This window comes from Paroedura picta, chromosome 2 (assembly GCF_049243985.1).
Source record: "Paroedura picta isolate Pp20150507F chromosome 2, Ppicta_v3.0, whole genome shotgun sequence".
Lineage (NCBI taxonomy): Eukaryota > Metazoa > Chordata > Lepidosauria > Squamata > Gekkonidae > Paroedura > Paroedura picta.
Window position 1 is genome coordinate 128,249,836 of NC_135370.1, and position 144,179 is coordinate 128,394,014.

General features: G+C 43.8%; 9 protein-coding genes and 1 pseudogene across 9 annotated transcripts in view; 4 read left to right on the top strand and 6 right to left on the bottom strand.

Moving 5' to 3' along the window:
* LOC143828791 (disintegrin and metalloproteinase domain-containing protein 20-like) overlaps nucleotides 1-969 on the bottom strand; it is a 2,997-nt gene extending 2,028 nt beyond the window's left edge. Inside the window, exon 1 of the mRNA XM_077319002.1 lies at nucleotides 1-969. This exon is cut by the window's left edge and continues 2,028 nt beyond it. Within this exon, the coding sequence (XP_077175117.1) occupies nucleotides 1-884 (884 nt within the window). The 5' untranslated portion in view covers nucleotides 885-969.
* Nucleotides 970-7,558: 6,589 nt separating this feature from the next.
* Nucleotides 7,559-16,870, bottom strand: LOC143828938 (disintegrin and metalloproteinase domain-containing protein 20-like; annotated as a pseudogene).
* Nucleotides 16,871-31,617: 14,747 nt separating this feature from the next.
* On the bottom strand, nucleotides 31,618-33,946 carry LOC143828792 (disintegrin and metalloproteinase domain-containing protein 20-like). The gene has a single exon (XM_077319003.1). The coding sequence runs from the start codon at nucleotides 33,838-33,840 to the stop codon at nucleotides 31,678-31,680; it is 2,163 nt and encodes a 720-aa protein (XP_077175118.1). The 5' UTR covers nucleotides 33,841-33,946; the 3' UTR covers nucleotides 31,618-31,677.
* Nucleotides 33,947-46,962: 13,016 nt separating this feature from the next.
* LOC143828793 (disintegrin and metalloproteinase domain-containing protein 20-like) lies at nucleotides 46,963-49,286 on the bottom strand. Its single transcript, XM_077319004.1, has one exon. The coding sequence runs from the start codon at nucleotides 49,172-49,174 to the stop codon at nucleotides 47,015-47,017; it is 2,160 nt and encodes a 719-aa protein (XP_077175119.1). The 5' UTR covers nucleotides 49,175-49,286; the 3' UTR covers nucleotides 46,963-47,014.
* A 6,957-nt stretch (nucleotides 49,287-56,243) lies between these two features.
* On the bottom strand, nucleotides 56,244-58,694 carry LOC143830303 (disintegrin and metalloproteinase domain-containing protein 20-like). The gene has a single exon (XM_077322629.1). The coding sequence runs from the start codon at nucleotides 58,582-58,584 to the stop codon at nucleotides 56,323-56,325; it is 2,262 nt and encodes a 753-aa protein (XP_077178744.1). The 5' UTR covers nucleotides 58,585-58,694; the 3' UTR covers nucleotides 56,244-56,322.
* A 4,518-nt stretch (nucleotides 58,695-63,212) lies between these two features.
* Nucleotides 63,213-71,488, top strand: LOC143830304 (disintegrin and metalloproteinase domain-containing protein 20-like). The gene has a single exon (XM_077322630.1). It carries the CDS (start codon nucleotides 63,536-63,538, stop codon nucleotides 65,756-65,758), a length of 2,223 nt encoding a protein of 740 aa, XP_077178745.1. The 5' UTR covers nucleotides 63,213-63,535; the 3' UTR covers nucleotides 65,759-71,488.
* A 1,735-nt stretch (nucleotides 71,489-73,223) lies between these two features.
* On the top strand, nucleotides 73,224-77,684 carry LOC143830305 (disintegrin and metalloproteinase domain-containing protein 20-like). The gene has a single exon (XM_077322632.1). It carries the CDS (start codon nucleotides 73,596-73,598, stop codon nucleotides 75,762-75,764), a length of 2,169 nt encoding a protein of 722 aa, XP_077178747.1. The 5' UTR covers nucleotides 73,224-73,595; the 3' UTR covers nucleotides 75,765-77,684.
* Nucleotides 77,685-83,271: 5,587 nt separating this feature from the next.
* On the top strand, nucleotides 83,272-86,022 carry LOC143830306 (disintegrin and metalloproteinase domain-containing protein 20-like). Its single transcript, XM_077322633.1, has one exon. The coding sequence runs from the start codon at nucleotides 83,364-83,366 to the stop codon at nucleotides 85,509-85,511; it is 2,148 nt and encodes a 715-aa protein (XP_077178748.1). The 5' UTR covers nucleotides 83,272-83,363; the 3' UTR covers nucleotides 85,512-86,022.
* A 3,013-nt stretch (nucleotides 86,023-89,035) lies between these two features.
* Nucleotides 89,036-91,983, top strand: LOC143830307 (disintegrin and metalloproteinase domain-containing protein 20-like). Its single transcript, XM_077322634.1, has one exon. The coding sequence runs from the start codon at nucleotides 89,426-89,428 to the stop codon at nucleotides 91,715-91,717; it is 2,292 nt and encodes a 763-aa protein (XP_077178749.1). The 5' UTR covers nucleotides 89,036-89,425; the 3' UTR covers nucleotides 91,718-91,983.
* A 17,976-nt stretch (nucleotides 91,984-109,959) lies between these two features.
* On the bottom strand, nucleotides 109,960-130,505 carry MED6 (mediator complex subunit 6). Its single transcript, XM_077322635.1, has 8 exons — nucleotides 130,360-130,505; nucleotides 125,838-125,997; nucleotides 124,762-124,853; nucleotides 121,118-121,200; nucleotides 118,154-118,262; nucleotides 117,477-117,592; nucleotides 112,167-112,194; nucleotides 109,960-111,254 (listed from the first exon to the last, which is right to left on the bottom strand). The coding sequence occupies exons 1-8, from the start codon at nucleotides 130,379-130,381 to the stop codon at nucleotides 111,124-111,126; spliced, it is 741 nt and encodes a 246-aa protein (XP_077178750.1). The 5' UTR covers nucleotides 130,382-130,505; the 3' UTR covers nucleotides 109,960-111,123.
* Between the last annotated feature and the right edge of the window lie 13,674 nt (nucleotides 130,506-144,179).

The following is a 144,179-nucleotide window of genomic DNA, read 5'->3' on the forward strand; positions in this document are numbered from 1 at the left end:
AAAGTGTTCTTTCTCCAGTTATTGAAACTAGCAAGTACAGACTCTAGACTTCCAGTAATATTAATGAAATTCCTTTCAGACCATATTTCTATTCCAACCAAGGCCACATGAATACCAAGTTGCATATACCAAGAGTCTACAAAATGGATGATATCCAGCAGTTGCAAAACAACTACAGTTTCATTTCTGCCAAACTGAACATAGCGCTCATGTTCCACTACGATTGCAAGCTTTGCATACATTCTTTGTGTCCCCCAAGGAATTTCTTGATCCTCTTCAGATACTAAATTTTCTGTATATTCAATAAAGGCTGCTTGTCGATGTTGCTCTTCCTGTGTCACCCCACACCACCTAGTACTTTCCTGCCCCTCCAATCGGTACACCACATGTTGAAATGTAGCAGATGCTGGGACAGGTTCAATTTCATAGGACTTATTCTTGACTTGCAAAACACCTCTGAGGCCTCCTGAACAAGTGCTAATGGCAAGCGAAGAGACGGGCATGCCACGTACAAAACCGTCATAGAAACAGTCATCCCTGATGAACGGATAGTCCACCTGCAGAGCCCCCTCCGTGCTGTAAGTGAAAACGGGGAAGTGTTTGGGGACAAAGGCTCTCTTCTGCCTGAGGTAGACCAGATGGATCTTCCCTTCTATCTTCAGCTGGTAGTTCACCTGCTGGGGTTCCTTCTGTCCATACCTGGGGGCCTGTCTCTTTGGGATGACCACCTCATAAGAAGCATATCTAAACCCTGGAGGAGGTGTTTGGCAAGCAGACTCTTTCAGGGCACTCCTCCAGACCAGCACTAACAACCAGGCAAGAACATTAGTCATTTTCCAGTTGGGGGTAAGAATTTTGTAGGTTACCCAACCTCTGCATCTCATCCAAAAAAAGAAAGTCTTTGTGCCCACAAGGAGGAGAGAAACTAGAGTGGAGGACAAATCTCCCTTTGATGCAAAGGGTGACCGTGGCAACCATCCATTGGGCTACCATTGGAATGTGGGTGGAGCTTTGTGTGTCAAAGATCAACAGACTACATTTGGAATGACTGAAGAAACTTGGTAAGGAATAACTGGTTGAGGGCTGGCTGCTTTTGGGCTAGTTGTGTTCCATGATTCAGACCTTTATAGGTTGGATGGAGTTGCCAAAATATAAAAGATCACAAGGACACAAAACACAGTAAATAGTATTGTTGGACATTCAATTAATAAACAGCCTAATAACCTATTTGTATCAGCAACAGTGAATTGAATAGTAGTCCCTGGCCCCAGAGAAATCCAGTTGGCCTCAACCAGGGCCAGGGCTTTCTCAGCCTTGGCCCCTCCCTGGTGGAATGAGCTCCCCAAGAACATTAGGGCCCTAACGGAACTTACACAATTTTGTAGGGTCTACAAGACAGAGCTCTTCTGCCAGGCTTACAGCTGAGGCCAGTCTGGATAAATTAACAACAAAATACTAATGGGTCTCATTCTAATAGTGTTCTGTTGCATCCCTAAATGGAGAAAGAATGGAGACCCACCAAGCCAATAAGAACAGGCTTACAGCTAGGGTAATGAACATTGTCTTGTTAATTATTGTGATCCATACGATGGTCATCTCCAGACTAGATTTCTGTAACTTGCTCTACACAGGCCTTCTCTTGTCCCTGCTCCAGAAATTACAGCTGGTACAAAAAGCAGCTGCTAGGGTCCTCATTGGGACATCTTAGAGGGTTCATATCCAGCCTGTGCTAAGACAGCTGCATTAGTTGCCAGTTAAGTACCAAATCAGGTTCAAGGTATTGGTCTTAACCTTTAGGGCCATACGCCTTAAATGGACCTGCGGGACTGTCTAACTCAGGCTTTCTCAACCAAGGTTTCATGAAACCCTAGAGTTTCTTGATGGCCCTGGAAGAGTTTCCCAAATGACCATATATGATCATGCTGACCTGCCCTTCCATCCCAAAATGCTAATGATGGGCCTGGAGGAGGTAGGAAGGGGAGGTGCCCTGGGTGGACATGTACTAAGCTATGCTTCCCAACTGTATTCTGCATGATTGCATTACTTCTGGGGTTTCTCAAAGCTTGACAAATGTTTCAGGAATTTCTCAGTGGTAAAACAATTGAGAAAGTCTGGTCTAACTTCTTATGCCCAGCGTAGGTCATTGCATTCTGCAACAACTAATAGGCTGGAGATCCCTGGGCCTCATGAAGTCCACCTGGCCTCGACCAGGGCCAGGGCTTTTTTGGCCCTGACTCTGGTCTGGTGGATTGAGATCTTGGAATAGCTGTGAGCCCTGCAGGAGTTGACAAAGTTCGGCAGGGTCTGTAAGATGGAGTTCTTCCAACCGGTCTTTGGTTGAGGTAAATAAATAAAAGGGTTCAGAAATGTATGTATGTATGTATGTATGTATGTATGTATGTATGTATGTATGTATGTATGTATGTATGTATGTATGTATGTATGTATGTATGTATAAATAAATAAGAGGGGTGATTAAATTCTTGAGTCTCCATAATGAGTTTGCATAAAGTACATGCCTCACATCTATGGTTTCAAAGGTAATTGTCTTAATCAGGCAGCTGTTAATAAACATTTAGGAACAATCAGGTCTTTACTCTTCCACTAAGCCATGATTGGCTTCTCCACACAGCCCTTAATACTAGATATCAAATGCCAGTGCTTAAGAACAATATTTTTTAGTTGGTTGGTATAGGGAGAATATTCAAAACAGCAAACGACACAGCCCTGTGCCTTTTCCTCCTTATATTATAAAAGATCCCCTCGCTGGATAGACCAAGCCTGACCTCTTGCAGCTTCAATTATTTTAATGGGGTTATTGTGTTCTAACAATGCCTCGCTCAAACGATCACTCACCTCTTCAAAATCCTTCTAGTTGGTGTTTATGCATCTGTCTCAGGAACTGACCATGAGGTAAGTTTTGATGAAGCTGTAAAGGATGGGATGATAAAAATGCAACTAAGTATTGCAGGCAGGTGGTTTCCTGTAAGGTGAAACTGACAAGGTGCCATCCTGTAACCACTGTGTCAAGAAATGGTAATTGTACCTGATCCATGTTAGCCACAATGCACAAACTGATCTAAGTATGGTTTTTTAAAATGTACAGCTTCATGGCTACATCATGGAGGCCATATCCAGCCTGTGCTGAGACAGCTGCATCGGTTGCTGGTTGCAGCCCAGATCAGGTTCTAGGTGTTGGTACTAACCTTCAAGGCCATCCATGGCCAGGGCCCCATGTATTTGAGGGATCAGTTGCCTCCTTGTGCCCCCTGCAGGGCCCTTCGCTCTGTGGGTGCTAATCTTCCCCAGCCTTAGGGAAGTTCACCTGGCCTCAACCAGGGCCAGGGCCTTTTTGGTCCTGGCCCTAATCTGGTGGGATGAGCTCCCAGGAGAGCTAAGGGCCTTGACAGAGCTATCACAATTCCATAGGGCCTGCAAGATGGAGCTCTTCTGCCTCCCCTTAAAAGTGGAGCTCTTCTGCCAGGCCTATGGTTGAGGCCAGAGCAGGTAAAATCAAGGACCCCTCCTCAAGTGACACTGGAACATTGGGCGTTCTCCTATACCCTGAGGCAGGTTGTTGTCTAGGCTGATTCTGGGTGGGGGGAAGGGAGGGCTTGTTATCTCCACTAACCATGTCACTATCCTTCTTCAACAGCGGCAGCCAGAACTGGAAGAGAGCTAGTTTGGTGTAGTGGTAGGAGTGCGGACTTCTGGCATGCCAGGTTCGATTCTGCTCTCCCCCACATGCAACCAGCTGGGTGACCTTGGGCTCGCCACGGCACTGATAAAACTGTTATGACCGGGCAGTGATATCAGGGCTCTCTCAGCCTCACCCACCTCACAGGGTGTCTGTTGTGGGGAGAGGAATGGGAAGGCAACTGTAAGCCGCTTTGAGCCTCCTTTGGGTAGGGAAAAGCGGCATATAAGAACCAACTTTTCTTCTTCTTCTTCTGGACACAATATTCCAGGCGAACAAAGAGGACTTACAGCACTCTGATCTCTCCTCTTTTTCTCACTGCCTCCCCTTAAAAGTGGAGAGCAGGCTGGTGAGAATTCTCATCAGCACCGTTCCCCTGCTGGCCAAACTGGCCCTCATACTTGATGCGGCCTCTCACAACAAGAGAGGTTGGGGAATAATCCCATTGCATTTGTGAGGAAGCCCAAGCACTGCCAGCCACCCTGCCCAGCTCAGAAGGCAGAGAAACCTCAGTAGCACTCTCCCTGCATGGATGAGAGAGAGGGGAGTTGGTAAGGAAACTCAGATATTTTTGAATCTCTGTTTACTAAAAGAGAGTTTTTAAATTTTCGTATCCTGCCTGTCCCCAAAAGGTAAGGTAAGGATGACATGAGATAATCAGCAAAACTCATTATCATTAAGTGCTACCAAACAACATCTAATTTATACCACCACTCAACTGGTCTAGCATACAGTAGTGTGGGTCCTTCTGTGGACGCAGTGTAGAGTACCTGTACGACCTGTGCTCTCCAAACTGCACTGGCTCCAGAATGAAGACTGGATCCAATTCAAGGGCTTGGTTCTTACCTTTAAATTCTGAGATGGTGGGACGGCCTCTCCCGCTGTGTCCTCCAGAGAATATTGCAAACGGAGCAAAACCTGCTCAAGAAATTAAATTGGTTTCAAACAGGGCCAGGGCCTTTTCAGATTGGGGCCCAGCTTGGTGGAACAATGTGTCCAATGAGATCAGGGTCCTGCAGGATCTTAAGCAATACTGCAGAGCTCATAAAATGGAGTTGTGCCACCTAGCTCAGTGGTCCCCAACCCCCGGCCCGGGGACTGGTACCATTCTGTAGATCAGTTGGTACTGGGCCGCGGCTCCTCCTAATCCTTATCCCCGACTGCTGCCTCGGGGGTTATCCTGCCACCAGCTCACCTTTGGTGCTCTCCGGCAGCCGCCATGGCTGGGACTCCCCCTTGGCGTGGCACTGTGTAGCTGCTGCTGGCAGCTCCCCCCAGCAGGTGGCGGGAAGTTAGGGGCGCCGGCAGGCAAGGAAGTGCAGCAGGGGCTCAGGAGATAGTAACGTCCCTCAGCAAAAGACTAACAACCCCCTGGGCCTCATTAAAATTGTCAAGCGTTGACCGGTCCCTGGTGATAAAAAGGTTGGGGACCACTGACCTAGCTTATAGATGAGGTCCAGAAATAACCAGATCAGAAATCTATTGGCCTCCCTATCCAAAACCACCAAATTAAACTCCATCTGAGGGTTTATATATATTCTCCCCTCATCCTTTTTCTCTTCCTGAGAAGGATTTCACTAGAGTTAAATTAATTTTGTATTTAAAAAATTACCATATATACTTTCATATAAGCCATATATACTCGCATATAAGCCAGCTTGGTGTAATGGTTAGGAGTGCGGACTTCTAATCTGGCAAGCTGGGTTCGATTCTGCACTCCCACATGCAGCCAGCTGGGTGACCTTGGGCTCACCACGGCGCTGATAAAGCTGTTCTGACCGAGCAGTGATATCAGGGCTCTCTTAGCCTCACCCACCTCACAGGGTGTCTGTTGTGGGGAGAGGAAAGGGAAGGCCACTGTAAGCCACTTTGAGCCTCCTTCAGGTAGAGAAAAGTAGCATATAAGAAGCAACTCTTCTTTTTCTTCTTCTATAAACCGAGGCACATAATTTTACCACAAAAACTGGGAAAACTTATTGACTCACATATAAGCCGAGGGTGGGAAATGCAGCAGGCTACTGGTAAATTTACAGGGTGGCCTAAGTGCTTAATCCATGCTCCATCATCACAGGCTTTCCCACCCAGCTTCCCTCCCAACAAATACAGAAAAGTCAAGAGGATGAATAGCTGCTGGTTTTTGTACTCACTTTTCACTAACCAAAGGAGTCTCAAAGCGGCTTACAATTGCCTTCCCTTCTTCTCTTGATGCCAGACACTCTGAGAGAGCACTGACAGAACTGCTCTGTGAGAGCAGTGACCCCCAGGCCAGCAAACCAGAGCCGAACAAAACTACCCAAAGTTGGCAATCTACTACAACAAGTACAACAGCTACCAAACTGGGGGCTACAGTGTCCCCCAGAACAAAATATTGAAAGAAAGAGCTGTAAAACTGAAAACTGAAAGAACTGTAAGAATCAACTTTTAAAAGAAATACAACCCCAAGAAGAAAAGGCAAACAATGCTGCCCCTCAGATAAAAGAAGAAACACTGAAAAAACAGTAAATCCCTGAGCACCCCCCCAAACCCACCCCACCCACAGAAACCAAAAGAATAGTTTGGAAGAAGTGATTAGGAAAAGAAGGGGGGAAAATATCAGAATCCCTCAGTCAAACCATTGATGTCCTACAAGCTGCCAGAGTAAGCTTTCAAGATATTTGCAGAAGGCAATGGTTAGCTGGGAGCTCACTTACAAAAAGCTTAGTTTTTAAGATCTTTGCAGAAGGCAAAGGTTAACTGGAGGCCACTAGCTCACTTGCAAAGAGCTTAGGTTGCAGATGCAATGCTGCGATTGACTGGCTGGGGGCAGGCTGTTAATCAATTACCCATGTATAAGCCGAGGAGGTATTTTAAGTGCCAAAAACTGTGCTAGAAAACTCGGCTTATTTGTGAGTATATACAGTAAATCGAGTATTTTTAAAATTTCTAAGTTTGTGAATGTAAATTGTATGATTTTAGATGATGTAATACAATCTGAGCCTTCATGTAAGGGTGGAGTATAAATTATAATAAATATGATCCCTGTATAATAGGACTTTGGCCATACAAAGTCCTCTTCCAATCCACCCCCCTCATGTTCCCAACTATGCTCACCTTTCCTCCCTTTCAGTGCTCTATTGTTAGAGGCTTATTCCAGTATGAAGACTTCCGTATGATTGTATGGACTGAAATACTTTCAATAATAATTTCAGTATCACTGGTTGGGATTGGTTGAGGCCTCAACTCAGACAGTGTAAACCAGGAGTAGTTAACTTATTCAAACAGTGCTAGAAGTAATATACATTTCTGTGAGAAAGGCCTTGATGGAACAAAATTTGTTCAAGGTTCTGCTTTTCTTTTCTCCTATGGTCTAGCACAGTGGTCCCCAACCTTTTTATCACTGGGGACGGGTTAACGCGTGACAATTTTATTGAGGCCCTGGGGGGGGGAAGGTAGTCTTTTGCCGAGAGACATCGCTGCTGCCGCCTGAGCCCCTGCTCCACTTGCTTTCCTGCCAGCGCCCCTGACTTCCCACTGCCCGCTGGGGGATGCTGCCATGCCGAGGGGGAGCCCCAGCCATGGAGGCTGCTGGAGAGCACCAAAGGTGAGCTGGTGGCAGAATGGCAGGGCAGCCCCCGAGGCAGCAGCCGGGGAGGAGAATGAGCCATGGCCCGGTACTGACTGATCCACGGACCGATCCTGGTCCCCGGACCGGGGGTTGGGGACCACTGGTCTAGAAGGTGGAGATTCAGTGAATTAAATCATTTGATAGTGGTTACTATTTCCTTCCAGCTCACTAAATTTCAGATTGTATATATTATTGAATAAACTTATATTATTATCATTATTATTGGCTGTCTTTGTGTGTCAATTGTATTGAGGGCATCATGCGCAGAATGTTCTATGCCATTGCATCAACTTGGCTTTGAAATATACACCAAAACCAGCAATACTAAAAATAGTAACAGAAGCAATGAATATTATGAGTTCTCTAATTAACATTCCACTGACGTAGGATGGAGGAGGGGGTCCGCTGTCAATGCTGCCACCATAGCCTTTATCTAGACAGTACAGGGAGCGCCCAACCATAATCACAGTGACAATTTTTGTGGCTGTTGCATATTCGCCGATTTTGGCACATGGTCATATTACAATTTTGCTGCCATTGAGACATAGGAGTGCATTGCCTATTAATACATATCATGTAGAATGATATCGTTCCGGTTCCGGTCGCCGAGGGAAAGGACGCGCTGATTGCTGCTCTGCAAGTTTTACTCTTTTTACATTATTATCTGCTGCTTCTGTAATAACTCAGCGAACTTCAAGCTCCAGAGTTCGTAGTACGACTGCATGCTTTAAATGCCCTTATGAGACTAGCTCATTTGCCTCACAGCGAGGAGGACAGTTTTACTCCTGGTAATGATAAAGCCCACTAAGATAAAAGATAAAAATGCAATAGCTGCCAATCAAAACGACCTCAAGGTGAGCTGAGTTGACTGTTTGCCAAGAACAACTGAGCATTATTTTACAAAATACTTCTTTTTACTCTACCTGTTGATTGGGCCAACAAAGCTGCTGCTACCGCTCAGTGAAGCTTCTTCTAGTTACCTCGACACCAATAAGTCTAAAGGGCTCTTTGACTTAAAATATATTTTATTCTATTGACTGATAGCGTCCTCCTGCTTTTATTTATTTTTGAAACTGTGACTCAATTAACTCTGTCGGGAGCACGCAGGGTTTTTCATGACTAAAAATCTCAACCTGTGCAAGAGAACGCTCACTCCTTAATCAACTATGGCTCCCGGTAAACGCTCAAGGGATCAAGATCAAGAGGAAAACACTAACTCCCTACACAAGAGTAAACAGACAAGAATAGGAGACTTCTTCACTTTAACCAACACTAATAAGCAACAAACACAGGTGTTTTCCATTAGAATGGCCAACCACTTTTCCCCGCTCGAAGGTCAGTGCTGTGAACAAGAGGAGTCCACAGAGGATGAATTAACTATGTCTGATAAGTTGGCTGTTTGTGAAGCTACAACTGACATTGGCACCGAACCTGAAGTAAGACTTACAAGGGAACAACTCCCCCAAACAATGTTTGATACTGGGGAGCCCTCATTACCTGTGGATTACAACCAAACTGAACTGATTGCAAAGACTGTCGATTATATCTTTAGAAGTATGAATGATATTAGAACGCATCTCAAAACCCTGAAATTGGAAAATTGACATCTGCAGTTGATAAACTGCAACAAGTGAAACCTCGCACTCATTCATCCGGATCCCCCAAAACAGCCATAAACAACGTACAACATTGTGGTCAAAAACCAACTATGCCTTCAGGAAACCAATATAAGCTGACGTTAAGACCAAATTCAATCTTCTTGATTATTTGCAGGTATAAAGGGAAGCTCCCCAGCTGGAGAAACAAACATGAAATTATACACCACTTAAGTGTACTGCTTAAAACTAATTATTCTGCCATTGATCTCACAGAACTCGAATCAGTTAACTACCAGTCTCATGCAATGAAGATTCTGCTCACATTTAGCTCCCCAAGAATCCCCTCATCTATCCAAAGACAGAAAAGGCAGCTGAGAATAAAAGGGATTCATTCAACACGCGTTTTTGCAAATTCCACAGTAGTTGATCTGTTCCCCAAAAACTCTGTGACAAACAACTCCCTGCAGGAGGTGTTGATGCCTCAAGTCTCAACCCAACAAGACCTAATAAGGTGGGACCAGCCAGACGAACGTCTGGAAACATGTAAACAAACCCAGATACAAACTGAAGAGATGACTGAACCTCTACCAGTTAATCAAGAACATAATCTTTTGGAAAACTCCACCGAAGATCACCTCTTGCTCACCTTTGGGAATCTACCTTTACCTGAACAGCAGGCAATTATTGAAAGGTTGGATTTGGTGAAACATAAACTACAAATTACTCATTCTGCCCAGCTGTGCAACATCCAGACGAACCAGCTTCCTGATAACGCGGACTTTATGGACTGTAACAACTTAGTCACACCAACAATACAAGACATAAGAGAGAGCCTCCATGTGTCCAAGGATCTCTTTCCCCAAGAGCAAGAAATAAAACTGAATATTATTTCCTCCAAACCAACGGTGTCTAATGAAAGATAACTATCCTCTTCTTGTAATGCAACATGCACTCCCTCACCAAATCTTGAAACTAAGTCCATTGCTCTGGATACACTACTCTTACCATATAGGGATGAGTTGCCCAAGAACACCACAAAATTCTCTTTCCCTATGCATAATAAGGATCCTACAAATCCTGACATGAGACCATTGAATGGTTGCATTTTTCAAGATTCTTCTGCGGAATTAGAGAAGATCTCCACCCTCGATCCACTTATCTCCACTAACACTCCCTCAAAAGACAGAAGACCTCAACATAATGAGAGCATAAATGATTTGCTTCCGCAAAATGATAAAAGCAGTGATAAATTCCAGTATTGGTTCTGCCAAATGACTACAGGAGATTTCCCACTCACTATCTTTTCTCTGTTGGAACATAGTGGGGTGGCAAAACAAGTGTTCAGATCTGGACTTTAGAACATTTATTTCAAAACTAGAAATTAAGCCCGCTGTAGGCTGAATACAGCGGGTGCTAGGCGTTAGACGGGGTGGTTGCGAGCGGGGGAGACTCACCGGCGCCATGGTGGGAGGGAGAGGGAGCGTGCGCAGTACTGGCGGCGCGTCGGGGCGACTGCGGCGATCCAGGAGGTTCACAGCCATGTGCTAGGTCTTGGAGCGTCGTGGGGCGGCTGCAAGGAGGTCGCCGGCATGGCGGGGGGTGAGGCCGCCATCTTGGGGGGAGCGACGGGGTCCTGCGGGCATGCGTCGATGTGGCAGCTCGCAGGCAGCGAGGGCTGGGCGTCGCGCTGATGGTGGGTTGTGTGGAGTGCGGAGCAGCTCGGTGTGGGATAAGCTGTGTGGGGATCTGTCTGTTGGCGTTCCTGGCGTGGCGGATCGGATTGGCGGTGGAGCAGGTCAGTGGTGGGCCGCGGAGACGGGGGGGAAGCGGCTTGGCATGCTGCCATTCGGGGAGGCAGCAGTGGCTGTCATTCGGGGAGGCAGCAGGGCGGCGGGGCCATTGTTATGCAAGGCCGCGGGGAGTCTTGATGGGGAGGGAAGGGCAACGGTTCATCAGCGAGAAAGGAGCAGGGCCCTGCTCCTTTCCCAGCAGCGAACCATATGGGGATGGATTGTGGGCAGGGAGTCCGGCACGGGCCAAGTGGCCAATTGGCCACTTGGCCCCTGAGTGGCCCTCAGATAGGGCCAATCAGGAGCTGCTTCGCTTCGCAGCTCCTGATTGGCCCTCTCCGAGTTTTTATCCCGGACGGGTCCCGCCCTAACTCCTCCCCACAAGCCCTTACTGCTTTATTTAGTCCGCGGCGCAGGGACGTTTAAAGATTTGATATTCTTTTCTTCCAAGAAACTTGGTTAACTGAGGAGCTTAACATTCCCAATTATCAATCTATTACTAAGATGGCAATCCCAAGTGTTAGAGGGGGAAGACCCTCGGGAGGATTGGGTATTTTAGTTTCCACCCATCTAGAGGCACAAGTCACCAGCATAGCTCCCCACCCCAATTGGGCAGTGGCTATTCTGCTCTCCATGAAAGAACTAACAATCTTATGTATCAACCTATACTTACCACCTCTAAGTATTCACTCCCAAATTGAGGCTCTCTGGAAGGAAGTAGAGTCTTTCATAACTTCCCTCATAAACAAATACCCTACTGCACTGCCTCTTATAGGAAGTGATTTAGACGCTAGACTAGGACATAAAGATGACTCACTGGCTAACAAATTTCAATATACACCCTCACCTGCAGAAAATGAACAGTACTTCCCATCACGCTTATCTCTATATCCGATAGCTAATTTTGCCAGTCTTTGTCTCTGGCGTGTTTTTAACAAACTAAATCTTACAATTTTAAATGGCTCAGCTCCTGGAGACTACCCTGGTCAATTCTCCTTCTGGACAGTATCCAGATCCTCTACCATTGACTATTTTGCAGTTGCCCAGGTCTGGCAAAAAGAGTAAATAAATTTGAAATACTTTCAAGATCTGAAAGTGATCACTTACCTCTTACACTATTTTGCAATCCTGATAGGAACTCTGTAAAACTTAAGGATCTTACCTATCTAGACACCTTAATCGTACTGCATAGACAAAAAATCAAGTGGAGCTGCCAGCTAAAAGATAACGTAAATGGGTGGCTAAATTCTCATCAAGCCAAACTGATTCATACCAAATTGACAAACCCTAGCGACAATGACTCTATCCTTGTTGCATATGGGGAACTTATACAAACTTTAAATCCTTTGCTCTCTAAAGCCAACTCAAAATACCACCACCCTAAGCCCCAACCAGCAAAATGGTTTGACCAAGAATGTGCAGTAGCTAAAAAAGAATTATTAAGACAACTTAATGAATTCAAACTCAATCCATCTCCTCAGCTAAAAACAAGAGTATTGGAAAATAAAAGAGCCTTTAAAATCATTATTAAAAAAAAAGAGGGAGATGATGATGGAGAATTGGAGGACCATCAATGAAGCCACTAAATCCAACAACACTGCAGAATTCTGGAGATTGACCTCCTCACATTCAAATCTAGATCCTGTCATGAACCCCGATTCATGCCATCCTGGCTCCATTCGTCCCTGCATATTCTCACACTTCCATGCCTCCTCCGGCCGGATCTTGCCAAGGCCGTAAAGCAATAAACCTGTCCTTTGAGAACTTCACTCCCTTCCTTTCCCAGCGGGAGAGGCTCCGTCCAAATGTATCAATCTTACTGTAAGTGTCCTTGCGGAGACAGCTGAAAGTCTCAATAAAGTGCCACCCGCTTGATAAGGCTCCTGGCCATCTGGCCGCTTGGGAACTGGCTTTCTCTACCCCGCTTGTTCCCCCTGTACTTTGTTATTATCAAGATATTTGCTTAGGAAGATCTTGGCATGCTTTAGCGTACTGTGGACTTTGCCTAATAAAGCTACTTTTGAAATTTGCAGCCGGCTGTTGGATTTCGAATGCGCTTTCACCTGAGGCTCCACAGGCTGGGCTCAGCCTGATTCCTGACAGATCCCCTTCATGCATCCGATACTATTAGTACAACTAAATGGATGCAATTTTTCTCTGTTCTGTATAATGACACCCCATCTGAAGTTTTTGCACCTGAATCTTTAGATACAATTCCTCAATGGCCGCAGGTTGCCATATCTGAAATCAAACAACTGATACAAGAATTAAAATGTGGTAAGGCTCCTGGCAGTGACTTTATCTCCCCTGACCTATTAAAATCTAATATCGATTGGTGGGCCCCTATTTTGGCATCACTCTTTACATATATAGATCAAACTGCACAAATCCCATATGATTGGGGACTTGCCATAATTATACCCATCTTCAAGAAAGGCCTCAGATCTGAACCATCTAACTACAGACCAATTAGTCTGTTAAATGTGATCTCTAAACTGTATTCTAAACACCTATGCCTTAAACTATGCAAGTGGTTAGAATAAGAAAAAATCTTAGAAGATACTTGCTTCAGACCAGGGAGATCAACCATGGATCACTGCCTTATCTTACAATACTTAATCCATAAACATGTCACAACAGCTAAGGGCTCCCTATATGCAGCTTTCATTGATCTCAAGGCTGCTTTTGATACCATCCCAAGAAACCGATTGTGGGCCAAGCTGGCCAATTCCTCCATTGATAAAAGGCTGCTACATTTGATGGTCATGCTACATGACACCAGATTGCAAGTGAGATTTAGCAATGAGGGTAACCTAACAAAACCAGTGAACTCTCAGAAAGGCGTGAGACAGGGTTGTATCCTAGCCCCCTTCTTATTTAACTTCTATGTTGACTCCTTAATTAAACGCTTTCAAAACTCTGATATCCATGCCCCTAAACTGGACGATAAGAAAATACCAATCCTTATGTATGCGGATGACGCTGTGATCCTTTCACAAACCAAAATTGGCCTTAAACGCGCTCTGCTTATTTTAAGCCAACCATGCAAAGAAGAACATCTAAATATTAACTATGAGAAAACCAAAATAATGCACTGTAACAACAGGTTCCAGAAACATCGCTGGTATATTGACGGGCACATAATTGATCAGGTTAAGTGTTTTAGATGCTTAGGAGTCAGCTTCCAATATAATGGTGGCCATTACGCCCATATACATTCGGTAACAGATTCTGCAAAAAAAAGTGCTCTAGCCATCCTTAGATTCTTTCATATCAAAGGTGGCAAATTTATACCAGGAGCCCTGAAGCTTTATTCTGCGAAGGTATTAGCGCAAATCCTATATGGTACACAATTGGGTCCTTACAGGAGCTATGTGCTGCTTGAAAGAGTGCAATCAAAATTTCTGAGAGACCTTTATAAAACACCTAACTGCACACCAACTGTTGTTCTATGCCAAGAATCTGGTCTTCTGAAGGTAGATACCTGTGCCTGGCTGACAACCATCAATTACTGGCTAAAAATCTACCTCTATCCTAAGGGACTAATCCTGAAAAAAAAATCCAAACTCTGGGCCTCAAAATGAACCATCTAATAGAACTTGGCTTTAAAACAGCCAAAGCTGTTGTACGGCAACGTGTTTTCAATATAGATTCTCAGGAGGAATTCTCAATTCTTCCTAGAATCTATAGAATCTATAAGGATGGTCAGGATATACTCCAGCTCCGTATCTCACAAACATCTCCATAGCAAAATACCGCTGGGCCTTCTCAAGAGCACGTTTTAACTCATTCCCCTCAGCTGCCCTCGAGGGCAGGTTTCTCAATCGTCTGCTGGAGCTAAGTGTATGCCCCTGTGATAACTCCCGACCTGAGACAATTTCGCACATCTTATTATATTGTTCTTTTTATGAAAGCTCTCGAAAACATCTAATCCTACCTTGACTATCCAACTACACTGGACACTCATCCTTATCATCTCATAATAGTGACATTCTAGTTAAATATTTGCTAAGGGATAAAGACCCACTCATTTCCAACATGGTAGCAAAATTCCTTTACATCTCTACTAGAATTAGCTCGGAAAGAATGTCTGAACGATAATAATGGGTAATGGATAGGCCATCTTATCACTTGGGTTAACAGATTATTCTAGAAGATGTATTGATTCCCTGTCCCTGCAGTTAACTCCTTTGAGGTTTCTCCCCCCTTCTTCTTCACATGTTATAACCCTTTCCCCCTGCCTACAATAACATATTGTTTCCATCAATACATTGTTTTAACATTGTTTTATTATTTTAATATTTTTATGTAGCAATACTTTTGTATTTTTTTTACTACACATATTGTTTAACTTTTATAACGGATTGCAGTCTCTATTGATGAATTATTTATATAGGTCAATCGTACTGTTGTTGTTGTAGAACATGGAGTGCCATCATTCACAGCTGCAATATCAGGCATGCTTGTACCATGATGGAAATCTGTGCCCCAACACAAACTGTTCTCAATGCGTGTTTGAACGATAGTGTTGTGTCCTTCCATCGAAGGCAATGTATTGAAGTTTTCACACTGGAGTCGGCCACACCGGACATCCTTCTGATGACATTTTCTATAAGTAGCACCATCAGTCCCACAGTTGCCAAAATGGTCGCCTCGAGTGTTCAGTTCTCTGAAGCAGCCTTCTGAACCAGCTGTTGCTCTTGAGCCAAAGATCATTTTGCACTGTTTACTGTGAGTTGAGCAGTTCCCATGGTAACAGTATGAACCACCTTCACATGGGGCACCATTTTGTTCATGAACATCTTCTTGGCACCGTTCTGAGTTCCCATTGAAGTACTCCAGAAGGTCACAGACACTAACACTTTTCCTGTAAACAGTCCCAGCTGGAAGATACTGGCATTGGGAACAGCACTCCCCAAAAGCACAAGAGACACCGGAACGCAGCTTGCAGCCAGACTGGCAACAGGGGTCCCATTTACAGTTCTCTTTTGAACCACACATTGCTCACCATGTTCCACCACGCTGTTCCCACATGTGTGAATTGATACTGTTTATTTGGGTCTTCAGCAAAAAACATGCATCTTGCTTCCCCAGATTTCATTAATTTGTAATAATCTCTATAACTGCATATTGATTCAATAAATGCTAATCCCAGCATATGTCCAAAATTCTTATATACAATAAGGTGGGCTGCATCGTGAGGCAGACGTGAACTCAGACTTTTCATCCTCCAACTATTAAAATCATCAAGAAGAGTATCAATGTCATGGGAAATACTTATGAGATTGCTTTGAGACCATATTTCCAGTCCAACAAGGGATACCTCAACACCAATTGGAACATACCATAAATTGGTAAGATGGATGACATTCTGCATGTTCAAAGCAATAACAGTTTCATTTCTCCCAAACTGAACATACCGCTCATGTTCCACCACAATGACAAGCTTTGCATACATTAAATGTGTCCAGCAGGGTTTGTCCTGAAACCTGGCAGTTGTTACATTCGAGGTGCGTTTGATCATGGCTGACTGTCGAAGTTTCTCTTCTTCTGTCAGGCCACACCTCATGCGGATGGCCCCTTCCTCTTCTTCGAGTCGATACACCACATGTTGAAAGGTAGCAGATGCTGGGACAGGTCCAATTTCATAGGACTTATTCTCGACTTGCAAAACACCTCTGAGGCCTCCTGAACAAGTGCTAATGGCAAGCGAAGAGACGGGCATGCCACGTACAAAACCGTCATAGAAACAGTCATCCCTGATGAACGGATAGTCCACCTGCAGAGCCCCCTCCGTGCTGTAAGTGAAAACGGGGAAGTGTTTGGGGACAAAGGCTCTCTTCTGCCTGAGGTAGACCAGGTGGCTCTTCCCTTCTATCTTTATCTGGTAGTTCATCTGCTGGGGTTCTTTGTGCCCATATCTGGGGGCCTGTCTTTGTGGGATGATCACCTCATAAGAGGCATACCTAAACCCTGGAGGGGGCTTTTGGCCAGCAGTCTCTTTCAGGGCACTCCTCAAGAGCAGCACTAACAACCAGGAGAGAACATGAGTCATTTTCACAGTAGGAATACTAATTTGGTAGGCTAACCAGTTTATGTTAGTCATCAAAAAAAAGAAAAAGAAAAGAAAAGGTCTTTGTGGCCAGTTGCAGGAGGAGAGAAACTAGAGTAGAGGACACATCTTCTTCCAATACACAGAATAACCATGGAAACTGTTTATAGGGCAGCCTGTGGAATGAGGGTGGAGCTTTGTGTGTCAGTTCAACAGACTATATTAGGAATGATGGAGGAAAGAAATGAAGGTTGAGGAAAGGTTTTCTCATAATGTGCACAATCAGAAATTTCCTATTGAATATTCAGCACAGATTAGGGCTAGGGCTAGGGCTAGGGCTAGGGTGCCAAATCCAAACAAATTATCTCAAACATCCTATAGCAGTGGTTCTCAACCCTTTCACAGGGGTCACAGCAGGGCAAGCAGCTTGGCCGGGGGGGGGGAGGCATCTACACAACAGCCTTTCGGGGTAGATCGAGATCGAGTGTTCGTCTGTCTGGAGCAGCTGAATAGAGCGAGATCAGCATGGTGGTAGAGGCAGAACTGAACTGGGAAACCCCGGGAAAAAAATCCAATTTATATAGAATCATGAACAATGGATCTTCACACCATTGGTCAGTTTCAGTTTAATTTCTGTGAAAGAACGCATAATTTTATGATTGGGGGTCACCACAATATGAAGAACTGTATTAAAGGGTCGCGGCATTAGGAAGGTTGAGAACCACTGTACTAGAGGTTCAGAACCCTGATTATACCATTCATTTGGGGGCAGCCATGGAACTTGGAAAACAGTAGGAAATTAGGATTCAGGTTCAGTAGACTTTTGAGTGATAATGAGGTAAACTGCGGTTCTTTCAAAATGATTGGAAGAATCGGGGTTGGATAAGGAATTTGAATAAAGAATCTTGAATAAGGAACAGGGTGCTAATAGGAACCTGGACACTTAAGAACAAGGCCAGAGAAGGCAACACAGAGCTGACTTTGAGTAATCAAGAAGCAATGCTGCAATAGGAACTAGAAGATGTGGTTATGTTGTTGCTACAAGAAGAGTTGGTTTTTAAACACCTCTAATCTCTACTTTAAGAAGTCTCAAAGCATGTGCGGTGCCCGGATTGTCTTCCCCCCCACCGATCCACAACCCGAAAAAGGTTGCGGACCACTGATCTAGTCCATCTTTCAGCAGGATAACTAGCTGATCAAAATGCAGAGGGGCAGCAAGTTGTTAATTACTCTGCCTTGCCCTACTCAGTAATTAGGGAGCTGCATAAAGCAGTAACCGACACAGGGCTTCATAGTTCTTATGTTAAAGGCATGATTGAGGCTATTGGAAATGGATATGTTATGTTACCATTAGACTGAAAGCAGCTGATAAGGATGCTGCGTTCTCCTGCACAATATGTGGTATTGGAAAGTGAATTTAAACAAATAGCTCACGCCCAGGCTCATGCTGACATGACAGGGGATGAACTCTTTGAAGAGGGTGGTTATGCCACTGCAACAACAGGCTCTTGTCCCAGAGGCAACTTTAAACATTAGCTCACAATGTGCTTATGTGACATTTCTCAAGCTTCCCATGATGTGAAAGCCTGCAAAGAGCCTTGCCACTATCAGGCATGGATCCCCTGAGCTTTTTGTAGATTTTGTCAATAGACTCCAGGAAGCAGTTCAGAGGCAAATTGATAATCCTGCAGCTGCCGCAAGTTGTTGCTCAAACTGGCTAAAGATAATGCAAATGCTGATTGTCCACGGCTGGGTTTGGTCTTGCAGAAGTGATAAAGGTTTGTCAGGACATTGGCACCCAATCACATAAAATGAACTTACTGGCTACAGCTTTTATAGCAGGCCAATGCCTGGCTGGGAAATGCTTTAAATGTGGCAAGCGGGGTCACTTTCAAAAGGAATAACACTCAGTTGGGAGGGATGTTAAACACCCCTCCAAAAAATGCCCAAAATGTGGCCAAGATTTTCACTGGACTAATCAGTGTAGAAGCCAGAATCATTCTGGTCAGGGAAACAGCCCATCGGGCCCACCCTTAGCCCAGGACCAAATAAGGACATACCCACTGCACTCCTGAATTCAAGAACTCCTGAATTAGAAAAGAGAGCTCTATATATGGATTTGGTTTTGCAGACCTCAGTAGACTTCCAACTCACTGGAGAAGTTCACACAATTGACACTCAAGGTTTGTGGGCCTCTCATCTCATAGCACATTGGGATAGTTTTCCCAAGAACCCTCGCAGGGCGCAAAGGAATTTTTGTCATTCCGGGAATGATAACAGCAGATCTTCTTGGCCCCTTACATGTGTAACTCTGGACAAATTTGCCATAGAAACTTGAAAAGGGGAATTTCCAGACCAATTGGTTTTAATCCCTACAGTGCTGCTTAGTTTTCCAGAAAATATTCATGAGATAAGTACTCTGGTAGCACACACACAATTTATTGGCACTTAAACGCTCAATGTTAACAATAAGACTAGAGAATTATACCTTCACAGGCCTATTGGATACAGGAGCTGATGTTACAGTGATTCATGCAGGTGAGTGACCATCAGCTTAGGAAACTACATCAGTCAAGCAACTTTGGGGAATTGGAGGCAGTCGTACAGCGTGGCAAAGCACTTGCTGGATTCAGGTTATTAACCCTACTGTGTCTACATCACATGTTCATATCTGACCCTTGGTTTGTTTGTTTATTTATTTAGATTTTGTTTATTTTTATTAGATGTTTGTTTATTTAGATTTTTATACCACCCATCACTACAGTTCTGTGCGGTTTACATAAAACATACAACACTATCAATATCAATATAATGTCAAACGTACAGAAAACTCACAACAGGCTTCTTAATGAAAGAAAGCTTTATTGGAAAGTACTATACGCTAGGGACTGAAAAGTCAAATCTGACCAGAGTACAGATTTGCCTCTGCTTATCAATACAATTCTCCCGCTCAAAACTTGACAGTTCCCAAGGGAGGGGAGGCAGAGAAAAGACATATGTGTAAGAAAAACAGGAATACATTCTCACAACCTTGAGGAGGTGACAACAATCCCAAGAGCCCACAACATGTGATAAGGTTAACATAACAAACTATTCACTTTTATGGCTAGCAAGGATACAGGGCCTGGAGCAAGCAGGCGCCAAGCAGTATAAAACAATATAACTGACATGGAGGAACTCAAGCTAATTTATGACAGAGATTCTACAATCCTGACATCCCTCCACACTAACAAGGACCTCCCCCACCCTAGCCGGCATCAACAGGGCGGGGGCAATCAGGGAATGCTCGGTGGAAAGCCCGGAGAAGGCGAGGTGCTTTCACATTCTCTGCCTCTACCCACTCCTTGTCCCCTGAAGGGAAATCCTTCCAATCTACCAAGTATTGGAGGCGACCCTTGTGCACACGAGAGTCCAAAATTTGGTTGACTTCGTAGTGAGTGTCTTTATTGATGTAGACTGGCACCGGTGTAGACAGTGGGGGGTGCCACGCATCTGGAACAGGGGCTCTCCGCAGCAGGCTGGAATGAAAAACCGGATGTACATTCCTGTAAGTTTTTGGCAAAGATAGTTCCACAGTTACAGCATTGATAAGTTTCACAACAGGGAAGGGCCCCACATATTTAGGACCAAGTTTCTTGGACTTTTGCTGGCAGCGCAGGTTCTTTGTGGACAAATAAGCCAGGTCCCCCACTTTCCACGCGGGCGCAGGTGCCCGCTTCTTGTCAGCCTGGGTTTTGTAAGCCTGTTTAGCGTCCTTGAGACTTGAAACGATTACAGGCCAACCAGCACTAATGGTTTCTGCCCATTTGGTGACTTCTGGGGCTTCGGACGACCTCAGCTCCCATGTGGGGGCCGCCACCAAATCTGTTCCATACACCACCTTAAAAGGTGACACACCCGTGGATGCATGGGCCCCATTGTTATAGGCGAACTCAGCTAGCGGCAACAGGGCAACCCAGTCATTTTGTTGATGGTTGATAAAACAGCGCAAGTATTGTTCAAGAATTTGGTTCACCCTTTCAGTCTGGCCATTGGATTCAGGATGGTAGCCAGATGTTAAAGCTTGTTCCACCCCTAACAGTCTCAGGAGCTCCCGCCAGAACTTGGCAACGAACTGGGGGGCCCGATCCGTGAGCAGGCGCCTTGGGATCCCATGTAGGCGTATTATGTGGGTCACAAACATCGAGGCCAATTTGGCCGCTGAAGGTAGGCCAGCACAGGGGATAAAGTGGGCTTGCTTGGAAAATGCATCCACCCCTACCCAGATGACAGTTTTCCCCTGGCTGGGGGGTAAGTCCATGATAAAATCCATGGTGACATCGGCCCACGGGCGGGAGGGGGTGGGCAGGGGCTGCAGCAACCCCCTTTTCTTCCCGCCAGCAGGTTTGGAGACGATGCATGTGGGGCAGCCCTGTACGTACTTTTCCACATCAGAACGCAAGGTTGGCCACCAATAATGTCTCCTGACCAGGTGCAGAGTTTTTACAAAACCAAAATGTCCAGCGGTTTTTGCATCGTGGCACAGTTTCAAAACGTCCCTTTGCGCCGCCACCGGGACATAGAGACGCTCCCCTTTAAAAAACAGGCCCCCCTTCTCAGTTAGGTCGGGGCGGAGGGAACCAAATTCAGTGTCCTGTGACACCTCTTTCTGGACCCACCCACCCGGGATTGAATTTCTCTGCTTGGTTTGACTGCGCGTCACTGCGGCCATTCCCAGTTGGGCGGGGGTAAAAACTGTGTCCACCAATGGGTCGCGCTTGCTATTATACTGGGGCAAGCGAGAAAGAGCGTCCGCCAAAAAGTTCATTTTGCCCGGCAGATGCTTGAGAGAGAAGTTGAAGCGAGAGAAAAACTCCGCCCACCGCATTTGTTTCGCTGAGAGCGAGCGGGGCTGCTTGAGCGCCTGAAGATTTTTATGGTCTGTCCAAACTACAAAGGGGACGGCGGACCCTTCCAACCAATGCCTCCAGGTGGCTAAGGCCAATTTTACTGCAGCCGCCTCCTTTTCCCAAATCGCCCAGTTTCGTTCTGCCCCGGAGAATTTTTTTGACAAATAGGCCAACGGGTGCAATTTCCCATCATCCCCCTCTTGTAGGATCACGGCCCCCATTGCCACATCCGAGGAATCTACTTGCACGGTGAATTGCTTAGCGGGGTCGGCATGAGCCAGCACGGGCTCAGAGGTAAACAAGAGCTTCAGATTCTCAAAAGCTTCCTGACACTGGGGGGTCCACTGGAGTGGGGCACCTGGGCGGCTCGCCGTTTCCCCCCCTTTTTTTGTTTTTAACAAGTCAGTGAGAGGCAGTGCCACTTTGGCAAAACTGGGGATGAACGTTCTGTAAAAGTTTGCAAATCCTAAGAAACTTTGCAGCTGTCTCCGCGTGCGGGGTGGTTCCCAGGACAGCAAATCCCGCACCTTGCCTGGGTCCATCTCAATTCCCGCTTGGGAGACCCGGAAACCCAGAAATTCCACCGCATTCTGGTGAAACTCACACTTGGAAAGTTTAGCAAACAACTGATGCTTCCGCAGGCGGCGGAGCACCTCGCGGACCAATTTGGCATGCTTGCCCACATCCTCAGAATACACCAAAATATCATCAATGTACACCAACACCCCCTGATACAATAAATCATGCATAATTTCATTTATCATGTTCATGAACACGCCCGGAGCGCCGGCGAGGCCGAACGGCATGACTATATACTCAAATTGGCCCAGGGGGGTGTTAAAGGCAGTTAAATATTCATGCCCTTTTTTTATTCGGACCCGGTAATAGGCTTCCCTCAAGTCCAATTTTGTAAAAATCCGTGCCTTCCCCAAGTGACCCAGCAAGTCTTTAATCAATGGCAACGGGTAGGCATTGCAAGTGGAAACAGCATTTAGCCCTCTGTAGTCCGTGCAGAGGCGCAAAGACCCGTCTTTCTTTTTCACGAAAAGGACCGGGGCCGCCAAGGGCGAAGTGGCGGGTCTGATGAACCCCCGGGCTAGGTTTTTGTCCAAAAACTCCCTGAGTTCAGTCATCTCCCTCGGGCTCATCGAATAAAGTTTGGCTTTAGGAAGGGGCTCCCCTTTCTTTAACTCGATGGCACAGTCAGTTTTGCGGTGGGGGGGAAGCTGATTACACTCAGCTTCAGCGAACACATCTGCGAAGTCTCGATACTCCTGTGGGATGGCCGCTCCCCCGGTGGACCCCACCGCGGCCACGACTCGGTCGTTTAGGGGGGGCTGGGGCCGAACGTGCTGCTTACAACTGGGCGAGGAAAACTTCACTGTTCCCCGTTTCCACTTCACCGTGGGATCATGCTCCCTCAACCAATCCAGCCCCAGGACACACGGGAATGCTGAGTGGGGTGCTACTAGGGGTTGAATCTGCTCCCAATGTTTCTCCACGTCCAAATCCATCGGGCGCGTCTTTACGGTAGCCTCCCCCCCAGGAGCGCATTTCCCATCCAGCTGGGTGATAGGTAGGGGCTCACCCAATGGCACTTTGCCCACCCCCAAAGTCTCGGCTAGTGCTGGGCTTACTAGAGTCTGGGTACACCCTGAGTCCACAATGCAGCGAACCCCCACTTTCCGCCCGGACTTAGGGTTGGTGAGAGTTGCCGGCAAGAGTATCAGAGGGGAGTCACTCACCACTCGTTTGCCCCTGTCGGAGGCCTACTGGCGGGGCGCCTTTACAGCAGACCGTCTTCGTTTCCCGACTGCTCCTCCGCTTGATCTTCTCCGTCCTGGCCACTGCCCTCCTCCGATTCCTCCACAATCGCGGCGGCACTGGCTGGGACCAGCAGAGACGTGGCACTTTTCTTCGGGACCGTCTTCTTGGCAGGAGAAGCTTTCGGGGGGGTACCTCCCGTCGCTTTAGCACTGGGCACCGTCTTCGATGGCCATTGTGTGAGGAAGTGGCCAGCCTGACCACAACCCAAGCACAACCCCTTCTCCATGCGCCGAGTGCGCTCGTTCGGCTCCAGCTTCGCCTTTGGCTTGGCTTTTACGGGCGTAGAGGTTTTAGCCCCTGCCTTCCCGGCAATTCCTTGGTACTCAGCAGCCCTTTCCAGGCGACTCTCCATTTCTCCAGCCAGCTGGACCCACCCGGCCACCGTGAGGGGGTCTTCCAGGAGGAGGCACTTGCTGGACAAGTCTCCAGAGAGGCCCCCCACGAACGCGTGCACACGTTGGGGCTCGGTCCAGTCCGGCACTGCTGAGGAAAGCTCCTTGAATTCTCTGGCATATTCAGCCACAGTCAGTTTCCCTTGCTTCAGGGCCTTGAGTTTCTTCTCCGCCGTCTCCTTTTCGAACGGCTCCACGTACATCTGGCGCATGGTTGTCAGGAAGTGGTTGTAATTGCGGATGGCTCTTGGGTTGTAACGGTACAAATCCATGAACCATTTTGCGGCTTTTCCTTCCAGGGACTCTCCCACGAAGCGCACGCGCTCGGCATCATCATGGAAGGTGAACCCCATGTCCATCATGTAGGCTTGGAGGTGCACCAGGAACGAAGGGAAGGTCGATGGGTCCCCGAGAATTTAGCCTTGAATTTGTAGGTGCTTCGCATTTCCACTCCCCGGAGATGGGGAGGCAGTCGTCCCTGGCCCCAATCCACCGGGGCCCTCGCTCCACGGCCCATGCCTCGACCGACTCCTACCGCTGCTCGCGCCGCCGCCGCGGCTCGCGCCGCCGCCGCGGCTTGCGCCGCCGCCGCCTCTCGTGCCGCTGCTGCCGCCGCCGCCTCCGCTCCGGCCACGTCCGCTGCTGCCTCCGCCGCCGCCGCTCCCGCCGCTGCTCCAGCGCCTTCGGCCGCCCCGGCGCCTTCAGCCGCACCCGCACCACCTGCGCCCTCGAGTTCGCCTTCTTCTTCCTCTCGTCGCGCTCTCGCCAAGGCTGCGGCCTCGGCCTCGGCTGCCGCCTGCATTGCTGCGTCCTCGCGTTCTCGCAGGGTGGGCAGATCCCCCGATCTCCGACCACTGGGCTCGCGGGCGCCTCCGTGCACCTCCCGCAGCAGGCGCCGTGTCTCTCGCTGCTCCTCTGGATCCAGCCGACCCAAGAGGTCCTGCAGCCAATTGGTCACCTTGTCCAACTTGTGCTGCAAGTCACGCGTCTCACCGGCGGGCTCCAACCCGTAGCTAGGCATTCCCAGCTGATCCGGCCACTGCTCATCCCCCGTCAGGCGGTCGTACTTTGACAAACGCCTGCGCTCGGTGATGTGCCTTTCCAAGAATTCGGCATGCCCAGGAGTTGCTCCTTCCACGGCCCTGAGCATGCCCGAGCTGTATGGACCCACACCGGCTCCATCGCTCTGGGAGAGGTCCCAATCCAGGCCCTCTCCCTGTTCCGTATAGGTGTTCCCTTCGTCCTGCATGCTGGCAGGCGAAAGGGGTTGTGAGATTTGACTTAATGTCAAACGTACAGAAAACTCACAACAGGCTTCTTAGTGAAAGAAAGCTTTATTGGAAAGTACTATACGCTAGGGACTGAAAAGTCAAATCTGACCAGAGTACAGATTTGCCTCTGCTTATCAATACAATTCTCCCGCTCAAAACTTGACAGTTCCCAAGGGAGGGGAGGCAGAGAAAAGACATATGTGTAAGAAAAACAGGAATACATTCTCACAACCTTGAGGAGGTGACAACAATCCCAAGAGCCCACAACATGTGATAAGGTTAACATAACAAACTATTCACTTTTATGGCTAGCAAGGATACAGGGCCTGGAGCAAGCAGGCGCCAAGCAGTATAAAACAATATAACTGACATGGAGGAACTCAAGCTAATTTATGACAGAGATTCTACAATCCTGACATATAACAATATAACAACATACCAACTAGAATAGTATTTCAACAATAACTTTGACACTCCCTTGGTCCGAGGCAGGTTCAACTTCTCAGTCTGGGGGGGGGGGACATTTAGATGTTATGGGTCAGTCGGCCTCAAGCAAATGCCTGGTGGCAAATTCCCTTTTGCAAGCCCTGAGGAATTGTGGAAGTTCTGGAAAAGTCCAACATGTCTCTTTAGGGCCAGGGATCCACAGCCAGTTGGAAGTGGCAGAGTGTAGAGTTCTTCTGGGGGTATAGACAGGGAGGCGGTCTCTCAGATACACTGGGCTCAGACCATGTATGGCCTTAAAGGTGAATACCAAAACCTTAAGCTTAATCTGGAATTCCACTGGGAGCCAGCCGTGTTCTTGGAATGCCGGCCGGATGTGAGATCTCCATGATGTCTTAGTGGGAATCCTTGCCATGGCGTTCTGCACCTGTTGTAGTTTCTGGATCAAAGATAAGGGTAGGCCTGCGTAGAGCAAGTTGCAGAAGTCCAGTTTAGAGGTGACCATTGCATGGATTCTTCCCCTTCAACTCAGTATCTGGGGCCATGAACTATCAGCACAGCTAGACTTACCGTTTCAATTAAATGTCTAAGGCTACTGCCTTGTCCCTCACATGTCCCTCCTCTCTGAGGAGCCTGTTTGTGTTAATCAATGGCCTCTACCACTTGAGAAGTTGCAAGCATTAAAGCAATTGGTAGCAAAACAGTTAAGAGAGGGACAAATCAGCAGATTAATGGTCCCTGGTTACTTCAGTTTTTGTGATTAAAAAGATATCAGGCAGGTGGTGTCTGCTATATGATCTTAGGTAAGTTAATAAACGTATTCAACCTAAGGGACCACTTCAATGTGGTACATCCAACCCTAATCTCATTCCTTATGATTATCAGCTGTTAATCATTGACCTTAAATTCCACAGGAGAAATTTGCTTTCAGTCTCAACCAGCTCCATTAGTTTGATACAGGGAGCTTCCAGACCCTGCCTTGAAAGGACCTGTGCCTCTAATAACACGGGGAAGAGGGTATGTGGCTGTTTCTACCCCCAACAGGTCTGGTGTGGGTTCTGGCACAGTGTGTTAAACCAGCAACAGATGGCGTGGCATGAAGGTCTGAAGAAACCCATCTCTAACTTCAATCTGCAGCTGACCCAGATGGTTTGTCAGTTCAGGCAATCACAGAGCCAGCAGATTAAGTGGGGGGATGTAAAATCTCTCACCAATCTCTCACTGTACAGTCCTGCAACAACAGAGAAAGGAGACTACACCCAAGTCTTGTGGCTGCTGTTTACACATCATCTTAGCTATACTCCTGTGTCTTCTTTTATTTACCCTGCCTGCAGCTGCTGATACGGCAGAGAAAGATGATTTTCCTCCACAGGCTATGAATATGTGGCTTCAGCATGGTTATTAAATGTTTCAAGCACAGAGTAGGAATGCAACCTTATATTAGCTTTAGATTATCTTTTAGCAAAGAACGGTTTTGCAAAATAGTAGGAAAACGGGGTTGCAAAGTAAAATTTAGAGAAATCAGTAAAACTATTGAAGATGAGTTAGATCAACTTCAAATCATGATACATAATAGTTTTCAAGCCACTGATAGGTTTTCACATTGGCTCACAAGATGGCTGCCAGATTTTTCTATTTTTAATTAACTTTTCTATTATGCCATCATCATGTGTGGTTTTCTTTTCAGTATGTGTTGTTTTATTCAATGTCTTCCATCTCTATGGTCATTATGTCATAAACATATACAGCACTGGATTCCTCAAGATCATCTGCCCCGTGCTTTCAAACAACTTGAGAATTATTTTAAAAATGGATGCGATGTAGAGACTACTTGCCAAATTTGGCCTCTGCTCTTTGCTGTTGGGCACACCCAGGTGAGGAGCAGGGCCAAAGGTCAGTCGCTGATCTCTGGAAAATCACCAGAAAGACAGGTTTTCCTGCAGTGCACTGATCTCAAGGAAATTCTGCTCAAGGTCCAAAACCTACACAGCATCTTAAAATCTGATAGCAACAGAATGTGTACATAGCCATAAGCTTTGACAAACTTCTGTGTCCATCGACATGTGCGGTAAAGTGTTTATTTGATCTGTAAAACCGAATAAAAGCTAGCCTGCTCAAGAGACGGAGCTACGTAGCACTGAGAGAAGCAAGCTTTGTGTCTGTCATTACTTTAAAATGTCTATTGTATCACCTCTTAATCATCTTCCAAGCTAAATAGACCAAGCTGTCAGGAACCAAGCAGTTGAGGCCCAGCAAACACACAACACAGTCATCACTCTTGGGCTTCAGGGCAAAGCTTTAAGTAAAAAGGTCTTTATTGGGAAAGTCAGTATCCAGAGTCAGTATCCAGAGTCCATATGATCACAGACAAGAATCCTTGACGGAGACACCGAAGAAGGGGGTGGCATGGCTTATATATCTGGGCCATGGGAAATAGGCAATAGATCTGCCTAAGGTGAGAATCAGGCTTTCACACAGGAATATAGGATGAGAGCGTTCTTCGATATGGGTAAGTGTTAAAGCGTTTCAAACATCCGTTGTTTTGCTAAGCCAGGGAAAGCAGCCTTGCAGTGAAATAACAGGGAGCCCCGGAAGCAGGATGAATCTTTGAAATGGAAGTGGAGGCCAAGGAGAGGGGTGGTGCTCCCTAGTCTGGCTGAGGTGCCAGAACCCAGTGGGAGTTCCAGGAGCAACAGGACATAAACAACTTGTATAATGTATCAATGAGGGCAGGAATTGGGTTCATGACACAAGTTCCCTCAACCTTTCCTCATATGACTTGGTCTCCAAATCTGTCACCATTTTTGTTGCCCTCCTCTGGATGTGCTCCAGTTTGCTTAAATCCTTCTTCAATTGTGGTGCCCAAAACTGAACACAGCAAGTGAGGTCTAACCAGAACAGAATAAAGCGGTACGATCACCTGGGCACTATACTTTTGATACAGCCCAAAATCCCATTTGCCTTTTTAGCCACCAAGCCACACTACTGACTCATGTCCAGTATATGGTCTACTAAGACCCCTAAATCCTTTTCACATAGACAGGTCTCCCCCATCTTTAACAGTGGAATCGTTGTTAAAATAACTCGTTAAGGGCTAAGTGGGCAGAGAGAAGCCCATCCTGAATGGGCCCTGCCTCAGACCAGCCACACCCACTCTCTGCGCACACAGCTGGCCAGGGGGTTTCTGCCGGCACTGCTGGCAGTTTGCTTGGGATGCTCTCCAGGACACATGCAAGTGCCCTGGAGGTGGGGGCCTCCATTCTCATTGGGCCGGGAAGCCCTCACGCCACCAAAGAAGTGTGAGGCTTCCCAGCCCAACAAGAGCCAGTGGTGGAGGGAGGGGGGTCTTTCCTTTCCCCCTCAGGCCGAGAAACCCTCATGACACCTCGCAGAGGCACTTCCCGGCCCAACAGGAAGCCATGGGGGGGGGAGGGAGGTCTCCCCCCCCCCGGCTTTCCTGTTATTTTGCAATGGGCCATGCACGGAATCAGGCTCCTGCCCATAGCACCATTGCAAAATGACAGGAAAGCCCGGGAAGCTGAATTTCCTTCCTTCCTTCCTTCCTTCCTTCCTTCCTTCCTTCCTTCCTTCCTTCCTTCCTTCCTTCCTTCCTTCCTTCCTTCCTTCCGTCCGTCCGTCCGTCCGTCCGTCCGTCCGTCCGTCTCCCCTGCTCCACTACCCCACTATCGCCCACTGTATTCCTGACTGCAGCAGGCTTGTTTACAAGTCCTGTAATAATTAATTTGATTTTTCCTACCTAAATGTAGGTTTACATTTATTACCATTGCAATTCATCTTATTCATTTTAGCTCAGTTTTCCAGCATGTCAAGATCATTCTGTATCCTAATACTGTCTTCTGTTGCTACCCCTCCCAGTTTAGGAGGTATTGAGCTATTGCATGCTCAATCCGTGACTATCCCAGAAAGACGAAAACACTGCAGGAGCTCTAAGAAGCCTATTTGGATGAACAGAGAACTTCAAGAGGAACTAAGAAAGAAAAGGGAGATGTTCAGGAAATGGAGGGAAGGACAGAGCTGGTGATCCAAGGAAGTCAGCATGGATTTGTCTCCAACAGGTCCTGTCAGTAAAAAAGGCAAATGCCATTTTGGGCTGTGTCAACAGGAGCATCACATCAAAATCACAAGATGTCATAGTCCCATTGTATATGGCACTGGTCAGAACATACCTGGAGTACTGTGTGCAGTTCTGGATACACACTTTTCTTGGATGCTTTAGGATGCTTTGGGCTGATCCTGCGTTGAGCAGGGGGTTGGACTAGATGGCCTGTATGGCCCCTTCCAACTCTATTATTCTATGATTCTACGATTCTATGCTTCTAGGATCATAGGGAGGGCTTCTTGATTTCTGGCCCTGCTGGTGGACTTCTTGATGATCCCTGGAATTTGCAAAATGTGACACAGAGGGTTGGACTGATCCATCCTGGCCTCTCTCATGTACTTACGGTTAACTAGAAGTCCATCTGGTGAATATTCCCATTCAGAAGCAGGGCTGGCTTCTGCAAGGCTATACTGCATAAAGATGAGGAAGAAGAAGCTGTAGCCAGGCTTCAGACTTCTGGTAGAGGCAAGATACCTTGGGTGTTTCCGCACAAGGACCAATGTTGCCAATTGGTTCCACAAAGCGGAAACGCTATTTTAAATAGTGGAATCTCGGCATTAAGCATACCTGCATTTGTAGTGGAATCCAGTAGCGTTTCATTCATTCCCCACAGGTTTCCGGTCTCGCAGGAATCACTAGAAAGGAAGCGATTTTTTCTGTGCTTGGTCCTGCCCCTGGCCGTCAATTAAACGAACAACCAATGGGTGGTTGTTATCATGCTACGGAAAAGCCCCTTTCCCTTTAAGCACAGTTTAAAAAAAAATACATTGCAACAAATATGCGTTGATTCGTTGCAACAGAGAGACCCATCTAGCTGGCGTGTGAGCTGGCGATTCATCGTTACCACTCTCCCCCGAGTGAAAAAAAAATCCCCCCCCCGCACGGGCACGATTTTCAGTCGAAAATAAAGGGAACTTGCAAACGAGGCTGTGTTGTGCTTGGGGACTTAGGGGAGCTTTAAAGCACTTCTGTGGAGGGACTGCAACCGGAGAAGCCTCGCTGGGTGAATGAAGCCTTGCTGGTTCGTTGCCTTCCCCGCTCGCTCCGAGGGGGAAAAAATGCCTTCACCGGAAGTTCGGAGGAGAAAGCCAGGGGGAGTGACTTTGTTGGAACCGCAACAATGAGAACGCACAGGTCTTTTTTGCTAGTGTTGCAGATTGTTAGCAAGAGTGTAGTGCTTTTCGAAGGGTGAATCCACTTTTCCCGATTTCCCTAGAAGCGCTACAACGAATCGCTTTTGCGGAACTGTTGCAGGAGTGTTGCAGATTGTGTGCGATGTCTTGCGGAACTGCAAATTAGTAGCATTTACAATATGAAAGCCTTCTGCTACTTTAAACTCGTGTGGAATGGCCCCTTATTCTACCCCAGAGAGGTCCAGCCCTCTCACTCAGGTTTCAGTTGCAACCTCTCAAATCCACCACAGGCACATTTTCCCAGAAGAAGAGCAAACAGCCAGCCAGACCAGAGTGCAGGTACTGTTCTATACATGAATGAAAGGAAACCAGTTTGTTCTTCTTTGAGATATCCAGCCCCCCCTCTCCGCCCCAAGACTAGCATCTTTAGCATATGCGGAAGTCAAATGTAGGTGGGGGTGGGCTGGGTTGAATAGACAGGTCAATTCTGATAACACAGGAAGAGAAAAAAGGGGCTGGCAACACTACTTCCTTTGATCTGGGAGTCATCTGGTGATGTCATACCTGGTGGGAGCATCTGGATTATGTCACATGTGACTTCTGGGGGTTTGACCAACTGACATCACTTCTGAGGGTCCTTGAAGCCTGAAGAATATTTCAGGTGGTCCTCCACAGTGAAAAGGTTGAAAAACAGAGACTTAAATAAATCAGATGTGTTATATACAGTTTTTAAAAATCCATAAAATAAACATAAAAATAACTTCAAAGCTTGTACATTCAAACATCTTTATGCATGTCACTATCACATAAAATTGGGATTTATATTGAGTAAATATGAGTAGTTACTACTTGCTTTCAATTCATCCTCTCCACCACTGCATTACACGGGCTTGATAATATACACCAAGAGCAGCAACACTACCAACAACAGTAACAGTAACAACAACAAGAGCAACAACAAGGGGACTTAAAGGTACTCTACCCAATGGTCCATTGACTTTGTGTGGTGGAGGGGGTCCACTGTCAGTGCTGCCACCATAGCCTTTATCTAGACAATACGGGGGGGCCCAACCATAATTACAGTGACAATGTTTGTGGCTGTTGCATACTCCCCGATCTTGGCACATGGTCATATTACAATCATACTGCAATTGGGACACATGAGTGCATTCCTTATTAATACACACCATATCTGTAGCACAAAGTGTGCCATCGGTCACAGCTCCAATATCAGGGATTCTTGTTCCAGGATGGAAATCTGTGCCCCAGCACAGCTTGTTGTTAATGAGTGTTTGAATGACGGTGTTGTGTCCTTCCATTGAAGGCAATGTATTGAAGTTTTCACACTGGAGTCGGCCACACAGGACATCCTTCTGATGACATTTTTTATAAGTAGGGCCATTAACCCCACAGTGGCCAAAACGGTCACCTCGAGTGTTCAGTTCTATGAAGCAGCCTTCTGACCCAACGCTTGCTCTTGAGCCAAAGATCATTTTGCACTGTTTGCTGTGAGTTGAGCAGTTCCCATGGTAACAGTATGCATCACCTTCACATGGGGCACCATCTTGCACATGCACATCTTCTGGACACCATTCTGAGGTCCCATTGCAGTACTCCAGAAGGTCACAGACACTAACGCTTTTCCTGCAAATGGTCCCAGCAGGAAGATACTGGCATTGGAAGCAGCACTCCCCAAAAGCACAAGAGACACCGGAACGCAGCTTGCAGCCAGACTGGCAACAGGGGTCCTGTTCACAGTTCTCTTTTGAACCACAGTCACATTGCTCACCACCTTCCACTACTTTATTCCCACAGCGTATGAACTGATATTCTTTATCCGGTTCTGCAGGATGAAACAAGCACTCCACAGTGCCAGATTTAACTAATGTGTAATAGTCTCTATAACTGCAGTCACTGAACTTATCACTGTTTGAGTGAGCGGCTGCCATAATGCATCTTCTATGTTCACATGTACACCCAGGTGTATCATGGACCATACCGAGAATATGCCCTTGTTCGTGGGCAAAGATACTAGTAAAATAATACAAACTGGCACTTATGTAGGTGTCCACAGCACTTGAAAAGTCTTTAAAGCATGAAGTTCCAGTGAAGGCTAATCCCACTGTAGTTCCAAAATCCTTATATACCCAAAAGTGGACTGCATCATGTGGAAGACGTGAATAAAGATGGTTTTTCTTCCACGTATTAAAATGGTTAAGTAGAGTTTTAATGTTGTTGGGAACACTTATGAGATTCCTTTCAGACCATATTTCCAGGCCAACAAGGAATACCTTAACACCAATTGGAACATACCATACATTTGTAAGATGGATGACATCCAGTGCATTCAAAATAATAACAGTTTCATTTCTGTCAAACTGAACATAACGCTGATGTTCCACCACAACGACAAGCTTTACATACATTAAATGTGTCCACCAGGGTTTGTTCTGAAACCTGGCAGTTGTTACATTCGCAGTGTGTTGGATCATGGCTGCCTGTCGAAGTTGCTCTTCTTCTGTCAGGCCACACCTCATGCGGATGGCCCCTTCCTCTTCTTCGAGTCGATACACCACATGTTGAAAGGTAGCAGATGCTGGGACAGGTTCAATTTCATAGGACTTATTCTCGACTTGCAAAACACCTCTGAGGCCTCCTGAACAAGTGCTAATGGCAAGCGAAGAGACGGGCATGCCACGTACAAAACCGTCATAGAAACAGTCATCCCTGATGAACGGATAGTCCACCTGCAGAGCCCCCTCCGTGCTGTAAGTGAAAACGGGGAAGTGTTTGGGGACAAAGGCTCTCTTCTGCCTGAGGTAGACCAGGTGGCTCTTCCCTTCTATCTTCATCTGGTAGTTCATCTGCTGGAGTTCCTTCTGTCCATACCTGGGGGCCTGTCTTTGTGGGATGATCACCTCATAAGAGGCATACCTAAACCCTGGAGGGGGCTTTTGGCCAGCAGTCTCTTTCAGGGCACTCCTCAAGACCAGCACTAACAAACAGGAGAGAACATGAGTCATTTTCAAGTTAGGTAGGATATCCAACCTCTGCTTGTCACCCAAAACAGGAAAGTCACTGTGGCCACTAGGAGGAAGAGTGAAACTAGAGTGGAGGACAGATCTCCCTCCAATACACAGAGTGACCATGGCAACTGTTCATAGGGCTACCTGTGGAATGTGGGTGGAGCTTTGTGTATCAAATATCAAGAGACTATATTAGGAATGATGGGTAGAAGAAATGAGTGCTTGAGGGAAAATTTTCCAATAATGGTGCATGAAATCAGAAATTTCCTAATTAACATTTGGCACAAATAATGTCCATTTGTATATTTCTGAAATGTGCCAAATCCAAACTCATTATGCACAAAATACTAGAGGTTCAGAACCGTGGTCACACCATTTATTTGGGGAAGAATTTGACTCAGCTTCAGTAGACTATATATTGACCCTCAGTGACTCCATGCTCCGCAGTCGGAGTCAGAGGGCCGTGATCGGGAAGGCACAACCACACTCTTGCCAACCCCCTTATGGGGTTTTCTCCCCGACATTATTTAACATCTTCATGAAACCTTTTGCCTAGCTGGTTTGGAGCTTAGGGCTTGGGTGGCACCAATATGCAGATAACACCCAGCTCTTTCTCCTGATTGGCCAGATACCCTTCTGACCGCAGTGGTCCAGTATCTGGAGGCAAGTGATGGAGTGGCTCCAAGTAAGCCAGCACAAATTGAACCCTACAAAGACAGAGGTTCCCAGGGCAGGAAGGGACCAGAACAAGAAGTGTGCCTTCCCAGTCTGGACGTGGTACAGCTTACAACAACATACTCTGCCAGGAATCTTGGAGTGATGTTTGATGCCTCGCTGACAATGGAGGCTCAAGTCTCCAATGGAGGCTCAAGTCTCAAATCTATGGATTGCTACCCATTTGTGATGGTCCATGTGGGAACAAATGACATGTCCCTGAATACCATTGCTCCTATTTAAAAAGACTATCAAGATCTGGGGAGGAAGCTCAAGCAAATGGTGGCACAAGTGGTATTCTCTTCAATCTTGCCTGTCAACAGAAGAGGAATGCGTCGGGAGAGGAAGATAATGGAGGTGAATCACTGGCTGCGTAGTTGGTGCCGGCAGGAGAGATTTGGTTTCTGGAACCATGGGATAGGCTTTCTTGAGGAAGGCCTACTAGCACCGGGTGGACTGCACTTATCGAAACTGGGGAAGAATGTGTTTGGCAGGAACCTGGGGAGACTCATCAGGAGAGCTTTAAACTAAAGCCACAAGGGGAAGGAGACGATCAACATAGGGAGTGTATGTAAGGAAAACGATCGGAGGCAGCCCAACCAGCAAGGCCAGCTCATAGAGAACCAAAAGTAAAAGGATTCAGATGTCTTTATACTAATGCCCGAAGCATGGGCAATAAAAAGGAAGAGCTGGAACTTCTCATGCTGATGGAAAGGTATGATCTAGTAGGCATCACAGAAACTTGGTGGAATGATTCTCATGACTGGAATGTAACGGTGGATGGATATGAACTGTTCAGAAAAAACAGAATAGATCGAAGAGGTGGAGGAGTGGCACTGTATGTGAGGAAAGGGCTTACCTGTCAGGAAATTCTAGTGAAGGAGAGCATATCTACAGTGGAAAGCATCTGGGTGAAAATAAGCGAGGGGAAACCAAACAGTGTGGTGGTTGGTGTCTGCTACCGACCACCTGACCAACGAGAGGATGTGGATGCTGCACTTTGTGAGAAGCTTGAGAAAATATCCAAGCGGCAGGACCTTGTCATCATGGGTGACTTCAATTTCCCAGATGTGTGCTGGGAAACAAACTCTGTGAAGCGTCCTCAGTCATGCAATTTTCTGACCTGCCTGGCTGACAATTTCATTTATCAAATGGTAGATGAACCCACAAGAGGTTCAGCCATACTGGACTTAATACTGACCAACAGGCAAGAGTTGGTGGATGAGGTGAAGGAGGTGGGGACCCTACGGGGAAGTGGCCATGTCCTCATAGAATTCCTTTTGAGATGGGGAGTCAAGGAAGCTTGTAGCCAGACGTGGATGTTGGATTTTCGTAGGGCAAACTTTAATAAACTCAGAGACATGATGAGTGTCATACCATGGACGAGAATGCTGGAAGGGAAGGGAGCATGTGAAGGGTGGGCGCTACTCAAACAAGAGCTATTGCATGCTCAATCAATGACTATCCCAGAAAGACGAAAACACTGCAGGAGCTCTAAGAAGCCTATTTGAATGAATAGAGAACTTCAAGAGGAACTAAGAAAGAAAAGGGAAATGTTCAGGAAATGGAGGGAAGGACAGAGCTCTAAAGAAGAGTACCTACAGGTTACTAGGCACTGTAGATCAATCATCAGAAAGGCCAAAGCTGAGAGTGAGCTAAGATTGGCCCATTGTAACAAGAAAAGATTTTTCAGTTATGTGAGGAGCAAACGTAAAGTAAAGGAGGCAATAGGCCCACTGTTGGGTGCGGATGGACAAACTCTAACGGAAGATGCAGAGAAAGCAGAAAGGCTTAGTGCCTATTTTACATCTGTTTTTTCCCACAGGTCAAAGGGTTTAGGCACATCTAGAGATGGCCGTAGCCAAAGGATAGTGTCTGGGTGGCAGGTTAACATGGATAGAGAGGTTGTCGAGAGGCATTTAGCTGCACTGGATGAGTTCAAATCCCCTGGTCCGCATGAAATGCACCCGAGAGTACTCAAAGAACTTTCCAGAGAACTTGCACAGCCCTTGTCCATCATCTTCGGAACCTCTTTAAGGACTGAAGATGTCCTGGAGGACTGAAGAGAGCAAACGTTATTCCGATCTTCAAAAAAGGGAGGAAGGATGACCCAGGAAACTACAGACCAGTGAGTCTGACCTCTGTTGTGGGGAAGATAATGGAGCAGATATTAAAGGGAGCGATCTGCAAACACCTGGAGGACAATTTGGTGATCCAAGGAAGTCAGCATGGATTTGTCTCCAACAGGTCCTGCCAGACCAACCTAGTTTCCTTTTTTGACCAAGTAACAGGTTTGCTGGATCGGGGAAATTCGGTTGATGTCATTTACTTGGATTTTAGGAAAGCTTTTGACAAGGTTCCCCATGATGTTCTGCTGGATAAGTTGAAGGACTGCAATCTGGATTTTCAGATAGTTAGGTGTATAGGGAATTGGTTAGAGAACCGCACTCAAAGAGTTGTTGTCAATGGTGTTTCATCAGACTGGAGAGAGGTGAGTAGCGGGGTACCTCAGGGCTCGGTGCTCGGCTCAGTACTTTTTAACATATTTATTAATGATCTAGATGAGGGGGTGGAGGGACTACTCATCAAGTTTGCAGATGACACCAAATTGGGAGGACTGGCAAATACGCCGGAAGATAGAGACAGAGTTCAACAAGATCTGAACACAATGGAAAAATGGGCAAATGAGAACAAGACGCAATTTAATAAAGATAAGTGTAAAGTTCTGCATCTGGGTCAGAAAAATGAAAAGCATGCCTACTGGATGGGGGATACACTTCTAGGTAACACTGTGTGTGAACGAGACCTTGGGGTACTTGTGGATTGTAAAATAAACATGAGCAGGCAGTGTGATGCAGCGGTAAAAAAGGCAAATGCCATTTTGGGCTGTATCAACAGAGGCATCACATCAAAATCACAAGATGTCATAGTCCCATTGTATACGGCACTGGTCAGACCACACCTGGAGTACTGTGTGCAGTTCTGGAGGCCTCACTTCAAGAAGGACGTAGATAAAATTCAAAGGGTTCAGAGGAGAGCGACGAAGATGATCTGGGGCCAAGGGACCAAGCCCTATGAAGATAGGTTGAGGGACTTGGGAATGTTCAGCCTGGAGAAAAGGAGGTTGAGAGGGGACATGATAGCCGTCTTTAAGTATTTGAAAGATTGTCACTTGGAGGAGGGCAGGATGCTGTTTCTGTTGGCTGCAGAGGAGAGGACACGCAGTAATGGGTTTAAACTTCAAGTACAACGATATAGGCTAGATATCAGGAAAAAAATTTTCACAGTCAGAGTAGTTCAGCAGTGGAATAGGCTGCCTAAGGAGGTGGTGAGCTCCCCCTCACTGGCAGTCTTCAAGCAAAGGTTGGATGCACACTTTTCTTGGATGCTTTAGGATGCTTAGGGCTAATCCTGCATTGAGCAGGGGGTTGGACTAGATGGCCTGTATGGCCCCTTCCAACTCTATGATTCTATGATTCTATGAAGTCACAAAGGTAGCCCAACAGGTGTTTTCCCATCTTCTCCAGGCTAGGCTACTAGTGCTCTATCTGGCACCAGAGCACCTAGCCACCATGATCCATGCAACAGTCACCTCCAAACTCGATTAATGTAACTTGCTCTATGATGCCTACACTTGAACCTGCACTGGAAAACACCGATGGTGCTCACACAGATGCTGTGGAGAGCCCACATATCACCAGTATTATGGCAACTTCATTGCCTACTCGTTAAATTCTGGATCTGTTTCAAGATTTTGGTTTTAACCTTTAAGGACTTATGCAATGTGGGCGCTGTGTATCTGAGGGATACGCCTCTCTAAATATGTTCCCCAGAGAACTCTTCAGCCCGAAGAGAATCTGCCTCGCCTCAACCAGGTCCAGGGCTTTCTCGACCTGGTGGATCAAGCTCCCAATAGAAACCATGGCCCTATTCGAACTCTCTGAGGTCTTCAGGGCCTGCAAGACAAAGCTCTTCCTCTGGGCATATGGTTGAGCCCAGCTGGACAATAAACATTCAGATTTCAGGCCTCCCTCCTGCCTCCTTCTGCCCTCCTTTTCATTCTGGTTCCTTTAATTTTCATTATCTAGCTGGCTATGCATTTTTACTGTTGCTGATGCGACAATGATAATTACTGTTTTAAATGATTTTTAAATGGTTTAAATTGTTTTAGTATTTAACTGACTGGAATTGTATTAGTCTATTGAATCTATATGAGTAAACTGCCACAAGAGAGTTTTACTGAGAAGGGCACGATATAAATCTTCAAATACATAAATAAAAATAACCCAATGAGATTGGAAGGAATCATAGAATCATAGAATAATAGAGTTGGAAGGGACTTCATGGGTCATCTAGTCCCACCCCCTGCACTACGTAGGACACTCACATCCCTATCTCTCATCTACTGTAACCTGCCACCCCTTTGCCTTCACAGAATCAGCCTCTCCATCAGATGGCTATCTAGCTTCTGTTTAAAAATTTCCAAAGATGGAGAACCCACCACCTCCCAAGGAAGCCTGTTCCACTGAGAAACCTCTCTAACTGTCAGGAACTTCTTCTGGAGGTTTAGATGGAATTTCTTTTGAATTAATTTCATTCCATTTGTTCTGGTCTGTCCCTCTGGGGCAAGAGAGAACAATTCTGCTCCATCCTCTATATGGCACCCTTTCAAATACTTGAAGATGGTTATCAGATCCCCTCTCAGTCATCTCTTCTCTAGGCTAAACAGACCAAGCTCCCCCAGCCTTTCTTCATATGTCTTGGTCTCCAAACCCCTCACGATCTTTGTTGCCCTCCTCTGGACACGTTCCAGTTTGTCAACATCCGTCTTCAATTGGGGTGCCCAGAACTGAACACAGTACTCCAAGTGAGGCCGAACCAGAGCAGAGTGAAGTATGTATGCCTCTGGTAGAATTTCACTAATGATATTCCCATATTTGCCATTTAGAGAAGTCACAAATGAAAAAAAGGTCTGTAATATCATGATAACATTGCTTAATCCATTCTTCATGTGCAAGCAGAATGCCAGGACAAACCCCTTAGCCTTCCCTGCACAGAACAGGCAACTTCCCTGCCTCAGTGTCCTTTAATAGGCAATTGGCTTTTGCAATGGGGTTGGATAGAACCACTTGGACAAGAAACACGGTGCTTATAGGAAACTGAATACATAAGAACAAGGCCAGAGGAGGCAACATTGAGGTGACAAGTGAATCATCAAGAAGCAAAGCTGTACTAGGAACCAGGAGATGGGGGCATGATGACTCAAGAGGAAGAGCTAGTTTAACCACAGTATTCTCTGCCTTAAGGAGTCTCTAAGCACCTTATAATCACCTTCCTGTCTTCTCCCATCTTCTGAGAGAACAATGAAGGTGTTTCCGCACAAGGACCAATGTTGCCAATTGGTCCCGCAACGTTCCGCAGGGCCTACAAGACGGAGCTCTTTCGCCAGGCTTGTGGTTGAGGCCGGGCAGCAAGGGAGATCCGCCCCCCCTCACAAATGTGGCAGTTGCGTGTGCCATCAGCCCCCCCTTTTTTTCTTCCTTTTAGTGAGGTTATGGAAACTGGGTTAGTTGCATGAACCTGGCCGCCATTCTTGCCTTGCCTTGTTGTGATTGGTGTACTGTGTTTTATTGTTCTTATTACTGTTTTTAGGGGATTGATTTTATGTGACCCGCCTCGAGCCTCCGGGGGGAGGCGGGATATAAATTAAAACGACCACCACCACCACCACCACCACCACCACCACCAACAACAACAACAACAACTATTATTATTATTATTATTATTATTATTATTATTATTATTATTATCATCCACCACTCTCAGCAAGTTGGCTCATGACAGGTTACAACATAAAACCCCCACAAGAACAAAATCCCATTAAAAACCTCATTAAAAATACATAACATTAAGAACAGCCTGGCAGGAAATAAACCCAGTCCATCTCATACAACATACCCGGCCCCGGGGGAGCAGGGGGCTATGTCAACCAGATGTCACCCATGGTGTTCTAATTAGCGATATAGCTATTTAACTCTTATTAAAAATAATCTACATGAAGAAAATAGATATTAGACTTTCTGGAACCTGATGTGCTAACCAAGGAACATTCAAACTACAAACAGCCCTTATGGAAAAACAGAGCATGGGTATTAGACAAATGATCAGCAAAAGTTTCAGACTAGTCAAAACCAGCCAAACCAGCCATTAAAAGGGGGGGAAATAATCTGGGAGATTCCCAGTTACAAGTGCAAAAGGTTACTAGAAAATGCTTAACTTAGCTTACGTGATGAGTTTATTCATATTAAAATCTCCTCCCCATGCTGCTATTTTGATAGGTGGTTGGAAAAATTGTGAACGAAAGTATCCTAACCAATAGGAGAAATGGTAAGGGAACTGACAGACGATGTAGGGTATAAATTAAATGTTTGATTTTTTTACTTATCAAGCTGGCTATGCTGATGCTTCGCTCCTCATATAAAATGGATTTTGTATGAAAATAACTTGGTGTCCATCCTTCTGTCTTTGAATTTGTGTGTTGAGTTTAAGCACTCCAGCCAAGGGGTGTGGCCCTATTGTTTCAGGTATACAAAGGTTAGTTTTTCATGATTTGACCTGGCCCTCCCAGGTGATCCACTGTTTTTCATTCTCCTACATTATTGTTGCTCTGTTGGACACCCTTGTGGTGTCAGATTAAAGCTCTTCTGATGGATCACTCCAGGTTTCTGACAAACACATTCTTCACCAACTTTGACAAGTGAAGTTAAATAAAGTTAAAACATTTTATAATTACACAGCCAATGTTGCCTTTAATAGAGTTCTTAAATCAGAAGGGGTGGTCCACTTAAGGTAGCCCTCAGGAATATAGCCGGGTGGCTATATGTTACTGGAGGCCTCAGCCCTTGTTGTTGTTATGTGCGAAGTCGTGTCCGACCCATCGCGACCCCATGGACAACGATCCTCCAGGCCTTCCTGTCCTCTACCATTCCCCGGAGTCCATTTAAGCTTGCACCTACTGCTTCAGTGACTCCATCCAGCCACCTCATTCTCTGTCGTCCCCTTCTTCTTTTGCCCTCGATCGCTCCCAGCATTAGGCTCTTCTCCAGGGAGTCCTTCCTTCTCATGAGGTGGCCAAAGTATTTGAGTTTCATCTTCAGGATCTGGCCTTCTAAAGAGCAGTCAGGGTTGATCTCCTCTAGGACTGACCGGTGTGTTCGCCTTGCAGTCCAAGGGACTCGCAAGAGTCTTCTCCAGCACCAGAGTTCAAAAGCCTCAATTCTTTGACGCTCGGCCTTCCTTATGGTCCAACTTTCACAGCCATACATTGCAACTGGGAAGACCATAGCCTTGACTAAACGCACTTTTGTTGGCAGGGTGATGTCTCTGCTTTTTAGGATGCTGTCTAGATTTGCCATAGCTTTCCTCCCCAGGAGCAAGCGTCTTTTAATTTCTTTGCTGCAGTCCCCATCTGCAGTGATCTTGGAGCCCAGGAAAATAAAATCTGTCACTATCTCCATTTCTTCCCCATCTATTTGCCAGGAATTGAGAGGGCCGGATGCCATGATCTTTGTTTTCTTGATGTTGAGTTTCAAGCCAACTTTTGCACTCTCCTCCTTCACCCGCATCAACAGGCTCTTTAGTTCCTCTTCACTTTCTGCCATTAGAGTGGTATCATCTGCATATCTGAGGTTGTTGATATTTCTCCCTGCAAACTTGATCCCAATTTGTGACTCCTCTAATCCCGCATTTCACATGATGTGCTCTGCATACAAGTTAAATAGGCAAGGCGACAGTATACAGCCTTGCCGAACTCCTTTCTCAATTTTGAACCAGTCAGTGATTCCATGTTCAGTTCTCACTGTTGCTTCTTGACCTGCATATAAATTTCTCAAGAGACAAATAAGATGCTCTGGTATTCCCATCTCTTTAAGAACTTGCCACAATTTGTTGTGCTCCACACAATCAAAGGCTTTAGCATAGTCAATGAAGCAGAAGTAGACGTTCTTCTGGTACTCCCTAGCTTTCTCCATGATCCAGCGTATGTTGGCAATTTGATCTCTAGTTCCTCTGTCTCTTCGAAATCCTGCCTGTACTTCTGGAAGTTCTCGGTCCACATATTGCTGGAGCCTAGCTTGTAGGATTTTGAGCATAACTTTGCTAGCATGAGAAATTAGTGCAATGGTGCGGTAGTTTGAACATTCTTTGGCATTGCCCTTCTTTGGGATTGGAATGTAAACTGACCTTTTCCAATCCTGTGGCCATTGTTGAGTTTTCCAAATTTGCTGGCATATTGAGTGTAGCACTTTTACTGCATCGTCCTTTAAGATTTTGAATAGTTCAACTGGAATGCTGTCACCATCAGCCCTAGGGCTGGCTAAACAACTCTGGGCATTTCCACAGCTCAGTTTTAAAAGTGTTATGCCAGCTGAATGGCAAAGTGCTAATTTTTTTTGTGCTTCTGAGCCCCTCCTCACCTTTTCTGCTGCCTCACCTTTGTCTGTGCCTTTTTGCACATCTCACCTTCCACAACTGCTCCTGGAAATGGCGGAAGAAAGCAATGCACTTTATACGTGCTGTGCTTCTGCCTGTCAAACAATGCAGGCAACCAATCCTTTTTCTCCATATTTTAAAGGTCCCACGATGCCTGCTAATTTTTTTAATGCATACTTCGTTGAAGTGCCTATGCATAAAATCATAGATGCATAGTGCTTTTTGAACACCACCCCCTATGGGATCACAAGTCCTTTGAGGCGTTTAAAAAATAATCTCGTTCCTGATTTGAAGGGGGGGGGCTTTGAGAGGCTTGCTTTGTGTTAAAACTTTGGGGGAAAACTTTTATTTCTGGCATCACCTACACACTTCACTGCCTATTCTTTGCTCCAGGATGTTAGACAATTTTAAAAAGACATTCCCGTCCCTGGGAACCAAGAAGAGGGAGGCAGGCACGAGGGTGGGACCAGGTAGTCATTTGAGCCTCCATACCTTCCCTCTGCTGGTTGCCTGCTGGTTGTTCTCTGGTAGCTTATGTTAAATAGGTTGGAGAAGCCACTTTATGCGATCCCTCAAATCACACTTTAAAATGGAGGATGTAGCCAGCCAGTTACTGCCCAGACGCTGGATGCTGGCAACGTCATATGTAGGGACTGGAATATAGCGACTACGTAAGGTAAGCATTTCACTACATTTATTCGGTGTGGAAATGCCCTCTGTTTTATGGGCCCAGTAAAACTGTTTAAGGTACAGCAGGACTGTGATCTGCTGGGACAGAGCTTTCCACAAGGCCAGGGCCAGGCCAAGAAAGCCCTGGCTCTGGTTGAGGCCTATACTAGATCTAAACTCCCTCTGGGGGAGCTTACATGTGCTTATATGTTTATGTTTTCTTTAATTGTTTTAAATATTAAGTGTGTCTGTATGTATTTCAAATACTTTGCGTGTGAAATGTTTTAATGCTTGTAGCCTTGGGAATGCTGAATTGGGTGGATAGGCAGATAGAAATGAAAAATACCACAGGTAAACTGCCTTGACCTGGAATCCAGACCCCAGACCCCCACAACTTGCTTGCATGCAATGCTCTGGAGCAAAAGAGGGGAAAGGAAGAGGGCTTACAGCACCCTGCTCCCTCCTCCTTTCCTCACTTCTTGCCCTTAACAGTGGAGACCTGGCTGGTGGGAATCCTCATCAGCACCTCTCCCCTGCTGGTTGAACTGGCTCTCATGCCTCATGCAAGCCCTGCAATAGTTAGGACCTAAAAAGTTAAATGTCTCTGTGAACTAGACAACAAGTTACAAAAATATGTGAACATTTATTTTTAGCAACTTTTGAAAAACTTTAAAGTTAAGAACACAGAGAGAGCCCATAGGCCATTGTTGAAAAGTTATCCTGTGCACTATACAGTCTTAGGGCTTAGACCTTCTTAGACCTGAAGCATTTTGACCCTCACTGGTTCTTCCTCAGGGGTCTAATTATGACACATCCTTATCAAGGGGTGGGACGTGTCCGGCTATCTAAGTTGGAATAGGGCCAATCAGGGTGCAGCCAGCAAAGCTGCACCCTGATTGGCCCTGCCCCTGCAGCTCCCGCCCTCCATCCCTGGACTCTAGCCTCTTTGCTTTCAGACACGCCTCAGTGCCTGGAGCCAACAGCAGGTAAGGGGAGAGGGCCCTGAGCAAAGGTTCATGGTGGAGGGCTTGCTAATGAGGGCCTCCTGGCCTGCTAGGCTGGGCCTGCTAACAAGGGCCTCCCAGCCTGCTGACTGCCTGCTAAGGAGCTCTTTCCCAGGCCTGCTAACAAGCTGGCCATCCCCTGCCTGCTTCACTTGAATCAGCTGCAAGCTGCAGCCCTATAGTCACCTATAGCTGCCTAGCCGGGGGCCAGGAGGGGGGCTTTCAAGACCCATTCTTAGGAACGGGCTTTGAAGCTAGTACAGTGATAAAACATAAAATATATCAAGAGCCAGTAAAATTGTAAATTATGAGAACTTTTTTCTATGGTGACAAAACTAATGGATATGATGGGAAATGTCCATTTATCAGTTAATAGTCCCCTTCTTTCAGGCTGCCAAAAAATTCTGTTGTGTGCCAATGATATTGGTGCATTTACAAAGATAAGTGAAGTCACAGCCTCTCAAATCCACCTCAGGCATCTTTTCCCTGAAGAAGAGGAAACAACCAGCCAGACCAGATATTGTTCTGTGCATGGAGGGAAGGAGGTCAGTTGTACTTCTTTGAGCTCTCCAGCTCCCCTCCCCCTCAGAGACTGGCATCTCTAGCAATGCGTGAAAATCAAACATAGGTGGGGGGGGGGTTGCTGGGACTAATAGGTCCATTCTAGTGACACAGGAAGAGAGGAAAGGGCCTAGCAACACTACTTCTTGTACTGTGGGAGTGGTCTGGTGGGGTCACACCTGGTGGAAGCGTCTGGGTGATGCTGCTTCTGGTAACATTTGACATCTGGAGGTGTGGCCAGCTGACCTCTATTCTGAGGGAATTGGAAGCCTGAAGAATATATTAGGGAATCCTCCACAGTCAACAGCAGGGGTCCTCAAACAACAACCCATGGGCCACCTGTGACCCGCCGAGGAGATTTATCTGGCCCGCCGGGTGTTTTTGCTGCCGCTTTCTGTCCTGCTTGGCAGCCGACTTGTCCCAGGCCCTCAGTGTGCATGTGTGAAATGTGTGTCACGTTCTCCAACTCCCCTCCTTCTCTCTGTCTCTCAACTCTCGCAGCACACGTGGCATCAGGACAAGCCGGGACCCACGGAGCCTATATAAGGCACCACATGTGCGGGTCCCAGGCCTCTTGCCCAGAACGCCATAAAGAGGGGCTTGCTCTCTGTGGTGGCGGAGGTCAGGTAGGAGGCCATTCTCCCCCCCCCCCCATCTCACTCAAGCCTGGCTGCGGGTGGGGATTGATGGCCCACACGGGTGGGGGCTGGAGCCGGAGGCTCCCTCAGAGTGGATCAGTGGCCTTGGAAATGGTGGGGCTCACAGGGCTTGTGCACCTCCCTCTTTCAGGCAGCGCCTGTGCGTTGTGCCTGGCCATCTCAGTGCTGGCGGAATGTGAGTACAATGGGGTTGCTAGCCCACAGCACAGAGCTCTGTCGGAGAGGCGGGCTCATGGCAGCGGGTAGCAGGCGAGGGTTGGTGCAGCCCAACCAGGGCCAGCTGCCAGGAGAGCAGCTGGCTTGGCTCCGTAGAGCTGAGACTCGCGGTTTCTCCCCCCACCCCACCCGGCTAAATTGACATAAAGGGTGTAAGTGCAGAAGCAGGCTTGCTGCCCTCTCCTTTTCTTCAAGCTACGCAGAGCCGGGGGAAGGGATTCAAGGCGCGGCTCTCTCAGCCACACCTACCTCACAGGGTGCCTGTGGTGGGGAGAGGAAAGGGAAGGCAATTGGAAGCTGCTTTGAGACCCCTTCTGGTAGAGAAACACGGCACATAAGAACCAACGCCTCTGCAACGGCTTTTAGCATTCAGAGCAGTCAGCAAGTCCATGACAGGACTAATCATTGGAGGCAGATCTCCCCGATTTAGCTCACTGCCTGATAATTTAGCAGCCAGTCCATTGGAGGGGGGGGTAGAGGAGCTCACATTTTGTCAGAGCGGGCAAGTTGAACAGGTCTTGTCACTAGCTGACACTGGGATAGTAGTTAGCTCCTCTGGAGCATAGAGTTGGAATTTGTACATAGTTAAAAAAAAAAAAACTATAGTCCAGCCCTCCAATGGTCTGAGAGACAGTGAACTGGCCCCCTGTTTAAAAAGTTTGAGGACCCCTGGTAAACAGGCTGAGAAACACTGACTTAAATAAATCAGAGCTGTTAGCTACCCATGAGGAAAAAATCCATAAGATAGAAGTAAAAACAACTTCAAAGCTTGTACATTGAAACATCTTTATGCATATGACTCTCACGTATTATTGGAATTTATATTAAGTAATATAATAATTACTACTACCTTTCAATTCATCTTCTCCACCATTGCATCAAATTGGCTTGGTAATACACACCAAGAGCAGCAGCAGCACCAACAACAATAACAACAGCAGCAGAAACAACAAGGGGAATTACAGGTACTCTACCACCCAATGGTGCATTTACTTGGTGTGGTGGAGGGGGTCCACTGTCAGTGCTGCCACCATAGCCTTTATCTAGACAGTATGGGGGGGCCCAACCATAATTACAGTGACAATGTTTGTGGCTGTTGCATACTCCTCGATCTTGGCACATGGTCATATTACAATCATATTGCAATTGGGACACATGAGTGCATTCCTTATTAATACACACCATATCTGTAGCACAAAGTGTGCCATCGGTCACAGCTCCAATATCAGGGATTCTTGTTCCAGGATGGAAATCTGTGCCCCAGCACAGCTTGTTGTTAATGCGTGTTTGAATGACGGTGTTGTGTCCTTCCATTGAAGGCAATGTCTTGAAGTTTTCACACTGGAGTCGGCCACACAGGACATCCTTCTGAAGACATTTTTTATAAGTAGGGCCATTAACCCCACAGTGGCCAAAACGGTCACCTCGAGTGTTCAGTTCTATGAAGCAGCCTTCTGACCCAACGCTTGCTCTTGAGCCAAAGATCATTTTGCACTGTTTACTGTGAGTTGAGCAGTTCCCATGGTAACAGTATGAACCACCTTCACATGGGGCACCATCTTGTACATGCACATCTTCTGGACACCATTCTGAGGTCCCATTGCAGTACTCCGGAAGGTCACAGACACCAACGCTTTTCCTGCAAACGGTCCCAGCAGGAAGATACTGGCATTGGGAGCAGCACTCCCCAAAAGCACAAGAGACACCGGAACGCAGCTTGCAGCCAGACTGGCAACAGGGGTCCCGTTCACAGTTCTCTTTTGAACCACAGTCACATTGCTCACCACCTTCCACTACTTTATTCCCACAGTGTATGAACTGATATTCTTTATCCGGTTCTGCAGGATGATACATGCACCCTACTCTCCCAGATTTCAAGAACTTGTAATAGTCTCTATAACTGCAGTCACTGAACTTATCACTGTTTGAGTTAGAGGGTGCCATAATGCATCTTCTATGTTCACATGTACAACCTGCTCCATCATGGTTCATACCGAGAATATGTCCTTGTTCGTGGGCAAAGGTATTAGTAAAATAATGCAAACTGGCACTTATGTAGCTGTCAACAGCCGTTGAATAGTCTCTCCAGCATGAAGTTCCAGTATATGCTAATCCCACCATATGTCCAAAATCCTTATATACCCAAAAGTGGCCAGAATCATTTGGAAGACGCGGATTGAGATTCTTTTTCTTCCACTTATTAAAATGGTCAAGTACAGTACCCATTTCATTAGAAATGTTTATGAAATTCTTTTCAGACCATATTTCCAGTCCAATAAAGAATACCTTGACTCCAATGGGATCATACCATACATTTGTAAGATGGATGACATCCAGTGCATTCAAAATAATAACAGTTTCATTTCTGTCAAACTGAACATAACGCTGATGTTCCACCACAACAACAAGCTTTACATACATTAAATGTGTCCACCAGGGTTTGTTCTGAAACCTGGCAGTTGTTACATTCGCAGTGTGTTGGATCATGGCTGCCTGTCGAAGTTGCTCTTCTTCTGTCAGGCCACACCTCATGCGGATGGCCCCTTCCTCTTCTTCGAGTCGATACACCACATGTTGAAAGGTAGCAGATGCTGGGACAGGTTCAATTTCATAGGACTTATTCTCGACTTGCAAAACACCTCTGAGGCCTCCTGAACAAGTGCTAATGGCAAGCGAAGAGACGGGCATGCCACGTACAAAACCGTCATAGAAACAGTCATCCCTGATGAACGGATAGTCCACCTGCAGAGCCCCCTCCGTGCTGTAAGTGAAAACGGGGAAGTGTTTGGGGACAAAGGCTCTCTTCTGCCTGAGGTAGACCAGGCGGCTCTTCCCTTCTATCTTCATCTGGTAGTTCATCTGCTGGAGTTCCTTCTGTCCATACCTGGGGGCCTGTCTTTGTGGGATGATCACCTCATAAGAAGCATACCTAAACCCTGGAGGGGGCTTTTGGCCAGCAGTCTCTTTCACGGTACTCTTCAAGACCAGCACTAACAACCAAGCGAGAACATGAGTCATTTTCAAGTTAGGTAGGATACCCAACCTCTGCTTGTCACCCAAAACAGGAAAGTCACTGTGGCCACTAGCAGGAGGAGAGAAAGTAGAGTGGAGGACAGATCTCCCTCCAATACACAGAGTGACCATGGCAACCGTTCATAGGGCTACCTGTGGAATGTGGGTGGAGCTTTGTGTATGAAATATCAACAGACTATATTAGGAATGATAGGGGGAAGAAATGAGTGCTTGAGGGAAAGTTTTCCAATAATGGTGCATGAAATCAGAAATTTCCTAATCAACATTTGGCACAAATAATGTCCAGTTGTATATTTCTGAAATGTGCCAAATCCAAACTCATTATGCACATATTACTAGAGTTTCAGAACCGTGGTCACACCATTTATTTGGGGCAGAGTGTGATTCAGCTTCAGTAGACTATATACTGACCCTCAGTGGCTTACCTGCATGCTCCGCAGTTGGAGTAAGAGAGCCATAATCGGGAAGGCCCAACCAAACTCTTGCCAACTCCCTTGTGCGTTTATCTCTCCAACATTATTTAACATCTTCATGCAACCTTTTGCCTAGCTGGTTTGGGGCTTAGGGCTTAGGTGCCACCAATATGCAGATAACACCCAGCTCTTTCTCCTGATGGACAATTGGCCAGATGCCCTTCTGACTGCAGTGGACCAATATCTGGAGGCAAGTGATGGGATGGCTTCAAGTAAGCCATCCCAAATTGAACCCTACAAAGACAGAGGTCCTCTGCTTGGGCATGAAGGGACCAAAATAAGAAGTGTGCCTTCCCAGTCTGGACATGGTACAGCTTACAACAACATACTCTGCCAGGAATCTCGGAGTGATGTTTGATGCCTCGCTGACAACGGAGGCTCAAGTCACAAAGGAAGCCCAACAGGTGTTTTTCCATCTTCTCCAGGCTAGGCTACTAGTGCTCTATCTGGCACCAGACCACCTAGCCACTGTGATCCATGCAACAATCACCTCCAGACTCGATTAATGTAACTCATTCTATGAGGCCTACCCTTGAACCTGCACTGGAAGGTACAGCTGTTACAAAATGAGGCAGTAGAGGTTCTCACATGGATGTCATGGAGACCCCACTTATGATCAGTATTGCGGCAGCTTCATTGCCTACCTGTAGAATTCTGGATACGTTTCAAGATTTTCATTTTAACCTTTAAGGACTTATGCAGTCTGCCTATCTGAGGGAACATCTGTCTGAATACGTTCCCCAATGAACTCTTTGACTAAGCACAGCAAATGAGCTAAGGATCCCTGGCCCAAAGGAAATCTGCCTGGCCTCAACCTGCCTGGTGAAACAAGATCCCTATAGAGACCAGGGCTCGGTTGGAACTTTCTGGGCCATTTCACACAATGACCAATGCTCCTAAATGTTTGCAGTATGCAGAAACACTATATTTAATAGTGGAATTTCATCATTCCGCACACTTTCAATTCTAGCGGAATATTGAAGTCCCAGTTGCGGTCTATTCATTCCCCACAGGTTTCTGGTCTCGCCGGAATCACAACAAAGGAGGTAATATTTTTCCGTGCTTCTTCCTACCCCTGGCCATTAATCAAACAGAACAGCCAATGCACTGTTGTGTTCGTGCTCCCGAAAAGCCTCTTTCCCTTTAAAAACTGTTTTTTAAAAACCCGAAAACACCAGTAGCAACGAATATTTGTTCATTCAATGTCTCAGAAAGACCTTTTTTGTTGGCATAGGAGCTGCCGCTTAATCGTTTACACACTCTTGAAGTAAAAAAAAAAATTTGTTTTCCCCCAATGGGTGCAATTTCTGGCTGAAATTACAGGCAGTGTCAAAAAGGGGGCTGTATTGTGCTCGGAAACTTTAATTTGCAGAAGCGAGCTTTGTTTTACTGTTAAGCACTTCCGTGGAGGGACTTCATCCGAAGAAGCCTCGCATATTTGTTGCTTTCACCAATTTAAAGGGAAAAAATGATGATCGCGTCTCCAGAAGCTAGGGAGGGACATTCTTTCTACTTCTATTTTGGGAATGGACATGTCTTTCGCTGATGTGTGGCGGCTTGTGCTCAGAAGTGTAGCATTTTTTTCGGGGGGAATCCTCTTTTCTGGAGGATTTTGCAGTTTGTCATATGGAACGTTAAATTAATAGCATATACAAAAGGTAAGACTTTGGCTACATTTAATTTGTGCGGAATGGCCCTCTGAGTTCTGCAGGGCGTGCAAGATGGATGTTTGAGGCCAGCTTGTCAATAAACATATCCAAATCCCAGGCCTCCCTCCCACCCCTTTCTGCCCTCCTTTTCTCTTTGACTCCTTCCCTTTTGTTTGTTTGTTTGTTTATTATATTTATATACCTCCCTCCCTTTTAGCTCAAGGTGGTTTACATTGTAACTTTTGCAGAACAACAGAGTACAGTAAACAACTTAGCTCAGAACAAACATGAACATAATTAACATATGTAACCATGAACTTGTGTTGAACAGTTAAAGCTAAAAATCTATACAACAACCAGCTATTTCCTGCACATTTGCTCTGTGTCTCTATTTGGTGCGGTTGACAGGGGCTTCTGGTTAGTGGCTGGTGGCTTGTTTATCTAATTTGACTGAAAGCCTGGTGGAAGACCTCCCTTTTGCAGGCCATGCAGAATTGTTGTCATTCAGACAGGGCCCTGAAGTTGTCTCTCGCTCCAAGTGCGGGTCAGAACCGAGAAAGCCCTAGCTCTAGTAGTTGTCAAACGAGCTTCCCTGGGGCCAGGGATCACAAGCTTGTTGTTGTTGGTGGATCCTAAAGCTCTTTGAGGGGCATGGGTATCAATATCTAGTTGGCTACACATTATTACTGTTGCTGATGCAGCAATTAGAATTGCAGTTGTAAAACGGTTTTAAATTGACTAGCAGGGGGGGCATTTGGGGCTCAAGGAAGATACACACACATTTCCATTGCCTTCAACAAGGCCACAGCTTTATTATTACTCCCCAGGAGTGTTGGCACAGCATGGGAGAGGGAGCCTATCTTGCAGTCAAAAGACCACAAGAACCCGGACCCAGCAGAACCCTGGAGCCCACCCAGATCCCCGCCGGGAATGTGGGTCCCCTTGCTGCTGGATTCCCACCATAGGGAAGTGTCAAGAAAAAGCGCACACATCCCTTCGCCCCACCCCAGGCCACCTGGCCATTCCTTCTTGGTCCCACCCCAGGCTGCCTGGCACTGCGAGCCCCAAGCCTCCCTAGCCGGGTCGGCCCTGCTCTCAGACCTTCCACCTCGTAGGGAGGTCCCCAACCAGAGGAGTCTGATGCACAGACCGAACTTCCCCCAAACAGGCTCCATCCCATGCCAAAACTGCCAGCTGTGACAAAATGCAATATATAGACATCCAGTGGCCATACAGACATAAGCTCAACAGCCAACAAAAGTGTGGATGGGAGGGAAGCTGCTCAGGTGGCGAGCCTGGTGCAAAAGGTAGGGCCTCTCCACGGGCACCCTGAGCCCACACCCAGGTGCCAACGGGGCGAGTGCGATGCTCTCACACAGTGCCCATCTCCCCCCCACCTGTCTTCTTGCCACCTGCTCCTCCACTGCAGCAATGGCGGCGGCTGCTAAGTCTTCCCCACTTTCTGTTTTAGTATTTTACTGACTGTAATTGTATTAGTCTATTGAATCTATATGCGTAAACTTCCCCAAGAGAGTTTTACTGAGAGGGGAAGGATATAAATGCCTTCCCCTCCCCACGCTGGGGAAAGAGCGAGCCAATCTTATCAGCAATGTAGTGGGCTCACAGTACGCTACAGAGTCCCTCCCTACTACACCCTACTCTTGGACACCAGAATGACTGGGGAGAAGTGTGGCGGGGGTATAACTGCCTGTAATTCCTGTTCCTGCCCTCAATCACAGGGGCAGCCTGGCAGCTAAAGAGGGTCAATGCTGCCAAAGAAGAGCTCACCCCAAAAAACCCTGGAGGAAAATACCAGAGCTTCCCCCCTGACCCCAATCTGCAATAGCCACTGAAGTTACAGGACAAAGCTGAAGGCGGGGGGGGGGCGCTATGGGTGATTTGGAAAACAAATCATAAGAGGAAAAGTTGAGGGAGCTTGGTCAGTTTAGCCTGGAGAGAAGACGACTAAGAGGTAATATGATGACCCATAGAAGATGGGGAAGAACTGTTTTCTATCGCCCCAATGGCTAAACCATAACCAATGGGTTGGAATTAATTCAACAAAAATTTCAACTAAACTTCAGGAAGATGTTTCTGACAATTAGAGCAGTTTCTCAGTGGAACAGTCTTTCTCGGGAGATGGTGGGTTCTCCTTCTTTGGAAGTTTTTCAACTGAGACTAGATAGTCATCTGACAGAAATGCTGATTTTATGAACTTAGGCAGATTGTGAGTGGGTGGGCAGGAAGGGATGTGTCAGGTCCATTCCGCACGACTTTAATATAGCACTAGTCTTGCATTTTGTTTTTGCCACTAAACCTACGTTCTGCATGACGTCGTGAGCAATCTGCAACACTCCTGCAACACTAGCGCAAAAACCGCTTTGTTGTAGCGATTTCCGGGGAATCGGGAAAAGTAGATTCACCCTCAGAAAATCGCTACACTATTGCAACAACCTGTAACACTTGTGAAAAAGACCTGTGTGTTCTCAATGTAGCGGTTGCAACAAAGTCCCTCCCCCTGGCTCTCTCCTCCGAACTTCCGGCAAAGCGATCGCCTTTTTTTTTTCCTCGGAGCGAGCAGGGAAAGCAACGAACCAGCAAGGTTTCATTCACCCAGCGAGGCTTCTCCAGTCCCTCCACAGAAGCTCCCCTAAGTCCCCAAGCACGACACAGCCCCGTTTGCCAGTTCCCTTTAATTTCGGCCAAAAATCGCCCCCGTGCAGGGCGGGGGGGTTTCCACTCGAGGGAGTGTGGTAACGATGACTCAGCAGCTCACACGCCTGCTAGATGGGTCTCTACGTTAGGAGGAATCAAGGCATATTCGTTGAAACTTGTGTTTGTTTGTTTTTAAACTGTGCTTAAAGGGAAAGGTGCTTTTCGGGAGCATGATAACCGCCCATTGGCTGTTCGTTTGATTGACGGCCAGAGGCGGGAACAAGCAAAGAAAAAATCGCTTCCTTTCTAGATATTCCTGCGAGACCGGAAACCTGTGGGGAACGAATGAAACGTTACTGGATTCCACTACAAATGAAGGTATGCGGAACGCCGAGATTCCACTATTTAAAATACCGTTATTGCTTTATGAAAGCAATTGGCAACATTGGTCCTTGTGCGGAATGGGCCCCAGTGTTTGTCTCTTGTGGCCTGTCTTTGCATACCAAGGGAACTGCTGATCATCATCATGGGATTGTAAATTTCCTTCGGGCCAAGCTAGATTCTGGAGATTTTTGGTAGAGATGTCACATGGACATGAAACTGGGGTCACTGTGGGTGCGCAGGTACTTGTGAATTCTTAAATTGTGCAGGGGGTTGGATTAGATGAACCTGGAGATATCTTCCATCTCTATGATTCTATGATTCTATTCTGTGATTGTACCTCAGGACTCATCCTGTCCAACTCTGTTACGCAGAGGCCAATACCCAGGTGCCATCAGGAGATCTACCAACGGGGACAAAATTCCAGAAGACCTCCCATGGTGGCCTCACCCACCCACCCACCCCCCGCAGTACCAAGAATATACAGCATCACTGCCCATATGTAAGAACATGAGAGAAGCCGTGTTGGACCAGGCCAAAAGTCCATCCAGTCCACACACTCTATCACATAATGCCCAAACCCCAGGGACCATCAGGATGTTTCCAAGCAAGGCCCAAACTCCAGAAGCACTCCCACTATTGCTCCCCATGAACCAGGAATACACAGCATCCCTGCCTCAGACATAAAACCATAAGATCATGTTGGATCAAGCCAGTGGCCCATCCAGTCCAACTCTCTGGCCAAAACACAGGGGAATCTTTTCTGTTCTTATGACTGGTATAGTGATCCTCTTATTCTTGGTCCGTGGGGGCAACATAGGGAGGACTTCTGGAGCTCTGATCCTGCTGGTGGACCTCTTGGTGTTTCTTGGGGATTGGAGTCTGTGGCCCTTCCAGTCCAACCCTATGGCCAAAACACAGGGGCTATCAGAATGCCCATGTGAAGGGCTAGAACTCCAGAAGCTCTTCTCCACTGATTGCTTTCTGATGCACTGGATCTGGGGATTTGTAGTTCATGGTGCCTTCTCTTTGCAGGGCAAAGGTCTTCTGGATCTTCTCACTGTGTGGCACAGACTGGTTGGCTGGAAGTGCAGCTGGCCTTACCCAACATGGATTCTCTTATGGTTTTATGTCTGGGGAATCTTTTCTGTTCTTATGACTGGTATAGTGATCCTCTTATTCTTGGTCTGTGGGAGCAACTTAGGGAGGACTTCTGGAACTCTGACCCTGCTGGTGGACGTCTTGATGATTCTTGGGGATGGGAGACTGTGACACAGAGGGCTGGACTGATTCAACATGGTATCTCTCATGTTCTCCTTGTGGAGGCAAGATACCTTATTCTCCCACAGAGTGGTCCAGCTCCCTCACACAGGCTTTAGATGCAGCCTCTCAAATCCACCTCAGGCACCTTTTCCCTGAAGAGCAAACAGCCAGCTAGACCAAAGTGCAGGTATAGTTCTGGGCATAAATAAAAGGAGATCAGTTTGTACTTCTTTGAAATATCCAGCCCCCCTGCCCTGAGATCGGCATCTCTAGCAATGCGTGAAAATCAAATGTAGGTGGGGTGTGCTGGGTCTAATAGGTCAATTCTGGTGACATAGGAAGAGAGGAAGGGGCCTGGCAACACTACTTCCTGTGATGTGGGAATGGTCTCGTGACATCACACCTACTGAGAGCATCTGGATGATGTTGATTCCAGTAACATGTGACATCTGGGGGTGTAGCCAGCTGACCTCTCTTCTGAGGGTCCTTGAAGCCCGAAGAATATACCAGGGTGTTCTCCACATTCATCAGGTTGAAAAACACTGACTTAAATAAATCAGAGCTCTTAGATACCCATGAGAAAAAAATCCATAAGATAGAAGTAAAAACAACTTCAAAGCTTGTACATTCAAACATCTTTATGCATATGACTATCAAATAGTACTGAAATTTATTTTAAGTAATATATGAATAGTTACTACTTCCTTTCCATTCATCCTCTCCACCATTGCATCAAATTGGCTTGGTAATATACACCAAGAGCAGCAACAGTAACAACAACAGCAGAAACAACTAGGGTAATTACTATACCCAATGGTACATTGCCTTGGCGTGGTATAGGAGGTCCACTGTCAGTGCTGCCACCATAGCCTTTATCTAGACAGTACGGGGGGGCCCAACCATAATCACAATGACAATGTTTGTGGCTGTTGCATAATCCCCGATTTTGGCACATGGTCATATTACAATCATATTGCAGCAGGGCCACAGGAATACATTGGTTCTTAATACACACCATATTTCTAGCACAAAGTGTGCCATCCATCACAGCTCCAATATCAGGGATGCCTGTTCCAGGATGGTAATCTGTGCCCCAGCACAAATGGTTCCCAATATGTGTTTGAATTACGGTGTTGTGGTCTTCCAACGAAGGCAGGTAATTGAAGTTTTGACACTGTATGCGGCCACACAGGATATTCCTGGTTTGACATTTCTTATAATTAGGACCATCAATCCCACAGTGGCCAAAACGGTCCCCTCGACTGTTCCGTTCTATGAAGCAGAACATAGAACCAGCTGTTGCTCTTGAGCCAAAGATCATTTTGCACTGTTTACTGTGAGTTGAGCAGGTCCCATGGTAACAGTATGAACCATCTTCACATGGGGCACCATCTTGCACATGCACATCTTCTGGACACCATTCTGAGGTCCCATTGCAGTACTCCGGAAGGTCACAGACACCAACGCTTTTCCTGCAAACGGTCCCAGCAGGAAGATACTGGCATTGGGAGCAGCACTCCCCAAAAGCACAAGAGACACCGGAACGCAGCTTGCAGCCAGACTGGCAACAGGGGTCCTGTTCACAGTTCTCTTTTGAACCACAGTCACATTGCTCACCACCTTCCACTACTTTATTCCCACAGCGTATGAACTGATATTCTTTACCCGGTTCTGGAGGACGAAACAAGCACCCTACTCTCCCAGATTTCAAGAACATGTAGTAGTCTCTATAACTGCAGTCACTGAACTTATCACTGTTTGAGTGAGCGGCTGCCATAATGCATCTTCTATGTTCGCATGTACACCCTGCTCCATCATGGTTCATACCGAGAATATGTCCTTGTTCGTGGGCAAAGGTATTAGTAAAATAATGCAAACTGGGACTTATATAGGTGTCAACAGCTGCTGAATAGTCTCTCCAGCATGAAGTTCCAGTATATGCTAATCCCACCATATATCCAAAATCCTTATATGCCCAAAAATGGGCACCATCATGTGGAAGACGTGGATTCATATTCTGCTTCCTCCACTTATTAAAATTCTCAAGTACAGTACGCATGTCATTAGACATGTTTATGAGATTCTTTTCAGACCATATTTCCAGTCCAATAAAGAATACCTTAACACCAGTGGGAAAATACCATACATTTGTAAGATGCAGGACATCCAGGGCGTTCAAAATAGCAACAGTTTCATTTCTGCCAAACTGAACATAACGCTGATGTTCCACCACCACCACAAGCTTTGAATATATTGTATGTGTCCACCAGGGTTTGTCCTGAAATCTAGCAGTTGTTACATTCGAGGTGCGTTTGATCATGGCTGCCTGTCGAAGTTGCTCTTCTTCTGTCAGGCCACACCTCATGCGGATGGCCCCTTCCTCTTCTTCGAGTCGATACACCACATGTTGAAAGGTAGCAGATGCTGGGACAGGTCCAATTTCATAGGACTTATTCTCGACTTGCAAAACACCTCTGAGGCCTCCTGAACAAGTGCTAATGGCAAGCGAAGAGACGGGCATGCCACGTACAAAACCATCATAGAAACAGTCATCCCTGATGAACGGATAGTCCACCTGCAGAGCCCCCTCCGTGCTGTAAGTGAAAACGGGGAAGTGTTTGGGGACAAAGGCTCTCTTCTGCCTGAGGTAGACCAGGTGGCTCTTCCCTTCTATCTTCATCTGGTAGTTCATCTGCTGGGGTTCTTTGTGCCCATATCTGGGGGCCTGTCTTTGTGGGATGATCACCTCATAAGAGGCATACCTAAACCCTGGAGGGGGCTTTTGGCCAGCAGTCTCTTTCAGGGCACTCCTCAAGAGCAGCACTAACAACCAGGAGAGAACATGAGTCATTTTCAAGTTAGGTAGGATACTCAACCTCTGCTTGTCACCCAAAACAAGAAAGTCTTTTTGGCCACTAGCAGGAGAGAAACTAAAGTGGAGGACAGATCTCCGTCCAGTACACAGAGTGACCATGGCAACCGTTCATAGGGCTACCTGTGGAATGTGGGCGGAGCTTTGTGTGTCAACGATCAACAGACTATATTAGGTATGATGGAGGGAAGAAATGAAAGTTGAGGGAAAGTTTTCCAGTCAGGATGCACAAAGTCAGAAATTTCCTAATTGACACTTGGCACAAATAATATCCATTTGTAAATAGGAGAAATGGCAATCAATCAGCTTCTGAAGAACAGATGGTTTTTATATGCTGCTTTTCTCTACTTGAAGGAGACTCAAAGTAGCTTACAATTGCCTTCCCTTTCCTCTCCGTTTCCTCCTGCCTTCCCTTTCCTCTCCCCACAAGGTAGATGAGGCTGAGACATAAGAGGAAAAGTTGAGGAAGCTTGGTCAGTTTAGCCTGGAGAGAAGACAACTAAGAGGTAATATGATGACCATCTTCAAATAGTCGAAGGGCTGTCACATAGAAGATGGAGAAGAATTGTTTTCTGTTGCCCTAATGGCTCAAACCATAACCAATGGGTTGAAATTAATTCAAAAAAAATTTGAACTAAACTTCAGGAAGATGTTCCTGATAATTAGAGCCGTTCCTCAGTGGAACAGTCTTCCTCAGGAGACTTCCTCCCTTTCCTCTCCGCACAACATACACCCTGTGAGGTAGCTATGGCTGAGAAAGCCCTGATATTATTGCTTAGTCAGAACAGCTTTATCAGTGCTGTGGTGAGCCCAAGATCACCTAGCTGGTTGTAATCTGGGGAGCGTGGAATCAAACCCAGCTCATCAGATTAGATGTCCGCACTCCTATACGCTACACCAGTGGTCCCCAATCTGCGGGCCGCGGCCCGGTGCCGGGCCGCGAAGGCCATGGTGCCGGGCCGCAGCTCCCTCTCCCCGCCCCCCCCGCAGTAAAAAACTTCCCAGGCCGCAAGCTTGCGGCCCGGGAAGCTTCTTACTGTGGGAGGGCGGGGAGAGGGAATTAGGGCCGTGCCATGTATCACGCATGTGCGGCCGAAATCGCGCATCCGCTGCACTTTTGCGCATGTGCGCGTGCGCGAAAGTGCTGCGCATGCGCAATTTTGGCTGCGCATGGCGCATTCGCGGCCTGGTCACGCATGCGTGGTGCACGGGCACGGCCCACTGCCTTGCCGGTCCCCAGCCTCAGAAAGGTTGGGGACCGCTGCGCTACACCAATCTGCCTCAACCAAGAGGTTGAATATAACTAGGAGGGGTAGGTTCCAGTGAAAAACACAATTGTGAAACAGTACAGATGCACTGGGACAACAATGGCAATAATAAATAAATCAAAGAAAAGTTGTCTCTCTTCAATATTCAGTTGTTTTTTAATCCTTCATATAAGTCCCAACGCGTTTCACCTGTTGGCTTTCTCAAGGGACAAATATGAGCGTTTCAAACACACTTCTTATATGCCAAAAACCTTGTCTCTTGGATAGTATGTAAGGTCGTATTAATCACAGCTCTTAGCTAATGGCGTTCCAGGCGCGTTTCTTTGATTTATTTATTATTGCCATTGTTGTCCCAGTGCATCTGTACTATTCAACCAAGAGGTTGAGCAGCAGGGAAAAAAGTTAAATATTAAAATACAAATATTTATTCCCATTCACGTGCACATTTAAAACTTTAAAAAATATCAACATTAGACTCATGCTATTGTACAAATCGAGAATATATTGATACATGGATAAATGAACTGATACAAAAAATGTGTTTCATCCTCTGCTCAGTGGTCTGATAATTTAAATAAACACATGGAATATAATAGTGGGGAATATGAGGTGATAAAATCTGAACTAGATAGAAATGTAACTGTTTTTAATTTAGAAATCTGAGGCCCATTCTGCACAAGGATCAATGTTGCAAATTGCTCACAGAAAGAAAAAACGGAATTTAAAATAGTGGAATTTGGCGTAACGCATACCTGCCTTTGTAGTGGAATCCAGTTACGTTTCAATCGTTTCCCACAGCTTTCCAGTCTCGCCAAAAATCGCTAGAAAGGAAGCGATTTTTTCCGTGCTTTGTCCCACCCCTGGCCGTCAATCAAACGAGCAGCCAATAGGCGGTTGTTACAATGCTCCGAAAAAGCCCTTTTCCCTTTAAGAACAGTTTAAAAAAAAAAACACGTTGCAACGAATATGCCTTGATTCCTTGATTCCTCCTAATGTAGAGACCCATCTAGCTGGCAGCTGGCGTGTGAGCTGCCGTTTCATCATTGCCACGCTCCCCCGAGTGAAAAAAAAATCCCCCCCCTGCATGGGCGCTATTTCCGGCCGAAAATAAAGGGAACTTGCAAACGGGGCTGTGTTGTGCTTGGTGACTTGAGGGGAGATTTAAAGCAGCTCTGTGGAGGGACTGCAGCCGGAGAAGCCTCGCTGGGTGAATGAAGGCTCGCGGGCTCGTTGCTCTCCGCTTGCTCCGAGAAAAAAAAATGGTGATCGCTTGGCCGGACGTTCAGAGGAGAGAGCCAGGGGGAAGGACTTTGCTGAAACCGCAACAATGGTAACGCACAGAACTTTTCCGAAACTGTTGCAGATTGTTTGCAAGACTGTAGCGCTTTCCAGTGGGTGAATCCACTTTTTGGGATTTCCCTGGAAGCGCTACAACGAAGTGCTTTTTGCGGGTCTGTTTCAGGAGTGTGGCAGATTGTGTGCATAACTGCAAATTAGTAGCGTTTACAATTTGCCACACGCCTGCTACATTTAGCTTGTGCGGAATGGGCCTAAGTCTATACAGTTAGGGTGATGGTGGTCTCCCTTATCGTTATTGAAATCAATTGTATTAGCAGAGAAAACCACAGGGAATGCATACTTGACATTATTGTTTTAAGCCTTCACAAACATATTACCCTAGGGTCAATGCAAAGAACACAGTGATTTAGGACCATGTTTATAAGCTTCTCTTGATTGGCTGGTAGAGGTGTTAATTCAATAAGGGTTATGTAATTGATAAAAATGTCTGGCCTATGTTGCCACAACTTGCTTAAATCTGGGAAGAACTTATTGGTGATTTGGAGGAATTCTATCTTGGCTGCCCATTTATCGTACAATGGTTTCTTCATATGTGTAAAAGGTCTCTAAGATGAAATGGATTCAAAATGGCTACACTCTGGTCTATCTGTAGGAGAGCATGGTTTGGGTTCAATAGTCTTTTGACTGATAACTCCATGTATCATAGTTCTTTTAATATGATTGGGAAGAAAAATGCCAGAAGTAGTTTTCACTAATGACACCCTCATGTTTGCATTTAGAGCAGACACAAACCAACATGGCCAGGAACATTGTTAATATCACTAAACCTATTATTTACTTTAGGCTGCCAGGATAAATTCCTCAAGCTTTCCTGCACAGATCTAAATGGTGTTCTTATATAATAGGCAATCAGCCTAGGCAATCAGTGGGGTTGGTTGGAACCACTTGAACAAGGAACAGGATGCTAATAGGAAACTGGACACATAAGAACAAGGCCAGAGGAAGCAACATTGAGCTGACTAGTGAGTCATCACAAAGCAAAGCTGTACTAGGAACCAGGAGATGTAGGTTCTTCTTATGTTGACAAAAGATTAGGTGGGTATTTATACCACACTTTACCTTGAGGAGTCACATGGAAGAGTGCAGAATCAGACCCATTTCTCTAAATTAGAGTCTGTTGCTCTTAACCACTATACCACGCTAGCTCAATTAGATGTCATATTGACAATACAAACCCTACTTTTTGAATTTTGCACTATGCATAAATATTGTTGTGTACACTTCACTTTTGGGAATAGTGAAAACATTCTCAGGTATGGATTACCTTAGCTGGGTATTTTTCCTTTGTAGCAAAGAGCAGTGTAGATTTATGCAATATTTTCATTATTTACAAATATATCAGAAGAATATGTGGAAACAGTGAAGCACTCCCACCGAGAGCAAATTCACTGTACCATACGAGATCCCCGTAGTGAGAGACCCTGCCCTCCAAAGGGTTTTAGCCAACTCATCCCAGACGCTTTCTGCTTATTCCTGTACCAGCATCTGAAACAGCTCTCTCTTTTTCTGACCGAGACCTGCACCTACCTCTCCTAGGAAGAAAGATGTCACCTCTTTCAAGTCTTAACTGGTGTTTGGACACAACTGCTAAAGTGACATCAGAAATTGAAGTGACATCAGAAATTTACTGGCCATCCTGCCCAAATCCATCAAGTTAACTTCCATCTAAATAATATCCCTCAATAAATTCTGGCTTCACCCCCTTTAGGGGAAACTGGAAGGTCATTTTCTGATAGCAAACCCCCTTTCTGGAATATTAGTGAGGGCATATGTGTCGATATTGTTTTAATATCCTTTTAACTTTGTATATGATGTTTTTACAAGATGTTGTTAACCACCCACAATGTTTTTACCCATAAAATGCAACATTGGAAGGGCGAGTTAAAAATAAAATTATTATTGTTATTATTATATTTATAAGCAGCAGGCCACGTGAGTCCCTGCTGCTTTAAACTTTGCAGTGGTAGTCAACCTGTGGGCCTCCAGATGTCCATGGCCTACAAGTCCCATGAGCCCCTGCAAACGATGGCAGGGGTTCATGGGAACTGTAGTCCGTGGGCATCTGGAGGCCCACAGGTTGACTACCCCAGGACCCGGCTGCCTCCTTAGCTTCCACTTTATCGCAATTAGTCCTGCACTACAGTTTAGGCATGCCTGACACCCGCTGGGGCTGATTTGGCTTGGACCTCGTTTACCACCCCCACCCCCCCTACACGCACACACAGTCCGGCGCATCTGACGATGCGGTGAATTTTGCTTGGCGTTATAGAGCCTGCAGGGAGGGGACAGCAGAAGCGGCCTCTGTCCTTTGCTTCGGATTCTCGGCCTCTCCTCGCGCAGGGCTCCTGGCCCCTCCCTGGGGGTCCAGCCTCTGTGGGCCCCGCCCCCGCGGCTCTCCGGCGCTGCTCCGTTCGCCCCTCCCTCCGATGCCGCTCCGTTCCACGCGGGAGAAGCCGGTTACTGTGGCCGGCCAGAGGGGCCGTCGATGGCGCGCCCCTTCCCGCCCCGACCGCGCTCCGGTCTCTTGGGCCGCCGGGGGAGAAATGGGGGCGGAGAGTGCCGGCGGAGGCGTCCTGTGGCTGGCGCTGGCTTGGGGAGTGTTCGTGAGCCAGGCGGCTTGTCAGGCGCCTCCGCAGGGCTTCAGGGTCGCCTCCTACGAAGTGATCATCCCCAAGAGGATAGGTCTGCGGCGGGGACGGGTGTCCCAGGATCTGGCCTACCTGCTGGAGATTGAGGGGAAGAGCCTGGTGGTGCACCTCAGGCAGAAGAGGGGCCTGATCCCTAAGCACTTCCCGGTCTTCACCTACAGCAAGGAAGGAGAGCTGCAGGTGGATTACCCTTTTGTCAGAGCTGACTGCTTCTACCATGGCTTTGTAGAAGGCAGGTCTTCCTCTTTGGTGGCGCTCAGCTCCTGCTCAGGAGGACTCCGGGGTCTTCTGATGGTGGAAAGTAAGACCTATGAAATTGAACCTGTCCCGGCATCTGCTACCTTTCAGCATGTGGTGTATCTCTGGGAGGAAAAGGAGCATGCTGTCCGCATGAGGTGTGGGCTGACAGAGAAAGAGCAAAATCACCAAATATCCGTGATCCAAAACACAGTAGCTAAAATCTCTCTAGGAGGAGTCTGGTGGTCAAACGCTAGGTATGCAAAGGTTGCAGTTGTGGTGGAACATGAACGATATGTCCAGTTTGGCAGAAATGAAACTGCTGTTGTTAGGCAGGTGCTGGATGCCATTCATATAGCAGATTCATTATATAAGGCACTTGGTGTGCACGTGGCCATGGTTGGACTGGAGATTTGGTCTCAAAGGAACCTCATAGAAATTACTGGAAGTTTAGATGAGTTGCTTGACATTTTCAATACGTGGAGGAGAATGGCACTAGTTCAGCATCTAAGGCATGACGTTGGCCACCTGTTTGTATATAAGCATTTTGGAGTTAAACTTGGATTATCATTTGTAGGAACAGTGTGTGATCCCATTTGGGCATCAGCTGTCGAAGTATTTATTACTTCTAGTTTGTTCTCATTCTCTGTAACTTTTGCTCATCAGTTGGGCCACAACCTTGGCATGCAACATGATGAGAAGTACTGCACTTGTAATCAGCATTCTTGCATTATGACTACATCACACAGTATCACAAGTAAGTTTAGCAATTGTAGCTATAACAGTTATTCTAATCTGATAAACAGTGGAAGAAAACAATGTCTGCTAATTCCGCCAGAACATGAGAAACTGTATGAACTCAAAAACTGTGGCAATAAAGTGGTGGAGAGTGGAGAACAATGTGACTGTGGCTCACCAGTTCATTGTCAATCAGATGTGTGTTGCCAGCCGAATTGCATGTTGCATTCAGGAGCAACTTGTGCTGTCGGAACATGCTGTGCAAACTGTCAGTATCTTCCAGCCGGAACAGTTTGTAGGGAGAGGACTAGCATCTGTGATCTTCCTGAATACTGCACTGGAATCTCCGAGTGGTGTCCTGAAGATGTTCATGTACAGGATGGTGCTCCATGCCAAGACAATGCCATCTGTTATCATGGGAAATGCTCGACTCACAACAACCTGTGCCAAATGATCTTTGGCAAGCGAGCAACAGTTGCCCCATTAGGTTGCTTCAGAGAAGTAAATGCTCGAGGTGACCGCTTTGGCAACTGTGGACTTGTGCGTGCTAATGTTTATAAGAAATGTGAAAACAGTAATATCTTGTGTGGCAAAATTCAGTGTATTAACATTAATGAAGTTCCTAATTTGAATGAGAATGGCAGTGTAATTCAGACCCCTCTGAACTCAGACTGGTGCTGGGGTACAGCTTACCACAGTGGCGCAGCTGATATTGGAGCCGTGAGAGATGGCACAAGGTGCGGCAGTGACATGATGTGCATTAACAGGGAGTGCATCAAGGTGTCCCTTCTGAACTATGATTGTAATCAGTCAAAATGTCACAACAGAGGAAGATGCAACTCTCTTAAAAACTGTCATTGTAGCTATGGCTGGGCCCCTCCATATTGTCTAACTGAAGGCTATGGTGGCAGCATTGACAGTGGACCCCCTCCACCCAAGAGTGGCAGTGTGGAAATGACAAGGGCTGTAATAATCCTTTCTGTTTCTGCTGCTGGTGTTCTTGGTACTGGGGTTGGTGTCTTATAAGGGATTTCACTGGTGAAATTGTTTAATTATTTGGTGTATTTTGCCTGCCAAAGCGTCAGATGGCAAACTCTCGCTAAGTGTCCACATAAGGATAACTCTTAATGAAAGAAGAGATAATACACATATGGAGAGGTTGTTTATTCAGTGCCAACTATAACACAGATGATGGGATTTTTAAAAAAGCTGTTCCTCTGTAGTTTTCAGGCCTATCAGCTTGGAAGAGGTTTGGGATACCCGGAAGATAATGTCTGGGGATGCTTTCATACAATGCCTGTTGTGATACAGTGGTACTCTCTTAATAGCCTCTGGCTGACGTATTATTTACACATCATTTGAAAGCAGCACAAAGAGTGGTTCCATGGATTAAAAATGCAGAAAGAACTTTTCTGTTCTTTGAAAGGAGGAATCCAGCTTGTTCCTGTTGTTGGCCAAGCATAGCGGTAGTTAAAAAACAAGGGCATTTTTTGGCCTGGTACTTTCAGTCCACAAGATAGCACTTGAAATGATTTCCATGCCTATACCAGTGTCACAGCATGTTGTTGCATCTGGACATTTACATGTTTGTTAGTTCTGATTCTTGAGCAGATTTGATCTCAGTTTCATCATCAAGCAAATTATGTGTATAACTCATTCTGATAAAATATTTTCACTTGTGCACACCCACAGGAATCTTTCTAAATTTTCATTTGATGGGGCAAAAATCTACATGAATCAACATTTTTTGGCTGTCAATGAAAAAGGTTTTGAAAAGTTAAAGCAGTTAAAGAAATTCAAAGGCAAACCTTAGAGGATGCATTTACACAGGATGATGAACAATTTTAATAATGATGGTAATGTTGGCTTCCTTGTGTATATAAAATTTCTTTAGAAAGGAGGTAAAACAGCTCAAAATTGCACATTCAGTATTCGCGTTAAAGAGGTGTGTACATGCAATCCGCAATAGGTTTTGTCAGAGGTTTCGATCCCAATGCATAGATAACCCAGTGTATATTAATCCTGGTAGATAGATTGCTTGGTTGTGTCTTTAACTACCTTGTGCAAATATATTTCATCTGGAGGGGCTTTATATGTTTCTATGTACAGTATCATGTCGATGTGTTTTGGGGATTGCCTTTTTTGGTGGAATAATTGAGAGACTGCTGCTTTGTACAAAACTTCAGTATGGCATATATCTATACAAACAGTTTTTCAAGCATTAATAAACACGTAATTGGGACTTGAAATAGAAAACTACAGTATTCCAGTTCTGTCACATTTCTTGTATTTTTCTTGCAAGATATAGGCCCATTATGCACGGCCGCCAAAATGGCAATTTTGGATCACATGGAAAACGCGGAAGGGGTAGAAGCGAAGCAAACCGCTTATGCACGGGACGGGACGCAACGGCGGCAAAACCCAGAGTAACCGATTATGCACACGGCGACCCCGGCGCCGCTTCTGGTTGCGCCCTGGTCACCCAGAAGCTGCGCTTTCTTCCGTGTTTTGCTAACACGGCTTTTTCAGCAGCATGCTCCGAGCCTGTGGCCAGTTGCAGCCGGCTCCGTGCGTTATTGGTGATTTTAGTCACCGCCATTCCACCCCGAATGCACGTTATCCCCCCACCCCGTGCATCATGGGCCATAGAAGTGCAAACCAGCGTAGTTTTGTGGTGTTGATGCTATAGCAGTTATGTTCCTTGAACAACCAAGGCTCAGTGTAGTATAAGACAATTGCTCCTATAAATTGGTTTAATTAAACAGCTCCACTTATAACAAATTTCAGCATTCTGTCCCACTCAATTTATTGTATTCTAATGTAGCCCAAACATGCATTCTAATATAACCCAAAATTTTTATCTGTAAATTCCTGCTCAGAATCTGAACATTTAGGCTGTGTTGTTTAGCGCATGGGGCTCCTGTAAAAAAAATTATTACTGTTCTGAATAGTGATATCTGTTCAGAATTGACATGGTTGGCTATATTTTAATACTCTTATTATTATCAGATTATACAATATTGTAGCTATTTTAGAATGTGCTTTTAGTGATGTACAACCATGAAAACTATTTACAAATGGTTTCAGATTATTTGTTTAAAAAAATCTTATTTACAAAGAATTTCAGGTTGTTCCCATTTGGGTTCTTATTCTGTCGTGGTAACAGTCATAGGGAGAAGGTGTACATTTTTATAAATAATTTGTGACTGTCTCCTCTTGTTATTTTCAAAACTAGTGTGATGTCCCCTTTATGTAGATACCACATAGGATTCATATATTACTGGGAGCGAAACAGAGAGGCAATATACATATAAAATTTTCTGAGTAGTGTGTAATCTATTCACCATTTGAGTTGTTACACTTTTCTCCTACCACTTCAGTTTTAAGTGAGAAGCCTCTTATTTAAAGCTTCCATATGAAAATCATACATCTCAAAATTTATAGTTTCATAGAGGATATTTGTAAGTTCTGTATCACATCAAGGAATGAATGAGTATTCTATCTTCCTTACAAAAAAGAAGATTTATAATTTATGCTACATAAATACTATTTTAAAAAATTGCTCCATATACTCCGAATTTTGAACCTATATTAGGTGACCCATTTCTGCATATATCAAGCAATTAAATACATCTTATGTTTGCTTTACATAATTTATTCTGCTAGTCTAATGGAACCAATGAATATCAGAATTGCAGTCTTAGCAACTACTTGGCTCCAGTCCTTTCCAAGATGAAGCAGTCTAGTTTTATCAGCAGCTTCCCATGCCTTCCCGTTCAGTGGAGACGGTTGAAAATGGCAATGTTATATGTTAGATACAACTTATCCCCCCTTTAACGTCCTCCTGTGATGTATGTGGGTGTAAATTAAAAGAGATCAAAGTGATATTGCCCTTGAAATTCAGTCAAGAGGGATCAGAGGAATATGGTGACTTCCCTGCTGCAAGCGACCAGATCACTCCATGTTAGTTATTTCCTCCAACTTTCAAATTGTTCCAAAGCACAACACCTTTGCACCAGGCTAGCAAGTCACCATGAGGTTAGTATGTAGATCGAATCACCAACTAACAAGAGCTCCATCCCTCCTTGCCAAGGGATAGTTCCTTGGTGTGAAAGCTGCTTTGATTGAAGGAGCAATCAGGAGGGCTTCTTCCTGTGATCTTAAACACTGGGCAGGAACAGATACTCAAGCCATGTAGACATTTAAAGGTCAAAACCCATGTCTTTTTTTTAAAAATAACATTTTATTAATTGCTATTAATAATAACATAGAAAGAAGAAGAAATAAAGCTAAGAGAATCAGGTTGTTACAAATTCCATCTTAACACTATTAATATGTTGCATTATGAGACTGCCTGTTCAAAAAGTCCAAATAGAGGTGCCAAAGTTTTTGAAAATCTTCCAGTGGTCTTCTATTCACTAAGCTTGTCAGTTTTGCCATTTTTACTCAGTACATCAATTTTGCCAAGCCAGTCAGTCACTCCCAGTGTGTCTTCTTGCTTCCAATTCCAGGCTATTATTAATCTTGCTGCAGTTGTAGCATAAAAAACAGCTCCTTTGCCTCTTATGAAAGATTCATGGGAAAGAAACTCAACAACATATATTCAGAATTAAGTGGAAACCGATTTTTTAAACATCTTTTCTAACAGAGTGAATTTTAATCAACATATTAAAAACTTTCTCACAGAGCCATCACATATGATAAAAAGAACCAATAGCTCCATGGCATCTCCTACATTTTCTACCATAATGGATTGACATTCTACTAATTCCTATAGGTGTAACATATCATCTGTAGAACATTAAATATCAATTTTCCCTCAATAGTTAACATTTTGTTAACTTAATATTTTTACCCCAAGGTTGTTCCCATTCTTCAAGATACAGTGTGATTTAAAATTTTGCATCAACTTAATCATACATTTTTTGATCTGTTCTTCATCATTAGTCTCATATTTCAAAAACAACTTAAATATTTGACCTTGCATGTGGGGCTTTGCTTTTGTAACAATAGTTTGGTCATAGCTCTAAAAAATCTTCTCAGTCTCTTTTACCTCTGATTTGAGCTTTGAGGTTATTTGTTGTTAGGTGCGAAGTTGGGTCTGACCCATCGCGACCCCATGGACAATGATCCTCCAGGCCTTCCTTGAGGTTATTTGCATGTGTTCAAATCAATCAATCACTTTGCCTTCTCTTTTTAATTGATCCCAACTTTTAATTTGTACATTGCTAGAGGCTAACTCTTTATATTTTAAACAATCTTCTTTTGAAATTTGTTCAAGTAGGCTTCTACTGGAGATTTCAGAGCTCCAGGACCTATTCTTTCTTTATATTTTTTAGTTCCAATCTCTGGCCACAGTAAACTGTGCAACCCTTCTTCAAGTCTGTGTTTAAAAAAAAAACTAAGTCTCTCATATTAGGATTTGTAATCCAGTCTGAAATCCAAGTTAAAACTGATGCATGAAAATAAAGTTTAATATCTGGTACCCCCAAACCTCTTCTATTCTTATAATCTAATCAATCAATCAATCAATCTTGCAGTTTTTTAAAAGTGACCCTTGGTCTTTTATAGTTCCAGATAAATCTGTTCAAACAACTTTGCCAATTTTGGAGGATTTTATCTTTAATGCCAATGGGTAAAACTTGAAATAAAAAAATCAACTTGGGTAAGACGTTCATTTTAATAATTGCCATTTGTGCTGGCCATGAAAAATTTATCTTGGATCATCTCTTAAGAGCCTCCTGTATCTTACTCCATACTTTTCAAATAGACATTTTAGATCTTTGTCGATATACACCCCAGGGTATTTAATTTTGACCAGGTTGATCTCACAGCCAATTAATCATCTCATTTCAATTATTATGTTCTCCAGTGTTGCCATCATAAAATTATTTTGCTTTATCTTTATTAATTTTGTTTCCAGCTGCTACTCCAAAGTCTTTCAAAAAATCCAATAACTTTGGAACTGAAGTTTCAGATTTAGTTAGCATAATAACAACATCATCTGTATAACTTCTGATTTCAAATTCTTCTGTATTAATTATTATGACTTATTATATTTATATACCACCCATTCTTTCAGGGCAGTTTACAACTCTCATAAATCAATATAGTACAATAGACATCTTGATTTGAATATAAACATATTTAACAGTGAAACTTTTATTGAGCAATGTTAGACCATTTACGCACTGGAGGTTTCATGCTGGTCTGCAGGCTGGAGTTTTAGTCATGGCAGGTTGCCCCACCTCTTCCTGCACCCACATGGGGAAGCATTTGGCCTGGTGCGCCTCATCCACCCCCAATCTGTGCTCCTGACAGGGGGGTGGGGCAGTGAAGTTCCAAGTGCATAAACAGTCTTATTTAGCAATCAGTACCCAACAATTAACAATTTAGTTTGTCTGCACTGTGGTTCCGTTTTTCTGTTGGTACAGTTGGTGAGGGCTTCTGGTTAATGGTTGGTGGCTTGCTTACTTGTCTTGACCAAAAGCTTGGTGGAAGAGTTCCTTTTTTCAGGCCCTGCAGAATTAACCATAGTAACTTCAACTAGCTTCATCGTAGTTCTTATTTTTGTAACCAAAGCTTCCAGCATCAAATTAAATAATAAAGGGGATAGAAGACATCCTTGTCTAGTTCCTTGGTGATTTGTATTTTTTTTCTCAAGTAACCATTCCATTAATTAAAATATTGGCCTCTTAAAACCAGCACCTTGAACTGAATTTGGGGATGGATTGGTAGTCAGTATAGTTGCTACATTATCAAGGTCACATGGTCCTGATGGATGGCCCTGACAAGTAGTCTTGCTGCAGCATTCTGTTCCACCTATAGCATTTGAACACTCTAAAGATAGCCCTAAGTACAACACATTGCAATAGTCCAGTCCAGATGTAACTAAGGTAATTTGCTACAAGTCACCCAGGCCTGGCTGTTTGCTACTGTTTAACAGCAGTCACCCCATGAAAACCAGTGTTGTGCAGAAGAGTTTCAGCATAGGGTATGAAATATTCAAATCCCCATTCTGCCATGGAAGCTCAGTGGATGACCTTCAGCCAGTTATACATTCACAGCCTAACCTGTTTTTTGGATAAAACAGAGGAGAGGAGAAGGCTGCAACCTACTTTCAAATCCCATTGTAGAGAACTACAAGGTATAAATGAAATAGGAAATGAGAGGTGTGGCTGAAGACAGGGGCAGCCAATAAAAGTTAGGTTTGTTGTTAGGTGTTAAGAAACAAAAGAAGTTGGGAAAAGCTTCCATGGGGCATCAGGAGGAGGGAAAGAGGAAATAGTGTGGGGAGGGGATATAGGAGAACATGAGTAGCCCCTACAAATTTTTGTAATTTCTCCACTGTGCAGCCAAGCCCAACAGCCAGAAACACTTGTGGACCCTGCCCAGTGTCCAACAGTGTGAATTGGTGGGTTCCTACTTCAGAATCAGAGATCTTATATGCCCCAAACCACAATGGTGTGGTGAAACTAATAAAACAACAGCCCTCCTAACACTTAATCCTCAGTGATATTTTAAGCATGTGCCTATCTAATTCTAAGGGTACAAAATATAAACTTAACCATAGACAAAGTGACATGCCTATCATTACCAGCCAAAAGATATAATGTGTAACTTGGCTATAGTTTTCACAGGTAGAGACTACCAGGGGGAAGAAAGAAAAAAAGAAAGTAGACGACAAGGGGACAGATAAAGTTTGGCTGGTGGGGAAGAAGGAAGCAAGAAAATGAGAGAAACTGGGGGGCTTTCTGGGCAACGAAAGAGAAAATAGAGGGGGGGAAATGAGATGCCCCTTCATGTCCTTGTGCATCCCCCTCTTGTACTGTCATAATTCAGTAAGAAATAAACTTAGACTTGGTTTAGCCAATCATTGGCATTTTTGCATTATGAACTGTGTTCAATCAATCAATCAATCAATCAATCCATTTTATTTACAGTTATAGACCAACCAGTAGAAAACATAGAATTACAGATACAAAATCAATTATGAATGGCTAAAAACTAAGAAATAAGAATTGTATATGGATGCAGCGTAAAGGTTTTAGGGTGTAGGGTTCGTCCAGCTCTGCCTTATTTTTATAGCTATCCAAGCAAATTTAGCAGTAATGTTCATTAGGTCTTTATTTGGGTCTGACAGTTTTAGCTTAAGACGCTGTTTCCTCAGACCTCTGGGGCATTCTGCAAGCAACGAGGCAAGTGAATCTGTACGCTCGTGACAATCGAGTCCGCACTCAAATAGGACAAATGAACTGTGTTAATTTTATTACATTACTTTTTTTTTGAGAAATCAACTTTTAAGTCGTTGTACTCCGGTTTTTGCTCTGTTCATTGTCTTATGATATTACCCTCTACCAACCCATGCACACATTGTGCCCCCCCTTAGGTCAGTGGATGGGAGACCATCAAGAAATACCAGGAAATTGCAAACTACCTATTAACATCTCTTGCCTTGAAAGCCCTATAGATTCAATATAAGTCGCTTGCAACTTAATGAGCTTACAGTTCCTGCCTCTTAACTCCTTCCCCATATTTTTGGTTCTCTTCCCCATTCTTGGGTTGCCTTCAGTCTCTCAGCCCTTTGCTTCTTTAATTACTTTGAAACCATCCCTTCCCCCAGCCAATCCAACCTTCCTATGCCATTCTTCATCAGTTCTATTCTCTTCTTGATTCCAAGCTCCACCCCCATTCCAAAGCTAATCTCACTGGCTGTTACTATGGTCAGAATCTTCTTCTGCTGCCTTCAGTGAAGCCTCCTCCATTTTGGATCTGGTCCACCAGGTGCTGCAGGAGAATTCTTTGCCTTGGATGAGGAGCAGGGTCAGGGTATCCTACAGGATTCTTTCACCTGATCAAGAAAATGATGAGTGATCTAGCCTGGTTGCTGATGGTGGTCCTGAGAAACATCCTGACTGCTGATCAAGTACCACCTCAAGGCTTTAGGTATGCCTATTATGAAGTGATCATCCCCAGGAGACAGATCTCCAGGTACAGACAACAATATCCTCAGATACTGACCTACTTCCTGAAAATTGAGGGGGAGAACCACGTGGTGCAGCTGAGACAAAAGAGAGACCTGGTCCCTGAACACTTCCCTGTTTTCACTTACAGTAAGGGGGGGGACATCCAGATGGACTACCCTTTCATCAGGAAAGACTGTTTCTATGATGGTTTAATACATGGTAAGCCTCTTGCTTTGGTTGCTCTCAGCATTTGCTCAAGGGGACTCAGAGGTCTCTTGCGAGTAGGAAATAAGACTTATGAAATTAAACCTATCCAGACATCGTCTACCTTTCAACATGTCGTGTACAGACTGGAAGAAGAGGAAGAGGCTATCCACATGAAGTGTGGGTTATCAGTGGAAAAGGAATATCATCAAATGGCCATGAGCAGAAACACAGAAAATGCTGTGGCTCAAAGTTCACTGAGAGAACCCTGGTGGACACACATGAGATATGCAAAAGTTGCAATTGTGGTAGAACATGAAAGATATGTCCATTTTGACAGAAATGAAACTCTTGTTGCTATGCAACTGTTGAATATCATCCATATTGCAAATTCATTTTATGCTCCACTTGGTGTTCATATATCCCTGGTTGGGATGGAAATATGGTCTGAAAAAAACCTCATCCCAATTGCTGATAACATGGAAACTGTGCTTAGTGATTTCAATCAGTGGAGACAAGATGTGCTTGCACCGCGCCTGAAGCATGATGTAGGTCATTTATTTATATATAAAAAGTTTGGATCTGATCTTGGATTAGCATTTGTTACAGGTATGTGTGACCCTGATTATGCATCTGCTATTGAATCATATGTCACTTCCATTTTGACCTCATTTGCTATTATTTTTTGCCATGAGTTGGGTCATAATCTCGGCATGAGGCATGATGAAATGCACTGTATGTGTGATCTACCAGACTGCATTATGGCCAAACACCATACTCTCTCTCATAAATTTAGCAACTGCAGTTATAATTATTATTACAGAGAAATAACTAGGGGTAGAAAAGAATGTATGAAAATACAGCCAGATCCCCATAAAATGTTTACGCTAAAATATTGTGGAAATGGAGTAGTAGAACATGGAGAAGAATGCGACTGTGGTTCAAAACGGAACTGTGAACGGGACCCCTGTTGCCAGTCTGGCTGCAAGCTGCGTTCCGGTGTCTCTTGTGCTTTTGGGGGGTGCTGCTCCCAATGCCAGCATCTTCCGGCTGGAACTGTTTGCAGGAAAAGTGCTAATATCTGTGACCTTCCAGAGTATTGCAATGGGACTTCGAAATGGTGTCCTGAAGATGTTTATGTACAGGATGGTGCCCCATGTGAAGATAATACCTACTGTTATCATGGGAATTGCTCTACCCACAGAAATCAATGCAAAATTATCTTTGGCTCGAGGGCGATCGTTGCTTCAGAGGTCTGCTTTAGAGAATTGAATGCTCGACATGATCGTTTTGGCCACTGTGGCTTCACTACAAACTCAGTTTTTAAGGCGTGTAAAGCTCAGGATGTTTTTTGTGGCAGGATCCAGTGTGAAAACATTAATTATTTACCTTCATTGGAGGAACACAGTACTATCATTCAGACTCACATTAATCATAGATGGTGCTGGGGAACAGATTACCATAAAGGAATGGGGACAGCTGATATTGGAGCCGTTAGAGATGGAACACCTTGTGGCAAAGACATGATATGTATTAACAGGGAATGTGCCAATGTTTCTGCCTTGAAGTACGATTGCAACGTAACAAAGTGCCATAATCAAGGAATATGCAACAACCGCAAACATTGTCATTGTGATTATGGCTCAGCCCCTCCATACTGTGTCGGTGAAGGTTATGGTGGCAGCATTGACAGTGGTCCCCCTCCAACTCATAAGGCTAAGGATATCAAGGCAGAAAATACAATTGGAGGACTTTTTATTCTTCTTTTTGTTGCTATTGGTATAGGCCTGGGTGCATATTACAAGTCTAGACTGATGCTATGTTACAGAAGACAGAGTGGAAGACTCCATCCAATAGCGTGAAGAAGGACATCTACAGTGTTATCACCAAAGTGAATTATACATACCAGTAGAACCCTGCACAGGAAACAATGGATACTTATTTTAAATTAGTGTACACAGATAGAGAGATGATAGACATAGATATAGATAGATCAGTTAATCAATCGATTGATAGATAAACACATTCTGGTAATATATTTGTAATATTACGCAAAATATATTTAGACTGTGCCTTTAGACTTAAAAAGAAATATTTTGGATGGAATTTCTTTCCTAGGCACATCAACTTTAAAATGTTTGAAGCATACATGGAGGAGGACACCCTCTCTCCTCCCCGAATACATGCGTTTTGTGGCCTGGTAACGCTTCCCCTTCAGCTAGTTTGTTGTAGAAGTCTTTCTCAGATTCAAGGTCCAGCAGGTATATGTAATATCCTCATGGATAGATGACTCAGGAATTTGAGGATTCAGGCAATGCCAGAGGTAATGGTCAAGTGAATAAAGAGTGAAAAAACGAACTGAATCCAGACAAGAAAGTTGTGCTCAGATGAGACCGTTCAGCAGACTCACTTTCTGGATACTACCATACGCTGTCATGGTTGACATTTAAATACTGCCTTATACTGGAAATCTATTCAGTGCTACTCTTAGGTAAATTTATTTAGAAAATAATTATGTCAGCTCTCTATTTACTGGCTCAAGGCAGTGGCTCATAAATTAAAATATGATAAAATCATAAAAACAGCATGAAATAATTAAAATAAGCTGACCACAAGAATCTAGTCAGATCACAAAAACAGCATAAAATACCCCCAAATTATCATCATAAACATATTCTCAATCTAGAAGCATGATAAAACCAATTTAAATAGATCAAACTCCTTAGTTAAAAGTCTGCCCCCCCCAGATGTTTTTACTTGTTGCCTAAAATAGAATGGGGTTTGCATTCAACAGGCAAGGAATCACTAATGAAAAAGTCTTGCCTGTGGTTGCATCCCTCACTTTTGTAGACAGGGACACAGAGAGCAGGCAGGAAATGTAGGAGGAGAAGGTCCTTTAAGTGTTCTGGTCCTAAGCAATTTAGTACTTTGGAATTGTGCCCAGAAACAGATGGGCAGTGAATACAGATTGTTCAATGCAGCGGGGATACAGTCCGGTATCCAGCCCCATCAATACCCTAGCCTTGTATCAACTGAGATTTCTGGCCAATTTTCAAAGGTATCCAAAACATTGTCTACAGCCAGTAGACAAAAATAAATGTTCTTAAAACTACCATATATACCAGGAGGAGTGAGGAGACAGAATGGCAGGGCTGATGTGTTGTATCCCTCCCCTCAGCTGCCTTGTCCAAATTGTACTGGAGGCCTTCCATGCCACCATCACTACTGTCCTCTACGATTGCTGTCACCACCAGGCCCACCCTGCCAATGGTCCCTGGGGCCCAAAGCTGCCCATTAACACCACCAGTTTCCACTGGCCCCCTCAAACACAACCACTCAGAGGCACTGGGTTCTGTGGTGGTTTTTTCTAACGCCCTAGGCACATTTGAGTGATGGGCTCCTTCTCTTCACCTCTTCCCTTCCCCACACAGCAAATCGACACTGCTGACAAGGTGCTTGACGTCCTCCATGACACCCAGCCCCCAACTAGGCAATTGCCCAATGGCCACCGCTCCCTCCTCACCTCTTCTGTTCCCCACACACTGAGGCAGGCTGGCCCTCTCTACATGACTGACCTCAGATCAAGGGCCAAAGCAGCCCCTGCATCCTCCTCGGTGTGCTGCTCATGTGCAGGGGAGAATGCAACGTCATATCCATAGACTTCCATTGTATCCTCCCTCTGTACCATGGCTAGAGATGTTCCCATATCAATAAAACAAATAAATACATTTTATGTTGTCAGTTGAGTTGGTGAATTGCTATGAATTTTCTGCTATTCTCCTTTCCGTTATAAGTGAAGTTTGTGCATTTTTGATTTTATAACATGGTGTTATTGTGAATTTTATTTCAATCCATACTTTGAATCATTTTTGGAAAGTCCATAAACAAATAATCTGTTCTTAATATTTCTGGTAAGGCCTAGGAGGAGGAGGAGAGCCAGTTTGGTGTAGAGGTTAGGACTGCGGACTTCTAATCTGGCATGCCGGGTTCGATTCTGCACTCCCCCACATGCAGCCAGCTGGGTGACCTTGGGCTCGCCACGGCACTGATAAAACTGTTCTGACCAACCAGTGATATCAGCCTCACCTACCTCACAGGGTGTCTGTTGTGGGGAGAGGAATGGGAAGGCGACTGTAAGCCGCTTTGAGCCTCCTTCGGGTAGGGGAAAGCGGCATATAAGAACCAACTCTTCTTCTTCTTCATGGCTTAAGTGCCACCCAGTGCTTAACACACAGGGTGGCTGTCCCTAAGTGCCTCCTCCAATCGGCTTGCCTCTCTGTCCAGCGGCCAGCCAATCACCTTCAATCCCCCACCCCTGACCACCCCCTCTTCCTTCCACTTCTCTCGAAGGCTAATGGGGTGCAGATCCCTGCTTCATGAGAGCTGCTCCTGCCAGTGAGTTCCCTTCCTGGGGGCTTCCAGCCTGCAGCCTTTCCAGGCCCTGGGGGGAGGGAGAGGTCACCCACTAAGTACTTCCACCATACTCTGGTGTTTCTTCAGATCGCAAAAGTACTTCCACCACCATTCCAATCTAGCGCCTGTTGTATTCCTGAATGCAACGGGCTTGGCCACTTGTAAATAAATATGTTCCATTGCTTGAACTGGTCTCACTAGCTGGTGCCACTAGTTGGTATCCAATTCCGTCTCTGCACAGGGAAAACAGGTGAAAAGAACATCTGCCAATAAACTGCAGCAAACATAGAAACTCTACCACAAGCCAGCTATTGTTGAGCACCATGGCAATATCACTCACATGGCACGCCAGTGGAAAGAGCCAACCAGTAGATGCTGATGTGGCCCACTTCCCCTGACATCAGGTCATTTTCATGCATGTGCAGAACATCCCAAGGAAGGTAATAAAGGGAACACAGTATGCTTGAACAAAAGGAGCAGTACTGAATGACCAAGAGAAGAAGCTATGGAGAGAATATGCTCCAAGGAGTTCTGCAGATGTGTCCCTTCTTACAACCAAGTTCCCTTATGCCAGGAATGTGAACATACAGAAGGAAATCAACATGATGGAACATCCAAGACCTCTCCCTCACAATATTTCAGGTATTGGGTGGGGGGCTTCAGAGCACGGGCCTTTTTATCTTGCAAAGGGAATGCGAACAGCGGGAACAGCAACAAAGAAGCACATTCATAAAAGGCAGTCCTGCTTGTGAGTAACTCCATTACAGAAAGGCAGCCATGTGTCAGTTGGGGCCATGGGTTCACATTCTGACAGTGACAGCAAGAACCCCTAGGCTGCACTATAAACTTGTAGCTGTTGAAGGATGGAATTAATGGGACAATATACTGAGTAGGTATGGGACAAAGGGGGAGGGGAGGACTGTTGTAGCTGTCACTGCCTGGGACAAGCTCCTCTCTCTTGCTTACCGTGTGAGGTGCATTGTCTTTGCAATGTCCGCAGGAGAACTCAAGGCTCCCATTGACTGTGCCCTGAGACGGAGCACCTGTAATGGTTCAGTGAAGAGCAGCATTAGACATCTGCTGCAACAAATGGGTTCTTTTCCTTGGCTGCTTGTGTTCAGTGTTCCCCCTGTTTTTGGAAAGCTCATTTTCTGTGGCGTTTCCCACACCAAAGCACCTCTCCCCCTGTGTATTCTAAATGTGAGTGTGACAAAAGGCCAGAGACAGAGAGAGACAGAGAGAGAGAGAGCTCCATGACATGCTCCCTATTATCTGAACGATGGTGTTGGGAGGAGGGATTTTACAAGGGTTAGGAGGATTGTGATGCAGTGTAGACTGTGGACTGGGGTGGAAACTGGGGGAGGCATTTTTCACTTGCATTGGCTCTATGAGATGTTTAAAAGGTGTACTGGAGTTGTTGGTGACATAATGTTGCACCAGCATCAGATATACCAGTGTCTTCTTGAACCATTCAGAGACAGGTCTTACAACTGCACTGTAAAAGCAAATGATCCCAGCCACAGTGTTGTGTAAAAATACGTTTGTCATAGAAATCTGAATGTGATATCCTTTGTGCTTTTCTGCTAACGGCATGCCTTAAGTCCCAGAAATATCACATCTGTTTCTATCGCCTATGTAGCCACCCCTCAGAGCCCCTTCTCAGTGACAGCCACCTGCTTCTATTACCTGATATCTGTCATCAGTTTTTTAGTTTATTCAGTTTCCCAGCCCTGGGAAACTTCAGACACATTTCCTTCTGTAATCTTTTCAGCCACTTGGGGGTGTAAACATGAAAATGACAAATTCGGAGTAGCTTCACACTTTGTTTTTAAAAAACTGAGTTGGATTATTATTTTAGAAGGAGGAGGAGGAGGAGTTGGTTGTAATACACTGCTTTTCACTGCCTGAAGGAATCTCAAAGTAGCTTCCAGTCACCTTCCCTTCCTCTCCCCACAACAGGCACCCTGTGAGGTAGGTGAGGCTGAGAGAGCTCACACAGGACTGCTTGGTCAGAACAGCTCTTTCAGGTTGTAATAAGCCCAAGGTCACCCAGCTGTGTAGGATCAGAGAACCAAACTTGGCTTGCTAGATTAGAAGCCACTGCTCTTAACCACTACACCACACTGATTTGGGTTATCATTTAATACCAGAAGTAAAGCTTGCTGTATTAGACATCAATCCAGTATTTATTTCTCTTAGACCGATTATGCACGGGGAGGACTGCCTCTCATGCCCCAGGGAGTTCCCCCCCCCCCAACGCTTCAGGCATTTAGGAGAAAGTAGACATGTAGGAATCCTGTTTCCAACTGATCCCAGGGAAGGTTGTAGTGCCTTGAGGGAGTCTTAGAGTGGATGCGGGCTCATGAAATGAAGAACTGCCTATCCTCTATTTCTACCAGGAATAACAGGGGTCATTCTACACAAGGACCAATGTTGCCAATTGCTTTCACAAAGTGGAAACACTATTTTAAATAGTGGAATCTTGGCGTTCCGCATACCTTCATTTGTAGTGGAATCCAGTAGCAGGTTGTTTGCAAGAGTGTAGCGCTTTTCTGAGGGTGAATCCACTTTTCACGATTCCCCGGAAATCGCTACAACAAAGCGATTTTGGCGCTAGTGTTGCAGGAGTGTGGCAGATGGTTCACAACGTCATGCGGAATGTAGTTTTAGTGGCGAAAACAAAATGTAAGACTAGTGCTATATTAAAGTTGTGCAGAATGGCCCCAGGAGTTAGGGGTGTCTAGGATTTGTATCAGGGAAAAGTGCAGTTTCCTATTACTGTTAGATGGCAGGATAGACCCTGAGGCACCTCAGTACTTGAATCCACAGGTTCTTTCTTACTTATCATTACTGGCCTTTCACATCTAATTGGGTCTGGTGTGCTTTTGGAGCTGTTTTTACATCTGAGAGAGCAAAACCTTAACTTCTGCCTCTGTCTTCCTAGTCTGTCACACACGGGAAGTAGACAGGATTTTTCCCTGCTTGACTCAAGACTTCATGACTGCATGAGTACTTTAATATATGTGGGAGAATACAATTGCTTCTTCTTTCAGGATTAAAGAAGCAATACCCTGTGAATTATGGGTTAATTTCAGCCATATTTAATTACTGACAGCCAGATTTTATCTTGAACCATTAACATTCCTGTTTTCAAACACACAGTGTTAGTTACACAGCATGGGAGAAGTGCCTGAAGGAATTTAGATTGGACCCTTTCAAGCTTAATAATATCTGCTATTGGAGCACCCCAAAATGAACCATTTTGGGCTAAGGTCTTAGCAGGATATAATTTCATGGCTGCTGGTATAAAGAATCTGCCCTTTGTTCGACAGAATTTCAATATGTTAGCAATATGCCCTAATTCTGATGTAATTCTGATAATGGATCCTCATTGCTTCAGAGGCTTGAATATATATATCCCTAAATCAGGGGTAGTCAAACTGCGGCCCTCCAGATGTCCGTGGACTACAATTCCCAGGAGCCCCTGCCAGCATTCTGGCAGGGGCTCCTGGGAATTGTAGTCCACGGACATCTGGAGGGCCGCAGTTTGACTACCCCTGCCCTAAATATTTAAATGTGTTTGCTTGTTCAATTATATGACCATTTAGCTTCCATATTCTAGATCTTGGCCATTTGCCAAATGCCATGATCTTGGTCTTCTGGTAGTTAATTTCAAGATGTTCTTTTTCATAGTATAGGGCAAGTTTTTTAAGCATTTACCTGATCCCTATAGAGCAGGGGTAGTCAACCTGTGGTCCTCCAGATGTCCATGGACTATAATTCCCATGAGCCCCTCCCAGCGTTTGCTAGGAGGGGCTCATGGGAATTGTAGTCAATTAACATCTGGAGGACCACAGGTTGACTACCCCTGCTATAGAGGTTCTTGAAAGAAGAACTGCAGCGCTAGCATAAAATAGTATAGGGATTGGACAACAAGCTAATATTGGGGGATGCAAGTCAGGATCTTGGAAGACCTAGATCCTATAATTTATATAGAAGTTAAAAAGTGTAGGGGCCAAGATGCAGCCTTGCCTGAACCTTCTGAAGGTCAGCTAGATGTCCTTGTTTGCTATATCTTTACCCTAAGGGCCATATTCTGATATAAAGATCTAATGAGAACCAGAAACCTTCGATCAATTGAAGATAACTCCAACTTTTCCTGGAGACAAGCTCTGAAGATATAATCAAATGCTGCTTTGAGGTCTACATCTGCAGTGCTTCACATACCACAAAGTGGAGGGAACAAAGTCATGCATCAACCTCTATTCTCATTTCTGCAGCCTTGCTTGGTATTGTAACTGAAGTGGTCTCCTCTGTTCTTACAGTGCAAGCAACCTAAGTGGCACTGCCTATCCATTGCACATAACTGAACTTAATCTCCAGCCAACTGTAGTTTCTGTGCTTTTTGAACCCTCTGCTCTGTCAGTAAGTGCATACAAGGACATTGTTTCATGTGCTTACCTGTCCTGGAAAATGTACAGAACTGGATAACAGCTTAGACATTCACACCAATTGGTCCTACAGGTGCAGAAAGTCCTCCCCAAGCCACTAATATGATCTTGTAGTTGCCTTGAACGACTGGAAATAGAAATGTTGACCATTTATAAGTTCCCGTTTTTACTCAGCCACTCATAACTTCTGTTGCCCAGGAAAATGAAAATAGAAAGGTGCCAAAACAAATGTCAAATCATAAGTTTTCCTGATAGCCACTGAATGCCAGAACTGTTTTTATTCGAATGAAAAGCATTTAGCTTTTATGAATGATTATTGAGGGTATGTTTTAATCATCTGCCAAATGAAGATCTCGTTAATTCCTCAGTCAGTTTTTCCTTCCCAGACTTCCTTTGCAGTTTTTTATTCATTCTATACTTGACTTCGCAAGCTCCACCCCCAATTCCATTGATGGTTGCTATGGTCAGAATTCTTCTCTGTGATCTCCTTCAGAGCAGCTCCCCACCTTGGCCTACCAGGAGCTATAGAGGCACCCATATCCTGGATGGAAAGTAGATGAGGTTTGCCTTGCAGGATTCTTTCACCTGACTTGGAAAATGCCTAGTGATCATGCTTGGTTATTGGTGCTTATCCTGAGAAACATCCTGAACAAGATTACTGGCCAAGCACCTCCTCCAGGGTTTAAATATACCTCATATGAGGTGGTCATCCCAAAGAGACAGACACCCAGGTATGGACAACAGGAACCTAAGGATGTGAACTACCTGCTGAAGATTGAAGGGAAGAGCCACTTAGCACATCTTAGGCAGAAGAGAGCCTTTGTCCCCAAATACTTTCCCATTTTTACTTACAGCAAGGAGGGGGACCTCCAGGTGAACTATCCGTTCATCAGGGATGACTGTTTCTATGATGGTTTATTTCAGGGCATGCCTCACTCTTTAATTGCTGTAAGCACTTGCTCAGGTGGTCTCCGAGGTGTATTGTGGGTAGAAAATAAGACTTTTGAAATTGAACCTATCCCAGCATCTGCTACCTTTCAACATGTGGTATACCAGTTGGAGGAAGAGGAAGGGGCCATCCGCATGATGTGCGGGCTGACACCAGAAGAGCAACTTCGACAAGCAGCCATGATCCAAAACACTAGGAATGTAACCCTTGAAGGATCTCAAGACAGACCCTGGTGGACACACATAAGGCATGCAGCACTTGTCATTGTGGTTGAACATGAACGCTATGTTCATTTTGGCAGAAATGAAACTGTTGTTGCTTTGAACATATTGAACATTATCCATCTTACAAATTCTTTGTATGTTCCACTTGGCATTCAGATAACTCTTGCTGGACTGGAAATATGGTCTCAGAGGAATCTCATAGATATTTATAACTCAATGAGTCCTCTACTTAGGAGCTTCAATATGTGGAGAAGAAATACACTTAATATGTATCTGCCACATGATGCAGGTCACTTATTTGTATATAAGCGTTATAAAGGTATATTTGGTTTAGCATATACTGGAACAATTTGCCAAAAAGAGATGGCTAGTGCTGTCGAGTCATATTCTACTACCAGTTTGTTAAATTTTGTTGTCACATTTGCTCATGAACAAGGGCATATTTTTGGGATGAAACATGATTCAGAGTTCTGTAAATGCGAACAACAAAACTGCATCATGGCTGCCTACTATTTATACAGTGATAAGTTCAGCAACTGCAGTCATAAAGACTATTACGACTTAATTAAATCAGGTAAAGCGTGGTGTATGCTGCCTGACGGACATCCTGATAAACTGAAGGAACGCACATATTGTGGAAACCAAGTAGTAGACAGTAGAGAGCAGTGTGACTGTGGTTCAAAATCAAATTGTGAATCAGATCCCTGTTGCCAGTCTGGTTGCAAGTTGCGTTCCGGTGTCTCTTGTGCTTTTGGAGAGTGTTGTTCCAAATGTCAGCATCTTCCAGCTGGAGCTGTTTGCAGGAAAAGTATCAGTATTTGTGACCTTCCCGAGTACTGCAATGGGACTTCAGTTTGGTGCCCTGAAGATGTTTATGTTCAAGATGGTGCCCCATGTAAAGATGGTGCCTACTGTTATCACGGGAGCTGCTTTACCCACAAAAAACAGTGCAAAATGATCTTTGGCTCGAGAGCACTGGTTGGTTCAAAAAGCTGCTTCAGAGAACTGAATACTCAAGGTGACCGCTTTGGCAACTGTGGCATTAATGGTAACAAACATATCAAATGCCATGTTGAAGATACCCTGTGTGGACGAATCCAGTGTGAAAACATTCATAAATTGCCTTCTTTGGCAGAGCACAGCACCATAGTCCAAACACATATTAGCAACCATCTGTGTTGGGGCACAGATCACCATTATGGAAAACAGTTTCCTGACATCGGAGCCGTGAAAGATGGCACTCCTTGTGGCAAAGATATGATGTGTATTAACAGGAAATGCACCAGTGTGTCCCTCCTAAAATATGACTGTAATATGACAAAGTGCCAAAATAGGGGTAAATGTAACAGTCGTAAAAATTGTCACTGTGATTATGGCTGGGCTCCCCCATACTGTCTCGATAAAGGCTATGGTGGCAGCATTGACAGTGGGCCGCCTCCAGCCTCCAGTGCATTATTTATTATACAACTTTCAGTTACCTTTGCTGCTATTGTTTTGGCTGGTGGTCTCACGGTATATTACAAGGGCAAAGTGATGCAATGGTATAGAAAATATTTGGCAGGATCACACTAATAAAATAAACACAGGAAGAAAGCCCATAGTGACACCTAAGTAAATCCTCAATAATGTGTTACACATTGAAGTGTCAGCCACTCATGATATATAACTAAATATAAATTTCAGAACCATGTGATATTATTATGCATAAAGATGTTTGGATGTGCAAGCTTTTGATCTCTTTTAGTGGTTTTTAATGGAATCTATCTCAAGATTTGATGGTTATTCTAAAGCAGTGGTACTTTGTGGCTTGTGGAGAGTCACATTCACAATTAGCATCAACCAAATGAATCACATGACTACAGTATGTGCCCCACTGAGGGAAGGATGCTATTCAGACTTTCTTCCTCCCAATTATTTTATAAGAACCTCCGTATACTGAGTGATTTGACAAGAGTTCACTGATCCTGACTGACTCTCGTTGTCCAAACTCCGGTTGGTGCCCAAAATAAATGGTACAATCATGGTTCTGAAGGTTCCACAATGTTGGAAATAAATTTGTTTGGTCTTGGCAGATTCCCAATATTTGGGCTGAATCCAGCTGTGGTTTAAGGATCTGCGGCAGGGGTAGTCAAACTGCGGCCCTCCAGATGTCCATGGACTACAATTCCCAGGAGCTCCTGGGAATTGTAGTCCATGGACATCTGGAGGGCCGCAGTTTGACTACCCCTGATCTGCGGGGTCCATAGCACCGGAGCCAGTTTTAGCAGTTAAGCCGTTTAAGATGGGCACAGATACAGTGGGAGCAGCCAGACCGAGGACGGAGTGGAAAGGGATGTCACTCTCAGAGTCCCTAAAGAGGGGAAAAGGGGGAGTTGACAGTCTATGGCCTTGATCCACAGGGGGGAGGTACTGCGTGGGGGCCCTGGAAGCACAGGGCCTGTGCCATGTGCTACATCTGCTACATGGATAAACTGGCTCTTGCTGAATCCTTCACTAGTAAATGTCTGATTGCACGTTCTTATCAAGCACACAGCCCTCATCTGCTCATTTCTTCAGTCATTCCTAATGTAGTCTGTTGGTCTTTCATACACAAAGCTCTGCCCACATTCCACAGGTAGCCCTATGAACAGTTGCCACGGTCACTCTGTGTATCGGAGGTAGATTTGCCCTCTAGTTTCTCTCTTACTAGTAGCTACAAAGACTTCTTCCTTCTTTCCTTCCTTTTTTCCTTCCTTCCTTCCTCCCTCCCTTCCTCCCTCCCTCTCTTTCTTTCTTTCCTTCCTTCCTTTTTTTCTTTCCTTTTGGATGACTATCATAAATTGGTTAGCCTACAGAGTTAGTATCCCTACCTTCAAAATGACTCATGTTCGTGCCTGGATGTTAGTGCTGGTCTTGAGGAATGCCCTGAAAGAGACTGCTGGCCAAAAGCGCCCTCCAGGGTTTAGGTATGCCTCTTATGAAGTGATCATCCCAATCCCAAAGATGATTAATCCTTAAAAATGTCACTAAAGATTAATTCTATTTAAATGGTGAATATTACCTACTTAGTCTCTTATAATATTTTGGGTATATAGTTCAATCCCAAACAGGTTGCATAATATCCAAATCTGTAGGGGTCTAATAAAGTTCAAAAACAATATTAATATCATATACCATAATGCCTGAGCACAGTGAGCCAGTATCATGTTTCATTTGGCCTTTATAAGGGCACAGGTAGCAACACACTAGAAAATCAGACCCCATGATCCCAAGTTCCCAAGACCAAAACTTTTGAACGACACGGTCTTCCCTGGCAGCAGAAGCATGGCTTTCATTTGGGCAGTCGTGGTTGGCTTCCCTAAGATTCCCAGCTGTCCTTAAATCCATTATCTCTCTCTCCCGCATGGCTGCTGCCTTTGCCTCGTAACGGACAATGTTTGAATCCTCAAGATAATCAGCAGCATCTTCGGCTGGGCTCAGGAGCATTTATCATGGCAAGTTATATAAACACGTCTAGTGAACTATCTTATTCATTTAGATACTCGTAGCACACTTTTCTTCCCGATGGCAGCCCCAAGGGGCTGGCCACATCATTCTCTTTGCTTACGTTTGATCATCTCGACATCAGCCCTGTCTGGCCAGTGGGAGTCCCCCAGGGAGCTTCCGTGACAGAGAGGGGATTCCAGCCTGACACTCAGAATGTGACACACCGTGGACCTGAAAATCAATGCTCTCCTTTTCTAATACTGAGTTGCAAAATCCCTAATAACGGTCTTCATCATTCCTTTCCTCCTTTTTGGAGAGCCATCTTGGTGCAGAGATTAAGAGTGGTGGCCTGTAATCTGGAGAACCCTGGAAGTGATGACAGTAAGCCACACCTTCTTGCCACACTCCTGGAACTTACATGTCACCAGAAGTGACATCGCCCAGTGACATGCATTATAACACATCAGATATGTGATGTGCAAATGTAAGGTAAATAAAGCAATAGGCCCACAGTTGGGTTACGATTTAGAAACTTCTGTCACAGGGAACATAATGGAGCAGATATTAAAGGAGGTGATCTGAAGAACTTGGTGATCCGAGGAAGCCAGCATGGAATGGTCTCCAACAGATTTTGCCAGATGACCCTTGTTTCCTTCTTTGATGGAGTGACAAGCTTACTAGATCATGGAAACTCAGTAGATGTTGTTAACTGGATTTCTGTAAAGCATTTAACAAGATTGCCCATGATGTTCTGATAGGTGATCTGGAGGACTGCAAACTGGATTTTCGGATAATTAGGGGGATAGGGAGCTGGTTAGAAAACCTCACCCGAAGAGTTGTTGTCAATGGTGTTTCATTGGTCTGGAGGTGAGTAATGGGGTGCCACAGTGCTTGTTACTGGGTCCAGTACTTTCCAATATTTTTATATATGATCTGGATGAGGGAGTGGAGGGACTACTCATTAAATTCTCCTATTGGGAGGAGTAGGAACCACCCCAGAAGAGAGTTCAATAAGATTTGAATATACTGAAAAAGTGGGCAAATGGGAACACAAATGAGAAGAATGCATAGTGGATAGAAGATAAACCTCTGGGTAGTAGTGCGTGTGAATGAGATCTAGGGGTGCTTGTGGACTGTAAGCTAAATATAAGCAAGTGAGATGCAATGATGAAAAGGTGAATGTAATCTTGGACTGTATCAACAGAAGCATCACATAAAAATCACAAAATGTCATAATCCCGCTTTATACAGCTTTAGTCAGTTCTGGAGGCCTCACTTCAAAAAGGATGTGGAAAAAACTGAGAAGGGTACAGAGGAGAGTGATGAGGATGATTTGGGGCCTGGCGACTAGTCCTGTGAGGAAAGGCAGAAGGACTTGTTCTTCTCATGTTTGGCCTGGAGAAGATGTGGCTGAATGGATATCATTGCTGATATAAAACTAATAGAATTGAATTCCTCAGAATTTCCTGGGGTGAATCCCTGACAGTTATATCTTCATCTTCCCATGGTAACTCAGTGTTTTGGGGAGAGGAAAGGAAGCCTGCTTGCACAAGAGGTCTGGGCTAAACTAAAGAATTGATTCAGTGATGTTATCTTGAGTTTCCAGACCTTTTTATTTTGTGTGTTCCCTAAATGGCAAAAGTGGGGATATCATTAGTGAAACTGCCACAGGCATACTTCATCCCAGGCATTTTAAAAGAACCATGGTATATGGGGTTATCAGTCAAAAGTCTACTGAAGCTGAATAACAATCTCTTAATGTGGCCCAAGTCCCATAGCTGCCTCAAATAGTATGATCAGGGTTCTGAATCTCTAGTATGTTGGGAATAATTACTTTGGATTTGGCACATTGCAGATATTTACAACTGGACATGAATGGTGAGGAAATATCTGACTGTGTACACTTATTAAAAATCCTTTTCTGAACAAATCATTTCTTCACCACCACCCGTCATTCCTAAAGTAGTCTGTTGATCTTTCACACAAAAAGCTCCGCCCACATTCCACAGGTATCTGAATGGATGGTTGCCATAGTCACTTTGTGTATTGGAAGGAAATCTGTCCTCCACTCTAGTTTCTCTCCTCTTGTTAATGGCCACCAAGACTTTTTTGTTTTGAATATAAGTATAGGTAGCGTAGCCTACATTATTCCTACGTCAAGCTTGAAAATGACTAATGTTATTGTCTGGTTATTACTGCTGATTTTGAGGAATGTCCTGAAAGAGACTGCTGGCCAAATAGCCACTCCAGGGTTTAGGTATGCCTCTTATGAGGTGATCATCCCACAAAGACAGGCCCCCAGATATGGGCACAAAGAACCCCAGCATGTGAACTACCAGATGAAGATAGAAGGGAAGAGCCGCCTGGTCTACCTCAGGCAGAAGAGAGCCTTTGTCCCCAAACACTTCCCCGTTTTCACTTACAGCACGGAGGGGGCTCTGCAGGTGGACTATCCGTTCATCAGGGATGACTGTTTCTATGATGGTTTTGTACGTGGCATGCCCGTCTCTTCGCTTGCCATTAGCACTTGTTCAGGAGGCCTCAGAGGTGTTTTGCAAGTCGAGAATAAGTCCTATGAAATTGAACCTGTCCCAGCATCTGCTACCTTTCAACATGTGGTGTATCGACTCGAAGAAGAGGAAGGGGCCATCCGCATGAGGTGTGGCCTGACAGAAGAAGAGCAACTTCGACAGGCAGCCATGATCCAACACACTGCGAATGTAACAACTGCCAAATTTCAGGACAAACCATGGCGGATACATACAATGTATACAAGAGTTGTCATTGTAGTGGAACATGAGCGCTACGTTCAATTTGGCAGAAATGAAACTGTTGTTGCTTTGAATATACTAAATGTCATCCATCTTATAAATGTATGGTATGTTCCAATTGGTGTTGAGGTATCTCTTGTTGGACTGGAAATATGGTCCCACGGCAATCTCATAAATATTTCCAATGACCTTCATACTTTCCTTCCTGTTTTTAATACTTGGAAAGTAAACACTCTTCTTCCACGTCTATCACATGATACAGCCCACCTTTTTGTATATAAAAGATTCGGAACTGACCTGGGAATAGCATTCACAGGAACACCATGCTGGAAGGTGTGGTCAAGTGCTGTTGACGTATATATAAGTCCCAGTTTGTACAACTTTTCTAACGTATTTGCTCACGAACAAGGGCATATCCTCGGTATGAATCATGATAAACCTTGGTGTAACTGTGGAGAAAGAATCTGCATTATGGCTGCCTCTCACTCAAACAGTTATAAATTCAGTGACTGCAGTTACAGAGACTATTACAATTTACTGAGATCTGGCCATGCACGTTGCATGTTTTCTCCCAATGATCCAGATAAACAGTATGAACTCATATATTGTGGGAACAGAGTAGTGGAACACGGTGAGCAATGTGACTGCGGTTCAAAGCAGAACTGTAAATGGGACCCCTGTTGCCAGTCTGGCTGCAAGCTGCGTTCCGGTGCCTCTTGTGCTTTTGGGGAGTGCTGCTCCCAATGCCAGTATCTTCCTGCTGGGACCGTTTGCAGGAAAAGCGTTAGTGTCTGTGACCTTCTGGAGTACTGCAATGGGACCTCAGAACGATGTCCAGAAGATGTTCATGTACAAGATGGTGCCCCATGTAAAGGTGGTGCATACTGTTACCATGGGAACTGCTCAACTCACAGCAAACAGTGCAAAATGATCTTTGGCTCAAGAGCAACGGCTGGTTCAGAAGGCTGCTTCAGAGAGCTGAACACTCGAGGCGACCGTTTTGGCAACTGTGGGATTGATGGTGCTACTTATAAAAAATGTCTTCAGAAGGATGTCCTGTGTGGCCGACTCCAGTGTAAAAACTTCAATACATTGCCTTCGATGGAAGGACACAACACTATCATTCAAACACGCATTAAGGACAGTTTGTGTTGGGGCACAGATTATCATCACGGAACAAGAATTCCTGACATTGGAGCTGTGAATGATGGCACTCCCTGTGACAACAATATGATATGTATTAATAAGGAATGTGCTAATGTATCCCTATTGCAATATGATTGTAATATGACAAAGTGCCAAAATCGGGGAATATGCAACAGCCACAGAAATTGTCACTGTGATTATGGTTGGGCCCCTCCATACTGTTTAGATCAAGGCTATGGTGGAAGCATTGACAGTGGACCCCCTCCACCCCGCAAAGCCAGTCAAAGGTTGTCTAAAAGACCCCTAATCCCCTTAATTATTATTCTTTTTGTTGTTCCTGCTGTTGCAAGTGTTGCTGCTCTTGGTGTATATTACTGGACTAATCTGATGCAGTGAGTCAGAGACTATGAAACAGCCACAAAAATGGTCACTGTGATATATGGTCTCCCCTTGTCCCTACTGCCTAAATAAAGGCTATGGTGGCAGCACTGACAGTGGACCCCCTTCTTCACACAAAGTTTGTGCAATGTTAATTACAGGATTCTTAATCCATTTTGCTACTGTTATTGTTGTTAGTGTTCCTGGTCTTGGTACAGAACCAAAATGGTGTAGAAATTTTGGGCATGATGTCATCAATAAAATTGATATATAAAGACAGTCAATAAGAATTCTTTTGTTGTTGCTGTTGTCAGCCATTCAGGCATGTCCGACTTGGAGATCCCATGACACTGCTATCACCATGATCTTCAATCCCATGCCACCTCTCTCAGTTGTGCAATGTTCTGGCTGGTGTCCATTTTGATTGTGCTGAACCACTACATTGTCAGCCTGGTTTCCTTTTTCCACTAATCTTAGCATAATTGCTTTCTCCATTGAGTTGGATTGCATGATATGACCAAAGTAAGTGAGGTGGAGTTTTATGATTTTGCCTACCAATGATATATCAGACTTTATGTGCCGTAGTATTTCCTTGTTAGTTTTACCGTCCATGGAACCTGCAGAAGCCTTTGCCAACACCAAATTCAAATGAATTGATTCTTCCCATGCTCAGTTTTCCTATTGTACAACTTTCACAGCCAGAAGTGACTATTGGAAATATGATAGATCTAACTAATCTACATTTCGGTAGTCAGCCTTATGTCCTTGCTTTTCCACGTTCGGTTCAAGCTCATCATTGCTGTGCGATCCAGAGCAATTTGATGTTTTATTTCCATGCTGCAATCATCACTCACATAGATTTATGATCCAAGAAAAAAGAATTCTTGAATGCATTCGATCTCTTCACCATCGTTATCGTGACATGTCTGTTTTTTGCAGTGATAGTTATTTTTTGTCTTTTTAGTATTTAAAGGCCAAATTCATTGACCATTGTAATCAGCTGTTCTAGGCCTTCCTTAGTTTCTGACAGGAGAGTAGTATCATAAGCGTAGTGAAGGTTATTTATATTCCTTCCTCCAATCTTAATTCCAGTGTTTAGTTCTTTGAGTTCAAACTCTCTCATAATGATCTCAGCATACAAGTTCAACAGGAAAGGGGAAAGAACATAACTTTGGCACACCCCTTTCTCTATTTTGAACCTATCAGTGTCACCAAATGATTTATGTACAATGGCTTCTTGGCTTGTGTAGAGTGACTGCATCCGTTTGATCTGTCACCCCCATATTTTGCAGGATTGTGATCCACACAATCAAAAGCCTTCTTGTAGTAAATAAAGCAGAAGTAGACATCCTTCTGATATTTCCGTGACTTTTTCAAAATCCAGCACAGGTTTTCCCAGATTTTCTGGCAAAAAGCTATAATGGTTTTGATTGGTACACATCTCAGCAGTTCCATGGGTATGATGTCAATGCCTGTCAATTTTACCAAACAAAATCAGATTCATTCCTTTGACAGACTCCTTGATTCTTATATTGTAAGTTATTTTTTCTAGTGGTGGAATAAACTAAAGTTGCTTTAGTTTATTCCACCACTTATCTATCACCAATTTTTCAGCATTTTTCCAATTGTTAGCAATAACTATACTGGCAACTACAATCATAAAATTAACCAAAGTTTTTTGTTTACAACACATTTTATTATTCAAAAATAAATTAAAGAAGAGCTAATGACACTGATGGTTCTGTCTTGTCTTTTATAATTTCTTCTACTTCTTTAAAAATCTTCTCCCAGAATTCTTTAACTACTGGACAATCCCACCATATGAATATAGGTCCCCAACTGGCCACATCCTCTCCAACAGTTTTTGTTTTGAGAACCATTTAGATGAGATAATGAAATTGGTGTATTGTACCATTTCTGAATAACTTTTAAACCATGTTCTTGAACATTCCTAGATAGTAAATTAAAGGGGATTTGCTTAAATAATGTATACCATTCCTCTTTTATATTTATATGAAGTTCTGATTCCCATATTTTGTTTATAGATTGTGAATATGGCAAGCACTTATCTAATAGTATTTTGTACAATCTTGATATTAATTTCCCTTCTATGGTTTCTATTTGTTTAATTAATTGTTCAAATTCCATTAAAGATCATAGAATCATAGAGTTGGAAGGGACCTCACGGGTCATCTGGTCCAACCTCCTGCACTATGCAGGACACTCACAACCCTATCACTCATCCACTGTAATCTGCCACCTCCTTGAACCTTCACAGAATCAGCCTCCCTGTCAGATGACTATCCAGCCTCTGTTTAAAAATTTCCAAAGATGGAGAACCTACCACCCCCTAAGGAAGCTTGTTCCACTGAGAAACTGTTCTAACTGTCAGGAACTTCTTCCTTATGTTTAGAAGGAATTTCTTTTGAATTAATTTCATTCCAGTTATTCTGGTCCATCCCTCCGGGGCAAGATCTATTCATTTGTTTTTTAATTTTAAGAAAAAAGAATGTAATTGATATATCAAAAACCACTTATATCAGGAGGAAAAACACTTTCTATATCTACTAGAGCCCCTTCTCCATCTGCTTCTAATGATTTCATAATATTTTTACAATACAAATGTTTACCAGGGTATCCTTTAGAATCCATGTCATAGTTTTTGAATGATTGAAAGTTAGGATGATAAAAAATAGGTATAAGGGGAGAGATCCAAAGGTACAATTTTTCCAAATCAATATTGGGCTATATAGGTAGGACACTGAACTCAAATTAAAATTTCTCTCTGGATTTTTAGAAAACCTGATGACCTCCTAGTTCTGCTAAGTTATAACTATCAATATTTAATCTAATTCCTTAGAAAGGTGTAGAAAATGTTATGTCTTAATTGATATGATTCATAATATAATGAAATATTCGGGATTCCCCAGACTCCATGTTTTGGTGATTGGTATCTTAAAACATTGGCAAATCTTGGTTTCTTAGACTGAAAAATGAACTGGCCTAGTCACAGTTCTCACAGAGCAGTTTCTCTCAGAGCTCTCTCAGCCCCACCTACCTCACAGGGTATCTGTTGTGGGGGAGTGTAAAAGAAAACAATTGCAAACCGCTTTGAGAATCCTGTGGGTAGTGAAGAGCAGGATATCAAAATGAACTCATAGAATCATAGAGTTGGAAGGGGCCATACAGGCCATCTAGTCCAACCCCCTGCTCTAGGCTAGATCAGCCCTAAGCATCCTAAAGCATCCAAGAAAAGTGTGCATCCAACCTTTGCTTGAAGACCGCCAGTGAGGGGGAGTTCACCACCTCCTTAGGCAGCCTATTCCACTGCTGAACTACTCTGACTGTGAAAAACTTTTTCCTGATATCTAGCCTATATCGTTGTACTTGAAGTTTAAACCCATTACTGCGTGTCCTCTCCTCTGCAGCCAACAGAAACAGCATCCTGCCCTCCTCCAAGTGACAACCTTTCAAATACTTAAAGACGGCTATCATGTCCCCTCTCAACCTCCTTTTCTCCAGGCTAAACATTCCCAAGTCCCTCAACCTATCTTCATAGGGCTTGGTCCTGTGGCCCCAGATCATCTTCGTCACTCTCCTCTGTACCCCTTCAATTTTATCTACGTCCTTGAAGTGAGGCCTCCATAACTGTACACAGTACTCAAGGTGTGGTCTGACCAGTGCCGTATACAATGGGATTATGACATCTTGTGATTTTGATGTGATGCCCCTGTTGATACAGCCCAAAATGGCATTCGCCTTTTTTACCGCTGCACCACACTGCCTGCTCATGTTTAGTTTACAATCCACAAGTACCCCAAGGTCTCGTTCACACACAGTGTTACCTAGAAGCGTATCCCCCATCCAGGGCATGTTTTTCATTTTTCTGACCCAGATGCAGAACTTTACACTTATCTTTATTAAATTGCATCTTGTTCTCATTTGCCCATTTTTCCATTGTGTTCAGATCTCGTTGAACTCTGTCTCTATCTTCCGGAGTATTTGCCAGTCCTCCCAATTTGGTGTCATCTGCAAACTTGATGAGTAGTCCCTCCACCCCCTCATCTAGATCATTAATAAATATGTTAAAAAGTACCAGGCCGAGCACCGAGCCCTGAGGTACCCCGTTACTCACCTCTCTCCAGTCTGATGAAACACCATTGACAACAACTCTTTGAGTGCGGTTCTCTAACCAATTCCCTATCCACTTAACTATCTGAAAATCCAGATTGCAGTCCTTCAACTTATCCATCAGAACATCATGGGGAACCTTGTCAAAAGCTTTACTAAAATCCAAGTAAATGACATCAACCGAATTTCCACGATCCAGCAAACCTGTTACTTGGGTCAGAAAAGGAAACCAGGTTGGTCTGGCAAGACCTGTTGGAGACAAATCCATGCTGACTTCCTTGGATCACCAAATTGTCCTCCAGATGTTTGCAGATCGCTCCCTTTAATATCTGCTCCATTATCTTCCCCACAACAGAGGTCAGACTCACTGGTCTGTAGTTTCCCGGGTCATCCTTCCTCCCTTTTTAGAAGATCGGAATAACGTTTGCTCTCTTCCAGTACTCCGGGACATCTCCAGTCCTTAAAGAGGTTCACGAAGATGATGGACAAGGGCTGTGCAAGTTCTCTGGAAAGTTCTTTGAGCACTCTCGGGTGCATTTTATCCAGCCCAGGGGATTTGGACTCATCCAGTGCAGCTAAATGCCTCTCGACAACCTCACTATCCATGTTAACCTGCCACCCAGACACTATCCTTTGGCTACTGCCATCTCTAGATGTGCCTAAACCCTTTGACCTGTGTGAAAAAACAGATGTAAAATAGGCACTAAGCCTTTCTGCTTTCTCTGCATCTTCCATTAGAGTTTGTCCATCCGCACCCATCAGTGGGCCTATTGCCTCCTTTACTTTACATTTGCTCCTCACATAACTGAAAAATCTTTTCTTTTTACAATGGGCTTCCCTGGCCAATCTTAGCTCACTCTCAGCTTTGGCCTTTCTGATGATTGATCTACAGTGCCTAGTAACCTGTAGGTACTCTTCTTTAGAGCTCTGTCCTTCCCTCCATTACCTGAACATTTTCCTTTTCTTTCTTAGTTCCTCTTAAAGTTCTCTGTTCATCCAAATAGGCTTCTTAGAGCTCCTGCAGTGTTTTCGTATTTCTGGGATAGTTATTGATTGAGCATGCAATAGCTCTTGTTTGAGTAGCGCCCACCCTTCACATGCTCCCTTCCCTTCCAGCATTCTCGTCCATGGTATGACACTCATCATGTCTCTGAGTTTATTAAAGTTTGCCCTATGAAAATCCAACATCCGCGTCTGGCTACAAGCTTCCTTGGCTCCCCATCTCAAAAGGAATTCTATGAGGACATGGTCACTTCCCCCTAGGGTCCCCACCTCCTTCACCTCATCCACCAACTCTTGCCTGTTGGTCAGTATTAAGTCCAGTATGGCTGAACCTCTTGTGGGTTCATCTACCATTTGATAAATGAAATTGTCAGCCAGGCAGGTCAGAAACTTGCATGACTGAGGACGCTTCGCAGAGTTTGTTTCCCAGCACACATCTGGGAAATTGAAGTCACCCATGATGACAAGGTCCTGCGCCGCTTTGATATTTTCTCAAGCTGCTCACAAAGTGCAGCATCCACATCCTCTCGTTGGTCAGGCGGTCGGTAGCAGACACCAACCACCACACTGTTTGTTTTCCCCTCGCTTATTTTCACCCAGATGCTTTCCACTGTAGATATGCTGTCCTTCACTAGAATTTCCTGACAGGTAAGCCCTTTCCTCACATACAGTGCCACTCCTCCACCTCTTCGATCTATTCTGTTTTTTCTGAACAGTTCATATCCATCCACCATTACATTCCAGTCATGAGAATCATTCCACCAAGTTTCTGTGATGCCTACTAGATCATACCTTTCTTCTTCTTGTTTGTTGTTGTTGTTAGGTGCAAAGTTGTGTCCGACCACCACAACCCCATGGACAATGATCCTCCAGGCCTTCCTGTCCTCTACCATTCCCCGGAGTCCATTTAAGTTTGCACCGACTGCTTCAGTGACTTCATCCAGCCACCTCATTCTCTGTCGTCCCCTTCTTCTTTTGCCCTCAATCGTTCCCAACATTAGGCTCTTCTCCAGGGAGTCCTTATTTCGCCAGTAACCGTGGCTGGCATCTTCAGAAATAGGCCACGGCAAGATAGGAATTGCTTTGTGCCAAGCTAACAGACCATATGAAGAAGAAGAAGAGTTGATTCTCATATGTTGGTTTTCTCTACATGAAGGAGGCTCACAGCGGCTTACACTCGCCTAACCCTTTCCTCTCCCCACAACAGACACCCTGTGGGGTGGGTGAAGCTGAGAGAGCCCTGATATCACTGCTCGGTCAGAACAGCTTTATCAGTGCTGTGGCGAGCCCAGGCATCACTTTTTAAAGTTTAAATCATTGACTTCATAGTATTGTTATGTGCGAAGTCGTGTCCGACCCATCGCGACCCCATGGACAATGATCCTCCAGGCCTTCCTGTCCTCTACCATTCCCCGGAGTCCATTTAAGTTTGCACCTACTGCTTCAGTGACTCCATCCATCCACCTCATTCTCTGTCGTCCCCTTCTTCTTTTGCCCTCGATCGCTCCGAGCATTAGGCTCTTCTCCAGGGAGTCCTTCCTTCTCATGAGGTGGCCAAAGTATTTGAGTTTCATCTTCAGGATCTGGCCTTCTAAAGACCAGTCAGGGTTGATCTCCTCTAGGACTGACCGGTTTGTTCGCCTTGCAGTCCAAGGGACTCGCAAGAGTCTTCTCCAGCACCAGAGTTCAAAAGCCTCAATTCTTTGACGCTCGGCCTTCCTTATGGTCCAACTTTCGCAGCCATACATTGCAACTGGGAATACCATAGCCTTGACTAAACGCACTTTTGTTGGCAGGGTGAGGTCTCTGCTTTTTAGGATGCTGTCTAGATTTGCCATAGCTTTCCTCCCCAGGAGCAAGCGTCTTTTAATTTCTTTGCTGCAGTCTCCATCTGCAGTGATCTTGGAGCCCAGGAAAATAAAATCTGTCACTATCTCCATTTCTTCCCCATCTATTTGCCAGGAATTGAGAGGGCCGGATGCCATGATCTTTGTTTTCTTGATGTTGAGTTTCAAGCCAACTTTTGCACTCTCCTCCTTCAACCGCATCAACAGGCTCTTTAGTTCCTCTTCACTTTCTGCCATTAGAGTGGTATCATCTGCATATCTGAGGTTGTTGATATTTCTCCCTGCAATCTTGATCCCAATTTGTGACTCCTCTAATCCCGCATTTCTCATGATGTGCTCTGCATATAAGTTAAATAGGCAAGGCGACAGTATACAGCCTTGCCGAACTCCTTTCTCAATTTTGAACCAGTCAGTGATTCCATGTTCAGTTCTCACTGTTGCTTCTTGGCCTGCATATAAATTTCTCAAGAGACAAATAAGATGCTCTGGTATTCCCATCTCTTTAAGAACTTGCCACAATTTGTTGTGCTCCACACAATCAAAGGCTTTAGCATAGTCAATGAAGCAGAAGTAGACGTTCTTCTGGTACTCCCTAGCTTTCTCCATGATCCAGCGTATGTTGGCAATTTGATCTCTAGTTCCTCTGCCTCTTCGAAATCCTGCCTGTACTTCTGGAAGTTCTCGGTCCACATATTGCTGGAGCCTAGCTTGTAGGATTTTGAGCATAACTTTGCTAGCATGAGAAATTAGTGCAATGGTGCGGTAGTTTGAACATTCTTTGGCATTGCCCTTCTTTGGGATTGGAATGTAAACTGACCTTTTCCAATCCTGTGGCCATTGTTGAGTTTTCCATAGTATATAGAATATATATAGTATATATATATATACTTCATAGTATATAGAAGGAAATACAGACTAGGCTTTGTCAGGGTCTCTGACTAGGCTGACTTGGCTCATTTATACCAGTTTTAGAGAACTTCATGAAGTCCTAGCACATCTGATGATATGTTTTTTCAGTTTAATATGTGTTTTCACTAAGCATCTTAACTGATATACTATTAAATGGAAGCTGCAATCTGGTTTCTGCAAAGAAATTGTTTATCCACTGAAACTTAAGAGGATTCTTTAGGCTTTTTTCTTTTCTTTTTTTAAAGAAAATTAGTACATACTTGAAAACTTGCTGGGCATGGTCCAATAAGATATAGACAACTTTGCTCTCCTTTTGTCTTGCTGGAGGTTCAAAAGAGCTGTGATCTGCTGCCTTTATCAGCACCTTTCCCACAGGAACAGAAATAGTCTCCATTGGCCTCTATAACTCCCTAGAGTAGCTGTCCCCAATCCCCGGTCCTGGAACCAGTACCAGTTTGTGGATCAGTCGGTACCGGGCCACGGCTCCTTTTCATCTTCCTCCCCGGCTGCTGCCTCAGGGGCTGCCCTGCCACTGGCTCACCTTTGGTGCTCTCCGGCAGCCGCCATGGCTGGGGCTCCCCCTCGGCGTAGCACTGCGCAGCTGCTGCTGGCAGCGTCCCCCAGTTGGTGCCGGGAAGTCAGGGGCTCAGGCGGCAGTGACGTCCCTCGGCAAAAGACTACCACCACCACCATCCCGGGCCTCAGTAAAATTGTCAAGCCTTGACTGTTCCCCAGTGATCAAAAGGCTGGGGACCACTGCTAGAAATTTTTTTGTTCACCACGAAAAGAAAGGGACGGTTCAAAATTATTGTGACAGAAAACAGAACCTATCCCGGGCTATATTAAACAATTCCACAATAAATACAAATAAACGTTTCTTATCTCTTCTTGTAAATTTATGTGTATAAGCACAACCAGAACGGCCTCTAGATTAAACCGTTTTCAATTTTGTTTTCCTCAGTGGTTGTCCTTCTAAAATACAAAAGCATACAATTAATACAGGCTTATCAACCATTTTTACAAAACAGAAGAGAACATATTTAACTGAACATAGTCATTATTCTAGTCTACAATAGTACATACCTCCTATAATTTTTATAAACATACAGTCATTGTTACTTTAATATATATATAAATCAAAAGCCAGCTTTTTGGCTATTATCGTAAAACTTATAAAAATTATAAAGATTATACTAAAGGGCCAAATCTTACCTTTAAATTATATTATATATATGTGGCCTTTGGCTCTTAGGTTTGGGGAGGTCTGTTCAAAAGACTCATCCCACTGGGTTGTAGACTGCCTCTGGTAATTATACTCTAGCTGAGAAACTTACTCCATGCCACACCTATACCAATTAAAGCTGCAGTCTCATCTAAAAGCAAAGAGTTCCAAACATATGTAAAAAATATATTTTAAGGGCTCTAAATTCTCCCAATTGGCCATGAAGCCTATCAGTTAGGATTTAAATTATAATAAACTTTCTTCCAAGGTACCCCTATAGAGGCTATTGATCTTAAGTTTAAGAAATGACAGCATCATTTTGCAGTCCTTGTGTTTGCAGGTGCTACCTCACAGGAAGCAAGAAAGTTCCAAATTTGTGTTTAAGCCTTTAGGGCTCATGGTTTCCAGTGAGTAAATGTAAAAACTTTCACGTTGTCTCAAGATCTTATTGATGTCCATCTTGTGGTGTCCAACAGTTGAGATTTGTTCAAGTCCAAAGAATAGTAAATCTTCTGGTTTGTGTCCTTTTTCCATGAAGTGAGTCACCATCGGAGCATCTGTTATCTGGTGTCTAAGTCTGGACTGGTGTTCCTGGATCCGGACCTTAATTGGACGGCTGGTGATACCAATGTACAATTGCGCACATGGACATATAATACAGTATACCAAGTTTTTACTTGAACAGTTAATAAAACGATTGATCCTCACATAGAAGCCATTACCTGTTGCTCTGTATTCCTTGATAGGTAACAAATACTTACAAACCCCACATGTACCACATTTGTAATTGCCTTTAGGAAAGTTACTTGCTGATGTTTCAGTATTACATTGTTTTTTATTAATTAGTTCACCTATAGTGTGGTTGCGCCTCCATGCTAATCTTAACCCATTTTCACATCCAGGTAAGTCCCTGATTAAATGCCAATGTTTAAACAATATTTTTCTGATATTTGTGGCAAAATATGAATAATCAAAAGCACAGGTCAATTTCTGATCTTTTACTCTCTTATTGTACTGTAATAAATCATGTCTCTCCTTGGCATCTACCCTAGTTTTAGCCTGCTTGATAATAGATGGTGGGTAGCCACGATGTTCAAGGGCTTTACCTAATTCCTTACTGGCATTTTCATAAGAAGAGGAGTAATAGTTAATACGTTTATGTCTCAAAAATTGCCCATAGGGTAAATTTCTTATAAGGTGGGGAGGATGAAAGCTATTGAAATGAAGGAGTGTGTTACGATCTGTTGGTTTTTTGTATGATGTGGTGGTCAATCTACCATCTGGTTTTAAAGTGACCAAAGTGTCTAAAAATGGTACTTCCACCATGTCATGATGACCTATAAATTTAATTGTGGAATGCTGGCTATTAACCCATTGTATGAATTGTTCTATGGAGTCCGGATTTAAATAAACAAGAAAAATATCATCCAGGAATCTGGTATAAAAATTAATATCAGACTTAAATGGATTAGTAATATCGTTGTACAACCACTGGTTTTCAAGGTAAATCATAAAGAGGTTTGCGATGGTCGGGGCCATCGGGGAGCCCATAGAGACTCCATGAGTTTGTAAGTATAAATTGTCTTCAAATTCAAAGTAATTATTTTCAAAAATCAAATCCAATAAATCCAGCAAAAAGTGTGTAGGTGGGATACATAATTGTCTATTGTCTAACAAATTTTGTATAACTAATCTTGCCTCTTCCAATGGAATGTTGGTATATAAGGATGTGACATCCATAGTCATTAATACTGCTCCTTTTGGTACCCTTAATTTTTCTATGAGGTTAATAAAGTGGGTAGTGTCTTTTAACAATGTGTCTTGAGTTGGAAGCAGCTTCTGAAAATGAAAATCTATAAATTTGGCTAAAGGTTCCAAGAAGGATCCACATTGTGAAATAATTGGTCTGCCTATGGGTGGACGGTCAGGTTTATGTATTTTTGGTAAAATATATATGTGAGGGATCCTTGGGTACTTGTTTTCAAGAAAAGCAGCTTCATTATTATTAATATATCCAAGTCCCAAGCCCTCATGTATTACAATCCTGATCACTCTTATGATCTCATTAATACAACTATAATTAACAGGTTTATAATATTTTCTGTCATTTAGTTGCCTGAGGACTTCATTTCTATAATCCTCTGTGTTAAGTACTACTATACCTCCTCCTTTGTCAGCTGGTTTTATAGTAATGTCTGGATCAGATTGTAACTGTTGCAAAGTATTAAATTCCTCTTGGGTAAGATTAAAAGGGGCATTTCTTCTCTTGTATTTCAGTAACTCCAAATCCCTAAGTACCATTTTTTCAAAAGTGCTTATTTCAGGTACCTCTATTAAGGGTATAAATGTTGATTTTGCTCTAAATCTAACTGGTTGTGTAATCTCTGTAGACTGTGGAAAATAATATTTCAATTTAAGTAGACGTGTGAGCTTAAAAAGGTCTACTCTGGTGCGAAAGGCATTGTATTTAGGTACAGGAACAAAGGAGAGGCCTTTGTTTAAAACTTTGATTTGTGTTTCAGTTAGTGTCTTATTGGATAAATTAAAGACTATTTCTTGCGAGATCCTCTCCTGCTCCCCTGAAAATCCGATTGATATCTATTAGGTTGACGCAAGCGTCTTTGGGGTCTTAAAGCACCTCTTGGAGGTAGTGGTTCCTCACTAGAAAAGCTTGCAGTATCTATTTCCGATTCAGAAAAAGTATCTGGATCCCAAGTAACATTTTTTGTTTTAAAACGAGGATGTTTATATGTTAACCATGGGTAAACATTATCTGAAGCATAGTCTCTCTGATCACGATTGAACTTACGATTCTTGAATTCTTTAATACTTTCAGTCAGTTTCTTAATATTAGAGTCCAATTCTTCTAATTTATTATCATAAATATCCTGAGTCACTTTAGATTTAAGATTATTTTTGAGCTGAGAAATCTCAGTGTCCATGGTTTCTATTTGTTTGGAACTCTGCTCTATGATTAACAACATGAGATCAAATGAGCATTTGGTAAGAATAGCAGCCCATTTTTGTTTAAAGTCATCATTGTCTGTGAATAATGTAGGATATTTTTGTATTCTAAGGCCCCTGGGAATTCTATCATTGTTTAAATATTCATTTAAATAAACAGCATGTAAATGGGTTCTCAATTTATGTTTAGACAAATATGTTAATTGTTCCCAATCCCCAGGTGGGGCATCATTATTCACATTTAAAGGAGGTAAGTTTTGAGTAATTCTATCTCTATCCTCATTATTAAAGGCAAAGCCTCGTTTCCAAGTAGCCATCACAAGATAAGAGTACACCACGAAAAGAAAGGGACGGTTCAAAATTATTGTGACAGAAAACAGAACCTATCCCGGGCTATATTAAACAATTCCACAATAAATACAAATAAACGTTTCTTATCTCTTCTTGTAAATTTATGTGTATAAGCACAACCAGAACGGCCTCTAGATTAAACCGTTTTCAATTTTGTTTTCCTCAGTGGTTGTCCTTCTAAAATACAAAAGCATACAATTAATACAGGCTTATCAACCATTTTTACAAAACAGAAGAGAACATATTTAACTGAACATAGTCATTATTCTAGTCTACAATAGTACATACCTCCTATAATTTTTATAAACATACAGTCATTGTTACTTTAATATATATATAAATCAAAAGCCAGCTTTTTGGCTATTATCGTAAAACTTATAAAAATTATAAAGATTATACTAAAGGGCCAAATCTTACCTTTAAATTATATTATATATATGTGGCCTTTGGCTCTTAGGTTTGGGGAGGTCTGTTCAAAAGACTCATCCCACTGGGTTGTAGACTGCCTCTGGTAATTATACTCTAGCTGAGAAACTTACTCCATGCCACACCTATACCAATTAAAGCTGCAGTCTCATCTAAAAGCAAAGAGTTCCAAACATATGTAAAAAATATATTTTAAGGGCTCTAAATTCTCCCAATTGGCCATGAAGCCTATCAGTTAGGATTTAAATTATAATAAACTTTCTTCCAAGGTACCCCTATAGAGGCTATTGATCTTAAGTTTAAGAAATGACAGCATCATTTTGCAGTCCTTGTGTTTGCAGGTGCTACCTCACAGGAAGCAAGAAAGTTCCAAATTTGTGTTTAAGCCTTTAGGGCTCATGGTTTCCAGTGAGTAAATGTAAAAACTTTCACGTTGTCTCAAGATCTTATTGATGTCCATCTTGTGGTGTCCAACAGTTGAGATTTGTTCAAGTCCAAAGAATAGTAAATCTTCTGGTTTGTGTCCTTTTTCCATGAAGTGAGTCACCATCGGAGCATCTGTTATCTGGTGTCTAAGTCTGGACTGGTGTTCCTGGATCCGGACCTTAATTGGACGGCTGGTGATACCAATGTACAATTGCGCACATGGACATATAATACAGTATACCAAGTTTTTACTTGAACAGTTAATAAAACGATTGATCCTCACATAGAAGCCATTACCTGTTGCTCTGTATTCCTTGATAGGTAACAAATACTTACAAACCCCACATGTACCACATTTGTAATTGCCTTTAGGAAAGTTACTTGCTGATGTTTCAGTATTACATTGTTTTTTATTAATTAGTTCACCTATAGTGTGGTTGCGCCTCCATGCTAATCTTAACCCATTTTCACATCCAGGTAAGTCCCTGATTAAATGCCAATGTTTAAACAATATTTTTCTGATATTTGTGGCAAAATATGAATAATCAAAAGCACAGGTCAATTTCTGATCTTTTACTCTCTTATTGTACTGTAATAAATCATGTCTCTCCTTGGCATCTACCCTAGTTTTAGCCTGCTTGATAATAGATGGTGGGTAGCCACGATGTTCAAGGGCTTTACCTAATTCCTTACTGGCATTTTCATAAGAAGAGGAGTAATAGTTAATACGTTTATGTCTCAAAAATTGCCCATAGGGTAAATTTCTTATAAGGTGGGGAGGATGAAAGCTATTGAAATGAAGGAGTGTGTTACGATCTGTTGGTTTTTTGTATGATGTGGTGGTCAATCTACCATCTGGTTTTAAAGTGACCAAAGTGTCTAAAAATGGTACTTCCACCATGTCATGATGACCTATAAATTTAATTATAAATAGGTTCTGTTTTCTGTCACAATAATTTTGAACCGTCCCTTTCTTTTCGTGGTGTACTCTTATCTTGTGATGGCTACTTGGAAACGAGGCTTTGCCTTTAATAATGAGGATAGAGATAGAATTACTCAAAACTTACCTCCTTTAAATGTGAATAATGATGCCCCACCTGGGGATTGGGAACAATTAACATATTTGTCTAAACATAAATTGAGAACCCATTTACATGCTGTTTATTTAAATGAATATTTAAACAATGATAGAATTCCCAGGGGCCTTAGAATACAAAAATATCCTACATTATTCACAGACAATGATGACTTTAAACAAAAATGGGCTGCTATTCTTACCAAATGCTCATTTGATCTCATGTTGTTAATCATAGAGCAGAGTTCCAAACAAATAGAAACCATGGACACTGAGATTTCTCAGCTCAAAAATAATCTTAAATCTAAAGTGACTCAGGATATTTATGATAATAAATTAGAAGAATTGGACTCTAATATTAAGAAACTGACTGAAAGTATTAAAGAATTCAAGAATCGTAAGTTCAATCGTGATCAGAGAGACTATGCTTCAGATAATGTTTACCCATGGTTAACATATAAACATCCTCGTTTTAAAACAAAAAATGTTACTTGGGATCCAGATACTTTTTCTGAATCGGAAATAGATACTGCAAGCTTTTCTAGTGAGGAACCACTACCTCCAAGAGGTGCTTTAAGACCCCAAAGACGCTTGCGTCAACCTAATAGATATCAATCGGATTTTCAGGGGAGCAGGAGAGGATCTCGCAAGAAATAGTCTTTAATTTATCCAATAAGACACTAACTGAAACACAAATCAAAGTTTTAAACAAAGGCCTCTCCTTTGTTCCTGTACCTAAATACAATGCCTTTCGCACCAGAGTAGACCTTTTTAAGCTCACACGTCTACTTAAATTGAAATATTATTTTCCACAGTCTACAGAGATTACACAACCAGTTAGATTTAGAGCAAAATCAACATTTATACCCTTAATAGAGGTACCTGAAATAAGCACTTTTGAAAAAATGGTACTTAGGGATTTGGAGTTACTGAAATACAAGAGAAGAAATGCCCCTTTTAATCTTACCCAAGAGGAATTTAATACTTTGCAACAGTTACAATCTGATCCAGACATTACTATAAAACCAGCTGACAAAGGAGGAGGTATAGTAGTACTTAACACAGAGGATTATAGAAATGAAGTCCTCAGGCAACTAAATGACAGAAAATATTATAAACCTGTTAATTATAGTTGTATTAATGAGATCATAAGAGTGATCAGGATTGTAATACATGAGGGCTTGGGACTTGGATATATTAATAATAATGAAGCTGCTTTTCTTGAAAACAAGTACCCAAGGATCCCTCACATATATATTTTACCAAAAATACATAAACCTGACCGTCCACCCATAGGCAGACCAATTATTTCACAATGTGGATCCTTCTTGGAACCTTTAGCCAAATTTATAGATTTTCATTTTCAGAAGCTGCTTCCAACTCAAGACACATTGTTAAAAGACACTACCCACTTTATTAACCTCATAGAAAAATTAAGGGTACCAAAAGGAGCAGTATTAATGACTATGGATGTCACATCCTTATATACCAACATTCCATTGGAAGAGGCAAGATTAGTTATACAAAATTTGTTAGACAATAGACAATTATGTATCCCACCTACACACTTTTTGCTGGATTTATTGGATTTGATTTTTGAAAATAATTACTTTGAATTTGAAGACAATTTATACTTACAAACTCATGGAGTCTCTATGGGCTCCCCGATGGCCCCGACCATCGCAAACCTCTTTATGATTTACCTTGAAAACCAGTGGTTGTACAACGATATTACTAATCCATTTAAGTCTGATATTAATTTTTATACCAGATTCCTGGATGATATTTTTCTTGTTTATTTAAATCCGGACTCCATAGAACAATTCATACAATGGGTTAATAGCCAGCATTCCACAATTAAATTTATAGGTCATCATGACATGGTGGAAGTACCATTTTTAGACACTTTGGTCACTTTAAAACCAGATGGTAGATTGACCACCACATCATACAAAAAACCAACAGATCGTAACACACTCCTTCATTTCAATAGCTTTCATCCTCCCCACCTTATAAGAAATTTACCCTATGGGCAATTTTTGAGACATAAACGTATTAACTATTACTCCTCTTCTTATGAAAATGCCAGTAAGGAATTAGGTAAAGCCCTTGAACATCGTGGCTACCCACCATCTATTATCAAGCAGGCTAAAACTAGGGTAGATGCCAAGGAGAGACATGATTTATTACAGTACAATAAGAGAGTAAAAGATCAGAAATTGACCTGTGCTTTTGATTATTCATATTTTGCCACAAATATCAGAAAAATATTGTTTAAACATTGGCATTTAATCAGGGACTTACCTGGATGTGAAAATGGGTTAAGATTAGCATGGAGGCGCAACCACACTATAGGTGAACTAATTAATAAAAAACAATGTAATACTGAAACATCAGCAAGTAACTTTCCTAAAGGCAATTACAAATGTGGTACATGTGGGGTTTGTAAGTATTTGTTACCTATCAAGGAATACAGAGCAACAGGTAATGGCTTCTATGTGAGGATCAATCGTTTTATTAACTGTTCAAGTAAAAACTTGGTATACTGTATTATATGTCCATGTGCGCAATTGTACATTGGTATCACCAGCCGTCCAATTAAGGTCCGGATCCAGGAACACCAGTCCAGACTTAGACACCAGATAACAGATGCTCCGATGGTGACTCACTTCATGGAAAAAGGACACAAACCAGAAGATTTACTATTCTTTGGACTTGAACAAATCTCAACTGTTGGACACCACAAGATGGACATCAATAAGATCTTGAGACAACGTGAAAGTTTTTACATTTACTCACTGGAAACCATGAGCCCTAAAGGCTTAAACACAAATTTGGAACTTTCTTGCTTCCTGTGAGGTAGCACCTGCAAACACAAGGACTGCAAAATGATGCTGTCATTTCTTAAACTTAAGATCAATAGCCTCTATAGGGGTACCTTGGAAGAAAGTTTATTATAATTTAAATCCTAACTGATAGGCTTCATGGCCAATTGGGAGAATTTAGAGCCCTTAAAATATATTTTTTACATATGTTTGGAACTCTTTGCTTTTAGATGAGACTGCAGCTTTAATTGGTATAGGTGTGGCATGGAGTAAGTTTCTCAGCTAGAGTATAATTACCAGAGGCAGTCTACAACCCAGTGGGATGAGTCTTTTGAACAGACCTCCCCAAACCTAAGAGCCAAAGGCCACATATATATAATATAATTTAAAGGTAAGATTTGGCCCTTTAGTATAATCTTTATAATTTTTATAAGTTTTACGATAATAGCCAAAAAGCTGGCTTTTGATTTATATATATATTAAAGTAACAATGACTGTATGTTTATAAAAATTATAGGAGGTATGTACTATTGTAGACTAGAATAATGACTATGTTCAGTTAAATATGTTCTCTTCTGTTTTGTAAAAATGGTTGATAAGCCTGTATTAATTGTATGCTTTTGTATTTTAGAAGGACAACCACTGAGGAAAACAAAATTGAAAACGGTTTAATCTAGAGGCCGTTCTGGTTGTGCTTATACACATAAATTTACAAGAAGAGATAAGAAACGTTTATTTGTATTCATTGTGGAATTGTTTAATATAGCCCGGGATAGGTTCTGTTTTCTGTCACAGAAATTTTTTTGTTTCCTGGTCAGGGAGTCACAACAGAAAGCAGTGGAATATCGCTCGACATGACACCTACCTTCTGCTTTCTTCAGGAATTTCTGTGGGAAAGTTCAGTAACTTTTTGGTGTCACCTACAACAATCTCTTATTCCTGGAGGAAGCAGATGTGATTTTGGAGAACAGCAGTGAGCCTTCTGTGGGTAAGCTGAACCTTGATGCTATTTCTGGCGACAAATATGAGTCCGTGTACTAAGTACAGCTGAATAGGTAGGCAAAGGGACAATACAGAAAATATACTTTCACAAAAATAATTTATTCCTGCTCCACCTGTCATTTGAAACAATATATCATTTACAAACTGGAAAGATGATACAAAGGAAATGTCTTCCATGAAGGGAGTTGCCACTACCGTTATGATCTGACATGCTGATCCCTCAGTTATAAAGCATTTCATAAAGATTAAAAACTGAAAGAACTACCAATGGCACAACATTTATAAAATGATGGCAGATACTTTTTATTACCAGGCACCATAACTTAGTAGTTAATGGCTGCTGAAAGCAGTAAAGATTTAAACTATGTTCTGGACACAATCTCTTCCATACCTTGCTCTTAAACAGAAAATATCTGACATCCACAGAATATTACTGCAGCCCAGCTAAGCTCAACAATTGGTACTGATTTCCTTTTGCCATTGTAAATACTAGACAAAAGGAGTAGCAAAGCACCCCAGCCCTTCCCAATTCATCTGCTTTTTATGAGTCTAATTTGGGGGCAAAATCAGGAAGAAAACAAAACTTAATCAGGTTGATTCAGCCACCCCTCTGTATCATTATTTTTTAAAGCATCATTATTTGACAGATTAACTCATAACCTCGTATTCTTAGAAAGAAGAGTGAATGTTCAATGTCTACATAGTGTGCATTAGTGAAATAAGGAGACTAGGAAATTTAGTATGTCTGAAATCCAATCATATGGGTTTTACTAAGCAGTTATGAAAACTGTCTTATCCCTCAGTACCAAAATACAGTTCACACTTTTCTTCATATAAGCCCAACTGGTAAGGGTTGCTGTCCTGTTTTAAAGGCACATCTACTAATCAGAGACAGAAGAAGCAGACTTCCGCCAAAGCACATGGACCAAGATCCATACTTTATTTTAAAAAAAGGAAATTTCAGTCAAAGAAAAGCCACCATGGCTTGAAAATAATGGATTTTGATAGGAGAAAAAATACATAAAGGGAAATTTGGCCATGATTATTAAAATAGGAAGGGGTTGAGCCATTCCTTCCTGTGTGCCCCAAACAGTTTTCTGAATATTTAATTCAGGAAAATTCAAAGTTTAATTTCAAATGAAACAACACAAATGTTACAGTCCTCAGAGCAGACCACAATGAAAGGGAAGAGATATCATTTACTGATTTCTTTCATGCATGCTGGAGTGTCGTTGTGCCACTTCTCATTGCAGTCTCATCCTCTTCTCAGGTGGGCATTTGGTGCTAGTGCTCTGCTGAACGATCTTGGCAGCTTCTTTCTCCTCTTGCTTGACAGCTTCAGGAGCTGGCTCCGGCTCCTTTTTGATCTGATCCACTGGTGAAATAAAATATGCACATAGAATAATCCAAAACTACATCAAACCATAGCAGGCAACAGCCAGGACCACATTTCTTTTCTTCCACTATTGTAGAAACAGAACAATTGTACAACTGATACCCCTACGGCAAAGGAAAGGAATTTTTCAAGCTTCCCTAATTTTCATGCACTCACACATTATTTGAAAGATCACTTGAGTATAACACTTCCAGAACTCAGAAATCACATGACTTATTATTTAGTTGCTCTAGCTATGAATTATGGCTTCCTGCAACCTGGACATTTTACGAATTCACAGTCCATTGTTGATGTTATCATTACTAATAGTGAAGCCCATTGTGTGCGGGAATGAAAATGGACACCAGGTAACCTTCTCGCTGCTGCCTGATAGGGGGAGGTTTAAGGAGCCAGCAAGCATTTTTCCCATCAAGAGAGATGCTTATTGGCTCCCCTCCCTGCGCTTCCCCTTCAGGCTGCAGGGAGGCTTCTCCCTGCATTCTGACAGCATGGTGGTGGTGGGGAGGTCTAAAGAGCCGGCAAATGACTTTCCCCATCAGGAGAGCTGCTTTCTAGCTCCTTCCCACCCCCACCCCCCTTCAGAGGCAGATTGCTGAATGTTCCAAAGCCTCCTTGCAGCGCGGTGGTGGTGGTGGTTGTTATATCTGAAGGCTTTGGAATGTTCAACACATCATCAGAAGCATGGACATTTTTATACATTATAATTATTATTTTATTTGTCTATTTTTCCTTTGAGAATTCCCTGAAGTTCTGCTACAGCAAATCCTTACATTTAAAGACTTTTGATAGGCATGTGTTTGGTGCTAGCAGCAACAATCTTCACAATAACCCCAGCAGAAACCCAATCTCTGGATTTGGCCCTGAAAAAGAAAAAGGCAACCAATTTCTTACCTGGGATGGGTTTTTCTCCAGGCTTTTGCTATGGAAAAACATGAATAAATGAAATCATGAATCAGAAGGATATAGCCTAGCTTGGACATAATCTTTGTCAACTGATCTTTATATTTACAAAATACAGTGTTCCATGGCAAACCAAGCCAACTATTGCCTGCCCACCCAGAGAGCAGCAGAATTGGACATATGCATTGTCTTAGCATGGCCAAACAACTCTGCCACATACACCATCAGCACATAAATATAATCGCAGGGGAGGGGGTATCATTCACAAAAGCAACATTCCAGCAAATAAGAAAAACAAATATCCAGGACTCAATGCCAACCAACTGGCACAGTCACTAAAAAAACACTACTTGACCTAAAATGCTGTTTTTCCCTGAAACTGCAACCACAAACAAGTACTCAAACGGTTACTATCTAACCAATACACTGAAAACAACCACTGTAACAACCTGGCTTAAGACAGGGGAAAAGGCAGGGAAAAAGGCACCAACTAGTAACCAACAGAAAAAGCAACACCAAACCCAAGATGCTACAACTGCAAGCAACCTCAAATCAGACAAGACACAGCAGGCCTAAAGCCTTCTGCCCTTGCCTCACCAAGCCCGAAACCTGGAAACAAAATTATAAGCTCAATCAAACGCACACAAAAAAGGAACAAGTCCTCAAACCCACTAAACCTAAAACAACAAGTAGAAGGAGACTACCAGAGCCAACAAAACCAAAATTTATAAGTTAAGGATGGTCTCCTAATTTCAGCCCCCCACATACACACCCACACCTACAGCAATTCCAAACAATCAAGAAATTAAACTACTCAAATAAATTAAAACAGTAACAAACGGAAGAAACCAAATTGCAAAACTTTTAAAAGTAAATAATTCTGGGGGGAAATCCAGCAACCAGAATAGATAATCAAAAATTAAGCCCCGCCCCCCCGCCCCACACACACACATAGTCTCCCTATACCAACAGCAGAACCAAAAATGGAAACAAGAAGATAAGTGGGTCCATCTGTTATGCAAAGGAAACTCAAAGATACTGAAAGCAGTCAATAAGCTGGAAAAGGAAATCCGTGGGACTAAGGGGGAGCTTTTGGATGGAGCCCATGGTCCGGAGAGACCAGCTGATGACGTAGCTCAGCTAACAATAAAACAAACGAAATTTCAATGTCTGGAAGTTAATCAACTGGAGGGAGAGAGTGCCAGAGATGTAAAAACCCAAAGTACCTTTGAAGAACCTGGGAAAACAGATTCAAGGAAGGAAAGTACCGAAAACCTGGAAGTCTATTCAGAGCAGGAAATGATTTGGATCAGCAAAATAAAAAGAGTCTATTCAAAAGCAACAGCAACCAGGAAGCTATCAGGAGATATTCCTGTGCGACCAGAGGAAGATATCCAGATTGATAAAGGATTCAAAGTCTACTCAAAGGCGACTGCAAGCAAGAATCAAGTAAGAGATTTCTTTGGCCCTGACAGAAGGACAATCAGAAACACTCTACTATGGAAAAAAACACAATTTCATTTTCTGCGACCACCTGAAGGATGAGTTGAACAATGGAGTATTCTCCTGGCTTCCTGTGGGAAAGACAGCAGCAGTAACTTTTAGGACAGGACCAATATATGAAGGGAACTGACTTTATATCATCTAAGACAATAATAGAATATATCCTTATAATAGATTATACCCTCATATGTATCAACAACTACTTTGCTAAGAAAGATGGTAATAACTTCTAGATCAGGATTAATATGCGATGGGAATTGAATATGTGTGTCAATATGTATGCTAAAAGAGGATGACAAACCATACTTTATAGGCATTAACAAGACGGCAGTAGTAATTCTTGGGTCAGGGACAATTTATGGAGACTGACCTAATATCATTTAAGATAATAACAGAATGTATTCTTATAACAGATCATACTCTCATATGTATTAACAATCACTTGACTAAGAAAAATGGTAAAAACTTCTAGATTAGGAATAATATGTGATGGGAACTGAATATCTATGTTAAAAGAGATGGCAAACCATATCAGCTGGTCGCTTTTTCTTCTCAATTTCTCTGTAAATGCTTTATATAATAATAAATTATAAAATTATATAAAAAAAAAGAAGATAAGTGGGGCCGAGGTTGCAGATGCCCTTAAAGGTAAGAACTATGACCTCGAACCTGATCTGGAAGCTGATCAGCAACTAATCCAGCATAGGCTGGACATGGGACCTCCAAGATGACCCTGTGAGGACACTAGCAGCTGCATTTCACAGCAGCTGTAATTTCCGGGTCAAACACAAGGGAAGGCCCGTGTAGAGTGAGTTACAGAAGTCTAACCCAGAAGTGACTGTTGCATGGATCACCGTGGCCAGGTAGTCCGAGGACAGGTAGGGCACTAGTAGTTTCGCCTGGCGCAGATAGAAAAATGCTGTTTGGGCTACTTTCGTGACCTGAGCCTCCACAAATAAGGAGACATCAAAGATCACCCCCAAATTCCTGGCTACAGGTACAGCCTTAAGTTGCATCTCATCCAGACAGGGGAGGCATGCTTCCTGATCCTGTCCCCTTCTACCCAGCCATAGGACCTCCATCTTGGAGGGGCTGAGTTTCAGGCAACTCTTCCTGACCCACCCAGTCATGGCTTCCAAACATCTGGCAATGTTTCGGGGGAGAGTCCAGCTAGCCATCTACCAGGAGATAGAGCTGGGTGTCATCTGCATACTGATCATAGCCCAATCCGAAGCCCCGGACCAGCTCTGCCAGAGGGCACATATAAATGTTGAAGAATGTGGAGGAGAGTATGGCCTCTTGTGGCATGCCCACAAGGGAGTGCAAAGAGGCCAGTTCTGTATCAAACATAGCAGGAAGGGCCTGGTGGAACGACAAGACTTTGGGCCATTTCGCACGGCTTCAAAGTAGCAGAATGGTTGCTATTTGGAAACGCTACTAATTTGACATAACCCACGACGTCGTAGACAATCTGCAACAATCCTGAAACCAATCAGCAAAAAGCGCTTCGTTGTGGCGCTTTCAGGGGAATCCAGAAAAGTGGATTCACCCTCCGGATAGCGATACACTCCTGCAACCAATCTGCAACAGTAGCGCTAAAGATCTGTGCGTTACCATTGTTGCTGGTTCTTCAAAGTCCCTCCCCCTGGCTCTCTCCTCCAAACTTCCGGCGAAGCGATCGCCATTTTTTTTTCTCCGAGCGAGCGGGGATAAACGCACCGGCGAGCCTCTTTCTGTTTAGAGGCTTCCCTGGCTTCAGTCCTTCACCTTTAGTCACTAAGCACAAACAACTGAAAAGCCCGTTTGCTGAAATAAAGTCCCTTTATTTTTTACAAATAAATTCAGCCGAAAATCGTGCCCGTGAGAGGGGGGGGGGATTTTTTTTTTTATCACTCGAGGCAGCGTGCAAATGATCATACAATCAAACGACAGCTCACATTAGGCAGCTGGATGGGTCTCTCCGTAGCAACGAATCTACCTAGATTCATTGCTATGGGTCGTTTTTTTTTTTTTTTAAAAAACCTTTCTTAAAGGGAAAGGGGCTGTTTGGGAGCATGCTAACGGCTGCCCATTGGCTGCTTGACGGCCAGGGGCGGGACGAGCTTGGCAATAGCGCTTCCTTTCTAGCGATTTCTGCCGAGACCGGAAGCCTGTGGGAAACGCTAAAAAACGCAACTGATTCCACTACAAAGGCAGGTATGCATAACGACGAATTCCACTATTTTAAATGGCGATTTTTCATTCCGCAAACAATTTGCAACAAAGATCCCTGTGCGAAAAGGCCCTTTATATCCACAAAAAGCTCACTAATGCCTCACAACTCAAATCAAATTTACCATTATTCTGGTGCCCCTGCTCGGGGACAGTAAGAGATCGAACTAAACAATTGTGCTGGGAGAGAGCTAGCAGACGAGATTTCGGCAGCAAAAAACTCATGTTTCACCACCTTCACCGCCATCTCATGCATAAGCATGCGATAAGGTATTCTTGCTGCTTGGTCACATGTTTTCCACCACACTCGCTCTAGCCATCTTACTTCCCTCTTCTGCTCGCAAAGCTCCAAGGTATATCACAGGAACTGCTTGCAATGAGGGCAGAGAGTGTGCCGAGGAGGAATCTCATCAATAGCAGACATCATTTGAAGAACAAGAGTTGATTCTTATATGCCGCTTCTCTCTACCCGAAGGAGTCTTAAACCGGCTTACAAGCTCCTTCCCATTCCTCTCCCCACAACAGGCACCCTATAAGGTAGGTGAGGCTGAGAGAGCCCTGATATTCCACCTCTATCAGTGCTGCGGCGATCCCAAGGTCACCCAGCTGGCTGCATGTGGGGGAGCGCAGATTCAAACCCGGCTCGCCAGATTAGAAGTCCACACTCCTAACCACTACACCAAGCTGGCTGCTAGTCCTCCACTAAGGCTGTCAACAAGTCACCGGAGGGCATTGGGTCCCACAGAGCATTCATTAATCATTTGAATTCCATGAGTCTCCGTGAGTGGGCTAAAATACGCCTGTTGCACAAATGGGGAGGGGTGGCATCCTTTTCAGGGCACCATGGTCTGACCATGGGGCAAGATTACTTTAAACAGCTGTGGCTTGTCCAAATCACCCAAATTGTGATTTGGACATCCACAATTTGTTCATTTAAATTAATGGGGGAAAACATTTCAGATTCAATTTCAGCGATCCATGCATGAATCACAGCTGATTCATGCACAAATTGGTTGAATCAAATCTGGACTGCTCATGCCTAGTAGGAACTGCTACTGGATTCACACCAATCTCTCCATGAACACACTGTCTTCCACTCTGACAAAGAAAAGGAAACACTAAAAGAAAGAAACCTCTTTGAGGGTCCTATATACATCATAGACCAATATTTGTGTGCTAGGGCCTTTATTTAAGATATATGGGATACAAAAAGGTATAATCCACAGATATCAATCATAACACTCAGAAAGATGAATGGGAAAAGCTATCTGTATGCTTATGAAAAATCTTTCATTTTCACCAAACTCATGCAAGAGTTGTTTCCATAAGGCTTCTCAGATTTTTAAAGAAGAAAGCTAATAATTAACTGCCCATAATCATGGTTAAAAAAAAATCAAAATGAAGTCAGTATAACATATGAAGTCAGTAAAACCAAGTGTCGGTATAACCAAGGATAAATACATTCCTAGAGATCAACTTCTAACCCTTGCAGAATGTTCTAACGCTTAGGTTGAGTAACACAGCTCTACCACCTTTATAAAGACCCCCTGCAAATCCACCCAAAATGAATACAATTTAACCTAATACCTGCACAAATTTAGGAGGAAACTTTTGCCGCAGATCAAGAAGTAATGCATCCACACGTTGTCCCTGGAAAATAGAGCTTGGTTCTTCCTTCTTCTTAGCCTTTGGTTTGGCTTTATCTGAAAATAAATGAGACAATAATCAAACCAATATATTTTTTCTTTTATTCATCCTTAACTCACTTATGGATTCAGCTCCCCATCTTCCCCATTTTGCACTGTCTAGTGATTCCATGACTCTCTCTCTTTTACAATTTTCCACATTCATTACCACAAGTTTCTATCGATTATACTGATAATGGGGAGCTTTCCACGAAGGAGATTAGTCTCTCCTCTCTCCGTGCATTTGAATATACACAGATTTCTATTTATCGTACAGGGATTCTAAACCAACAACATCCACGTGGGTTTTCTTTAGTCTCAATCCCTTTCATAGTGTGGAATGAAGACAATTTTCCCTCCTCTTGCTGTCCCTACCCACAAGCGTAAGGGCCTAAAACAGTAATCAAAACCCACTCCAACACTATGCTGATACAACACATTCCCATAGTATGTTATTGGTTTTTGACTGTTTTTGAACAAAATCAGCAGTATTAATAAACTGCAGCACAGACCACTTAGACTGCACACTGAGAAAAAGGGGAGAGTGATTGTAGAGCCCAGACTCCTTGGAAATCCTACCTCTTTCTTCTTGATCTTTGAAATGCCACCAATAGCCTTTGGATGGGTGATAGCGGCAGTAGGACAAGGCTTCCTCAAAAGCTGACTGGATTCCATGGACTGCAGTGAGCTTTAGAAAGTACAGGTAACAAAATGTATAATTTCCCTCACACTACTATAAGTTAGCCAAACAAACCACACAAAATAACATCCCATCTACATTCAGTGCAATATTTTGGACTACCTTAATGCCTACAGTCTTCCTTTGGTTTAGAATCATAGAATCATAGAGTTGGAAGGGGCCATTGTTGTTGTTATGTGCGAAGTCGTGTCCGACCCATCGCGACCCCATGGACAATGATCCTCCAGGCCTTCCTGTCCTCTACCATTCCCCGGAGTCCATTTAAGTTTGCACCGACTGCTTCAGTGACTCCATCCAGCCACCTCATTCTCTGTCGTCCCCTTCTTCTTTTGCCCTCGATCGCACCCAGCATTAGGCTCTTCTCCAGGGAGTCCTTCCTTCTCATGAGGTGGCCAAAGTATTTGAGTTTCATCTTCAGGATCTGGCCTTCTAAAGAGCAGTCAGGGTTGATCTCCTCTAGGACTGACCGGTTTGTTCGCCTTGCAGTCCAAGGGACTCGCAAGAGTCTTCTCCAGCACCAGAGTTCAAAAGCCTCAATTCTTTCACGCTCGGCCTTCCTTATGGTCCAACTTTTGCAGCCATACATTGCAACTGGGAAGATCATAGCCTTGACTAAACGCACTTTTGTTGGCAGGGTGATGTCTCTGCTTTTTAGGATGCTGTCTAGATTTGCCATAGCTTTCCTCCCCAGGAGCAAGCGTCTTTTAATTTCTTTGCTGCAGTCCCCATCTGCAGTGATCTTGGAGCCCAGGAAAATAAAATCTGTCACTATCTCCATTTCTTCCCCATCTATTTGCCAGGAATTGAGAGGGCCGGATGCCATGATCTTTGTTTTCTTGATGTTGAGTTTCAAGCCAACTTTTGCACTCTCCTCCTTCACCCGCATCAACAGGCTCTTTAGTTCCTCTTCACTTTCTGCAATTAGAGTGGTATCATCTGCATATCTGAGGTTGTTGATATTTCTCCCTGCAATCTTGATCCCAATTTGTGACTCCTCTAATCCCGCATTTCTCATGATGTGCTCTGCATACAAGTTAAATAGGCAAGGCGACAGTATACAGCCTTGCCGAACTCCTTTCTCAATTTTGAACCAGTCAGTGATTCCATGTTCAGTTCTCACTGTTGCTTCTTGACCTGCATATAAATTTCTCAAGAGACAAATAAGATGCTCTGGTATTCCCATCTCTTTAAGAACTTGCCACAATTTGTTGTGCTCCACACAATCAAAGGCTTTAGCATAGTCAATGAAGCAGAAGTAGACGTTCTTCTGGTACTCCCTAGCTTTCTCCATGATCCAGCGTATGTTGGCAATTTGATCTCTAGTTCCTCTGCCTCTTCGAAATCCTGCTGTACTTCTGGAAGTTCTCGGTCCACATATTGCTGGAGCCTAGCTTGTAGGATTTTGAGCATAACTTTGCTAGCATGAGAAATTAGTGCAATGGTGCGGTAGTTTGAACATTCTTTGGCATTGTCCTTCTTTGGGATTGGAATGTAAACTGACCTTTTCCAATCCTGTGGCCATTGTTGAGTTTTCCAAATTTGCTGGCATATTGAGTGTAGCACTTTTACTGCATCGTCCTTTAAGATTTTGAATAGTTCAACTGGAATGCTGTCACCACCACCAAGGGGCCATACAGGCCATCTAGTCCAACCCCCTGCTCAACGCAGGATTAGCCCTAAGCATCCTAAAGCATCCAAGAAAAGTGTGTATCCAACCTTTGCTTGAAGACTTCCAGTGAGGGGGAGCTCACCACCTCCTTAGGCAGCCTATTCCACTGCTGAACTACTCTGACTGTGAAAATTTTTTTCCTGATATCTAGCCTATATCGTTGTACTTGAAGTTTAAACCCATTACTGCGTGTCCTCTCCTCTGCAGCCAACGGGAACAGCATCCTGCCCTCCTCCAAGTGACAACCTTTCAAATACTTAAAGAGGGTTATCATGTCCCCTCTCAACCTCCTTTTCTCCAGGCTGAACATTCCCAAGTTCCTCAACCTATCTTCATAGGGCTTGGTCCCTTGGCCCCAGATCATCTTCGTCGCTCTCCTCTGTACCCTTTCAATTTTATCAATTTATTTTTTTCTTTGGTTCAAGTCAGAAAGGGGAAGGAGGCATTTACTCCGCACACCACACACCCTGGCAATCAATGAAGCAAAAGGGATGCAGGGGACAGGAAGGACTATTTGTTTGCACACATATTTAAATTTAGAAGTACTAGGACCAGGTCTTGGCACATATTAAGAACCAGTCTGGTCATTCCCAGCTTTAATATAAAACAATACACCATGTAACAGTTAATGATCCAAAAATATGCTTCAACACTTTCTTCTCTATTGCTTATGGGGCTCTTGTACATTTTCCAGAAAAGGTTAAAGCAGGGGTCTTCAACCCCCGGTCTGAGGCCCGGTACCGGGCCGTTAAGGCCATGGTATCGGGCCGCCAGCGGCCGCGCCTGCCTCCCCCCCCAGCAGCGAGAGGGGGGAAAGAGGCAGGCGCGGCCGCTGGCACGCCAGCGACGCAAATGCGCACACACGGAGCCGCCGCGCATGCGTGTTTGCGCCCCGTTGGAGAAAACGCGCGCGTGCGGCTGTTCTGCGCGTTAGCGCCACCTAGTGGCGAAAACGCGCATGCGCTGCAACTGCGCGTCCGCGTTAACGTGCAGCTGCTGTGGCCGGGCCGCCGGCTCTCTCCCACCCTCGGAAGCGGTCCCCGACTACAAGAAGGTTGGGGACCGCTGGGTTAAAGGACAGCCTTGAGGGGGGAATTTAAGAAAATGGGGAACAAACCAAGTACTACATAAGCAATTCTTGTTTAAAAAATAAAAGGCAACAACAGAAACTTACCACTCTAGAGTTTGCAACTGACCCCAAGTCAGGTGCCTGATAAATCACTCCAGCAATAATGTAATAATCTGCCAATGGAATAACTGTAAAAGAATAACCCAGAGCACTGAACAAAGAATGGGTGACTTGGTTCAACTTACAGCTTAAGGAGCAGTAGATGAAAGTTTATGGATACTTTCAAATTCATCTTCCAAAGGAAAATACATTCAGTGTGTTATTTTTCTGTGTACATACAAGCAGGGAAACCACAAGGACTTGTGGGGGAAGAGGCTTCATCTCACCCTGTATTCCCTTTCCTACATTATTTCTTCTTTCTTTCCTCCTGGCAGCCCACATACAGTCTCCCTTCCCCCTGCTTCCATCTTCCCACTCACCAAACAAACCTTCTTCTACCTACAGCTTAATTTATTATTTCTTTCATGTATACCCTTCCCTTTTGCCCCAATGGGTACCCAAAGCAGCATCATTCTCCTCTACCCACTTTTATCCTCACAACAACCCTGTGAGGTAGGCTAAGAGAGTGAGTGGCTCGAGGTCACCCAGCAGGTTTTCATGACAGAGTAAGGATGTGAATCAGGGTCTCCCAGATCTTGGTCTGACACTCTATGCATGACACCGCGCTGAGTCTCTACTTTCCTTCTTTCCCTTGCAAGTTGTTTAGGTGAGTTGGGAACTGACCACTATCAAGCCCAAGCCAGTTGTGTGGTCTGAGACAAGCTGTGTGGCATCAAGTCATTTGGAAACCATTACTGGACTGCTGAGTCATACAAACTGCCTGGTGGGTACTTCTGGCCCCTGCCCTGCAGAGTCCTCCCTCAAGGCAGGAAGGAGTAGGGTGAACTGAGATGCCAAAACAGTCCTCATAAGGGCCCTCACTCCTGCATTTTACTGATAGAAGCCCAGTTTTGAAGGCTGGAAATACTCTGTGGGTTGCATTGCATGTAGCAGCCCCCACAAACACACACACAAAGGCCAATGACATCTTAGAGGGTATCCATTTCATAGTGTATTTCCGGGCCATAAATCTAATTTCTGAATTAAAATATCCTCACATGGGGAATTAGATATACAAACACAAAAAGTTGTGGCTCATGACAATTTGCAGTGAGCTCAGGTTCCCTTCTCACCTGAAGAAATGATGTGCATTGGGGGGATGTAAAGAAATGATGTGCATGAAAACTGCAGAGGAGGCACTTCCCAACCTTAGTGGCATAGCAGGATGCAGCCTCCAATTTGCATCAGCAGCCCAGAAGACAAGCACTATAAAGCTGTAGCACTACTAAAACAGAGACTTTGGGAGTCAACTGTGCAGCCCCCAGCCCAAACTATTGAGCAGGAGAGGCAGAGGCTGGCTCCCTCCCGCTCTCTTGGGAGTTCCTTTTGGTCTTGTTGAAAGGGGAGAGGAAACTCCTCCCCTTATGTTGCTTTAAAGCTTCCAGGAGTTTTAAGTGCTCTTAAGGTTCTGTTCCCACAGGATAGCTCTGTGCATGTACAGCCTTTATTTCGCGAGAGGGGCGCTCTTTTTTTAAGGACAGTCTTTTCAGCCATTTATTTGTCAACAACGGAGACATGTCACATGCATCTAATGAGGTAGGCACTCATTCACAGAAGCTCTTAATAAGTCTTTGTTTTGGGTTCTTTTTTATTGTTTTTAAGATTGCAAAGAGTTTTCTCCCTTTGCATTATTAATCTTTTGCCACAAGAGGGCATTTCTTTATCTCAAGCAGAGGAAAAGTAGACTATACCTTCCAATCTCATAGGCTGACAAGATAGGGTTTTAGGATCTGGCGCTGGAAACATTTGCTTTTTTCTTCACTCACTTTTTATTTTTTTTAATTTAGTATTATCCCTCCTAGATAAGCACAGAGCCCACATACAGAAAGATCTTCACATATTTCTTTCCTATACTTTGAAGGTGAAGTAAAAGCAGCCGTTATGGGGAATGGTAGGGGTGGAACATTTCTCTCATATTCCTTTCCAGAATTCCTCTGGCCAAGTTCTGGGGCCCACAAAACTTTAATCATTTACTTCATTTAGACCTTGCTCCCCCCCCCCCCTCCAATATGCATGCAAAACACCATTATCCTCACCTCTCCTCCAGTATATCCTCACAGCAACACTAAGAGCTAGATTAGGCTGAAAACATATGTTCCAAGGTCAGCCAGGAAACTTCCTTGGCAAGATGGATATTTAAGTCTGGCTCTCCTAGATCCTAGTTTGACACTGTGTCCACTTTGTCACACCAGCTGCCTTTGACTTAGTATAATGAGATGCACATAGGTACTCTCCAGTCCCAAGATAGCTTTATTTTAAAACTGATACACTCCCTCTCTTACACACACACACCCCACAACCCACACACAACCCAAGAACATCACAACAATTTGCCCAGTTTTTAGAACATTGTACACACAGACTAATTAAGTACACCAATGGATAAATCCACTGTCAGGAAACTAGAACAAACCGCGCACACTACCCCCAAATCCCAGCTAGGTAGTGCAGAAGTTCCAAAGGGAATAGTACTGTAAATTGCCAAGTCTAACAGAATTCCCCCTGTTTACTTGATGCTTGATGCTATAGTCATCATAAACTAAGGTGACCAAGACTGCTTCCATATCCAAATCAACCAAACTGAAAAAGGGTATAGATAACATATTAAACAAAACATCTGGGAAATGGGAAGCTATCAAACACCACCTTATCCCAGAAAAGAATATTTGATTGGTTAACAGTACTTAGAGGAATTAAAGGAGGATATCTCCAGCAGTAGCTCTTTCATAGTATCTTGAAGTGGAAGAGGGACCATGTCCCTCCATAAAGGCATTTACTACCTTTGCAAAACCAAAAAGGGGCAAAAGAATCAATATCTCCAAGTATTTTTTTGAAATTACATATATGAAAACACATATACCTGACATAAACCAGTATGTAGAAATCATACAAAAATTCTAAGCTTATTATGTATTGCTGTTTTGTGGCTTTGTTCTACAATCTGAAAATTCTGGCACCTTGAGAAGGCACTCAGTGAAATGTTGAGCTGGCTGCCAGTTGGCTATCCTGATTGCCATGCTTTCTTTCTGCAAGAACATTCTTTGCTGCTAGTTGTTTAATTGTTAATTCTGTATTTATTTTTTTCTATAGCTGGCATACAATCTCAAAAAGAATTCTTGGAGGTGTAAGTTCTTTATGTCAGGGCACCTTGTATGTTTTGTTTTTCTTCTCTTGTGAGGTTCCCCTCTTTCTCCCTGGTTTTATTTACTGCCTTTGCCCTCAAAGTCAAAGTTTATTATTATAGTTGTTCAGACCAAGTTATATAAGCCAAATCATTAGAGACCAAAACAATATGGTCATTAGGTATGATACAAGAAAGACAAATCCTAACAATAAAACTTAAAACCATCTTTCTTCCAAACTTCATATTTTTGTGACAGAGGCACAAAACTTGGCAAGCTGAATTGTTACCCAGGAATATCCTTTGCCTGTATTCAGGTGGGTGGGTGAGTGGGAGGGAGGGAGGGAGGGATACAGCTGTACTGAACCCTATGGTGATCCCTCTGTGTGTGACAAGGTACTTACATGTTGGATTGCTCTGAATTTTTAAAAACTAGGAACATTAAAAGGAACACTGCAGTAATCCTTACCTTGAGTGGGGGATTGTCTTTGTTGCTTACGAATGATGAACAAAATAGGTTCTTGTGCATGGAGAAGGATATATTCTACACCAACCATTTGGCTGGAAGAAAGAAAAGATTCAATCAGAAGAGCCAATGATTACAGTCTTACTGCATTCAGCAGAGAAACCAAATATGAATGCCTATCATTAGCATTGCCAACAAGCCTTGAGAAAAATGTCCTCTCTCTTTAATTAAGGTTTAACAAGTGTAATTGTGGAATAGAGATTTAGAGTGTCCAGCTAGGATCTGGAAGAACGAAGTCTGAATCCCCAACTATGTCATGCAAAGTTGTTGGGTGACCTTGGGCCAGTCACACACACTCAGCCTAGCCTACCTCACACATTTCTTGTGGGCAAAAGGTGGAGGAGAGAACAATGATGTAAGTTACCTGGAGTCCTCATTGCGGAGAAAGATTGGGTATAAATAACTGAATAAATGTACAGAAATGGGCAGATGAAGCTTTCCATGATGTGGAGGTAAAATCTCTATTAAAGGTACAGAACTTTTTTTTCTCCAGGCAGTCAGCAAACTCACTTGTTTCCCATTCACTGATGAGTTAGTGGGACAATAAAGTGATACTAAATACATGCTTGGGTTCAATCAGGCTTTGAGCATCATTTGAAAACGAATATTTCTTTTCCAATAAATGCCTTGGTTCATTGTTTACTTGCAAAATGATCAATAATTTTTAAAAGGCTAGCTTCATTATTTGAAACTAGCAGAACACAGTTCATTATGACCATTTATGCACTGGGAACTTCCCTGCCCTAGCTCCCGTGCAGGAGCACAAATAGGGGGTGGGTGAGGTGCACCAGGCAAAATGCTCCCCCATGTGGGTGCAGGAAGAGGTGGGGCAACCTGCCACAACTAAAACGCCAGCCTGCAGCACAGCATGAAACCTCCAGTGCATAAACAAAAGGAAAAAGGAAAGGAAAAGGAAAACAGGACCCAAATAACTCTATTGCTGTTATTGGATTCTTCACAGAAACCAACACCCACCATTCTGAAAACAGTCTAAGAGATTGTTACTTGAAGTAACTTACTTCAAGTGGTCTAAGGTTACCCGTTGCATTTTGACCATTTCATTGTTGCATGTTCTATCATAAAATGGGTTACTACGTTCTGAGAAGTAGTCTAATACACTTCCACTATTTAATATTGGAATCCAGGAGCTATCAACCCAGGAAATTCCGAGGAGATTATCTAGGCAGAGGGAAAGAAAAACCTAGAGTTAATGCAAGTATAGTACAATGGTGACATATTGTCAGAAATTAAAAAGCTTTTCCATGTCTACCCAATATCTCTTTACATTTCTAGACTAGCTGCCACTAGATAACTTTCTTAAACTTCTACCAGCCTAAAACAAAATAATGATCATCTATGAATGGACCCTAACAATACATCAGTCCTGACCAATTTGAATATCAAGGATGATGGCTAACCAATTGTGGGAATCGGTATGTGTGAATCCTATGGAAGATTAAAGCTGTCTAATCCATTTTAGAAGGGCTAAATGTCACTAATAAGCAGTGTTGGCTAGAAACCTTTGTTATGAGAACTCTTTATTCAAGTTCCATCAAGCTTCATGAATACTTTGAACAACAAGCTATTTACAAAGAGTTATGTAACAAGTAAGTCATAGGACCACTGCAGCAATAATCACAGAAAAATTAAAGGGAAGGAGACAATATAATGTATAACAAAAGGAAGCTCAGAACCAGAACCTTAGCCATTTTACAGTGGAAATCACAAAAGTCTCCAAGGGCTTCAAAACAAAGGAAATAAAACATCTGCCTTGCAAAGTAAAAGGATGTAGCACAAGGACAAAAAAGAATACAGGACTGTAATGAATTTGCGTGAGCATTTCTTGCAAACGCAGTATTCTAAGATGGATGTTTGAATGTAGAGAAAGCTTTGAGTAAACAAGTAATACAGGCTCAGCTGCATAAAATATGAATATACTGTTTCAGAAATCTTTTAGAAAGCAAACCTAGATGCTTGCAAAGCCATGATTAATGCAGCATAAACAGGTCTATGAATAATCCATGCACCACACCAGTCTCTAATATGCTGGTCTCTTGTATAAAATAGAAATGGGCAAAGAGATATTCAGATTATTATGCAAATACAGCTGTTATGTTCTACCTCTATTAAAGCTGATTTTGTTCAATGTAGCAATTTACCAATCTTTTCTTTATTATTGGTGAGAATAAAGATGTGTGTTGTTGCAGCAAGAACATATAAAAAGCACAACTTCAGTAAGTGTACACACACACACATTTAGTATTATATATAGGCACTGTTGGCTGCTAACCACGTGAAAAATTAACAGGAATGCTCCCAAATTTCATTCCTATGTACAGTCATACTTATGTTAGGGAATGCCTGATGAGAGGATGCATGCTTCATTAAATCATAAAACATAAAACATATGAGACCTGAAGCAGTGGGAAACACCTACATGTACAACAAGCAGAAGAGAATATTGACATAGGCTGTTTCAGCAAGGAATGGGTGTGCACAGAGACACAACAACACCATAGCAACAAACCCTAATAGGGAGGGGCAGTTTAGAAATCTAATCTAATCTATATTCTGTATAATAAATAATAATAGTAAAGTTGAATGACAGTTAAAAGTGGTGCCCTCTAATCTGGAGAATTTGATCTAATTTCCCACTCTTCCACATGCAGCCAGCTGGGTGATCTTGGGCTAGTCATAGTTTTCAGAACTCTCTCAGCCCAACCTACCTCACAGGGGAGAGGAAAGGTAGGTGACTGTAAGCTGCTTTGAGACTCCTTTGGGCAGTTTAAAAGCAGGGTATAAAAACCTTTTTCTGTTAAACTACTTAGCATAATTTTCAGAATTATTCAGCATGCAAAATCATCACAGTAAAATGAATCAGCTGTGACAGAAAGATCCAACTGTACAAGACCTTAAAACACTAAAACTTGAGTTTGAAGTGACATAAAGATGCAATACTTGACCTTGTGATTAAATACATTAATTATTTATTATTAAGGAGCAGTGATGGTGGCAAAGTACTGTTATTTCTCTACCAATATTGTATCAGCTAGTTCATTATCATTGCAATTGTTCAAGGTACCATGGCATCTGCTGATTCCTAAAGTTGAACCTTCATTGTATCAGGAAAAGACAATTAGCTGTGATACATGTGAGAAATACTGCTGATGAACTATTGAGAATATCCTCTGCCAATTGCCACATAGATCCATGAGCAGAAATGCCTAATATCCTGCTTGTTCTGTTTCTGGACCAGTTTAACCCAGTTCCCATGAAAGATGTTGATAAGCTCCTGTGATTCATGAAAGCCACTACTTATGTCCTGTATCCTTGACCAATCAGATAAAGATCACATCAACAAATCCTTAGTACCTATAATAAATCAATCACTAGCTCTGGGGATCCTCCCTCAGCCACTCAAAGAGTGGTTATCCATCCAACGCTAAAAAAAAAATCCCTCTAACCTGCCCTTCCTGGGCAATTGTTAAGAGTATCAGCAACAGACCAACTGACCTGGATAACTCATCCATTCCAGTCTGGAACTAGGCTATGGGATGCAGACAACTCTGCTGGCTTTAATTGAAAACTTCCATCTAAATGTAGACAAAAGTCAGTCTTCCTTATTGCTCCTACTGGATTTATCTGTTACCTTTGATACAATGGACCATACCATCTTGTTAAGATGCTTAGAGGCATAAATAGCCATTAGGGGTGGTGCACTGAACTGGTTCAAATAATTCCTTGCAAACCAGAGTCAAATGATTACCTTTGTAGATAAGTTATCAGGGTGGGACCTATCCTGTAGGGTTCCACAGGGCACAATCCTATCCCTACTAAGTTAAGAACCTTGGGGTTATACAGGATCAAGATTACTTATAGGGAAACAAATAAACCTAAGTGGAAAAAACACCTTCCTACCCAGCTTAGACCAGAAGATGCCCCTTTACCTTGATACAGACAATCTGACCACTTGGATCTATGCCATGGTAACATCAAGACTAGATTGTTCTAGTCTAGATAGATCTCCCCTCAAAATTAATTTGGAGACTCCATCTGGCACAGAATGCCACAGCTTAGTTATTATTGAAAGCCAGATAAGCATGCATTTTGCAACCATTCTGCAGTCACTCTATTGGTTGTCCATAAGTTACCAAGCTCTATTTAAGGTACTGGCTATCACATATGAAGCTCTCTATGGCTTTAGTCCCTCATATTCACAGGACCAACTCTCCCTCTATGACCCACCATTAAACCTTCACTCATCTGGGTAGGGCCTTTTAAGGAGGCTACTCTGCAAATGTGCAAAACCAACAACTGCCCATGCACAGACATTCTCTAGTCACACACACACCGCTTATGGAATGATCTGCCTGATAAAGTTAAAAGAGCTCCCCCTCTCATGGTTTTCTGCTACTGATGGAAGCTGAATTATTCAGGAGGGATTTTGCATAGGAAACAGGGATGCCCGGTAACAATGTGGTTCAGAAAGAGCTCTGGGCAAAGGGTTAGGGTCTAGAGTTTATACCACTATGTAGAATTTTTACTATCTGTTGCTAAAAATAGGCTTCTATTATGTAATTATTACTTTCATTTCATGGTGGGTGAGAGGGTTTTTTATTGTTGCAATGATTTTATATGAATGTTGTAATCCAACGCAAGCCAGCTGCAGAATATAAATGTAATAATGAAATAAATAAATTTACAGTGTCATGTTAATTCTTTTGCTGAGCTTTATCTCTGGTCTGCTGGTTGTACTGATTAGTTCAGTATAATCTGCCTTAAATCCCAGAGAGAAAGGAGGATTATAAATATAAATAAATACATAACAATTATTCATTTTAAATAGTAATTAGGAAAGTGACACTGGAATTGTAACAGGTAACTGAAGAGATCCAGAATGATTGTAGTTCATGCTGATTGTAGTTCTATCCATAGGGAGAAAGATTCAAGTGAGTAGCCCTGGTGACCTAAAGCAGCAAAACTAAGTTTGACTCAAGAGGTGCCTTTAAGACCAACAACGTTTTATTCAAGGTATAAGCTTCCCTGTGCATGCACGTGTATATCTGAAGAAGTGTGCACGTTCACGAAAGCTTACACCTTGAATAAAACTCTGTTCGTCTCTAAAGTGCCCCAGGAATCAAACTTTGTAGGGGAAAGTGAGGGCTGGCACCTTGCCTCCACCGCTGTCCTCACCCCCAACCCAGTCTCTCCAACCTACTCGTCTCCCGAGCCGGGCGGGAGAGCACCAAAAGAGGCGGACCATCAGTCCGCTGCGATTTTTCCCAATGGCCATAACACCCGGCATAAGCCATCCGGCATAAGCCATCCGGTGGCCACTTGTTCCTCTGTGCGTTAGAAGCAGAGATGCTCTGCGGTCCAACTCACGCCCCCGTGGCCCTTTTCCTGCTCTCCACTCCCTCCCGGCACGGAGATTGACGGCTTTGAAAAGTATATCAGCAGGAAGAAGGTCTATTTCTAGCCTAGTTCGCCGTAAACCAAACAATCAAATCTCAACACACACACAACTTTGTTTTCCGATACCTCGTATATCCACCGCCGCCATGATTTTCAAGGCGAAACGTCGCACCCGGCGCGAAGCGATGACCTCATCAGAACAAAGAGCAGGCCGCGGCTAGAGAGACAACCACTGTAAGCAGCGAAAGAAGCGCCGTGGCGCATGCGCAATTATTTCTTCAGTTGTCCAGCAATCCGGGGACGGTTTGTGGACTCGATTCTTGGTTTCTATGGAAACTCCAGCTGCTTCGAGTTGTAGAAAGCTTTACTACACGCATCTTGAGAGATCAGTGGGAGAGGAGGCAGGGAAGCTAAATAACGTGGGGTACATAGGGTGGCGTCTAAAGAGCTGTATAGATCTAGATACATCTAAATAATTCAAAATGTATTGACCTAAACTTTTATGGGATTGTGAATAGAGCTGCCAGTGCACAAAGAAAAAAACCTGTTTAGCATATTCATGTTGTTTTTACAACTCTTAGCTGCAAAAGTCAGGACATAAATGTTTAAATCGACAGATCAAGCTGCTTTTAATGGCAGATGAAGCAGGGAGCTGTAAAGGGGGGGGGGGCAACTTGCTAACGACATTTCTCCAACTTTTAACAGGATCCTAAGCATATATGCAAGTGATAAATTCAAATGGCATAGCTGTGCGCCAAGTAAAGTGAGGTCAGTAAACTAAGAAGGGTATAACTCTTTAGGATTGCACCAGACATGTTGATTAGTTTTGCCTTAACACATTGTAACCCTATCCATTTGATCACATAGAGTGGTAAAAAGATATCTAGAAATAAAGAAGTTTTGTTTTAAAATAAAAATGTTAATTGTAGTGCAGAGCTAAAGTAAGAACAGCTACAGTTCTTAGAAGACTCTCCTGGGAGTAAGTCTCAGTAAATAAAATGGGGTTTACTCTGAGTATACCTACTTTATGCGCCCTCTGGCCCAACTGATACGGAGTTTTGGGCTGGGTTGCCACCAGTACGCTGATGACACCCAGCTCTATCTCCTCATGGACGGCCACCCGGACTCCTCCCCGGAACCATTCGCCAGATGTTTGGAAGCAGTGACTGAATGGTTCGAGCTTTACGCTCGGCGGGGGAGAATCTCCTGATCGTTCCTGGCCCTAGAGAAGCGCACCTGGCCTCGACCAGGGTCAGGGCCTTTTCGGTCCTGGCCCCTACCTGGCGGAATGAGCTCCCGGGTGAGCTGCGGGCTCTGCGGGATTTACCAGCTTTCCGCAGGGCATGCAAGACGGAGCTCTTCCGCCAGGTTTTTGGTTGAGGCCGGGGTCAGCGAATGAGTGCCAGCATTCCCCCCCCCCCCCAGACCTAGTAAGTTAGATCTCCTCCCCACCCTCCCTGCCGCTCTGATAGCAGGGGATAGGAATAAGGAGAGCTTCCGCCATGTTGGGATTGTTTTTAAAGTCTTTTAATGGATATTTTAATGGGGATAAGACTATTGTGACCCGCCACGAGCCTACGGGGAGTGGCGGGAAATAAATCTAAATAATAATAATAATAATAATAATAATAATAATAATAATAATAATAATAATAATAATAATAATAGACCCTTTCTGTGTTTCCTTCAAAATCCTCTCAAACTAAGTGGAATTTAAGACAGTATTTCTCAACTCTCTTAATGTATCATTTTTATTTTATTTATTTAATTAGATTTGTAGGCCACTGCTCCCAGCCGGCCAGCTGGCTCATGGTGACTAACATCAACATTTCAATTACATATATAAAAACAACATATCTTACAAACAATAAAACCCTCGCACCCAAACCCCCGTCCCCACTCGACCCCCGCCCGCCAATACCTGAAAAGAAGATGTGACCTGGATGAGGAATAATAGGGATCAGTTTAGGAGGAGGGGCCTATGCTGTCCCCCTCAGCCTGGCCTAACCAAAGGCCTAGCAGATGATACTGTGGTACTGCATCAGGACCTGCAGCTCTTCTGGCTAAATTCATGATGAAACTTCTCATGCCTTTGATCCAAGGATCTAAACATATTTTCTTTGTCTTGAAAACAGTAATTACATTCTGGAATACATCTTTTAGGTGGATACAGATAAATTCTATTTAATCCCCATGTTGCTTTTTATATTTTCCAAGTGCTGTGCTCACAAACCTTCAAATTACAGGTTTAAAAAGCCACAGAAACACCAGTTGCATCATGAGAAAATAGCAATCATGCAACATCATCATGGGCAACAACACTTTTGATGTCTTATATCATATTTAGCCACAGTTCTGGGTGAATTACTCTAGTACTTGCTACTACTGATAGGAAGTGGAAGGAGAAAATGTTAAGAAGGGGCCATAGCTACCTTCCATAGACTTCTCACTCAGTTACAATGACAAAGATAGACTAGAGTAGCATATGTTTCTTGTTCCTTTTGTCACATATTTACATGAAGCTACCATTTGTTGAGTCAGACCATTGGTCCATCAAGGTCAGTATTGTTTGCTCTGACTGGAAGCAGCTCTGTGAGGTCTTTCACATCACCTACTACCTGAGTCTTTTAACTGGAGATGTGAGGATTGAACCTGGCACCTTTTGTGTGTCAAAACAGCTTCTCTGCTATGAGCCGCAGACCCTTCTCGCTGTCTGAGAATTTAATAGCACAGTAATAGTGCTATTAGTGGTTGAAGCAGGATTGCCCTAAGACACTTGGCCTCTGTCCAGCCTGCTGTTCTCCCCTCTCTGGCTAACACTTGGCTACATGACAAGCCATTCTCCCTCTGCCTCTGCGGTGTGGGAATGTTAACCGTGGACTGTATATCGGGCTACTATACCTGGAAATAGTTTCATCCATACTTCCTCAGGAGTTGGTAAGCGAAAGGAAGAGAACATTTACACACAATTCTGTGCAGATTGAAGAGTAAGCAACCCCACTTACTATCAAGTAAGTACATAGAAGACTGCAGCTGTAGAACACCAGGGAAACCAGCATAAAAGAAGTGGTAGTTCTGAGAATGATAATAACTGCTTTTGACTTCATGAACACACATAGTTGGGTGGAGTAGTACTTATCAAATGCAGCATCCTTCATAGTCATTATACTGCCAAGGAGCATGCAATAGCCATAGCATTTCAGACAACATAAAATATACATCATAGGCAACTAGGGAAAGTACTTAAAACTTAATGGAAGCATTTGTGCAAATGCTGCAGGAGTGGTGTGCGTCAGACCCAAGTCCAGACACCTTTGTGTTTTGTGCTGCTCATACATTCGCTGTGGATCAGTGTTCTTTGAACATCAGCCCACCACAAATTATTTTTGAAACTCACAGTAGTGTGAGACATTAAGGGGGTGTGTCATCAGTCTCTAACATCCAATAACCCCCAGTGGATTCATGCATCACTTCAGTAGGCAGTTCTGTGAATGGTAGCTGGTACAGAACTAAATCTGGAGCCATCTGAGACTATACTCTGCTCCGATTTTCAAGATGGGATAGAAACCTGGCAGAAACCGGTGGGTGGGGGGGGAGTGGCCTGCATTGTTCCTGAAATGCTTCCGAAGCCTCAGCTGGAAACCATAGGGTTCTAGCCTGGATACTGTTTGGAACTGAACTAGAGTTGCTGACCAGAAAAAAGTCTGGCCTGCTTCTGTCCTTTTAATTCAATATTCAGCAACAGGCAAAGCTTTTCACAGCCCAGAGATCACCATTATCACCCACTCATATCTGCAGATAAAGGCACTAAACACTTTGCTAATCTGTACCAAAATCAATAAAGGTCCAGGACACATCAGGAATTTAATGATCTGGCACAGAGCATTTCCTAGGCTCTTTGAGAATCATAGGGGGCTGATAATAATATATATACACAATTTGTGTATACACAATAATCCACACACAATAATCCTAACCCTGCCGCGCCGCGGACTAAATATCTTAACCCCACCCACGGCACCGCGGACTAAATAAAGCCGTAAGGGCTTATGGGGAGGAGTTAGGGCAGGCTCTGTCCGGGATGAGGAAGGGTGCCGATTGGCCCCTTCCTCCGGACAGACCATCAGCGGGGCCAATCGGCAGGCGCAAAGCGCCTGCCGAGTGGCCTCTCCGATTCCTGCCCTGCCGACAAGGGAGCAACTGCGAGCCGCGTGTAGCGCAGCTCGCAGTTGCTCCCTTGCCGGCGGCCTGATGCATCGGGAGGCGCAAAGCTCCTCCAACGCGTCAGGCCGCCGGCAAGGGAGCCCCCGCCAGCCGCGCTATGTGCGGCTGCCGGGGGCTCCCTTGCCTAGCGCCCACTGTATTGTGTCTACAGCAGGCTTGATTACTAGTACACAATAAGCCACAATTTGGCTTACAGTAAGAGCTTGTGTTTTGCATCAGAATATATAGTATAAAACACCCCAGACTAGCCCATCTGCAGTTATATGATATATCAGTTATACACTGTATACACTGTAACAGTATCATGACATAAGGTATAAAAAAATATTGGTCAACTAAAGTTTAAAAAACAGATAATAATAAAATAAAATACAGATTACTTGGCAGTCTTGGAGGCAGATATAGAAGAATCCCTTTCATAGGAAGACTGTGTTCCTGCTCGCTTTTAAAGTAGAGATGATTGGGCATATTTTCTTCCACTGACCATTCTATAACCTAGCATGAGCCAAACCTATTTGCCCACCAATAGACACAATGCCATATGAATCTAGTGCACAGCAGTAGACTAAAAGCCTCAGATCCCTCAATGGTGAAATTTTGTGCCCTTGTGTTCCAAGCTCGACGAAAGGACAGGAAACAGGCCTGAAGTCCCAGAAACTGACTGACCTATCCATAATTCTTAAAGCTGCCTTTAATATTTTCAGTTTAGATTGTAACACTTTATTGACTGACTTTTTATCCTAAAGTACCAAAAGCTTTTTATTTCTTATATTCTTGTTTTTGGTCTATGATCATATAAATAAATATTGATTTTGGTACAGATTAGCAAAGTGTTTAGTGAACATTAGAAGTATATTGCTGTGGGTTTAATTTATTTAATTCCTTTAACTGATTTGGGGGCAGTCAGCCTAATGCCTTGCATGGGTTTTTCTGAACAATGTTATGCATTGCCTTTAATTCACATGATCCTCAGTTGCCAATATTTTCACTTCACTTCACTTGCTTCTCATGCCCCTTTAACCATAGTCCTTTTGTAGATATTAGCAGGTAATAATGTTATCTTGATGATGCTATGAAAGACCACATTTGTATTAAGTTGCTATTGAAGGTACAGGAGCAGCCCAGGACACTCCCCCCACCCCAGACTAGCCCATCTGAAGAAACTGATGAGAGTTACTCATCCTTTCTCTCCTTATCCCATCATAGAATTTTAAGGAACACAGGAGGTTAAAAAATGAAGAGGCAATTGGTGAAAACTTAGGGCTTCAGATATGATTCTAGACCGTGGTGCTTACCACATGGGGACAGGCTTGTGCAGCTTCTCTGCTGCTGTAGATGCAGATGCAAGCAACAGCATCATGGCTTCTACAACATGACTCTTTTCCTTCCCCAACCCCCCAGCAGTAGCCATCCCCACACTGGCACTTCCAGAGTTCTTTCAGGATTTCTTTTAAAAACAGCTATTGAATATCGTATTGTTATAACCATCCCATGGTTATACCATCCCATGTATCAAGTTCTTGGAATTCCCAATTTCCTTTTTTGTTTTAAGTAAGTCTCTAGCCATTTTCATTGCAGGATTCCAAGGTAGCATATCCCTGCTGAGCTCCCCTTCTCAAACTTTCCCCTTTTCAAGGCAAAATCATTAAATCTCCAGGAAGTTGGAGCTAGCAATCTTACAAAGATGGCAATTCCCATGTATTTCAGTACAGGCTACTGGCCAATCCTACTTTTATTCACAAGTATTCTTTGGAGTTTATTCCAAAGTATGCATAGGATTGCAGCCTTAACTCATGAGTTGTTGTAATCTTTAACATGTTTATTTAGAAATAAAGTCAATGAAGACAGACCTTTTGGGTCTCCAGGCAATGAAGGGGCCAGCTGTGAGTGAACCTTGAACCACTCTCCTTTCCATAGATGAGGCCTTATAATAGAGGGTAAGTGGCTGTTGTACAGGTGACAGGGAGCCCAAACATCATATCAAATTCTCAACATGGTTCCATCTGTGTATACTTAAATCCAGAGATTGGAGTCATGAACAGACAAGACATATTTCTATAAACCTCAGAAAAGTCCAAGAGAAATCTGAAATTTAACAAACAAACAAAAACACAGGGGCGGTTACCCCCAAATGACAGGAGTGTTTGTACCTTTAAGAAAGGGATGCCTTCTGAAATATCATGTGACATTGTAGGGGTTGCTAGGCCACCACAATAATATATGTAGCTGAATAAGCTGGTGGCAGCTGTAGCTAAGAGTGCCCTTTACTAGCTTCAACTGGTTAGCTAGCGGCAGAAAAGGTGTAGCTACTGTGGTGCATGCTCTGGTTGTTTAGATTAGATTACTGCTATGCATTCTACAGAGCCTCTTGTGGCGCAGAGTGGTAAGGCAGCAGTCCTGCTGTCAGAAGCTGTCTGCCCATGAGGCTGGGAGTTCAATCCCAGCAGCCAGCTCAAGGTTGACTCAGCCTTCCATCCTTCCGAGGTCGGTAAAATGAGTACCCAGCTTGCTGGGGGGTAAACGGTAATGACTGGGGAAGGCACTGGCAAACCACCCCGTATTGAGTCTGCCATGAAAACGCTAGAGGGCATCACCCCAAGGGTCAGACATGACCCGGTGCTTGCACAGAGGATACCTTTACCTTTACCTTATGCATTCTGCATAAGACTGCCTTTGACAAGTATTTGGAAATTTAATTAGTACAAAATGCTGCAGCCAGAATGTTGACTGGGCAGGTTGTAGGGACCATATCACTCCAGTCTTGGCCTATCTACATTGGCTTCCAGTTTGTTTCTGGGCTCAATTTAAGGTGCTGGTCTTGATCTTCAAAGCCCTATACATTATGGGATCAACATGCCTGAAGGATTGCCTAATCCTTTATGAACTAGCCTATTATAGTTATCTCCAGAGGCCCTGCTTCTGGTGCTCCCACCTCCTGAGGCAGGTGGCAACTGAGAGAGGGCTGCCTTGGTCACAGCACCAAAGCTCCAGAACTTTCTCCCCAGGGAGATTCATGTGTTGCCTTCTGCTGCTATCTTCTGCCAGCAGGTGGACACCTCTTTTGTTATGTTTTGTTTGGTATTCCCTAACCAATTTTTACATGTTTGTTTTGTAATACATTTTAACTGTTTTGTGTGTGTTTTTAATTCTGCTTTTCAACTCTTTAAAATAGTTTTAATTGTGTTTGTTTATATGAATGTTATAAATGGTTAGCTGCCTTGGCAGCCCTTGTAAGGGCACAAATGATTAATACAAGCTTGGTTTTAATCAGTAAAATTGAGGGGGGTGGGCCAGGGCCCTTTCTAGGGCGTTTTTCTGCCTCCCAATACATCCCTGCTTCCCTTCTTCCTGCTCTTGATGAAGGACACATTGTAAGGTTGACAGGCAACTGATCCAGAGGGAACAAAAATGGGGAAGTGACATCACTATCATTTCTAGAAAATCCTACCAAAAGTGAGGTCACAACAGTATAGGAACCTCTTGATCTCTATGGTAAAAAAAACAGATTTAATTATACTGGGCAAACTTGTAAGGCTAACTCATTGGGACAGGCTCAGCAGCCACTACTGGGCAGTGGTCACCATACAATTTGCATAGCTCACTCAGATGCAATGATGGCTACAACTTGCCTGAGCCTACTTATGTGAGCTAGGCAGGCCTGGTGGTTAGAGATTCAGGTTTGAATCCTCTTTCTGCCATGGAAGCATGCTGGGTGACCTTGGGCTAGAATAGACACCCCCCTCAGGTTGTTAAGATAAAATAGAGGCAAGGAGAATTGTGTACGTTGCTTTGGGTCTCCACAGAGGAGAAAGGTGGGAGTCTAAATTTAGTTAATTTAATTAAGCTGAAGAGTCAAGGAACAGATCAAAGATTGGTTGGTGAGTAGAAAGAAGAAGAGTTGGTTCTTATATGACACTTTTCTCTACGCAAAGGAGTCTCAAAGTGACTTACAGTCGCCTTCCCTTTCCTCTCCCCATAACAGACATGTGGGTGAGGCTGAGAGAGCCCTGATATTACTGCTCAGAACAGCTTTATCAGTGCTGTGATGAGCCCAAGGAAGTGTCAGAAGTAGCTGAATTACACTCCTTATCTCACCTCCCTCCACCATAGCATTATGGCTTGTGTGCTGTTGATCAGACCTATTTCCATGTTTCTCAACATCTACAGATTTTCTCTCTTTCTATATGTAAAATGTTAGTGTGTTCATTTCATATTTTCTCCAGAGGTTTCTGCAGATTACTACAAGAACGAATCTTGACTTGGTGCAAAGATCGATTTAATGGTTAAGCAAGCAAACCAGTTCATTACTTTGCCAAGACTGAGATACAAAAGCAAAAGCAGGTTTATATCAATATCCCCACCCTTGCCCCCCTTAGTTCGAAATTCTAGGGCGGGGGATGGCTTCACTACATGAGAGGCATAACAATTTACTTTGAATGTTAACATGGCCCTCAAAGGAACATAATCAAGGACACAAGGCTATTCACTAATGATCAATAAATCAGAGGCCAACCAAATGGAGGGGTCTACCAAGGAACAAGAGAGCAATGAACAACTAAGAGATATCAAGACATGCAAAGAAAAACAACTAAGCTGCATGACTGCATGAGACATGGCAGAATGAAGGCTCTTCTGACATTTGTTCAACAATTTCTTTGATGGGAATCTGTCTTCCATGTAATTTTTTACTCATCGTGGTTGCCTGGTAACCCCAACCTCTGTCTTTCTCTCACACCAAATTCCTTTCTACTTCTTCCCCACTGTAACAAATAATATCCATCCCCACTCCAGTATTTTTCTTCTCCATCTGTGCTTCTTCAATGCTGTCTCCCAAAGACAGTCAAGTGACCAACACGGAATGCCACCTGTTGTTTTGCCTTGGCAAGATAGAAGACGTTTGAATGACCTTTTTCTGTTAGCAGGAACAAAGACTGACACAGCTGAGAAAGCAGGAGGTGTCATTCTTCTAGGAGCATAAGTCTAGTCCCACATTGTCTGTTCTGTTCTCCAAAAGCTCCCACTTTGAGGGGAACACCCCCTGGTAGCTCTCCTCACAATTGGCTCTCCTGCCAACTACCATGTAAACATGCCCTCAGTCTTCAAGGATGGATATATTCTTCAGTTCTCCACAAACACAGATCAAAAATGGAAGCTGGTATTGGTAAAGGGGGCATTTATTTGTACCCTGCTTCTTTTGCCAATGGGGCCTATAATTTTCTACATTTTGTCCCCACAACCATAACCCTGTGATATGAATGAGGCTCACAGTGAGTGCCCCAAGGTCACCCAGCAAGTTGCCATGGTGGAACTTAGATAATAATACAAAAAATGAAGAAAGGTTCAAAATATATACACTTAGGAACTTAGGACAACATTCTGTTAGACCACACTGGTTCACATTGGAGAAGTGGCAGCAATACCATGTGGCAATGAGAAGATCAGCCATCTCTCTGGATTTACCAGGTTGAAACCATGGGCCACTTTTCATACAGCCATGAACTTTCCTTTTCCCAGTGCTCAGGGGCAGACCTGCAGCCTTCCCCTTGGGGTTTACAATGACGGCCCTTCCATTTTGTTGGCAATAATGGAAAAGATCTACAGGAAACACCTATCATCAACCAAGAGACAAAAAGTCACTAGCATCTAATTTCTCTGACACACCTTCAATGAGAATGGGGAGGGGATTATAATGCTGCTCTCCAGCTGCTGCCTGACGAGTGACAACCCAGTAGCTGTAAATGTATCCTGTGAATCAAGGCTTTGTCTGTTGAAGTGGATTCCCCCTGTTGCCTTCTGCTTCTCTTAATGCAGAAGCTGCTGGATTGGCTCTGTTCCATGCACAGAGAGGAGGGCAGACCTGCTGCTGTGCAGTTTCCCCAGGAATCTTGCAACACACCCTGAGTGAACTTTTACTGCTGTCTGGCACGAACCCACCCCACACTGTGGCATACTTCCCAGCTCTCTGACGGCATAGGAAGTTGCAGAATGGAAACAGAGGCATGGTCTGGACTGATAGGTTGTCTGCAGTGAAATTTTTAACCAAGTCAACGTGGCTTGAAAGAAGAGAAAGCTACTGTGTTCAAGTGTAGCTCTCAATGTTTGGCTGTCTCATCTTTAGTTTATCCAGAAGAGGTAAACTAGTAGAGTTGAAAGCAACCAGCTGGCCTGATCCCTGCTAAAGCACTTTGGGGATACTGGATGTAGTTGTCAGGGAGGCTACAGGCATACAATCCAGATGGTGCAGCCTCTTGCTGATTAATGTAGGGCACAATCCACACTGCAGATTACTTGCCCTAGCCTCAGGGGAACCAGTGGAAGTGGAAGAAGAGTAAACTAGTAAACTAGTAGAGTTGAAAGCAACCAGCTGGCCTGATCCCTGCTAAAGCACTTTGGGGATACTGGATGTAGTTGTCAGGGAGGCTACAGGCATACAATCCAGATGGTGCAGCCTCTTGCTGATTAATGTAGGGCACAATCCACACTGCAGATTACTTGCCCTAGCCTCAGGGGAACCAGTGGAAGTGGAAGAAGAGAAGTGGGGGGAGATGTTCCTTGGGGGACTGTGTTTCATGGACTGAATTAGTCTTCTGTTGACTTTAATGGTGCTGAAAGCCTGCTGCATGGAGCAGCTGCCTCCCACCGTATTAGCTCATGCTAAGACCACCTCCCCCCTTCAAGGATCGCTGCCTTGTTGTGGCAAGGGGGCTTGCGTAGTTCAGTGAAGCTATGAGCTATGCCGTGCAGGGCCACCCAAGATGGACAGGTCATAGCTGAGAGCTCTGACAAAAGGTGATCCACTGGAGAAGGCAATGGCAAACCACTCCAGTATCTTTGCCATGAAAACTCTATGGACAGTTCCAATAGGCATAACGATATGACGCTGGAAGATGAGCCCCTCAGGTCGGAAGGTGTCCAATATGCTACTGGGGATGAGCAGACGGCTAGTACGAGTAGCGCCAGAATGAATGAAGCGGCTGGGCCAAAGCCGAAAGGACGCTCAGTTGTGGAAGTAACTGGTGGCGAAAAGACAGTCCGATGCTGTAAAGATTTTTATTCCATAGGAACCTGGAACGTCAGATCCATGAATCAAGGCAAGCTGGACGTGGTTAAACAAGAAATGAGAAGACTGAACATCGACATTTTAGGAATCAGTGAACTAAAATGGACAGGAATGGGTGAATTTAATTCAGATGACCATCAGGTATACTACTGTGGACAAGAATCTCGCAGAAGAAATGGAGTAGCATTCATAATCAATAAGAGAGTAGGAAAAGCAGTCTTGGGATACAATCCCCAAAATGACAGAATGATCTCAGTTCGAATCCAAGGCAAACCATTCAACATCACAGTGATCCAGGTCTACGCCCCAACCACTGCTGCTGAAGAGGATGAAGTTGATCAGTTCTATGAAGCCCTACAACACCTTCTAGAAGCAACGCCCAAAAATGATGTGCTTATCATCATGGGGGATTGGAATGCTAAAGTAGGAAGCCAAAAGATAACCGGGATAACAGGCAAGTTTGGCCTTGGAGTACAAAATGAAGCAGGGCACAGGCTGGTAGAATTTTGTCAAGAGAATACAATGGTCATAGCAAACACTCTTTTCCAGCAACCCAGGAGACGACTCTACACATGGACATCACCAGACGGTCAACACAGAAATCAGATTGACTATGTGCTCTGCAGCCAAAGATGGAAAAGTTCTATCCAGTCAATAAAAACAAGACCAGGAGCTGATTGTGGTTCAGATCATGAGCTTCTTGTTGCAAAATTTAGGCTTAAATTGAAGAAAGTAGGGAAAAGCACTAGGCCACTCAGGTATGAACTAAATCATATCCCCGACGAATACACAGTGGAGGTGACAAATAGATTTAAGGAATTAGATCTGATAGACAGAGTGCCTGAAGAACTATGGACGGAGGTTCGCAACATTGTACAAGAGGTAGCAACTAAAACCATCCCAAAGAAAAAGAAATGCAAGAAATCAAAATGGCTGTCTGAGGAAGCTTTACAAATAGCTAAGGAGAGAAGGGAAGTGAAAGGCAAGGGAGAAAGAGAAAGATACACCCAATTGAATGCAGAATTCCAGAGAAAAGCTAGAAGAGATAAGAATGCCTTCTTAAATGAACAGTGCAAACAAATAGAAGAAAACAATAGAATGGGGAGGACCAGAGATCTTTTCAAGAAAATTGGAGATATGAAGAGAACGTTTCATGCAAAGATGGGTATGATAAGGGACCAAAATGGTAGGGACCAAACAGAAGCAGAAGAGATCAAACAAAGGTGGCAAAATTATACAGAAGAACTATACAAGAGCGAGCTTAACAGCCCTGATGACCACAATGGGGTAGTTACTGACCTGGAGCCAGACATCCTGGAATGTGAAGTCAAATGGGCCTTAGGAAGTCTGAGCAACAATAAAGCTAGTGGTAGTGACAGCATTCCAGTTGAACTATTCAAAATCTTAAAGGACGATGCAGTAAAAGTGCTACACTCAATATGCCAGCAAATTTGGAAAACTCAACAATGGCCACAGGATTGGAAAAGGTCAGTTTACATTCCAATCCCAAAGAAGGGCAATGCCAAAGAATGTTCAAACTACCGCACCATCGCACTAATTTCTCATGCTAGCAAAGTTATGCTCAAAATCCTACAAGCTAGGCTCCAGCAATATGTGGACCGAGAACTTCCAGAAGTACAGGCAGGATTTCGAAGAGGCAGAGGAACTAGAGATCAAATTGCCAACATACGCTGGATCATGGAGAAAGCTAGGGAGTACCAGAAGAACGTCTACTTCTGCTTCATTGACTATGCTAAAGCTTTTGATTGTGTGGAGCACAACAAATTGTGGCAAGTTCTTAAAGAGATGGGAATACCAGAGCATCTTATTTGTCTCTTGAGAAATTTATATGCAGGTCAAGAAGCAACAGTGAGAACTGAACATGGAATCACTGACTGGTTCAAAATTGAGAAAGGAGTTCGGCAAGGCTGTATACTGTCGCCTTGCCTATTTAACTTGTATGCAGAGCACATCATGAGAAATGCGGGATTAGAGGAGTCACAAATTGGGATCAAGATTGCAGGGAGGAAATATCAACAACCTCAGATATGCAGATGATACCACTCTAATGGCAGAAAGTGAAGAGGAACTAAAGAGCCTGTTGATGCGGGTGAAGGAGGAGAGTGCCAAAGTTGGCTTGAAACTCAACATCAAGAAAACAAAGATCATGGCATCCGGCCCTCTCAATTCCTGGCAAATAGAAGGGGAAGAAATGGAGATAGTGACAGATTTTATTTTCCTGGGCTCCAAGATCACTGCAGATGGGGACTGCAGCAAAGAAATTAAAAGACGCTTGCTCCTGGGGAGGAAAGCTATGGCAAATCTAGACAGCATCCTAAAAAGCAGAGACATCACCCTGCCAACAAAAGTGCGTTTAGTCAAGGCTACGGTCTTCCCAGTTGCAATGTATGGCTGCGAAAGTTGGACCATAAGGAAGGCCGAGCGTCAAAGAATTGAGGCTTTTGAACTCTGGTGCTGGAGAAGACTCTTGCGAGTCCCTTGGACTGCAAGGCGAACAAACCAGTCAGTCCTAGAGGAGATCAGCCCGGACTGCTCTTTAGAAGGCCAGATCCTGATGATGAAACTCAAATATTTTGGCCACCTCATGAGAAGGAAGGACTCCCTGGAGAAGAGCCTAATGCTGGGAGAGATTGAGGGCAAA

Coding starts and splice junctions, on each gene's coding strand:
- LOC143828792 (XM_077319003.1), bottom strand. CDS start 33,840: ATGACTCATGTTCTCTCCTGTTTGTTAGTGCTGGTCTTGAGGAGTGCC.
- LOC143828793 (XM_077319004.1), bottom strand. CDS start 49,174: ATGACTCATGTTCTCGCTTGGTTGTTAGTGCTGGTCTTGAAGAGTACC.
- LOC143830303 (XM_077322629.1), bottom strand. CDS start 58,584: ATGGTCACTCTGTGTACTGGACGGAGATCTGTCCTCCACTTTAGTTTC.
- LOC143830304 (XM_077322630.1), top strand. CDS start 63,536: ATGCCGCTCCGTTCCACGCGGGAGAAGCCGGTTACTGTGGCCGGCCAG.
- LOC143830305 (XM_077322632.1), top strand. CDS start 73,596: ATGATGAGTGATCTAGCCTGGTTGCTGATGGTGGTCCTGAGAAACATC.
- LOC143830306 (XM_077322633.1), top strand. CDS start 83,364: ATGCCTAGTGATCATGCTTGGTTATTGGTGCTTATCCTGAGAAACATC.
- LOC143830307 (XM_077322634.1), top strand. CDS start 89,426: ATGGTTGCCATAGTCACTTTGTGTATTGGAAGGAAATCTGTCCTCCAC.
- MED6 (XM_077322635.1), bottom strand. CDS start 130,381: ATGGCGGCGGTGGATATACGAG. Junction 121,201..124,761: donor AAGACAATCCCCCACTCAAG/GTAAGGATTACT, acceptor ATTCTTTTACAG/TTATTCCATTGGCAGATTAT. Junction 111,255..112,166: donor TGGAGAAAAACCCATCCCAG/GTAAGAAATTGG, acceptor TTATTTCACCAG/TGGATCAGATCAAAAAGGAG.